Source organism: Nerophis ophidion, linkage group LG06 (genome assembly GCF_033978795.1).
Source record: "Nerophis ophidion isolate RoL-2023_Sa linkage group LG06, RoL_Noph_v1.0, whole genome shotgun sequence".
Lineage (NCBI taxonomy): Eukaryota > Metazoa > Chordata > Actinopteri > Syngnathiformes > Syngnathidae > Nerophis > Nerophis ophidion.
In genome coordinates, this window is record NC_084616.1 from 10,656,507 (window position 1) to 10,759,081 (window position 102,575).

Genomic DNA, 102,575 nt, shown 5'->3' on the forward strand with positions numbered 1-102,575 from the left:
TGAAGAACAGGGATTAGTTTCCAACCTGTGTACCATCCAGGCGAGCACCCAGACTCAGACAACACCTGAAGAACAGGGATTAGTTTCCAACCTGTGTAACATCCAGGCAAGCACCCAGACTCAGTCAACACGTGAAGAACAGGGATTAGTTTCCAACCTGTGTACCATCCAGGCAAGCACCCAGACTCAGACAACACCTGAAGAACAGGGATTAGTTTCCAACCTGTGTAACATCCAGGCAAGCACCCAGACTCAGTCAACATGTGAAGAACAGGGATTAGTTTCCAACCTGTGTAACATCCAGGCAAGCACCCAGACTCAGTCAACATGTGAAGAACAGGGATTAGTTTCCAACCTGTGTAACATCCAGGCAAGCACCCAGACTCAGTCAACATGTGAAGAACAGGGATTAGTTTCCAACCTGTGTAACATCCAGGCAAGCACCCAGACTCAGACAACACCTGAAGAACAGGGATTAGTTTCCAACCTGTGTAACATCCAGGCAAGCACCCAGACTCAGTCAACATGTGAAGAACAGGGATTAGTTTCCAACCTGTGTAACATCCAGGCAAGCACCCAGACTCAGTCAACATGTGAAGAACAGGGATTAGTTTCCAACCTGTGTAACATCCAGGTAAGCACCCAGACTCAGTCAACATGTGAAGAACAGGGATTAGTTTCCAACCTGTGTAACATCCAGGCAAGCACCCAGACTCAGTCAACATGTGAAGAACAGGGATTAGTTTCCAACCTGTGTAACATCCAGGCAAGCACCTAGACTCAGTCAACATGTGAAGAACAGGGATTAGTTTCCAACCTGTGTAACATCCAGGCAAGCACCCAGACTCAGTCAACATGTGAAGAACAGGGATTAGTTTCCAACCTGTGTAACATCCAGGCAAGCACCCAGACTCAGTCAACATGTAAAGAACATGGATTGGTTTCCAACCTGTGTAACATCCTGGCAAGCACCCAGACTCAGTCAACACGTGAAGAACAGGGATTAGTTTCCAACCTGTGTAACATCCTGGCAAGCACCCAGACTCAGTCAACACGTGAAGAACAGGGATTAGTTTCCAACCTGTGTAACATCCAGGCAAGCACCCAGACTCAGTCAACATGTGAAGAACAGGGATTAGTTTCCAACCTGTGTAACATCCAGGCAAGCACCCAGACTCAGTCAACATGTGAAGAACAGGGATTAGTTTCCAACCTGTGTAACATCCAGGCAAGCACCTAGACTCAATCAACATGTGAAGAACAGGGATTAGTTTCCAACCTGTGTACCATCCAGGCAAGCACCTAGACTCAGTCAACATGTGAAGAACAGGGATTAGTTTCCAACCTGTGTAACATCCAGGCAAGCACCCAGACTCAGTCAACATGTGAAGAACAGGGATTAGTTTCCAACCTGTGTACCATCCAGGCAAGCACCTAGACTCAGTCAACATGTGAAGAACAGGGATTAGTTTCCAACCTGTGTAACATCCAGGCAAGCACCCAGACTCAGTCAACATGTGAAGAACAGGGATTAGTTTCCAACCTGTGTAACATCCAGGCAAGCACCTAGACTCAATCAACATGTGAAGAACAGGGATTAGTTTCCAACCTGTGTACCATCCAGGCAAGCACCTAGACTCAGTCAACATGTGAAGAACAGGGATTAGTTTCCAACCTGTGTAACATCCAGGCAAGCACCTAGACTCAATCAACATGTGAAGAACAGGGATTAGTTTCCAACCTGTGTACCATCCAGGCAAGCACCTAGACTCAGTCAACATGTGAAGAACAGGGATTAGTTTCCAACCTGTGTAACATCCAGGCAAGCACCTAGACTCAGTCAACATGTGAAGAACAGGGATTAGTTTCCAACCTGTGTAACATCCAGGCAAGCACCTAGACTCAGTCAACATGTGAAGAACAGGGATTAGTTTCCAACCCGTGTAACATCCAGGCAAGCACCCAGACTCAGTCAACATGTGAAGAACAGGGATTAGTTTCCAACCTGTGTAACATCCAGGCAAGCACCCAGACTCAGTCAACATGTGAAGAACAGGGATTAGTTTCCAACCTGTGTAACATCCAGGCAAGCACCCAGACTCAGTCAACATGTGAAGAACAGGGATTAGTTTCCAACCTGTGTAACATCCAGGTAAGCACCCAGACTCAGTCAACATGTGAAGAACAGGGATTAGTTTCCAACCTGTGTAACATCCAGGCAAGCACCCAGACTCAGTCAACATGTGAAGAACAGGGATTAGTTTCCAACCTGTGTAACATCCAGGCAAGCACCTAGACTCAGTCAACATGTGAAGAACAGGGATTAGTTTCCAACCTGTGTAACATCCAGGCAAGCACCCAGACTCAGTCAACATGTGAAGAACAGGGATTAGTTTCCAACCTGTGTAACATCCAGGCAAGCACCCAGACTCAGTCAACATGTAAAGAACATGGATTGGTTTCCAACCTGTGTAACATCCTGGCAAGCACCCAGACTCAGTCAACACGTGAAGAACAGGGATTAGTTTCCAACCTGTGTAACATCCTGGCAAGCACCCAGACTCAGTCAACACGTGAAGAACAGGGATTAGTTTCCAACCTGTGTAACATCCAGGCAAGCACCCAGACTCAGTCAACATGTGAAGAACAGGGATTAGTTTCCAACCTGTGTAACATCCAGGCAAGCACCCAGACTCAGTCAACATGTGAAGAACAGGGATTAGTTTCCAACCTGTGTAACATCCAGGCAAGCACCTAGACTCAATCAACATGTGAAGAACAGGGATTAGTTTCCAACCTGTGTACCATCCAGGCAAGCACCTAGACTCAGTCAACATGTGAAGAACAGGGATTAGTTTCCAACCTGTGTAACATCCAGGCAAGCACCTAGACTCAATCAACATGTGAAGAACAGGGATTAGTTTCCAACCTGTGTACCATCCAGGCAAGCACCTAGACTCAGTCAACATGTGAAGAACAGGGATTAGTTTCCAACCTGTGTAACATCCAGGCAAGCACCCAGACTCAGTCAACACGTGAAGAACAGGGATTAGTTTCCAACCTGTGTAACATCCAGGCAAGCACCCAGACTCAGTCAACATGTGAAGAACAGGGATTAGTTTCCAACCTGTGTAACATCCAGGCAAGCACCTAGACTCAGTCAACATGTGAAGAACAGGGATTAGTTTCCAACCTGTGTACCATCCAGGCAAGCACCTAGACTCAGTCAACATGTGAAGAACAGGGATTAGTTTCCAACCTGTGTAACATCCAGGCAAGCCCCCAGACCCCAGTCAACATGTGAAGAACAGGGATTAGTTTCCAACCTGTGTACCATCCAGGCAAGCACCCAGACCCCAGTCAACATGTGAAGAACAGGGATTAGTTTCCAACCTGTGTACCATCCAGGCAAGCACCTACACTCAGTCAACATGTGAAGAACAGGGATTAGTTTCCAACCTGTGTAACATCCAGGCAAGCACCCAGACTCAGTCAACACGTGAAGAACAGGGATTAGTTTCCAACCTGTGTAACATCCAGGCAAGCACCCAGACTCAGTCAACACGTGAAGAACAGGGATTAGTTTCCAACCTGTGTAACATCCAGGCAAGCACCCAGACTCAGTCAACACGTGAAGAACAGGGATTAGTTTCCAACCTGTGTAACATCCAGGCAAGCACCCAGACTCAGTCAACATGTGAAGAACAGGGATTAGTTTCCAACCTGTGTAACATCCAGGCAAGCACCTAGACTCAGTCAACATGTGAAGAACAGGGATTAGTTTCCAACCTGTGTAACATCCAGGCAAGCACCTAGACTCAGTCAACATGTGAAGAACAGGGATTAGTTTCCAACCTGTGTAACATCCAGGCAAGCACCCAGACTCAGTCAACACCTGAAGAACAGGGATTAGTTTCCAACCTGTGTAACATCCAGGCAAGCACCCAGACTCAGACTGCCTCCCTTCACCATGTGTTTGGTCTTCAGAGCAACATGGAGAAGACGTCCATCCTTGCATGTAACTCCCAACAATCATGAGTGAGTTCTTTAAGGAGCACATGGATGGAGGTGCTCCTCCAGTGTTGCAACATTCAGACCTCCTGCCTCTCGGGTGTTGCAGACCAGGGCATAAGGAGGCTGCAGGAACTACCCAAGCAGGTTCAACACGTGTGTGGAAATACTGCATGTGGATCAGCAGTTGGTCTTTACAGCCACATGAGGGCACTAAACACTTTCCCCCCACAGAGTTATCGACTGCCATAAGCGACCATGTGTATGTACAGTATGTATGTGTGTGTATATGTATGTATGCATATATATGTGTGAATATATATATATGTGTATGTGTATATGTATGTCTTGATTGGATTATCCAGAGAATAGTGCTCGATACCGTGGTAGAGCGCAATATGTAGGTGTGGGAAAAATTACAAGACTACTTCAGCTCTACAGAACTGTTTCATAAGGGGTTCCCTCAATCATCAGGAGATTTGGGAAAATCTGATTGAGGGAACCCCTCATGAAACAGTTCTGTAGAGCTGAAGTAGTCTTGTAATTTTTCCCACACCTACATATGTGTATATGTATGTATATATATGTGTACGCATATATATGTGTGTATATGTATGTATAAGTCTGTATATATATGTGTATGTATACAAATGTGTGTGTGTGTATGTATGTATATATGTATACATATGTGTATGTATGTTAATGTATATGTATGTATGTATATATCTGTATGTATATGCATGTGTGTGTATATATATGTTTATGTATGTATGAATGTATATATATATGTGAGTATATATGTATATATGTATGTGTGTATATGCGTGTGTATATATATATAGGTATGTTTATGTATGTGTATGTATGTATGTTAACGTATTTGTATGTATATATCTGTGTATATGCTTATGTATTTGCATGTGTGTGTATGAATGTATATATGTGTATCTATATGTATGTATGTATATATATATATTTATGTATATATATAAATATGTGTGTATATACTGTATATGTGTATTTATACATATATATGTGTGTATACTGTATATGTATGTATGTGTGTATAGATCTGTATGTTAATGGTTTATGTATATAATGTATGTATGTATATGCATGTGTGCGAATATATAGGTATGAATGTAATTGTGTGTATGTATATATATATATGTAGGTATGTGTGTATATACTGTATATGTGTATTTATATATATGCATGTATATATATATATATGTTTGTGTATATACTGTATATGTGTGTACATATGTGTATGCACGTATGAAGTGAAGTATATTCATGTAGCGCTTTTTCTAGTGACTCAAAGCGCTTTTACATAGTGAAACCCAATATCTAAGTTACATTTAAACCAGTGTGGGTGGCACTGGGAGCAGGTGGGTAAAGTGTCTTGCCCAAGGACACAACGGCATTAACTAGGTTGGTGGAAGCGGGATTCAAACCTGCAACCCTCAAATTGCTGGCACGGCCACTCTACCAACCGAGCTATGCCACCCCTAAGTATGTGTGTATACGTGTATGTATGTATATATATGTGTGTATGTGTATATACTTGTGTATGTGTATATATATATATGTATGTATGTTATATGTATATATACATGTGTATACAAATATATTTACATGTATATGTGTGTGTAATACTGTATGTATATATATACATTTATATAATGTATATATATATATGTGTGTGTGTGTGTATATGTATATGTACGCTTTTCTACCTTCAAGGTACTTTTAATGCTTTGACACTATTTCAACATCCACACACTGATGGCGCTAACTACTACCCAGCAGAAGCAAGGGTGAAGTGTCTTGCCCAAGGGCACCATAGATGTGAGGAGGGAATCGAACCAGGAACCCCTCAGAACGCAACCGAGCCACGTGTGTGTATGACATGTAAAACAGTAAGTAGTGTTACTGAGTGCAAAACAAGTCAAAGAGCAAGATGATGATTATTTGTATCCATAAACCGAAGATGGTGGACAACAGCGCCTCCGCTGGTGACAACCAAGTAGTGCAAGATGTCAATCAGCCATCAGTTGCCACAAACCCGCGCCATTTTTGTCCTCTTGGGTCACATGACCCCTTCTCTGCTGTCCTATTATTAGGCGCCCTCAATACCTCACAGGCCACAAGAAATGACTCGTGGAAAATATGCGTGACTTTTTCTTTCATTTGTTGATTTTGAGCAGTTACACTTCAACTTGTGTGGGAATTATGAGGCAACTTTTTTGTTGTTTCAGTGTTTATTGTACAAGACGTAAAGACAGAATAATGTACAATATACACGTCTGATACATGACAGCTGTTTGGGGCATCTAGCTAGGTAAACAATATATATTTATATGTCATACATACACGGGTGATGGCTTCACCTTTGACCCACTTGTCACGTGATTCATTCCACAACTTTTCCAGGTGCCTCAAATCCTCCAAAAAAAAAAAAAAAAAAAACTTAACCTCCCAGCGTAGTTTTTTTTTTTTTTTTACAATCAATAGTCCCAAATTCTACTTCCTTCCCCGCATAATGTGTTCAAATAAATAATGCTTAACATACCAAATAAAAGAAAAAAATAAACATAGTATGTAACAATGCTTTTATTTTCTGGCACATCTTTTTTTTTCTTTCATTTTGGAAAACTTTCAAATGTTTAAAAATAAGGAAAACACGATCAATTAATTTGTTCGTGTTTTTTTGGTACTTTTAGACATTTGTATTCCTTTTCTTGTATTATTTTGTTTTTAAAAAAAGAATAATTCACAAATTATATTTCCTTCCCTGTGTAATGTGCTCAAATAAATGCTTAACATACCAAATAAATGTTTTTCCTTTTATTTTGGAAAGCAATTTTTTTAAAATAAGAAAAACACGATCAATTAATTTTGTATATATTTTTTTGTTACTTCTATACATTTTTGTTCGTTTTCTTATTCTAATAGCCTTTTTTTTTAACAATCAATCACAAATTGTACTTCCTTCCTTGCATAATGTGCTCAAATAAATGCTTAACATACCAAATAAAAGAAAAAAAACAAAAATAACATAGTATGTAGCAATGCTTTTATTTTGTGGCACATCCTTTTTTTTTTTTTTTCTTTTGGAAAACATTTAATTAAAAAAAATAAACAATTTTTTGGGGGGGGGGTAATTCTATACATTTTTGTTCGTTTTCTTATTCAATTAACCAATTTTTTATTTTTAACAGTCACAAATTCTACTTCCTTCACTGCATAATGTGTTCAAATAAATGCTTAACATACCAAATAAAAGAAAAAAAACAAAAATAACAGTATGTAGCAATGCTTTTATTTTGTGGCACATCTTTTTTTTTTTTTCTTTTGGAAAACATTTAATTTTAAAAAATTTAAAAAAATTTGGGGAGGGGGCAATTCTATACATTTTTGTTCGTTTTCTTATTCAATTAACCAATTTTTTATTTTTAACAGTCACAAATTCTACTTCCTTCCCTGCATAATGTGCTCAAATAAATGCTTAACATACCAAATAAAAGAAAAAAAACAAAAAATAACATAGTATCTAGCAATGCTTTTATTTTGTGGCACATCCTTTTTTTTCTTTTCTTTTGGAAAACATTTAATTAAAAAAAATAAAAAACAATTTTTTGGGGGAGTAATTCTATACATTTTTGATCGTTTTCTTATTCAATTAACCATTTTTTTTATTTCTAACAATCAGTCACAAATTCTACTTCCTTCACTGCATAATGTTTTCAAATAAATGCTTAACATACCAAATAAAAGAAAAAAAACAAAAATAACCGTATGTAGCAATGCTTTTATTTTGTGGCACATCCTTTTTTTTTTTTTTTCTTTTGGAAAACATTTATTAAAATAAATTAAAAAAAATTTGGGGGTGGGGGGCAATTCTATACATTTTTGTTCGTTTTCTTATTCAATTAACCAATTTTTTATTTTTAACAGTCACAAATTCTACTTCCTTCACTGCATAATGTGTTCAAATAAATGCTTAACATACCAAATAAAAGAAACAGTATGTAACAATGCTTTTATTTTGTGGCACATCTTTTTATTTTATTTTGGAAAACATTCAATTTTTTAAAAATAAAAACAATTTTTGTGTTTTTTTGGTTACTTCTATACGTTTTTGTTCGTTTTCTTATTCAATTAACCAATTTTTTATTTTTCACAATCATTCACAAATTCTACTTCCTTCCCTGCATAATGTGTTCAAATAAATGCTTAACATGCCAAATAAAAGAAAAAAAAAAAAAACAAACATAGTATGTAACAATGCTTTTATTTTGTGGCACATCCTTTTTTAATTTTATTTTGGAAACATTCAATTTTTAAAAAATAAAAATGTTTGCGTTTTTTTTTGTTACTTTTATACATTTTTGTTTGTTTTCTTACTCAATTACCCAATTTTTTATTTTTAACAAATCAGTCACAAATTCTACTTCCTTCCCTGCATAATGTGTTCAAATAAATGCTTAACATACCAAATTAAAAATAAAAAAAAACAATAGTGTGTAACAATGTTTTTATTTTGTGGCACATCCTTTTTTCTCTTTTATTTTGGAAACATTCAATTTTTTAAAAATAAAAAATTGTGTGTGTTTTTTGGTTACTTCTATATATTTTTGTTTGTTTTCTTACTCATTTAGCCATTTTTTTTATTTTTAACAAATCAGTCACAAATTCTACTTCCTTCCCTGCATAATGTGCTCAAATAAATGCTTAACATACCAAATAAAAGAAAAAAAAAAAACCAAACATAGTATGTAACAATGCTTTTATTTTGTGGCACATCCTTTTTTTTTTTTATTTTGGAAACATTAAATTTTAAAAAAATAATTTTTGTGTTTTTTTTTGTTACTTCCATACATTTTTGTTTGTTTTCTTACTCAATAAACCAATTTTTTTATTTTTAACAAATCAGTCACAAATTCTACTTCCTTCCGTGCATAATGTGTTCAAATAAATGCTTAACATACCAAATTAAAAAAAAAAAAAAACAATAGTAAGTAACAATGCTTTTATTTTGTGGCACATCCTTTTTTTTATCTTATTTTGGAAACATTCAATTTTTTAAAAATAAATTTTTTTGTGTTTTTTTGGGTTACTTCTATATATTTTTGTTTGTTTTCTTACTCAATTAGCCATTTTTTTATTTTTAACAAATCAGTCACAAATTCTACTTCCTTCCCTGCATAATGTGCTCAAATAAATGCTTAACATACCAAATAAAAGAAAAAAAACAAAAAAAAATGTTCCTTTAATTTTCCCAAAAAAAAGCCACCTTTTTTTAATTAACAAAATCACGATAAATTAAGTTTTTGTGGTGTTTTTTTGTACTTCTATACAAATGTATTTTTATTACTCAATTAACCAAAAACGTATTTAAAAAAAATATAAAAAATAATTCCAGAGGAAGAAAATATAATTAGTTTTTGTTGTAGGAAAAAACTCAAAAAATAGTTTTGAGGATGAAAAAATATCCCAAAAATGCAGTCAGTCGGGCTTTATAAATATAAATTTAGGGAAAATTTGGGGCTTTTTTCAGATAAAATATTTTGGGCCTGTATCCATAACTAAAAAGTCAAATGGGCTCCGGACTTTAGTGCAACGCTGCGTTAAAAATATAAATACGATTTTTTTTTAACGGCCGTCCACCGACCTTTGACAGACTGTCGACCATTTCTTGTCCTCCACATGTGCAAACAATAGCGTCGTTTTTGTTTTCGTGCAACTTTTTAAAAATCCAGATAAAAGTGTCGGGACCAGGAAAAAAAAAACGCACGCACACAAACAGGAAAAAAAGCGTTTTTGTCCCTTAAAAGCTTTTTAAGCTCCTTAAAAGCAGACAAGCTGGAGTTGGCACATAAAATGAAAAATACATTTAAAGGAATTCAATGCCTCAAAGCTTCTATTTAGAAGAAAAATAAAACATTTCAACTCAAATTGGAGGAGGACGCGTCCTCCCCTTCACAATAAAAGTCTGATGGCTTTGGAAAATAAAAATAAAAGCGTGTTTTTGTTCTTCGTCACCTTGTGGTTTATTTCTCTTCTTGCACGTGAGTGGAGGTAGACCGCAGGGGGCGGGGCCCGGGCGTGGACTTGCTTGAGGAGGGGGCGGGACTTGAAGGCCTGGATGACATCACGTCTGGTGCACCTCGTGGAACATGAGCTCCCGCGGGATTCGGGTCTCCGGGCCGTAGAGCTTGCAGGCGCGGCGCTCGAAGGCGGCCACGTTCTGCTTGACCACCTCGTCGAAGAACATGGTGGCCAGCTGCGAGTGCAGCAGCGAGCGGAACTCGAAGGAGATCTGTGGCGGGGGGGAGGCCTGGTCGTCATGGGAACGCAGACGGGGGCGGAACAAGAGAAGGAGAGACTCACGGAGAAGTCGACGGTGCAGGTGCGAGGGTAGCCGGGGATGCCGGGACTGAAGCGCCAGATGGTCTCCAGGTGGTTGAACAACCTGCCGTCTGTGCACACCGCCTGAAAGTAACACAGGTGAAACACAGGTGAGACAGCCGGGGTGAAGGTGACACAAACACAGGTGAGTCAGCCGGGATGAAGGTGACACAAACACAGGTGAGTCAGATGGGATGAAGGTGACACAAACACAGGTGAGTCAGCCGGGGTGAAGGTGACAGAAACACAGGTGAGTCAGCTGGGATGAAGGTGGTGACAGAAACACAGGTGAGTCAGGTGGGATGAAGGTGACACAAACAGGTGAGTCAGCCGGGGTGAAGGTGACACAAACAGGTGAGTCAGCCGGGGTGAAGGTGACACAAACACAGGTGAGTCAGCCGGGGTGAAGGTGACACAAACACAGGTGAGTCAGGTGGTGACAGAAACACAGGTGAGTCAGCTGGGATGAAGGTGACACAAACACATGTGAGTCAGGTGGGGTGAAGGTGACAGAAACACAGGTGAGTCAGCCGGGGTGAAGGTGACACAAACACAGGTGAGTCAGATGGGATGAAGGTGACAGAAACACAGGTGAGTCAGGTGGGGTGAAGGTGACACAAACACAGGTGAGTCAGGTGGGGTGAAGGTGACACAAACACAGGTGAGTCAGGTGGGGTGAAGGTGACAGAAACACAGGTGAGTCAGCCGGAGTGAAGGTGACACAAACACAGGTGAGTCAGATGGGATGAAGGTGACAGAAACACAGGTGAGTCAGCTGGGGTGAAGGTGACAGAAACACAGGTGAGTCAGCTGGGGTGAAGGTGACACAAACACAGGTGAGTCAGGTGGGGTGAAGGTGACACAAACACAGGTGAGTCAGGTGGTGACACAAACAGGTGAGTCAGGTGGGGTGAAGGTGACACAAACACAGGTGAGTCAGGTGGTGACAGAAACACAGGTGAGTCAGGTGGGATGAAGGTGACAAACACAGGTGAGTCAGGTGGTGACACAAACACAGGTGAGTCAGCTGAGGTGAAGGTGACACAAACACAGGTGAGTCAGGTGGGATGAAGGTAATAGAAACAGGTGAGTCAGCTGGGGTGAAGGTGACACAAACACAGGTGAGTCAGGTGGGATGAAGGTAATAGAAACAGGTGAGTCAGCTGGGGTGAAGGTGACACAAACACAGGTGAGTCAGGTGGGGTGAAGGTGACACAAACACAGGTGAGTCAGGTGGTGACACAAACACAGGTGAGTCAGGTGGGGTGAAGGTGACACAAACACAGGTGAGTCAGGTGGGGTGAAGGTGACACAAACACAGGTGAGTCAGGTGGTGACACAAACAGGTGAGTCAGGTGGGGTGAAGGTGACACAAACACAGGTGAGTCAGGTGGTGACAGAAACACAGGTGAGTCAGGTGGGATGAAGGTGACAAACACAGGTGAGTCAGGTGGTGACACAAACACAGGTGAGTCAGCTGAGGTGAAGGTGACACAAACACAGGTGAGTCAGGTGGGATGAAGGTAATAGAAACAGGTGAGTCAGCTGGGGTGAAGGTGACACAAACACAGGTGAGTCAGGTGGGATGAAGGTAATAGAAACAGGTGAGTCAGCTGGGGTGAAGGTGACACAAACACAGGTGAGTCAGGTGGGGTGAAGGTGACACAAACACAGGTGAGTCAGGTGGTGACACAAACACAGGTGAGTCAGGTGGGGTGAAGGTGACACAAACACAGGTGAGTCAGGTGGGGTGAAGGTGACAAACACAGGTGAGTCAGCCGGGGTGAAGGAGACAGAAACACAGGTGAGTCAGGTGGGGTGAAGGAGACAGAAACACAGGTGAGTCAGGTGGGATGAAGGTGGTGACAGAAACACAGGTGAGTCAGGTGGGATGAAGGTGACACAAACACAGGTGAGTCAGGTGGTGACACAAACACAGGTGAGTCAGCTGAGGTGAAGGTGACACAAACACAGGTGAGTCAGGTGGGGTGAAGGTGACACAAATACAGGTGAGTCAGGTGGTGACTGAAACACAGGTGAGTCAGCTGGGATGAAGGTGACACAAACACAGGTGAGTCAGGTGGGGTGAAGGTGACACAAACACAGGTGAGTCAGGTGGTGACAGAAACACAGGTGAGTCAGCTGGGATGAAGGTAATAGAAACACATGTGAGTCAGCTGGGATGAAGGTGACACAAACACAGGTGAGTCAGCTGGGGTGAAGGTGACACAAACACAGGTGAGTCAGCTGGGGTGAAGGTGACACAAACACAGGTGAGTCAGCCGGGGTGAAGGTGACACAAACACAGGTGAGTCAGGTGGTGACACAAACACAGGTGAGTCAGCCGGGGTGAAGGTGACACAAACACAGGTGAGTCAGGTGGTGACACAAACACAGGTGAGTCAGCTGGGGTGAAGGTGACACAAACACAGGTGAGTCAGGTGGGGTGAAGGTGACACAAACACAGGTGAGTCAGGTGGGGTGAAGGTGACACAAACACAGGTGAGCCAGGTGGGGTGAAGGTGACACAAACACAGGTGAGTCAGGTGGGGTGAAGGTGACACAAACACAGGTGAGTCAGGTGGGGTGAAGGTGACACAAACACAGGTGAGCCAGGTGGGGTGAAGGTGACACAAACACAGGTGAGTCAGCTGAGGTGAAGGTGACACAAACACAGGTGAGTCAGGTGGGGTGAAGGTGACACAAACACAGGTGAGTCAGGTGGAGAAAGCGAGGCGCACCTTGACCAGGTGAGGTCTGACGCAGGTGATCATGGAGGTGTAGCGTTCCACCACCGGGGGGAAGCCCACCTCCAGCTGGGCCTTGCAGTGACCCGCCCGCTTCGCCACCGTCACAGACTTCTTGCACCAGGGGACAAAATGTTTGTAGTCGTCCACCTTGGCCACCACCTCGTACATCTCCTGCATGGAGAAGCTGGGACACACACACACACACACACACACACACACACACACACACACACACACACACACACACACACACACACACACACACACACACACACACACGCCAGTGTTAATTTTGACAGCAAAATTTTATTTAGTTTTAGTCATAGTCTTTTGACTAAAATGTAATTTAGTTTTAGTCATAGTTTAGTTATTTAAAATGTTTTGGTTTTAGTCTAGTTTTAGTTGACGAAATATCATGAGATTATAGTCGAGGAAAACTACAGTAGATTTAGTCGACTAATATGTAAACTTTCCCTTCAATTTCTGAAAGTCAAAGCAAAACATGGGAAAAATCAGCGATACAAGTCGTATTTTGATGAAAATCATGTCTCCAATGTAGTATTTCAGGAGTAAGCCGTGTAATAAACGGGATAACGTCGAGTGAGTTGTGGAAAATGCTTCCCTGTGTGTGGATTTCGGGGTGATTGGACTGTAAATGTCGCTTCAAGTTTGTTGTGTTTTTCCTTGTAATCCTCGTGCTGCATTTCTTACACAGCGTCTTGTTATGTTTGACCTCAAATACAAAATGTCCCCATATGTCCTCTCTCCTCGTCCTATAGGGGCGAAAGACTAATCGAACCATCTAGTAGCTGGTTCCATCCGAAGTGTCCCCCAGGACAGCAGGCTCGAGAATTGTTGACATGTCTTCTCAAACTAGGTTTACCTAACTTCCTCACTACGTCGCTCTGATTGGTTCTCTTCCCGACTCCTCCCGCCTCTTCCTAACAAAATGAGTTCCCATTGGATCTCGTCTCTGGCAGACATTTTTCCTCTCGTTTTTATTCGTTGACGAATATGTCAATACACCTCGTCATCGTCTTAGTCCGCGTAAATTAGTTTTTATTCAGTTATTGTCTCGTTTTAGTCAGAAAAAAAAGGTTGTTGTCGATAACTATGACGAAAATTTTTCGTCAACAAAATTAACACTCACGCACACACTCACGCACACACACACACACACTTTAACACTGACCTTTCATGACACTTTCAATCACTTTTCAAAATACAACTGAGAAAGGTATGATACATTTATTATAATCAAAATTTATAACTGGTAGTTATTATAACAGATGTACTTGTTATTATGACTGATATAGTTGTGATGACTGATTAAGTTGTTATGACTGATATAGTTGTTGTGATAATTTAATTATAGTGATAATTATTAATTAAGTGATAATTTTGCCACATCTAGTGTGTGTATGACAATCATTGGTACTTTAACTTTAACTTTGATGACTGATAAAGTTGTTATGACTGATAAAGTTGTAATTATGATTGATAAAGTTGTTATAAATGATAAATGGGTTGTACTTGTATAGCGCTTGTCTACCTTCAAGGTACTCAAAGCGCTTTGACACTACTTCCACATTTACCCATTCACACACACATTCATACACTGATGGAGGGAGCTGCCATGCAAGGCGCTAACCAGCACCCATCAGGAGCAAGGGTGAAGTGTCTTGCTCAGGACACAACGGACGTGAGGAGGTTGGTACTAGGTGGGGATTGAACCAGCGACCCTCGGGTTGCACACGGCCACTCTTCCACTGCGCCACGCCGTCCCTATAATTGATAAAGTTGTTATGACTGATAAAGGTGTAATTATGGCTGATAAAGTTGTAATTATTACTGATAACGTTGTTATGACTGAAAAAGTTGTAATTATGATTGATAAAGTTGTTATGACTGATAAAGTTGTAATTATGATTGATAAAGTGGTTATGACTGATAAAGTTGTAATTATGGCTGATTAAGTTGTTACGACTGATATAGTTGTTATGACTGAAAAAGTTATTATAATTGATAAAGTTATGACTGATAAAGTTGTAATTATGGCTGATAAAGTTGTTACGACTGATAAAGTTGTTATGACTGAAAAAGTTGTAATTATGACTGATAAAGTTGTTATGACTGATAAAGTTGTAATTATGGCTGATAAAGTTGTTACGACTGATAAAGTTGTTATGACTGATAAAGTTGTAATTATGGCTGATAAAGTTGTTACGACTGATAAAGTTGTTATGACTGAAAAAGTTGTAATTATGATTGATAAAGTTGTTATGACTGATAAAGTTGTAATTATGGCTGATAAAGTTGTTACGACTGATAAAGTTGTTATGACTGATAAAGTTGTAATTATGGCTGATAAAGTTGTAATTATGACTGATAAAGTTGTTATGACTGAAAAAGTTGTAATTATGATTGATAAAGTTGTTATGACTGATAAAGTTGTAATTATGGCTGATAAAGTTGTTATGACTGATAAAGTTGTAATTATGGCTGATAAAGTTGTTACGACTGATAAAGTTATGACTGATAAAGTTGTAATTATGGCTGATTAAGTTGTTACAACTGATATAGTTGTTATGACTGAAAAAGTTATTATAATTGATAAAGTTGTTATGACTGATAAAGTTGTAATTGTTGGCTGATAAAGTTGTAATTATGACTGATAAAGTTGTTACGACTGATAAAGTTGTTATGACTGAAAAAGTTGTAATTATGATTGATAAAGTTGTTATGACTGATAAAGTTGTAATTATGGCTGATAAAGTTGTTACGACTGATAAAGTTGTTATGACTGATAAAGTTGTAATTATGGCTGATAAAGTTGTTACGACTGATATAGTTGTTATGACTGAAAAAGTTATTATAATTGATAAAGTTGTTATGACTGATAAAGTTGTAATTATGGCTGATAAAGTTGTAATTATGACTGATAAAGTTGTAATTATGACTGAAAAAGTTATTATAATTGATAAAGTTGTTATGACTGATATAGTTATTATGACTGAAAAAGTAGAATTGCTAAAGTTGTTATAACTGATATAGTTGTTATTATGACTGATATAGTTGTATCTGATATTTTTATTATGACTGATAAAGTTATTATAAATAAATAAATGATAAATGGGTTGCACTTGTATAGCGCTTTTCTACCTTCAAGGTACTCAAAGCGCTTTGACACTACTTCCACATTTACCCATTCACACACACATTCACACACTGATGGAGGGAGCTGCCATGCAAGGCGCCAACCAGCACCCATCAGGAGCAAGGGTGAAGTGTCTTGCTCAGGACACAACGGACGTGACGAGGTTGGTACTAGGTGGGATTTGAACCAGTGATCCTCGGGTTGCGCACGGCCACTCTCCCACTGCGCCACGCCGTGATAAAGTTGTTCTGATTGATATTGTTATGACTGATGTACTTGCTATTATAACTGATAAAGTCGTCATTGTGACTGATAGTTATGACTGATATAGTTATTATAATTGATACTTATTAAAACTGAGATAGTTATTATAACTTATAGTTATTATAACTGATAGTTATTATGACTGATATAGTTGTTATTATAACTGATATTTATTAAAACTTATATAGTTATTATAACTGATATACTTTTTATTATGACTGATATATTTATTATGACTAATAGTTATAACTGATAGTTATACCAGATATACTTTTTATTATGACTGATATAGTTATTATGACTAATAGTTATAACTGATAGTTGTACCAGATATACTTGTTATTATGACTGATAGCTACTATAACTGATATAGTTGTAATAAATGATATACTTTTTATCATGACCAATCTAGTTATTATAACTGATAGTTATTATAACTGATATAGTTATTATAACTGATTTACTTGTTATTATAACTGAGTTATTATAGCTAATAGTTATTATGACTGATAGTTACTATGACTGATATAGTTACTATGACTGATATAGTTATTATAACTTATATAGTTGTTTTTATAACTGATATACTTGTTATTATGACTGATCATTATGACTGATAGTTATAACAGATATACCTATTATGACTGATAGCTACTATAACTGATATAGTTGTTATTATGGCTGATAGTTATTATAACTGATTGTTACAATAACTGATATAGTTGTTATAACTGTTATTCTTATTATGACTGATAGTTATTATAACTGATATACCTGCTATTATGACTGATAGTTATTTTAACTGATAGTTATTACAACTATCAATTATTGTGTTTTTGTTAGCTGAAGAAATGAGCATAACTAAATGTTTTTTAAAGAAGATTGGAGATTATATGTGACTTTTCTTATGTTATTTCCAAGGCTTTTTCTTTTTTATTATCTTACTTTTCTTACTTGTTGGTACCTGTTTTTGTGTGTTTGGGATCCTCTACCGCCCCTCTCTGCATGGAGGAGGAGGATGACCACACAGACAGTGACACTTCCCTGTCAATCACTTGTTTATTTGGTTATGGTTGAAGTTTATTTCAAACGTGCGTTAAAATGTTTCTCTACTTTTGATCAACTTTGGATGGATTTATTTTAGGGGCAAATAATTAAAGGGTTCAAATTTGTATGTCTTTTATTAAAGGCCGCACAACCTATTTCCAGTGGCAAATACGGGTAAAATACTCGCACTGTACAGTCCTGCTTTGGTGCGCTGAGCGTTCGCCCTGGACTTACTCAGGACTAGAATCCACTCGCGAGTGGACTAAGACCAATTCGCTTCTGCTACACAAACACATGTAAGTGTGCAGACACAAGCATACCAACCATACCCGAGTATCCTGCGCTCCGAGTACTCCTTCCTCTTGTTGGTGAGGCTGATGAAGTTGCGGCTTGGAGGAAGACTCGCCATGGTCGCGTCCCAGTCGTGGAGGCACAGCGCTCTGGGAGACCTGGTCATCAGGATGCCGCAGGAGGACAAATGTCTGCCAAGGTCGGGGGGGAACAAGAGAGACGTCACTGGGATGGACGACGAGCAGAAAGGACGACTACATTCCGGCTGCCAGGGTGACAACACCACCACACAAAAGGTACACACACACACACACACACATCCGCTGGTGTATTCTGAGGTGACATGTGACCAGCGCTCTCCTGCTCCTCGCTGGAATGCTGACCTCCACGAGTCAAGATGGCTCTGGAAATATCCCAGTCAGCCATGGACACACCTGATCAGGTCTTTTTAAAAACCTTCCACTGCTACTTTGGCCTTTTCAAGCCAGACGTCTCCTTTAAACAACCTACTTTTTGTCAAATATTACCTGCAGTATCATTTCTACTGCTTCCTCATGATGATTAATTAGGATAGTTATCATAACTGATATACTTGCTATTATGACTGATAGTTATTATGACTAATATAGTTGTTATGATTGATAAGTTATTATCACTGATACAGTTGTTATTATGACTGATAAAGTTATCATGACTGATATAGTTGTTATTATGACTGATAAAGTTGTTATTATCACTGATATAGTTATAACTGATAAAGTTGTTATTATGACTGAAATAGTTATTATGACTGATATAGTGGTTGTTATGTCTGATATACCCAATTTCCTTGAATTGCCGCAGGACATATAGTATGCACCTGGCTTGAATTACTGCCGGGTCAAACTCGCTTCTCAAAATAATTAGCGCATGCTTTTAGTATTACCGCCTGGTCAAACTCGTGACGTCACGAGTGACACTTCCCCGGTCATCATTTTCAAAATGGAGGAGGCTGATTTCAATACCGGTAATTTGAAATCGCATAAAGGGAAGTAGATTAAGAGCTATTCGGTAGGATTTAAGGTCCATGCTTACAACACACTCAAATTTTTACTGCATACCTTTGGTAAGTGCCGGAGTGAGAAGAGGTTTTAAAATAATTAGCGCATGCTTACTTTTACCGCATGCCTTTGGTAAGCGCAGGAGTGAGAAGATGTTTTAATATAATTAGTGCCCTGGCGACAGTTCAAGGAAATACGGTAGTTATTTTAACTGATAGTTATTATAACTGATAAAGTTGTTATTATGACTGATATAGTGGTTATAATTGATAAAAGTTACAACTGATAGTTATCATTATGACTGATATAGTTGACATAATGACTGATAAAGTTGTTATTATCACTGCTATAGTTACTATGACTGTTATAGTTGTTATTATGACTGATATAGTTGTTATTGATTAATTGATTGATACTTTTATTAGTAGATTGCACAGTACAGTACATATTCCGTACAATTGACCACTAAATGGTAACACCCGAATAAGTTTTTCAACTTGTTTAAGTCGGGGTCCACGTTAATCAATTCATGGTAAATAATTGATAATTGATAAACATTGTTATAATTGATTAAAGTTGTTATAATTGATCAAATTATTATGACTGACAGTTATTATAACTGATATACTTGTCCAGGGTGTACGCCGCCTTCCGCCTGAATGCAGCTGAGATAGGCTCCGGCACCCCCCGTGACCCCGAAAGGGACAACTGGTAAAAAATGGATGGATGGATACTTGTATTGACTGCTATTATTAGAACCGATAGCTTTTATGACTAGGGCTGGGCGATATATGGAATATACTCGATATATCGCGGGTTTGTCTATGTGCGATATAGAAAATGACTATATGGTGATATTGGAGTATACTTTCTCACGCAGTTGCTTTTAGCTGCGGGCGTTACACTACAGGCTCTTCCCGCAAGCGCACCTTCTTACATACTGTCGCGCGTGCGACGTAATACGTTCTGGAGAAAAGTCACCCGCTAGAGCAAGGGTCGGCAACCTTTACCACGCAAAGAGCCATTTTGACCTGTGTGGCAAGGGGCGTGGTCCGCGCGTTCCCTGCGGGCGGGGTGTGTGCAGAGATCGGTCATGAAGCAGCTGACAGGTGAGTGGATAATCTCAGCTGGAACGAGTTATCTGGTCACCTGTTCCTTTATTAGGAGCGCGGGAGACCTTGATCGGAGGAGCATGCTGAAAAGCAAAAAACCAAGAGACTCTTGAAAACACTGCTAGGACGGGCGGCAAGGCCTGATGTGTGTATGGTGTCAACAAGATTAAGTATTGTAAACCGCTGTGTGAAGTGTGCAAGAAGTCACTGATCCAGAAGGCGCAGGTACGAGACCTGTTACAACCCGTTTCACAAAATAAAGAAAACAATGGGAGCCACAAAACTCGTAAAATTTATAATGAAACAACACTGCATACATAGTTGTTGTTTTTTTTGCTTTGTGCTATGTATAAACCAGGGGTCTCAGACACCCGGCCCGCAAATTAATATGAAAATTTAATATTAGTGCGGCCCGCGAGTTTTGTATGAATGCACCTTGACAGCATCACACTTGACAATCCTCCCAATCCTTCCGGGAGACTACCGAATTTCTGAGTGACTATTGTCTTGAATATCAGCTTATTCTCTCCCAGACAATAATAATACAACCTTGCTATGGTGGCACTACTAATAACGCCCTCTATAACCTGTGCAATCAGCTTGCCAGCCCAGTCAGGGTTAGGATTCTGGGTATTTGTTCTGTTGTGTTTATGTTGTGTTACGGTTTGGATGTTCTCCCGAAATGTGTTTGTCATTTTTGTTTGGTGTGGGTTCACAGTGTGGTGCATATTAGTAAGAGTGTTAAAGTAGTTCATATCACAACCCTCAGTGTGACCTGTACGGGTGTTGAACAAGTGTGCCTTGCAGTCACTGACGTGTATTAACAAAGACCACATCACATACTACATATGACCAGCAGGTAGCACTGGGTAAAAGCGGGCGCGATGACATGGTTGAGAGGTCGGCACGCAGATAGAACGATGTTAAAGCGGGCGCGACGACATGTTTAAGAGGACGTTAAAGGCGTTGGTATCACGGCACACCCTCTATATTGTTGTCAGGGTGAAAATCGGAGAAAGCTTATCCTGATAGAGGCACTGAAATCTGGAAGCGCCCTGGAAAAAACGGGGGTGTCGGCAAGTATACAGCTGAGCCACATCAGAGTGATCAAAGAGCCGCATGCGGCTCCGGAGCCGCGGGTTGCCGACCCCTGGGTTAGGATGTTCTCCCGAAATGTGTTTGTCATTTTTGTTTGTTGTGGGTTCACAGTGTGGTGGATATTAGTAAGAGTGTTAAAGTAGTTCATATCACAACCCTCAGTGTGACCTGTACGGGTGTTGAACAAGTATGCCTTGCAGTCACTGACGTGTATTAACAAAGACCACATCACATACTACATGTGACCAGCTGGCACGCAGGTAGCACTGGGTAAAAGCGGGCGCGATGACATGGTTGAGATGACGTTAAAGGCGTTGCTATCACGGCACGCCCTCTATATTGTTGTCAGGGTGAATGCGTCCATTCTCCCTTTTCTGTCTATACACTGAGTCTGCTTGTAAGTACTCTGTGATTGTGCACTGCCGAACATGCTCCTCTGCTCGTAAAACCATCAATGACACAACTTGACGACGCGCTGTCATGTAGAGTACCTTTTTTATTCTTCAATACCACGATACTTTGCTAGTACCGGTATACCATACAACATTCCATGAAACAAAACTATTTTCATTTAAAATGTAAACTTTGAAGTGAATTATATTTATATAGCGCTTTACATAGTGAAACCCAATATCTAAGTGACATTTAAACCAGTGTGGGTGGCACTGGGAGCAGGTGGGTAAAGTGTCTTGCCTAAGGACACAACTGCAGTGAATAAGATGGCGGAAGCGGGAATAGAACCTGCAACCCTTTAAGTTGCTGGCACGGCCACTCTACCAACCGAGCTATGCCGCCCCACTAAACTTTCTGGCTTTAAGAAAGCAAAAAAACATGAAAATAAGAGAGGCACTGAAATCTGGAAGCCTCCTGGAATAATCGGGGGTGTCGGCAGGTATGCAGCTGAGCCACATCAGAGGGATCAAAGAGCCGCGGGTTGCACACCCTGCCCTAGACCTAGTTACGGCCACAGTGGAATACATTCAGACTTATTTTGTAGCATATTGGGCTTCACGGTGGAAGAGGGGTTAGTGCGTCTGCCTCACAATCCGAAGGTCCTGCAGTCCTGGGTTCAATTCCAGGCTCGGGATCTTTTTGTGTGGAGTTTGCATGTTCTCCCCGTGAATGCGTGGGTTCCCTCCTTCTTCCCACTTCCAAAGACATGCACCTGGGGATAGGTTGATTGGCAACACTAAATTGGCCCTAGAGCAGGGGTAGGGAACCTATGGCTCGCGAGCCAGATGTTGCTCTTTTGGTAACTTCATCCGGCTTTCGGGTAAATCTGAGCTGACATTGCTTGACACGATAAGTAATGAATAATTCCACTTGTAATCAGTGTTAAAAATAATGTTCGAAATATAAAACATTCTCATGCATTTTTAATTCATCCATCCGTTTTCCTACCGCACCAGTTCAAGAAGTTGCGTTAATGGTAAGAAGTTATTTAGTTATAATTGGTTAGTTAGGGGCTTGTCACGCGTTGCGGCGCGGAGTTGCCACTTTGTGGATGCACAACGACCAGTCAGCAGGATTGCAGGTAAGACTTGCTTTTAATATAATCAAACAAAAGAACACTGATACAAAAGTGGAAAAAAATAAAGCGTGTGCCTACGCACGGGAAACTAACGCTAAACTTAGCTGGAGACAAAAGTACAAAAATATAAACATGCCGACCGCACGCGAAGCTAAGGCGGAATTTAGCGCATGGAAAGACATAGAACAGAATACTTAACGTGGCTTGTTGCGTAAAGCAAACAATGGACCGAGGACGAACTAAGGAATCAGGTGGGTTTAAATACACAAATAATAATCGGAAACAGGTGTGTGACAGGAGCCCGTGAGGAGGAGCACAATAAGTTGCCATGGTGACTAAAACAAACAAGGAAGTGCTCAAAAAAGGATCGGCAGAGTCCAGAAACAAACATGATGAAAAACATATCAAAAGGCAAAACCATAAACGATCCGAGTCGCGGATCGTGACAGGGCTTGCGCTCCTGGGGGTTCTTCAGAGCACCGACATGAGAGCCTGTTTCAGGGTTACAATATGGTTTTATTTTTCAATATGTCTCTCAGTTGCTTTCCAGCAATTGTCTTTTTCTCTTTCGTTCTCGCTCGCACTCTGGCTCCAGCCCCAACCCCGTCTATCCTCCTGGCTGCTGCTTATGACATAGCGACAGGTGATTAGAAAACAAGGCCCAGGCGGGCCATCTACACACCTGTCGCTGATTTCGAGGCCGGTCCTGGTACACCCCGTTTCGCTGCAGGCCCAAAGGCTACGCACCCTCCACTTTTAGCTTCCGAATAACAATGTAATTACGAAGAATAAGAGACCTATTATACTCTAGAAATGTTGGTTTTACTTAAAAATGCACGTGTTTGGTTGTGTTCAGTGTTAAAAAAAAATATCCTATGGCTCTTACGGAAATACATTTTAAAATATTGGGCTTCTTGGCTCTTTCAGCCAAAAAGGTTCCCGACCCCTGCCCTAGAGTGTGAATGTTGTCTGTCTATCTATGTTGGCCCTGCGATGAGGTGGCGACTTGTCCAGGGTGTACACCGCCTTTCGCCCGATTGTAGCTGAGATAGGCGCCAGCGACCCCAAAAGGGAATAAGCGGTAGAAAATGGATGGATGATGTTTATTTTTTTTACCTGATATTTAGTGGGCTGCACATCCGGGTCACCGCCGGCCGGCACGAGCGAGGAGAGCCGCCGACAGCCAGCTGGAGATAGTCGCTGAAGGTCCGCACACCCATGGGCAACCTCCGGGCGCTCGCCATGGAAGCAGCAGCGGAAAGAAAAACCTCCGCCAAAATGGTAAAAAAAATATATATTTTTTTTAAAAAATAATATCGTTAGCTCGCTGTCAACGTAACCAGTGACGCTAGCTAGCTAGCAGGCTTTCGTAAGAGTCCGAATGGACGCGACAAAGAGCGGGAACATGACTAACTGCCTGACATCGCGAGTCAGCCAACATTTATTAGTAGCGATTTATTTCTGTTGTTGTTGTTGTAGTTTTTTCAGTCCAATAATGCCGCTTGTCTCCGCTCGACCTTCTTGTTGCCGAATAAAACGCCGGTGGGACAGAACAGTTTGTTCTGCTGCTTGGCGGCGCACACGAAGGAGGGTTAGCTTGGAACACTGACCCCTAGCGGGCTGGAAGAGTTCACTCACGCTGTTAGAAGCAGGGGCGTCGCCAGACAGATTTCACTGGGGCACGTGCCCCACTGTTGATCTGCAGTGCCCCAGTAAAAATTTCACCAATAAAAAAAAAAAAAAACGCTTCAGAGTTTTAAGTCTACATAACATAGACAACAGCCCACATACTACTTAGTATGGTAATTGATTGCTACTGTATTCACTCCACGAAACAATGAGCACATGGCTAATTTATATGGTGATTTATTCACGTGCGGATCGAGACTTCGGTTAAGAGAGAGACAGAGAGAGAGGATGAGAATCACTGCGTGAGGTAGGTAACGTTAGCCAACAACAATTTGTTAATTACATTATTTTGATTTTGATTTGACTCAAACTCGGGTTGCAGACCCCTGCCCTAGACCTAGTTACGGTCACAGTGGAATACATTCAGACTTATTTTGTAGCATATTGGGCTTCACGGTGGCAGAGGGGTTAGTGCGTCTGCCTCACAATCCGAAGGTCCTGCAGTCCTGGGTTCAATCCCAGGCTCGGGATCTTTCTGTGTGGAGTTTGCATGTTCTCCCCGTGAATGCGTGGGTTCCCTCCGGGTACTCCGGCTTCTTCCCACTTCCAAAGAAAGGCACCTGGGGATAAGTTGATTGGCAACACTAAATTAGCCCTAGTGTGTGAATGTGACTGTGAATGTTGTCTGTCTATCTGTGTTGGCCCTGCGATTAGGTGGCGACTTGTCCAGGGTGTACCCCGCCTTCCGCCCAATTGTAGCTGAGATAGGCGCCAGCGCCCCCCGCAACCCCAAAAGGGAATAAGCGGTAGAAAATGGATGGATATATTATTCACATGTGAATAATGCTGTATAATAGACTGTATTTATATTATTCACATGGGAATAATACTGTATTATAGGCTGTATTTACGTTATTCACATGTGAATAATACTGTATTATAGATTATATTATTCACATGTGAATAATGCTGTATAATAGACTATTTATATTGTTCACATGTGAATAATGCTGTATTATAGACTGTATTTATATTATTCACATGTGAATAATACTGTATAGACTGTATTTATATTATTCACAAGTTAATAATGCTGTATGATGGACTGTATTCATATTATTAACGGGCTTCACGGTGGCAGAGGGGTTAGTGCGTCTGCCTCCCAATACGAAGTTCCTGCAGTCCTGGGTTCAAATCCAGGCTCGGGATCTTTCTGTGTGGAGTTTGCATGTTCTCCCCGTGAATGCGTGGGTTCCCTCCGGGTACTCCGGCTTCTTCCCACTTCCAAAGAAATGCACCTGGGGATAAGTTGATTGGCAACACTAAATTGGCCCTAGTGTGTGAATGTGAGTGTGAATGTTGTCTGTCTATCTGTGTTGGCCCTGCGATGAGGTGGCGACTTGTCCAGGGTGTACCCCGCCTTCCGCCCGATTGTAGCTGAGATAGGCGCCAGCGCCCCCCGCAACCCCAAAAGGGAATAAGCGGTAGAAAATGGATGGATATATTATTCACATGTGAATAATGCTGTATAATAGACTGTATTTATATTATTCACATGGGAATAATGCTGTATTATAGACTGTATTTACGTTATTCACATGTGAATAATACTGTATTATAGACTGTATTTATATTATTCACATGTGAATAATACTGTATAGACTGTATTTATATTATTCACAAGTTAATAATGCTGTATAATAGACTGTATTCATATTATTAACGGGCTTCACGGTGGAAGAGGGGTTAGTGCGTCTGCCTCACAATCCGAAGGTCCTGCAGTCCTGGGTTCAATCCCAGGCTCGGGATCTTTCTGTGTGGAGTTTGCATGTTCTCCCCGTGAATGCGTGGGTTCCCTCCGGGTACTCCGGCTTCCTCCCACTTCCAAAGACATGCACCTGGAGATAGGTTGATTGGCAACACTAAATTGGCCCTAGTGTGTGAATGTGAGTGTGAATGTTGTCTGTCTATCTGTGTTGGCCCTGCGATGAGGTGGCGACTTGTCCAGGGTGTACCCCGCCTTCCGCCCGATTGTAGCTGAGATAGGCGCCAGCGCCCCCCGCGACTCCGAAAGGGAATAAGCGGTAGAAAATGGATGGATGGATTGACTCAAACTGTAACTCCTAGATGGATTTAAGAAAGTTATTCGCCCGCAGCAGAGAAGAAGCAGCAGGAATGAGAGATGTAAGTGAAGCCCTAGCTAGCTAGGCAACATCAATGTCTTAAGTTGATGCTAAGTTAGCTAACATTATTCCTTGTATCAAGACAAACATATTCATTTGCTGTACGAGCTGTCGGGGGAATTTCCAGTGAACATGAAACATCCATCCATCCATCCATCCATCCATCCATCCATTTTCTACCGCTTATTCCCTTTCGGGGTCGCGGGGGGCGCTGGCGCCTATCTCAGCTACAATCGGGCGGAAGGCGGGGTACACCCTGGACAAGTCGCCACCTCATCGCAGGGCCAACACAGATAGACAGACAACATCCACACTCACATTCACACACTAGGGCCAATTTAGTGTTGCCAATCAACCTATCTCCAGGTGCATGTCTTTGGAAGTGGGAGGAAGCCGGAGTACCCGGAGGGAACCCACGCATTCACGGGGAGAACATGCAAACTCCACACAGAAAGATCCTCAGCCTGGAATTGAACCTAGGACTGTAGGACCTTCGTATTGTGAGGCAGACGCACTAACCCCTCTGCCACCGTGAAGCCCAACATGAAACATAATGTTGGTTATTGTCTGCTGGTTCTGCATCAATGATGATTTGGAGTAAGCATGTGTGAGTTGAGTGCTTCTCAAATGGTTTATTATCAGGAAGAAAAACATTTTTCCATATCCTCAAGTCGTGAGCCAATTTTCTAAATCATTCAAGTTTATTTCACAGAAAAATAGCACAGTAGACTTGTCTAAAATAATCTTGTTTTGTCACCATAAAAATGGCTACAGTTAAAGCATCTGGTTTTGTTTCCAGAAGAAATAGTAACATTTCTGTATTTGTTTTCAGAAAGACGGCTGAAAATATCGGGTTTTGTTGCCCCATTTAGATTTTTTTGAAATATATTTCCATGTCTGTCCTGAGTCCTCCTCCAACTTGTTAGTCGGTTTGCCTTTTGCTAAAATACTCACTACTAGTCACTAGAAAAATGGCTAAAAATATCTGGTTTTGTTGCCACAATTTGATTTTTTTCTCCCTAAACTTTTTTTTTTTTCATGCACACATCTGACTGCGACTCACTGAAAATGACACACAATCCACTTTTATGTCACGACCCAGCAGTTGGGAACCACTGGTCAACTGTATAACAGTTACTGTAATATTTCCATGTCTGTCCAGAGTGATTGACCACTTTGCAAAAATGAAAAGGAGACGTTACAGTTTACTTCTCAGAAAATGATTCCCTGAACAGACACACAACAGTTCATTTATTCTACTACTGTGGCTTTATTGTTTTGTGTATATTTTATAGTTTTGTGTATCTGAAATAGGATTAGCCACATTGCCATAAATGGAAATTAAATAATATAAAAGAACCCAGAGATGTAGGGGTGCTTTATTTTTTGTTTTACTTTTGTAGATGTTAAATTTGCAGATAATTAATGCAATATATATTTCAAAAAGATTCATTGCTCTTCCTTTTTGCTTTTACCAGTAGCAGTTTAGAAGTCTGGAGTAAAAAAGTGCACAAGTAGGTCAAATGCATTAGTTAATTTCAGGTGGTTAATCAAATCCATACAACATAATCTGATATGATTTCATAGTTTAAAGCGCTATTTATGTATTTTGTATGATAAATAAGTGCTAAAAATGTTTTTGCTTGCGCGCTTTGCACGCTCACATGAATTATTTGTGCCCCAGGTGTGCCCCAGTACAGTATCAGGTCTAGTGACGCCCAGAGCTACTTCTTAGGGACTGATTAATGCCAAGGGCTACCAGTTTGATACACACTTAAATTAATTGCCTGAAATAGCAAATTTGCCCAATTTACCTTTAATATATATATCAATCAATCAATCAATCAATCAATGTTTACTTATATAGCCCTAAATCACTAGTGTCTCAAAGGGCTGCACAAACCACTACGACATCCTCGGTAGGCCCACATAAGGACAAGGAAAACTCACACCCAGTGGGACGTCGGTGACAATAATGACTATGAGAACCTTGGAGAGGAGGAAAGCAATGGATGTCGAGCGGGTCTAACATGATACTGTGAAAGTTCAATCCATAATGGATCCAACATATATATATATATATATATATATATATATATATATATATATATATATATATATATATATATATATATATATATATATATATATATATAGGTATTTCTGTCTGTCATTCCGTCGTACATTTTTTTTCCTTTTACGGAAGGTTTTTTGCAGAGAATAAAATATGAAAAAAACAAGAGGAGAAAACACGAAAAAAATGTAAATAAAAATTTGAAACATTGTTTATCTTCGATTTCGACTCTTTAAAATTCAAACGAAAAAAAATGAAGACAAAAACTAGCTAATTCGAATCTTTTTGAAAAAATTAAAAAATATTATTTATGGAACATCATTAGTAATTTTTCCTGATTAAGATGATTTTTTGAATTTTGATGACATGTTTTAAATAGGTTAAAATCCAATCTGCATTTTGTTAGAATATATAACAAATTGGACTAAGCTATATTTCTAACAAATCATTATTTCTTCTAGATTTTCCAGAACAAAAATTTTAAAAGAAATTCAAAAGAATTTGAAATAAGATTTACATTTGATTCTAAAGATTTTCTAGATTTGCCATAATATATATTTTTTAATTTTAATCATAATAAGTTTGAAGAAATATTTCACAAATATTCTTCGTCGAAAAAAACAGAAGCTAAAATGAAGAATTAAATTAAAATGTATTTAATATTATTTACAATAATAATTAAAAAAAATACTTGAACATTGATTTAAATTGTCAGGAAAGAAGAGGAAGGAATTTAAAAGGTAAAAAGGTGTTTAAAAATCCTAAAATCATTTTTAAGGTTGTATTTTTTCTCTAAAATTGTCTTTCTGAAAGTTATAAGAAGCAAAGTAAAAAAAATTAATGAATTTATTTCAACAAGTGAAGACCAAGTCTTTCAAATATTTTCTTGGATTTTCGAATTCTATTTGAGTTTTGTCTCTCTTAGAATTAAAAATGTCGAGCAAAGCGAGACCAGCTCGCTAGTAAATAAATGAAATTTAAAAAATAGAGGCAGCTCACTGGTAAGTGCTGCTATTTGAGCTATTTTTAGAACAGGCCAGCGGGCGACTCATCTGGTCCTTATGGGCTACCTGGTGCCCGCGGGCACCCTTCGTCTGGTGCATACTTGCCAACCCTCCCGGTAGACTCCCGAATTTCAGTGCCTCTCCCGAAAATCTCCCGGGACAACCATTCTCCCGATTTTCTCTCGATTTCCAGCCGGACCTGAGTAAGGACAGCCTGTCACTTTTGCTTTCCCGCCATATAAACGCCATATTATTATTATTATTATTATTAAGTAATTATTTTCTTATGTTTCAATTACATGGGCCAGACGTGGCCGTTAAAGAGGCCGGGGGGTCTGGTACTGTGTAGTTCCTCGAGCACTATAAGGTATTCGTGGGAAAAGCACTATAATACATCAGTCCAGTAGAGACAGGATGTATGGCTCTTTAAATGGAGCCATGAATTTACCATGAATTGATGAACGTGGACCCCGACTTAAACAAGTTGAAAAACTTATTCAGGTGTTACCATTTAGTGGTCAATTGTACGGAATATGTACTGAACTATACAATCTACTAATAAAAGTTTCAATCAATCAATTAAAAGCCGGTTCCTGTCGAGCCGTTCCCTTAAAACAGGGGTCCTCAAACTATATATGTATGTATATATATATATATATATATATATATATATATATATATATATATATAAAACATGTTAAAATGTCACACAACGTGAAATTAAACTTTTATGATGGCCACAGTTAAAACCCTGCAACAGACTATTTTTTTGTTTTCATTATTTCATATGGAAAAAATGTTTCCAATTACAAACAAATCTAAAGTAAACGCTGGATAGCTTCTTGTTACACTTGCATGACAATGAGTTATGTTAACATGTAACACAACATGTAATTAAGCTTTTATGATGGCCACAGTTTAACCCTGGAGCAGATGATTTTTTTCATTTCCATTATTTCCTATGCGAAAAAATGTTTCCAATTACAAACAAATGTAAATTAAACACCGGGTAGCTTCTTGTTACACTTGTATGACATTTAGGTGTGTTAAAACGTCACACAACATGTAATAAAGCACTTGTGATGGCCACAGTTTAACCCTGGAACAGATTATTTTTTTCATTTCCATTATTTCCTACGCGAGAAAATGTTTCCAATTACAAACAAATGTAAATTAAACACTGGGTAGCTTCTTGTTACACTTGTATGACATTTAGGTGTGTTAAAACGTCACACAACATGTAATAAAGCATTTGTGATGGCTACAGTTTAACCCTGGAACAGATTATTTTTTTCATTTCCATTATTTCCTAAGGGAAAAAATGTTTCCAATTAGAAACAAATCTAAAGTAAACACTGGATAGCTTCTTATTACACTTGCATGACAATGAGGTATGTTAACATGTAACACAACATGTAATTAAGCTTTTATGATGGCCACAGTTTAACCCTGGAGCAGATTATTTTTTTCATTTCCATTATTTCCTATGCGAAAAAATGTTTCCAAATACAAACAAATGTAAATTAAACACCGGGTAGCTTCTTGTTACACTTGTATGACATTTAGGTGTGTTAAAACGTCACACAACATGTAATAAAGCATTTGTGATGGCCACAGTTTAACCCTGGAGCACATTATTTTTTTCATTTCCATTATTTCCTATGCGAAAATTTTTTTCCAATTACAAACAAATTTCAATTAAACACTGGATAGCTTCTTGTTACACTTGTATGACATTTAGGTGTGTTAAAACGTCACACAACATGTAATAAAGCACTTGTGATGGCCACAGTTTAACCCTGGAACAGATTATTTTTTTCATTTCCATTATTTCCTATGCGAAAAAATTTTTCCAATTACAAACAAATTTCAATTAAACACCGGATAGCTTCTTGTTACACTTGTATGACATTTAGGTGTGTTAAAACGTCACACAACATTTGTGATGGCCACAGTTTAACCCTGGAACAGATTATTTTTTTCATTTCCATTATTTCCTATGGCAAAAAATGTTTCCAATTACAAACAAATCTAAAGTAAAGACTTGCTGGTTTATTGTTACACTTGTATGACATTTAGGTGCGATAAAATGTACCTTAACACGTCATAAAGCTTTTATGATGGCTACAGTTTAACCCTGGAACAGATTATTTTTTTATTTCCTATGGGGAAAAAATGTTTCCAATTACAAAAAAATCTAAAGTAAAGACTTGCTGCTTTATTTTTACACTTGTATGACATTTAGGTGCGTTAAAATGTAACATAACACGTCGTCAAGCTTTTATGATGGCTACAGTTTAACCCTGGAACAGATTATTTTTTTATTTCCTATGGGGAAAAATGTTTCCGATTACGAAAAAATCTAAAGTAAAGACTTGCTACTTTATTGTTACACTTGTATGACATTTAGGTGCGTTAAAATGTAACATAACACGTCATCAAGCTTTTATGATGGCTACAGTTTAACCCTGGAACGGATTCTGTTTTAATTTCCTTTATTTCCTATGGGAAAAAATGTTTCCAATTACAAAGAAATCTAAAATAAACACAGGATTGCTTATTGTTACACTTGTATGACATTAATGTATGTTAAAATGTCACACAACATTAAATTAAACTTGTATAATGGCCTTAGTTTAAACCTGGAACAGACTATTTTTTCAATTTCATTATTCCATATGGGAAAAAAAAATATTTCTAATTAAAAACAAATCTAAAGTAAAAACTGGATAGCTTGATGTTACACTTGTATGACAAGAAGGTATGTTAAAATGTAACACAACATGTAATTAAGCGTTTATGATGGCCGCAGTTCAACCCTGGAACAGACTATTCCTATTTCCATTCTGTCATTCCTGTACGGTACAAAGAAAGAGTATCTCACTTCCACATTGGAGGATTCCAATATTTCCCTGAATGCTGACATTGTTTTGTCTTCTTAAATTGCATGTTAGCATTAGCACATGATGACAAAAAGTCTCGAACAAAGTGACTTTATAGTGAAAAAGGACAAAGCCGGATAAATTTAGGGAGTCACAAGTGCTTCTATAATCCTCCTTAACGTTGCATTCCTCGGCTTTCCCCCCCCCGCCCCCCTCAAATCTAAATCGCCGCCCCTTGTAGTTGTATGTGTGAGCCATTGTTCTGATAACACAAATAGCATGTCAAAGACGCACTAATTAGTACAACGGCCTACATTTTTATGGACAACTGTTACACTCCTTTAAGTGGACCCTGGGTCATGTGACCCGAGCCCAGATTTAGGGGAGCACTCGTGTTGCATTTTGGAAACACATGATTTGTAGAATTTGCAACAAACTCCCGCATTCAAGACCCCCGTGACCCTCATTTTGTTAGCTGCTTTAACGTCTCATCGGGGACGTCCCCATACCGCTTTTTTTTCTCTTACAAACCCCAAAAACAGTCAAGTTTTGACGTTCTGTAAATGGTAAATAAAACAGAATATTTGCAAACTCCTTTCAACTTATATTCAATTGAATAAAATGCAAAGACAAGATATTTAATGTTCCAACTGGTAAAGTGTAACGTGTTGTTCGCATCGTGATGCGGGTTTCGTTCCCCCAAGGATGCAGACGGGCTTTTGGACACAGCGTGCAGGTAGGAAATGATTTATTTAAAAATAAATCAGACCCTACAAAGAAAAACTTGCTCGAAGCACCAAAAAAAAAAAAAAAGAGCTAGCATGGGAGCTAGAGGATAAAAGGCCTAGCGCGGAAGCTAGCAAGTACAGAACCGGGAACAGAAGTCGTTACTTGTTGTGTGAACACAAACTACGAAGCCAGACAAACTGACGGGAGAAGGCAGGCTTAAATAACGACAGTGATTACAAAAACAGGTGTGCGTCTGGAACAAGCGGCAGGTGAAACTTATACGTAACTATGGTGACAAAACAAACAAGCAAGTGAACTATATTTATATAGCGCTTTTCTCTAGTGACTCAAAGCGATTTACATAGTGAAACCCAATATCTAAGTTACATTTAAACCAGTGTGGGTGGCACTGGGAGCAGGTAGGTAAAGCGTCTTGCCCAAGGACACAACGGCAGGGACTAGGATGGCGTAAGCGGGAATCGAACCTGCAACCCTCAAGTTGCTGGCACGGCCGCTCTACCAACCGAGCTATGCCGCAACCAGGAACTAAAGAAGTCCAACACTAACAGAACATGATACAAAAAGACTCAAAAACCTAAACATAATATGATCCGGGCAGCGGATCATAACATAAAAGTTGTGATTTTTTGCTAATATTAGCTCATTTTCCAAAAAAAAGCTGGCACAAGTGGCAAAAAAGACTGAGAAACTCGAGGAATGCTCATCAGGCACTTATTTGGAACATCCCACAGGTGAACAGGCTGATTGGAAACAGGTGGGTGCCATGATTATGTATTAAAGCAGCTTCCATGAAACAAGGAGCTAGAGGATAAAAGGCCTAGCGTGGAAGCTAGCAAGTACAGAACCGGGAACAGAAGTCGTTACTTGTTGTGTGAACACAAACTACGAAGCCAGACACACTGACGGGAGAAGGCAGGCTTAAATAACGACAGTGATTACAAAAACAGGTGTGCGTCTGGAACAAGCGGCAGGTGAAACTTATACGTAACTATGGTGACAAAACAAACAAGGAAGTGCAACCAGGAACTAAAGAAGTCCAACACTAACAGAACATAATATGATCCGGGCAGCGGATCATAACATAAACGTTGTTATTTTTTGCAAATATTAGCTCATTTGGAATTTGATGGCTGCAAGATGTTTTTTAAAAAAAGGTGGTAAAAGTGGCAAAAAAGACTGAGAAACTCAAGGAATGCTCATCAGGCACTTATTTGGAACATCCCACAGGTGAACAGGCGGGTGCCATGATTGGGTATAAAAGCAGCTTCCATGAAACAAGGACGGGGCGAAGGGTCACTGCTTTGTCAACAAATGCATGAGCAAATTGTTTAAGAACAACGTTTCCCAAGCAGCTATTGCAAGGAATTTAGGGATTTCACCATCTGTGCCCCGTAATATCATCGAAAGGTTCAGAGAATCTGGAGAAATCACTGTCAGCGGCTAAGCCTGTGACTTTCGATCCCTCGGGCGGTACCGCATCGCAAAGCGACATCAGCGTGTGAAGGATATCACCACATGGGCTCAAGAAAACCCTCAGAAAATCACTGTCAGTAACTACAGTCGGTGGCTAAATGCAAGTTAAAACTCTACCGTGCGGACGACCTCAATCTTTGCACACATGTGATCCCCGCTTACATGCATAAATGTTCCGGGTACTGTACCTTCATCCGTCATTCCAGACCTGCTTTTACTGTACTTAATCATAATCATCATAATAAGTTCAGTGTGTGTGTGTGTGTGTGTGTGTGTGTGTGTGTGTGTGTGTGCACTGACTCAGCATGGGGATGAAACAGGAGTGAGTTCATAAAAGGCCTCTCCTGCAGCCGTCTGCTCACTAAAGGGATTTTAGTGAAGGGGTGAAGGTGTGACCATGAAGACTATGCTGATGATGATGATGATAATGATGATGATGATGCTCGCCACACAGTCCATGGCCAGTGAGTAATATCGTGTTTATTTTTTGTCAAAAACTGCCAAAGACATCACGGTATATGATGTTTTAAATATGTTTAAAAGGTGATGCTTATATTTATTTTTTTATCAGTTAAATTTTTTTTACATTGACAATTCATTAAAATAGTGTTAGTCTTCAGTCTTATTTTAACAGCTAAAAATAGGAAAACAAATATATGAAGTCAGTTATTTAAATGTTAATTTAATATTGTAAATATTTTCTATTATTTTTTCAAAAATACAAACCTCTACAGACATACATAAAACATACCAATTAATTATTAAGACATGTTAATACGTTTTATCAATTAAATGAGGTTAGGAAAAAAATATTATTGTATTGAAAAGGAAATATGGTACTTTTATTGTGAAATAAAATGGTGAAATTGTGTCGATGAGGTTAGAAAAAAATAATTAATGTATTGAGATGGAAAGGTAGTACTTTTATTGTGAAATAAAATGGTGAAATTGTATCAATGGTGTTGGGGGAAAAAATATTAATGTATTGAAATGGAAATGTAGTACTTTTATTGTGAAATAAAATGGTGAAATTGTGTCAATGAGGTTGGGAAAAAAAATTAATGTATTGAAATGGAAAGGTAGTACTTTTATTGTGAAATAAAATGGTGAAATTGTATCAATGAGGTTGGGGGAAAAAATATTAATGTATTGAAATAGAAATGTAGTACTTTTATTGTGAAATAAAATGGTGAAATTGTATCAATGAAGTTGGGGAAAAATATCAATGTATTGAAATAGAAATGTAATACTTTTATTGTGAAATAAAATGGTGAAATTGTATCAGTGAAGTTAGAAAAAAATAGTTAATGTATTGAAATGGAAATGTACTACTTTTATTTTGAAATAAAATGGTGAAATTGTATTAATGAGGTTGGGGGGGAAAATTAATGTATTGAAATAGAAATGTAGTACTTTTATTTTGAAATAAAATGTTGAAATTGTATCAATGAGGTTGGGAAAAAAAATTAATGTATTGAAATAGAAATGTAGTACTTTTATTGTGAAATAAAATGGTAAAATTGTATCAGTGAGGTTAGAAAAAAATTGTGTATTGAAATTGAAATATTGTACATTTAGTGTGAATTAAAATGGTGAAATTGTATCAAAGAGTTTTGTAAAAATAATTATTGTATTGAAATAGAAATGTAGTACTTTTATTGTGAAATAAAATGTTGAAATTGTATCAATGAGGTTAGAAAAAAATAGTTAATGTATAGAAATTGAAAGGTAGTACTTTTATTGTGAAATAAAATGGTGAAGTTGTATCAATGAGGTTGGGGAAAAAATTAATGTATTGAAATAGAAATGTAGTACTTTTATTTTGAAATAAAATGTTGAAATTGTATCAATGAGGTTGGGGGGGAAATTAATGTATTGAAATAGATATGTAGTACTTTTATTGTGAAATAAAATGGTAAAATTGTATCAGTGAGGTTAGAAAAAAAATTGTGTATTGAAATGGAAATATTGTACATTTATTGTGAATTAAAATGGTGAAATTGTATCAAAGAGGTTGGAAAAAATAATTAATGTATTGAAATGGAAATGTAGTACTTTTATTGTGAAATAAAATGGTGAAATTGTATCAATGAGGTTGGGGAAAAAAATATTAATGTATTGAAATAGAAATGTAGTACTTTTATTGTGAAATAAAATGGTGAAATTGTATCAATGAAGTTGGGGAAAAAATATCAATGTATTGAAATAGAAATGTAATACTTTTATTGTGAAATAAAATGGTGAAATTGTATCAGTGAAGTTAGAAAAAAATAGGTAATGTATTGAAATGGAAATGTAGTACTTTTATTTTGAAATAAAATGGTGAAATTGTATCAATGAGGTTGGGGGAAAAAAATAATGTATTGAAATAGAAATGTAGTACTTTTATTTTGAAGTAAAATGGTGAAATTGTATCAATGAGGTTGGGGAAAAAATATTAATGTATTGAAATAGAAATGTAGTACTTTTATTGTGAAATAAAATGGTGAAATTGTATCAATGAGGTTGGGGGGAAAACATTTATGTATTGAAATAGATATGTAGTACTTTTATTGTGAAATAAAATGTTAAAATTGTATCAGTGAGGTTAGAAAAAAAATTGTGTATTAAAATGGAAATATAGTACATTTATTGTGAATTAAAATGGTGAAATTGTATCATAGAGGTTTGTAAAAATAATTATTGTACTGAAATAGAAATGTAGTACTTGTTTGTGAAATTAAAAAGGTGATATTGTATCAATAAGGTTCGAAAAATATCATTAATGTATTGAAATAGAAATTTGGTACTTTTATTGTGAAATAAAATGGTGAAATTGTGTCAATGAGGTTAGAAAAAAATAATCAATGTATAGAAATGGAAAGGTAGTACTTTTATTTTAGAAATAAAATGGTGAAATTGTATCAATGAGGTTGGGGAAAAAAATTAATGTATTGAAATAGAAATGTAGTACTTATATTTTGAAATAAAATGTTGAAATTGTATCAATGAGGTTGGGGGGAAAAATTAATTAATTGAAATAGATATGTAGTACTTTTATTGTGAAATAAAATGGTAAAATTGTATCAGTGAGGTTAGAAAAAAATTGTGTATTGAAATGGAAATATTGTACATTTATTGTGAATTAAAATGGCGAAATTGTATCAAAGAGGTTTGTAAAAATATTTATTGTATTGAAATGGAAATGTAGTACTTGTTTGTGAAATTAAAAAGGTGATATTGTATCAATAAGGTTCGAAAAATATAATTAATGTATTGAAATAGAAATGTGGTACATTTATTGTGAAATAAATCGGTGAAATTGTATCGATGAGGTTGGGAAAAAAAATATTAATGTATTGAAATAGAAATGTAGTACTTTTATTGTGAAATAAAATGGTGAAATTGTAGCAGTGAAGTTAGACAAAAATAGTTAATGTATTGAAATGGAAATGTAGTACTTTTATTGTGAAATAAAATGGTGAAATTGTATCAATGATGTTGGGGGGAAAAAATTAATGTATTGAAATAAATATGTAGTACTTTTATTGTGAAATAAAATGGTAAAATTGTATCAATGAGGTTGGGAAAAAAAATTAATGTATTGAAATAGAAATTTAGTATTTTTATTGTGAAATAAAATGGTAAAATTGTATCAGAGAGGTTAGAAAAAAAATAGTGTATTGAAATGGAAATATAGTACATTTATTGTGAAGTAAAATTGTGAAATTGTATCAATAAGGTTCGAAAAATATAATTAATGTATTGAAATAGAAATGTGGTACATTTATTGTGAAATAAATCGGTGAAATTGTATCGATGAGGTTGGGAAAAAAATATTAATGTATTGAAATAGAAATGTAGTACTTTTATTGTGAAATAAAATGGTGAAATTGTATCAGTGAAGTTAGAAAAAAATAGTTAATGTATTGAAATGGAAATGTAGTACTTTTATTGTGAAATAAAATGGTGAAATTGTATCAATGAGGTTGGAAAAAAAATAATGTATTGAAATAGAAATGTATTACTTTTATTGTGAAATAAAATGGTAAAAATTGTATCAATGAGGTTAGAAAAAAAATGGTGTATCGAAATGGAAATATAGTACATTTATTGTGAAGTTAAATGGTGAAATTGTATCAAAGAGGTTTGTAAAAATAATGATTGTATTGAAATAGAAATGTAGTACTTGTTTGTGAAATTAAAAAGGTGATATTGTATCAATAAGGTTCGAAAAATATCATTAATGTATTGAAATAGAAATTTGGTACTTTTATTGTGAAATAAAATGGTGAAATTGTGTCCATGAGGTTAGAAAAAAATAACTAATGTATAGAAATGGAAAGGTAGTACTTTTATTGTGAAATAAAATGGTGAAATTGTATCAGTGAAGTTACAAAAAAATAGTTAATGTATTGAAATGGAAATGTACTACTTTTATTTTGAAATAAAATGGTGAAATTGTATCAATGAGGTTAGAAAAATAATAATGTATTGAAATAGAAATGTAGTACTTTTATTTTGAAATAAAATAGTAAAATTGTATCAGTGAGGTTAGAAAAAAAATGGTGTATTGAAATGGAAATATAGTACATTTATTGTGAAGTAAAATGGTGAAATTGTATCAAAGAGGTTTGTAAAAAATAATTATTGTATTGAAATAGAAATGTAGTACTTGTTTGTGAAATTAAAAAGGTGATATTGTATCAATAAGGTTTGAAAAATATCATTAATGTATTGAAAAAGAAATTTGGTACTTTTATTGTGAAATAAAATGGTGAAATTGTGTCCATGAGGTTAGAAAAAAATAATTAATGTATAGAAATGGAAAGGTAGTACTTTTATTGTGAAATAAAATGGTGACATTGTATCAGTGAAGTTAGAAAAAAATAGTTAATGTATTGAAATGGAAATGTAGTACTTTTATTGTGAAATAAAATGGTGAAAATGTATCAATGAGGTTGGGAAAAAAATAATGTATTGAAATAGAAATGTAGTACTTTTATTGTGAAATAAAATGGTAAAATTGTATCAGTGAGGTTAGAAAAAAAATGGTGTATCGAAATGGAAATATAGTACATTTATTGTGAAGTAAAATTGTGAAATTGTATTAAAGAGGTTTGTAAAAATAATGATTGTATTGAAATAGAAATGTAGTACTTGTTTGTGAAATTAAAAAGGTGATATTGTATCAATAAGGTTCGAAAAATATAATTCATGTATTGAAATAGAAATGTGGTACATTTATTGTGAAATAAATCAGTGAAATTGTATCGATGAGGTTGGGAAAAAAATATTAATGTATTGAAATAGAAATGTAGTACTTTTATTGTGAAATAAAATTGTGAAACTGTATCAACGAGCTTAGAAAAAAAATGATGAATGTATTTAAATAGAAATGTAGTATTTTTATTGTGAAAATAAAATGGTGAAATTGTATCAGTGAGGTTGGAAAAAAAACAATTAATGTATAGAAATAGAAACCTCATACATCTATTGTGAAATAAAATAGTAAAATTGTGTCAATGAGGTTTGTAAAAAATAAATAATGTATTGAAATGTAAATGTCGTACTTTTATTGTGAAGTAAAATGGTGAAACTATATCAATGAAGCTAGAAAAAAAGGAATGTATTGAAATAGAAATATAGTACTTTTATTGTGAAATAAAATTGTGAAATTGTATAAAGGGGGTTTGAAAAATATAATTAATGTACTGAAATAAAAACGTGGTGAAATTGTATCATTGAGGTTAGAAAAAAAAATATTAATGTATTGAAATAGAAATGTGGTACATTTATTGTGAAATAAAATGGTGAAATTGTATCAATGAGGTTAGAAAAATAAATAATGTATTGAAATAGAAATGTATTACTTTTATTTTGAAATAAAATGGTCCAATTGTTTCAATGAGGTTAGAAAAAAATAATTCATATATTGCAATAGAAATGTAATACTTTTATTGTGAAATAAAATGGTGAAATTGTATCAATGAGGTTAGGAAAAAAAATAATGTATTGAAATAGAAATGTATTACTTTTATTTTGAAATAAGATGGTCCAATGGTTTCAATGAGGTTAGAAAAAAATAATTCATATATTTCAATAGAAATTTAATACTTTTATTGTGAAATAAAATGGTGAAATTGTATCAATGAGGTTAGAAAAAAAATAATGTATTGAAATAGAAATGTATTACTTTTATTTTGAAATAAGATGGTCCAATTGTTTCAATGAGGTTAGAAAAAAATAATCCATATATTGCAATAGAAATATAATACTTTTATTGTGAAATAAAATGGTGAAATTTTATCAATGAGGTTAGAAAAAAAAATAATGTATTGAAATAGAAATGTATTACTTTTATTTTGAAATAAGATGGTCAAATTGTTTCAATGAGGTTAGAAAAAAATAATTCATATATTGCAATAGAAATGTAATACTTTTATTGTGAAATAAAATGCTGAAACTATATCAATGAGGTTCTAAAAAAATAATGTATTAAAAAAATATATAGTACTTTTATTGTGAAATTAAATTGCGAAATTGTATCAAGGAGGTTTGTAAAATATAATTAATGTATTGAAATAGAAATGTAGTGAAATTGTATCATTGAGGTTAGAAAAAAAATATTAATGTATTGAAATAGAAATGTAGTACATTTATTGTGAAATAAAATGGTGAAATTGTATAAATGAGGTTAGACAAAAATAATGTATTGAAATAGAAATGTATTACTTTTATTTTGAAATAAGATGGTCAAATTATTTCAATGAGGTTAGAAAAAAATAATTCATATATTGCAATAAAAATGTAATACTTTTGTTGTGAAATAAAATGGTGACATTGTATCAATGAGGTTAGGAAAAAATATAATGTATTGAAATAGAAATTTATTATTTTTATTTTGAAATAAGATGGTCAGATTGTTTCAATTAGGTTAGAAAAAAATAATTCATATGTTGCAATAGAAATGTAATACTTTTATTGTAAAATAAAATGGTGAAACTATATCAATGAGGTTAGAAAAAATAATGTATTAAAACAGAAATATAGAACTTTTATTGTGAAATTAAATTGCGAAATTGTATCAAGGAGGTTTGTAAAATATAATTAATGTATTGAAATAGAAATGTAGTGAAATTGTATCATTGAGGTTAGAAAAAAAATATTAATGTATTGAAATAGAAATGTAGTACATTTATTGTGAAATAAAATGGTGAAATTGTATAAATGAGGTTAGACAAAAATAATGTATTGAAATAGAAATGTATTACTTTTATTTTGAAATAAGATGGTCAGATTGTTTCAATGAGGTTAGAAAAAAAATAATTCATATATTGAAATATAAATTTAATACTTTTATTGTGAAATAAAATGGTGACATTGTATCAATGAGGTTAGAAAAAAAAAAATGTATTGAAATAGAAATGTATTGCTTTTATTTTGAAATAAGATGGTCAAATTGTTTCAATGAGGTTAGAAAAAAATAATTCATATATTGCAATAGAAATTTAATACTTATATTGTGAAATAAAATGGTGAAATTGTATCAATGAGGTTAGAAAAAAAATAATGTATTGAAATTACCTTTTACACAACGTGACAACTTCACTGCTTTTGGCTTTTGTAAAATCTCCGATACAAGGAGTGCATTTTAACATCTAAATGTCCTCCAATCAGCACACCAAAGTTGATCTTTTTTTGTATCTTGGTCAAGTCATTTACAAAAGGTAAACATGGTGTCAGGCTTGTCCCTGACAGTTTGGCCATGTTTTAGTTTTTCCTCTGCGTTTCTTATTCCTCTGCGCTCTTATTTTGTCCGTTTCCTGTTTGTCTCCCTTAATGCTGTGTCTCTGGCACCTGGCCACACCTGGTGTCAATCAGCCAGATACTATTTAAAGCTGCCTTCCCTTCCAGTCAGTGCTGGATTATTGTCACCACTACCTGTCAATGGCATTAATACTTATCGTTGTAGATGTGTCAACTTCTGTTCACTCTGCTCATGTCATAGTTCCTTTGTGTCACAGTAAGTGTTTTTTGTTTCTAGTTTTTGTTCATAGCCAAGTTTGTTCTCCGCCTTGTGCGCGCCTTTTGTTTGTACCCTTTTGTTTGTTCTTGTTTTAGTGTTAAATTAAATCATGTTTACCTGCACAATGCCTGCCGCCTTCTCTGCGTCTTGGGGTTCGTCACAAACTCACCCTGACACATGGTAGGCTACTAGGAGCTAGTTTTGTATCTTGGTCAAGTCATTTACAAAAGGTAAACATGGTGTCAGGCTTGTCCCTGACAGTTTGGCCATGTTTTAGTTTTTCCTCTGCGTTTCTTATTCCCCTGCGCTCTTATTTTGTCCGTTTCCTGTTTGTCTCCCTTAATTCTGTGTCTCTGGCACCTGGCCACACCTGGTGTCAATCAGCCAGGTACTATTTAAAGCTGCCTTCCCCTCCAGTCAGTGCTTGATTATTGTTACCACTACCGGTCAATGTCATTGGTACTTATCGTTGTAGATGTGTCACCATCTGTTCACTCTGCTCATGTCATAGTTCCTTTGTGTCACAGTAAGTGTTTTTGTTTCTAGTTTTTGTTCATAGCCAAGTTTGTTCTCCGCCTTGTGCGCGCCTTTTGTTTGTACCCTTTTGTTTGTTCTTGTTTTAGTGTTAAATTAAATCATGTTTACCTGCACAATGCCTGCCGCCTTGTCTGCATCTTGGGGTTCGTCACAAACTCACCCTGACACATGGTAGGCTACTAGGAGCTAGCAGCTACACAACAGCTAAGCATACAATAGCACAAAAGCTAGACTCTTTAATTGAACAATACTTCTGTCTAAAACTGCACACTTTTCAATATAAACAAGTATCTAATAATTACAGTACTTGCACGTACAAAGTCTCCAATGCAGAAGTGTATTAGAATGTGTGAAGTAACAAACGTGTCCGCATAATTCAACTTACTACCACCATCGTTCTCTGTTGACTAATCTCACTTATGATTAAAGTAGGTATGATTTATTTCTGGTGTCGGCCAATACTAAAGGTTCCGATATTTGTATCGTATCGTAAGTCAGGGGTGTTTTACTTTAGACCAGGGGTCGGCAACCCGCGGCTCTTTAGCGCCGCCCTAGTGGCTCTCTGGAGCTTTTTCAAAAATATATGAAAAACGGAAAAAGATGAGGGGGAAAAAACACATTTTTTGTTCTAAATTGGTTTCTGTAGGAGGACAAACATGACACAAACCTCCCTAATTGCTATAAAGCAGTGGTCCCCAACCTTTTTGTATCCGCGGACCGGTCAACGCTTAATAATTTGCGTGGGTGAGGTGGGGGTGTCCTTTTTTTTTTTTTTTTTTTTTCATTGTCATGAAAAAGGGACGTTTTTGTCATGAAAAAGTGAGGTTTTTGTGTTTGGTGCACTAATTGTAAGTGTATATTGTGTTTTTTTATGTTGATTTAATTTAAAAAAAAAACTTTTTTTTTTTTTTTTAATAAAAATTAATAAAAAATTCTTCTGCGGCCCGGTACCAATCGGGCCACGGCCTGGTACCGGTCCGCGGCCCGGTGGTCGGGGACCACTACTATAAAGCACACAGTTAACATTAATCGTGCTTCACTGATTTGAGTATTTGGCGAGCGCCGTTTTGTCCTACTCATTTTGGCGGTCCTTGAACTCACCCTAGTTTGTTTACATGTATAACTTTCTCAAACCTTCTAAGACGTGATTTATGCCACTTCTTTTTCCGTCTCATTTTGTCCACCAAACTTATAACGTTGTGCATGAATGCACAAAGGTGAGTTTTGTTGATGTTATTGACTTATGTGGAGTGTGCTAATCAGACATATTTGGTCACTTCATGACTGTAAGCTAATCGATGCTAACATGCTAATTACGCTAGCTATATGTACATATTGCATCATTATGCCTCTTTTGTAGCTATATTTGAGCTCATTTAGTTTCCTTTTTCCGGGCTGGTTTGGCTCGGTTGGTAGAGCGACCGTGTCAGCAACTACAGGGTTGCAGGTTCGATTCCCGCATCCGCCATCCTAGTCACTGCCATTGTGTCCTTGGGCAAGACACTTTACCCACCTGCTCCCAGTGCCACCCACACTGGTTTAAATGTCACTTAGATATTGGTTTTCACTATGTAAAGCGCTTTGAGTCACTCGAGAAAAGCGCTATATAAATATAATTCACTTCACTTCATGGGTGTCAAACTCTGGCCTGCGGGCCGAATTTGGCCCGCCCTGTAATTTCATTTGGCCCTTGAGGCAATATGAAATTAACATTAGAGCTGGCCCTAATACTCATACATGCCAACCCTCCCGAATTTCCCGGACTCCCAAATTTCAGTGCCCCTCCCGAAAATCTCCCTGGGTAACCATTCTCCCGAATTTCTCCCCATTTCCACCCGGACAACAATATTGGGGGGCGTGCCCTAATGGCACTGCCTTTAGCGTCCTCTACAACCTGTCGTCTCGTCCGCTTTTCCTACATAAAAATAGCGTGCTAACCCAGTCACATAATATATGCAGCTTTTACACACACATGCACACGAGTAAATGCAACGCATACTTGTTCATACTTGTTTATACGGGTGGCCGTATAAACAACTTTAACAATCTTACAAATATGCACCACACTGTGAACCCACACCCAACAAGAATAACAAACACATTTCGGGAGAACATCCGCACCGTAACACAACATAAACACAACAGGACAAATACCCAGAACCCCTTGCAGCACTAACTCTTCCCCAAGCAATTATTAACGTTTTACTCATGCACTTTATCTTGCTACTTCAAGGCTTGAATGTTTGATTCATTCATTGTTATTTTATTTGCAAATTTATTATTAGCCTGTGGAAAAAGTTTATTTTGATATTTACCTCAGAGGGCTGCAAATAGAAAAGAGGCATTCAATTTGTATTAAAATTTTATTTGATATGCCATTGATTATTTTTAATTATTATTATTATTTAAGACTCGTTTTTACATGTCGCTATAAAGGGACGGCGTGGCGCAGTGGGAGAGTGGCCGTGCGCAACCCGAGGGGGCCTGGTTCAAATCCCACCTAGTACCAACCTCGTCACGTCCGTTGTGTCCTGAGCAAGACACTTCACCCTTGCTCCTGATGGGTGCTGGTTGGCGCCTTGCATGGCAGCTCCCTCCATCAGTGTGTGAATGTGTGTGTGAATGGGTAAATGTGGAAGTAGTGTCAAAGCGCTTTGAGTACCTTGAAGGTAGAAAAGCGCTATACAAGTACAACCCATTTATCATTTATATAAGCCTTTCTTGTTCAATATTCAATGCAAAACTTATTTGGGTCCCTATTAAAAGGTTAATTTGTTCAACCTTGGCCCGTAGCTTTGTTCAATTTTGTATTTTGGCCCACTCTGTATTTGAGTTGGACACCCCTGCTTTAAGTCCTCATAATTCAATTTATATCTCATGACACACTAACTGGATGTAATATGGCTTTTAATTTTTTGCGGCTCCAGACAGATTTGTTTTTTGTATTTTTGGTCCAATATGGCTCTTTCAACTTTTTAGGTTTCCTACCCCTGCTTTAGACATACTGCCTGAAAACAAATAGATACTATTTAAACCATTTTTGTTGTTGTTGTTGTTGGTCTAGAGCCTAAAAATGGCTTCAGTCGTCATCCATCATGGAACACCAAGCTGTACCCCATCTGGAAAGATGGAGACCCGCGCTTTGCAGACTCCTGGAAAGGTATGTACATCATTAACAAATGTTGATATGCCGTCGCATTTATTGTTGTTGTGTTTTCATCTTGTCTCTGCGCAGGCGGGAAAGTTTTGTTCAACGTCGCTAACGACTCGCCGACTCTCTCCGGCGCCAAAGTGACGTTCACCATCGACTTGGAGTTCCCGCACAACCAAAAAGTACAGGATGACGGAGACGTGGTCTGGGCCACAGACTGCGTCGTCAACGGTAACAGGCACACATACTAGGGCTGTACGGTATACCGGTACTGGTATAGTATTGCGGTACTAATAAATCCAAAAATGGTACTCAGTTTGAAAAGTACCGGTTCCAAATGTCTTTTTTTTTTCTAACAGGCAGACTTTGTGAGAGCCAACAACGATTACTTTGGGATAGGGTTGTACTAGTATAGTATCGCAGTACTAATGAATCAAAAACGGTACTATACCCTGTTTGAAAAATAAGGGTGCACCATATTTTATTTTTTTAACGGGCTTGACAGCGCGTCGTCAGGACATTGCTGATTTCACGAGCAGAGGAGCATGTTCGGCAGCATGCGCACACTGAGTACTTACAAGCGGACACGGTGTGTAGACAGAAAAGGGGGAACGGACACATTTTGGCCTAAATGGTGAAGTTATAACACTGAATGGCTCAGGAAGAGGTGCTTTTTTTGCGTCCATGCGCAGTCGGGAGTGTTTTCTTACAACCCTTCTTGAGACATGAAGAAAGAAAAGTAGCTTCCATATGAGGAGGTGTGTCGCTTTAAAGATTGCTCCCCCTCTGGCTAACATATGTAATAACAAGTGTGTGTAAGAAGTTTAAATTCGCCCCCTTTGACCAAATTGTATTAAAAAATAAAGTATATATTTATATAGAGACATACTGTGATAACTTGAAGTAAATAATGAAGATTAAAAAACAATTACAAACAAAAAAAAAAATTGAAAAATTAATTAAAAGCTTACCCTTTTTATATTTGCATAGTATGTATATATTATTAATGCGGTAAATACACAAATAAACATTGTGTATGCTACAATTTTAATCCGCCTCATTAGCTATAAATGGTTAGCATGCTCATGTTAGCATGCGTTACGTATCAAATCATGTGACTAAAATTAAAAAGGAAATTAAAATGGTGCGACATTAGCTCAAAAGTTAGCACGCTAGATTATGCGAACCTCTCCAACATACCACTCATCACTGCAGGACGAGGAATAACTAAACATGACGCACTACACACCGTAGGAGGATACAATAGCTCACCGCCGCCACAATATAAACAAACGCCATGGGTGTGTCTGCTAGTAAGTACTCGGTGTGCGTGCGCTGCCGAACATGCTCCTCTGTACGTAAAATCAGCATTAAAAAAATTAAAATAAAAAAATAAAATGGTGAACTGGTACTTTTTAATCAGAGTATGGTACCATTTTTTATTCATTATTACCGCGATACTATACTAGTACCGGTATACCGTACAACCCTATCCCAAAGTAATCATTGTTGGCTCTCACAAAGTCTGCATGATTTGCATTGTTGTTGATGGGGAAGGGATCTGCGGTGCCTACATCCATATCACGCCACGACGTGTCTGGCTAGCTCATTAGCTCTCAAAATGGCTCGTCAAATCTATTTGAGAAGGCCAGTTAGGTCCGTTCATTGTTTGATGTTCTGGCGCCTCCTGCAGGTACAAAGCACCTGAAGTCCCAGTCGGTCTTCCCAAGACTGACCAGCGACTGGGAGGCGGTCTTCCCTGATGGGACCCCCATTAAGAAGGACAAGAAGCCCAGTTATGTGTTTGTGTGGAAGACCCGAGGTACGTAGGTGTTGGTAAGCCATATCTAATATTTGGACCTCCTTATGACAAAAATGCCCCCCCCCCCCCGCCCCCCCCCCCCGGCAGGTGAGTACTGGCAGGTGGCAGACGGTCCCTCGTCCTCCCTGACCATCGACACGGACGACATGCCGCTGGGCTCCTACGCCATGGACATTGTCATCTACCATTACAGGAGCAAGGAGAAGTTCATTCCTCTGGGATACGCCTCCACCCAGTTCTCCATCACCGGTAAGGCCGCGTGGCTGTAGGCAACCTCCTGTTTGTGAGCAGTGTAGAAGTTGCCTCCTATTGGGTTCTGCTGATCACGCACGCTTGCACGGGAGTCCGGCGTTCAGGGTTCAACAAAGTTTTATTGATTCTGAGTTGTAGCACCTCCCTCGACTTTTCAGTCCTCATCACTCTGGTTTGGCTTGCTCCGAGGTCTCTCCAACCACTCTTTCTCCTTCTGCTCCCGGCCGCTACTGATAAGAACAACAGGGGATTAGATAACTAGTCCCAGCTGGGCAATCTAATCAGCTGTCAGCTGTGTTTCGAAGCCGACCCTGGCACACCTAGCTCCTGCAGTAAGTGCGCGGACCACGCCCCCCCTCCACAGGCAGTATGATGAGTTTGAAAAGTAGCGGTTCACCACGTTTTTTTATTACATTTTTTAACGGGCGTGACGGCGCGTCGTTGTCACGTCATGACATTGCTGGTTTTACGAGCAGAGGAGCGTGTTCGGCAGCACACACACACCGAGTACTTAAGAGCAGACACAGTGTGTGGACAGAAAAGGGAGAATGGACGCATCTTAGCTTAAAACTGACGATAAAGGTGAAGTTATAAGACTGAAACACCCTCAGGAAGAGACCACTCCCAAAGTCAGCGATCAGTGTCCTGTACACCGATTCCCGTCCCTCTCCGACACACCTGACCACAGGAGAGTCATCAGAGTACTTCTGCAGGTGGCAGGACCTGGAACTATACTGGAAGTCTGAGGTGAACAGGAAAGTAGACAGGACGGTCCCCTATGGAGCACCCTCACCACTGACCGCAGTATCCGACAGGGAGCTCCACAGTCGCACAAACTGGGGCCTGTCGGACAAGTAGATGAACTGACACCCATCCTGAGCAACTTGTCACTCAGGATGGAGAGAACATGATCCTCGCAGAGCCCCCTCCTACCATCCAGGCGAGAGTGAGCACGATGCAGCAGGTAGATAACAGCATCATCCACCCCTACATGGGGCTGGTACGGAAGCTGTAGAGCAGGGGTGCCCATTACGTCGATCGCGAGCTACCAGTCGACCGCGGGGGGTGTGTCAGTCGATCTCGAGCCAGGCTTTTAAAAAAAATAGACCTAAAAATTAGTGATCATCAATCTTCACCAAGACGTCACTTAAATGACATTCACGGTACCGGAGGGTCTTGTGAGATGACGCTGGCTGCTGCAAGATCATTATTATTAAAATATGACAGAGAGGAAGGCGAGAAACACTTTTATTTCAACAGACTGTCGCGCCGTACCTTCCGTCAAAACTCTAAAGGCCGACTGCACATTTCCTATCTTCACAATAAAAGCCCTGCTTCATGCTGCCTGCGCTAACTAAATACAGAGTCTCGGAAAACTGGCGAGGACAAGCAATCCCTCAGAAAGCTGGCGTGCACATAACTTGTGCACGCCAGCTTTCCGAGACTCTTATTTTGTTAGCGCATGCAGCATGAAGCAGGGCTTTTATTGTGAAGATAGGAAATGTGCAATCGGCCTTTAGAGTTTTGACGGAAGGGACGGCGCGAAAGTCTGTTGAAATAAAAAGTGTTTCTCGCCTTCCTCTCTGTCATTTTTTCATAATAATGAACTGGCAGCAGCCAGCGTCATCTCACAAGACCCTCGGGTGCCGTGAATGTCAATCAAGCAAGCTACGGAATTTGCCGCCAATGTTTTTCTTGTAAAGTGTATGGAAGCTGGATTAATTAGATGCCAAAAACCAACCACTTTCATGTGGTATTGTACAGAAAGGACAACTTTTTTTCTCCTCCATTTGAAAATGTGGGCGTTATCATCATTACTGTCTGATTCCAATCAATGCAAGTCATCAGAATCAGGTAATACACCAACTTATATTCTTGTCTTTGTGAAAGAAAGACATCTATATGTGTTACACATGCTTGTATTATCATTAAACACATTTAACTTGTTTACAAAAATGTATCTTTCAGAAATAAATAAATATAAATGATATATATAAATGAGGTAGATCCCCTCGAGTTGGTCAATTGAAAAGTAGCTCGCCTTCAGAAAAAGTGTGGGCACCCCTGTTGTAGAGGATCCAGGGAAGGAGCCACCAGGGGTGTCAGAATAATTGTGTATAAGTTTTCACACAAGTTGTTTTCCAAGAAGACAAAAGGCCTGCCGCTTGTAAACTTCCACTGTGTGCGATGGGATGCGACGTGGAAGTGTCGGTTTCTAGGATGTATTGGACAGCCACAGGAAGGACCCAAAATCTACAGTACAAGCAGAGGGGGCAAACCTGACCCCGCTCCAAGCACCTTTTCATTTGAACAGTTTATGACCCCTCCCCTTAGAAGCCGCTGCAGCGACATAATCAGGAGGCGACATTGTACGAGGGTACTAGTGCACGCGTTCTCCTCATGAGCGAACTTGAATCCTGTCTACGTTTGATTCCTTGCTCCTTGTTTTATTTAAAAGATAGTTCGGTGTTTGAACCTAACAAGGGGTCTCAGCTGAGCCAGCACAAGTCTCTCGAGGACCTTCATGACATGAGACGTCAGGGCAACCGGTCTGATGTCATTCAAGCCCGACGGGATGGGCTTCTTGGGCACCGGCACTGTAGTTTTCCATTGCGCTGGTATCCTTTCTGACTTCAGAGTCAGGTTGAAGATGAAGTACAGTCAGGGACGTGCACATGATTATAGAGGGGCAGGGGCTCAAAGTCAGAAAAGGGCAGGACATTTTTTTGGGGGGTCCTTTACACAATATGGAAATTAATGTAAAATTAAATTTGCTAATAGGAAGCGAACTACATAGCTGTGTGTCCTTGGTAGGTAAAGGTGATTGCCATTTCTTTTGTGTCAACAAATTATTGTCATAATGAGTTCATTCACATTATCATAGGCTTGGAAGACATGAAAAGCAACAAAACACTGGTTTATTATTAGGCTATTTATTGTTAAAGATAAGCACTTTAATATTGAACATTGAACAGTGCAACATGAACTTCGAAAAAAAATAAAATAAAATAAATACCCAAATGGAAAAAACTTCAATGTGAAAATCTGTCCTTCTTCCTTTAACTTGGTGAAAACACCATCAAGTTGTAACTTATGGTCTTTCTCACTTAATGCTCAGACTAAACAACTGAAACGCAACACAACTTTATATCTAAACCTCTACTGTGAGAGAAATGTGATCCGCCGTAAACTCAGTGCATTTTATTTCGAAAATTAACCCGGTGTTTTATTTTGTATTTTGTACACTACTTCCTGTCCCGCACATCCGCTCTGTCCATTTTCTACCGCTTCTTCCCTTTCGGGGTGGCGGGGGGCGCTGGCGCCTATCTCAGCTACAATCGGGCGGAAGGCGGGGTACACCCTGGATAAGTCGCCACCTCATCGCAGGGCCAACACAGATAGACAGACAACATTCACACTCACATTCACACACTAGGGCCAATTTAGTGTTGCCAATCAACCTATCCCCAGGTGCATGTATTTGGAAGTGGGAGGAAGCCGGAGTACCCGGAGGGAACCCACGCATTCACGGGGAGGACATGCAAACTCCACACAGAAAGATCCCGAGCCTGGATTTGAACCCAGGACTGCAGGGCCTTCGTATTGTGAGGCAGACGCAGTAACCTCTCTGCCACCGTGAAGATTAGATTAGATAGTACTTTATTTATTCCGTCAGGAGAGTTCCTTCAGGAAAATTACAATTTTCAGCACAATCCCATTCAAGATCAGACAAACATTAAAGGGAGACAGAACAGGATCGCTGACGGGTCTGCCGGCTTCCAGCGCCCCTTACAAGAAAAGATGAGATACAGGTAAACAAGGGGGGGAGAAAAAAATTGAAGATTAAAATAAAATAAAAAAATCAGTCTTAGCCTGGGCCCTGGAGAGGGGGTGCAGACTGAGGCCAAGGGAAAAAAAACAACAACTCATAGCCATAGTACACATCCCTCTTACATGTGTGTAAGAGGGAAACATCAAACATCAAAGAACACATAGGACATTAAAGACATTAAAGCAGCAGATACAACCAGACACTTCTACATACAGCTATGAATAAAAAGTAAAAGAAACATATCCACTGTGGTGGCCTCTGCGGTGTTCCACGCCATCGTCCGCTGGGGAGGAGGGAGGATGGCCAGAGACAGTAGCAGACCCAACAAAGCAACCAAGACAGCCGACTCCACTCTCGGCCAGTGTCCAGTCCACATGGATGAGCGATGATACGTCCAAGGAGACTGAGGTGTCCGACACCTGCTCACCCAGCCAAGACACCGCGAAGCCTCTCCGTCCCAGCGCTCAGTGCCAGCTCCGCAGCCCTGTCCCCTCATCCGCATCTCCTCCAGTCCCTCCAAAGCGACTCCGGTGTGGCAGAGACCCAGCAGCTTGTCTCCATGGCCAAAAGGCTCCCGGGAGGCAGATCCAGAAGTCCACAAAAAAAGCACCACAGAGGTCACGAAAGTGACACCCCTTGTCACACAGTCCCAAAGGGTCCCGGACCAAAAGGCAAAAAAATATAATAACACATGAAAACAAGAGGGAAACACAAAAGGATGATACAAAAGCACAGAGCTCCTGCCTACAGCAGCCACACATCCGCTCTGCTCTGTGCGGAATTGATGTGCCGTGCTCAATTGAAGCGCCTTGCTCCGACGTCCGGCAAAAAACAGAAGCTGACACATTGAATAATAGAATAATACAGCGTTTTTCTGAAATATTACCCATATTAGATGCTGAATAAGTGGACGGCGACCAGACCATAACTCACAGGTTCAAGCTGTTCCACTGTCACGTCTCCTCAGGTCGCAATTGGCTCTCTCTCCTCTCTCTCTGGCGGAAGCGGCAGGCTCAAACAACCCGGTATTACTAGAAAACGTGGAGTTTTTGTACCGCTGTTTTTTTGTTTTGTTTTGTTTTTTTACATCCCTAACAGGAATTTATTAATGTTGTTTAAAGAAAAGGAAAAAAAACACACACAGGCAAAGGGCACTTTTTAAGATGAGGCAAAAAAGGGCAGGGGCTCAAGCACCCATAGGGCCCTATGTGTGCAGGTGCCAGAGTGCAGTCATCAACACACTTTCCCCCTCTTTACTGAAGATAACACGCAATTTTGTGCAACTTTAAACGGAAATCTTAAACATCTTTGTCTCCTCAGATCAAATCCCGTTTGCCGTCGCCATGGACCAGGTGGACGACGTTCTGGTAGGAGACCTGAGCTTCGTGCTGAACCGGGCCATCGCCTTCAGCGTCACGCTGCACGACCCCAGCCTGTACCTGAGCCGCGCCGACGTCACCTTCAACTGGGACTTCGGGGACAGCAGCGGCGCGCTCATCTCCAGGGAGAGGACCGTCACTCACACCTACGTCAGCTCCGGCTCCTTCAAGCCCAACGTGGTGGTGCAGGCCGTCATCCCCGACGAGGCTTGCAAGCCCCCCGCGGGAACCACGACCGCGGCAACCTCGGGTAATCAGGGAAGGAAATGACATCATGGGGTCTAGGGAGGCCATGTTATGATGTCATAGCCTTCAATCATCTGATTGTCATTGATTGTGTGTGTGTGTTCTTGTATTTTTACCCTTCTTGAGACATCCACAAGGAAAAGTAGCTTCCATATGAGGACCGGGGAACATGTGAGGACCGAAATCATGGTCCCAATACGGAAAACCATTGCATCTAGAATAGAAAAACTTTATATATCTTTATATATCTAGAAAGGGTTGTCTTAAAGAGGTAGGCATTTTTCAGAGGTCTCAAGAAGGTAACAAATACAAGAATCTGTGTGTGTGTGTGTTCTTGTTTTACTATCCTTCTTGAGACATCCACAAGGAAAAGTAGCTTCCAAATGAGGACCGGGGAACATGTGAGGACCGAAACCATGGTCCCAATACGGAAAACCATTGCATCTAGAATAGAAAAACTTTATATATCTTTATATATCTAGAAAGGGTTGTCTTAAAGAGGTAGGCATTTTTCAAAGGTCTCAAGAAGGTAACCATTACAAGAATCTGTGTGTTTGGGTGTTCTTTTTTATTATCCATCTTGAGACAACCACAAGAAAAAGTAGCTTCTATATGAGGACCGGTAAACAAGTTAGGACCAAAATCATGGTACCAATACAGAAAACCATTGCATCTAGAATAGAAAAACGTTATATATCTTTATATATCTAGAAAGGGTTGTCTTAAAGAGGTAGGCATTTTTCAGAGGTCTCAAGAAGGTAACAAATACAAGAATCTGTGTGTGTGGGTGTTCTTGTTTTGCTATCCTTCTTGAGACAACCAGAAGGAAAAGTCGCTTCCATATGAGGACTGGTAAACAAGTTAGGACCAAAATTATGGTACCAATACAGAAAACCATTGCATCTAGAATAGAAAAACTTTATATATCTTTATATATCTAGAAAGGGTTGTCTTAAAGAGGTAGCCATTTTTCAGAGGTCTCAAGAAGGTAACAAATACAAGAATCTGTGTGTGGGTGTTCTTGTTTTGCTATCCTTCTTGAGACAACCAGGAGGAAAAGTAGCTTCCATATGAGGACCGGGGAACAAGTTAGGACCAAAATCATGGTCCCAATACGGAAAACCATTGCATCTAGAATAGAAAAACTTGATGTATCTTTATATATATAGAAAGGGTTGTCTTAAAGAGGTAGGCATTTTTCAGAGGTCTCAAGAAGGTAACAAATACAAGAATCTGTGTGTGTGGGTGTTCTTGTTTTGCTATCCTTCTTGAGACAACCAGGAGGAAAAGTAGCTTCCATATGAGGACCGGGGAACATGTGAGGACCGAAATCATGGTCCCAATACGGAAAACCCTTGCATCTAGAATAGAAAAACTTTATATATCTAGAAAGGGTTGTCTTAAAGAGGTAGGCATTTTCCAGAGGTCTCAAGAAGGTGACAAATACAAGAATCTGTGTGTGTGGGTGTTCTTGTTTTACTATCCTTCTTGAGACAACCAGGAGGAAAAGTATCTTCCATATGAGGACCGGTAAACAAGTTAGGACCAAAATCATGGTATCAATACAGAAAACCATTGCATCTAGAATAGAAAAACTTTATATATCTGTATATATCTAGAAAGGGTTGTCTTAAAGAGGTAGGCATTTTTCAGAGGTCTCAAGAAGGTAACAAATACAAGAATCTGTGTGTGTGGGTGTTCTTGTTTTGCTATCCTTCTTGAGACATCCACAAGGAAAAGTAGCTTCCATATGAGGACCGGGGAACATGTGAGGACCGAAATCATGGTCCCAATACGGAAAACCATTGCATCTAGAATAGAAAAACTTCGTGGCGCAGTGGGAGAGTGGCCGTGCGCAACCCGAGGGTCCCTGGTTCAAATCCCACCTAGTACCAACCTCGTCACGTCCGTTGTGTCCTGAGCAAGACACTTCACCCTTGCTCCTGATGGGTGCTGGTTAGCGCCTTGCATGGCAGCTCCCTCCATCAGTGTGTGAATGTGTGTGTGAATGGGTAAATGTGGAAGTAGTGTCAAAGCGCTTTGAGTACCTTGAAGGTAGAAAAGCGCTATACAAGTACAACCCATTTATCATTTATTTTTATCTTTATATATCTAGAAAGGGTTGTCTTAAAGAGGTAGGCATTTTTCAGAAGTCTTTAGAAGGTAACAAATACAAGAATCTGTGTTTGTGGGTGTTCTTGTTTTGCTATCCTTTTTGAGACAACCAGAAGGAAAAGTAGCTTCCATATGAGGACCGGGGAACATGTGACGACCGAAATCATGGTCCCAATACGGAAAACCATTGCATCTAGAATAGAAAAACTTTATATATCTATATATATCTAGAAAGGGTTGTCTTAAAGAGGTAGGCATTCTCCAGAGGTCTCAAGAAGGTAACAAATACAAGAATCTGTGTGTGTGCATGTTCTTGTTTTACTATCCTTCTTGAGACAACCAGAAGGAAAAGTAGCTTCCATATGAGGACCGGGGAACATGTGACGACCGAAATCATGGTCCCAATACGGAAAACCATTGCATCTAGAATAGAAAAACTTTATATATCTTTATATATCTAGAAAGGGTTGTCTTAAAGAGGTAGGCATTTTTCAGAGGTCTCAAGAAGGTAACAAATACAAGAATCTGTGTGTGTGGGTGTTCTTGTTTTGCTATCCTTCTTGATACAACAAGGAGGAAAAGTAGCTTCCATATGAGGACCGAAATCATGGTCCCAATACGGAAAACCATTGCATCTAGAATAGATAAACTTAACATTTCTTTGTATATCTAGAAAGGGTTGTCTTAAAGAGGTAGGCATTTTTCAGAGGTCTCAAGAAGGTAACAAATACAAGAATCTGTGTGTGTGGGTGTTCTTGTTTTACTATCCTTCTTGAGACAACCATAAGGAAAAGTAGCTTCAATATGAGGACCGGGGAACATGTGAGGACCGAAATCATAGTCCCAATACGGAAAACCATTGCATCTAGAATAGAAAAACTTTATATATCTAGAAAGGGTTGTCTTAAAGAGGTAGGCATTTTTCAAAGGTCTCAAGAAGGTAACAAATACAAGAATCTGTGTGTGTGTGTGTTCTTGTTTTACTATCCTTCTTGAGACATCCACAAGGAAAAGTAGCTTCCATATGAGGACCGGGGAACATGTGAGGACCGAAATCATGGTTCCAATACGGAAAACCATTGCATCTAGAATAGAAAAACTTTATATATCTTTATATATCTAGAAAGGGTTGTCTTAAAGAGGTAGGCATTTTTCAAAGGTCTCAAGAAGGTAACAAATACAAGAATCTGTGTGTGTGGGTGTTTTTGTTTTGCTATCCTTCTTGAGACAACCAGGAGGAAAAGTAGCTTCCATATGAGGACCGAAATCATGGTCCCAATACGGAAAACCATTGCATCTAGAATAGAAAAACTTTATATATCTTTATATATCTAGAAAGGGTTGTCTTAAAGAGGTCGGCATTTTTCAGAGGTCTCAAGAAGGTAACAAATACAAGAATCTGTGTGTGTGGGTGTTCTTGTTTTACTATCCTTCTTGAGACATCCACAAGGAAAAGTAGCTTCCATATGAGGACCGGTAAACAAGTTAGGACCAAAATCATGGTACCAATACGGAAAACCATTGCATCTAGAATAGAAAAACTTTATATATCTTTATATATCTAGAAAGGGTTGTCTTAAAGAGGTAGGCATTTTTCAGAGGTCTCAAGAAGGTAACAAATACAAGAATCTGTGTGTGTGGGTGTTCTTGTTTTGCTATCCTTCTTGATACAACAAGGAGGAAAAGTAGCTTCCATATGAGGACCGAAATCATGGTCCCAATACGGAAAACCATTGCATCTAGAATAGATAAACTTAACATTTCTTTGTATATCTAGAAAGGGTTGTCTTAAAGAGGTAGGCATTTTTCAGAGGTCTCAAGAAGGTAACAAATACAAGAATCTGTGTGTGTGGGTGTTCTTGTTTTACTATCCTTCTTGAGACAACCATAAGGAAAAGTAGCTTCAATATGAGGACCGGGGAACATGTGAGGACCGAAATCATAGTCCCAATACGGAAAACCATTGCATCTTGAATAGAAAAACTTTATATATCTAGAAAGGGTTGTCTTAAAGAGGTAGGCATTTTTCAGAGGTCTCAAGAAGGTAACAAATACAAGAATCTGTGTGTGTGGGTGTTCTTGTTTTGCTATCCTTCTTGAGACATCCACAAGGAAAAGTAGCTTCCATATGAGGACCGGGGAACAAGTTAGGACCAAAATCATGGTATCAATACGGAAAACCATTGCATCTAGAATAGAAACTCTGTATATATCTTTATATATCTAGAAAGGGTTGTCTTAAAGAGGTCGGCATTTTTCAGAGGTCTCAAGAAGGTAACAAATACAAGAATCTGTGTGTGTGGGTGTTCTTGTTTTACTATCCTTCTTGAGACATCCACAAGGAAAAGTAGCTTCCAAATGAGGACCGGGGAACATGTGAGGACCGAAACCATGGTCCCAATACGGAAAACCATTGCATCTAGAATAGAAAAACGTTATATATCTTTATATATCTAGAAAGGGTTGTCTTAAAGAGGTAAGCATTTTTCAGAGGTCTCAAGAAGGTAACAAATACAAGAATCTGTGTGTGTGGGTGTTCTTGTTTTGCTATCCTTCTTGAGACAACCAGGAGGAAAAGTAGCTTCCATATGAGGTCCGGGGAACATGTGAGGACCGAAATCATGGTCCCGATACGGAAAACCATTGCATCTAGAATAGAAAAACTTTATATATCTGTATATATCTAAAAAGGGTTGTCTTAAAGAAGTAGGCATTTTTCAAAGTTCTCAAGAAGGTAACAAATACAAGAATCTGTGTGTGTGGGTGTTCTTGTTTTACTATCTTTCTTGAGACAACCAGAAGAAAAAGTAGCTTCCATAGGAGGACCGGTAAACAAGTTAGGACCAAAATCATGGTCCCAATACAGAAAACCATTGCATCTAATAGACATTCTTGCCGAACCTCCCGAATTTTCCGGGAGACTCCTGAAATTCAGCGCCTCTCCCGAAAAACCTCCCGGGACCAATATTCTCCTGAAAATCTCCTGGTTTTAAGCCGGAGCTGGAGGCCACGCTCCCTCCAGCTCCATGCGGACCTGAGTGATGAGAGCCTTTTTTCAAGTCCGCTTTCCCACGATATAAACAGCGTGCCTGCGCAATCACGTTATTCCATACGAGGCGATGAGCATGCTGCAGATGGAGAAGATCTTCTCGGCGTCTGTGTTGGCGCACACGTTTAATGCCGACGCTGGTCAGGCTGCTGAGGGTGAAGTAGAGGGCGACGACGTAGGGCAGTGGTCCCCAACCATCAATTGCTACGGGTTGTTTCTTTCTGTTATTGATATTTCTGGTTCCTACAATATATATCAATACAGTCTGCAAGGGATACAGTCCGTAAACACATGATTGTATTTTTTTTTATTAACCTCCGTCGGACAAAATATCAAGCGTTGATCGGTCCGCAGTTCCAAAAAGATTGGGGACCACTGACGTAGAACATCTCTGGGCGTTTGCCCAGCTCATGGAGCCATCCTTGGGGAAGAGACGGGAGGACAACAGGGTGACAAGAACTAAATCCTCCAGACTAGAGATAAATTGTATTGTTATGTTTATCTTACCTAAAAATAAATATATTTATTTAGAAAAAATAAATAAATAAATACATGTTTACTATATTTTGCTAAAAACATCAAAATTAATTGTATTTGTATTTGTATTTTTTTCTGACTATTACATCCAGCCATAGAATTATACATTAAAATAAACATATTTGAAGTAATTTTAAATGATCATAATAATTCATTTAAAATTACCATATTTAATTATTAAAGTTATTGCTTGTTTATCAACAACTTTAGCATTTTATTCATTACATTTACATACTGTAACAACTTTAAGTAAATATTGAATATTAAAAAACAATTACAAACAAAAAATTTAAATGAACTAAAAGCTTACCTTTTTTATATTTGTATAGTATGTATATATTATTAATGTTGTAAATACAAATCTAGAAATGTGGTCATAAAGAAGGAAAAGTAGCTTCCATATGAGGAGGTGTGTCGCTTTTAAAAGTGCTCCCCCTCTGGTCAACATATGAAATAACAAGTGTGTGTAAAAATTTGAAGTGCTCCCCCTCTGGTCAACATATGTAATAAGTGTGTGTAAGACATTGAAAAGAGCCCCCTTTGACCAAATTGTATTAAAAAATAAAGTATATATTTATATAGAGACATACTGTAATAACTTGAAGTAAATAATGAAGATTAACAAAAAATTACAAACAATTTTTTTTTTTTAATTTTACTAAAAGTTTACCCTTTTTATATTTGTATAGTATGTATATATTATTAATGCGGTAAATACACATCTTTATATAGCTAGAAGGGGTGGTCCTATAGAGGTAGGCCTTTTTCGGAGGTCTCAAGAAGTTAAAAAATTCAAGAATATGTGTGTGTATGTGTGTATTCTTGTATCAAAAGTAACTTCCATATGAGGAGGTGTGACCAAGTTAGGACATAAATCATGGTCCCAATACGAAAAACCATAAAACAGAATGTCTCATTTGCACCCCTGGTGGGGAAATCAAAATGAGAGTGGTCCCAAAAAGGAGGGATTTTTCAAATTGACTGTGTGTCGCTTTTAAAAGTGCTCCCCCTCTGGTCAACATATGAAATAACAAGTGTGTGTAAAAATTTGAAGTGCTCCCCCTCTGGTCAACATATGTAATAAGTATGTGTAAGAATTTGAAATGCGCCCCCTCTGGTCAAAATTAATCATTAAAAAAACATATATATATATAATATATATACCGTTTACATGTATAAAGAGAGATACTGTAATAACTTCAAGTAAATAATGAAGATTAAAAAACAATTCCAAACAAAAAAATAAATAAAATAAAATTAACTAAAAGCTTACCTTTTTTATATTTGCATAGTATGTATATATTATTAATGTTGTAAATACAAACCTTTTTATATCTAGAGAGGGTGGTCCTAAAGAGGTAGGCATTTTTCTCAGGTCTCAAGAAGGTAACAAATACAAGTACAAATACAAATATAACAATGTGTGTGCACAGTGGCTGCTGCTGCTTTGAGGACCAATGCTCTTCCGCCGGACACCGAGGAGGACAACGGCGAGGACGAGTCCTCAACAGCTCAGGCCGCCCGAGTCGGACCCTCAGACAGCCCCTCCCCTGTCCACTACGAAGGGCCCGCCAATCCCGCCTCCAACTTGCTGATGGAGGAAAGGAGCAGCAACGCGGTGGCGGAAGGTAAAAATGGCAACAGCCGCATGTACGTGTTAGATATTTGATTTTGTTGAACAAATTAATCACGATAGTACCTATTAGCAAAGTATTATTATTAATTAGTACCCTTAATTGGGCAAGGAACCATATAGCAATAATTATTGCTCCATGCTCATCAATAAAGATGAAAAATAAAATCAAAGAAAATTAAATATGATCATATTTCCCATATTTTTAGTTGTAATATATTTCTACATAAATATCATTTTAGTAAACATGTTTAAGTGAATTTCAGTCTGCATCTTACCACTTTTTAGGGAAAAAAAGTAAACAGTTTATTTAGATCAATTCCGATTTCTGTTCTTGTTTTCAGTAATGTTTTTGACATTTAAAATAAATATGTTACGACTCCAAAACGGCCTGTCGCTTCAGAGTAAAAGCATGGGTTTTGTACTTCCTGTTTAATAAAAACAAAAAGGCTATATTTACCATCATAAACTTGACGGGTTTGTCTCTACACGGCTTGAATTAAAGAGTCCAATAAAATGATTGCTACTTAGCTCTACACTCTCCTCTTTCCAACCATAAGTGCAGGTCAAAACACCTTTATAGTGACGGCCACTGACAACTTCCGTTCTGGGAATACACGCCCACACACGCACCACGTGACTCAACTTCCGTTCTGGGAATACACGCCCACACACGCACCATGGGCTGGGAACCTACAACATGCATTACCTGTGTCTTCCAGCAGGGGGCATAACTCTCAACTGTGGAGAATCGCAGTACAAATACGTGACATACTTTTTAAGATATCTATTTATTTTTTATTTTGATTGCGAAATTATTTTATTGAATATTTTCCCTAATTATATTCAATTTAATTTGGACTCATAGACAAGTTGCAAGATTTATACTTCTAAAGTGCAGCACCATCATAATTTCAATAATTCTGTTCAATTCATATATATATATATACATATATATATATACTGTATGTATATATATATGTGTGTGTATATGTATGTATGTATGTATATATATATACATATATATATATATATACCCATATACATATACACATACATTCATACATATATATATACATATATATGTGTGTATAAATATGTATATGTGTGTACCGTATATATGTGTGTATGTATATACACATGTCAATCAATCAATCAATGTTTATTTATATAGCCCCAAATCACAAATGTCTCAAAGGACTGCACAAATCATTACGACTACAACATCCTCGGAAGAACCCACAAAAGGGCAAGGAAAACTCACACCCAGTGGGCAGGGAGAATTCACATTCAGTGGGACGCCAGCGACAATGCTGACTATGAGAAACCTTGGAGAGGACCTCAGATGTGGGCAACCCCCCCCCTCTAGGGGACCGAAAGCAATGGATGTCGAGCGGGTCCAACATGATACTGCGAAAGTTCAATCCACAGTGGCTCCAAGACAGCAGCGAGAGTCCCGTCCACAGGAAACCATCTCGAGCGGATCAGCAGCGTAGAGATGTCCCCAACCGATACAGGCGAGCGGTCCATCCTGGGTCCCGACGAGCGGTCCATCCTGGGTCTCGACTCTGGACAGCCAGTACTTCATCCATGGTCATCGGACCGGACCCCCTCCACAAGGGAGGGGGGGACATAGGAGAAAGAAAAGAAGCGGCAGATCAACTGGTCTAAAAAGGAGGTCTATTTAAAGGCTAGAGTATACAGATGAGTTTTAAGATGAGACTTAAATGCACATACATACATGTATGTGTATATATATGTATATATACACACGTGTGTATATAAATATACATGTATGTACGTATGTATGTATATATATATTATATATATACATATGTATATTTATATGAATATATTGTACAAATCAAAGAATAGATTTAAATTGAATTAATTTAATTAAATAACAGTAACATTAAACATGTTTGAATTCAATTCAATCAAATTTAAGTTAATTGAAAATGTAACATATATATGTATATATATACTGTGTGTGTATGTATGTATATATATATATATATATATATATATATATATATATATATATATATATATGTATACATATATATATTACCTATTGCTTTAATATTTGTTTCTTTAAAATTAACATATATATATATATATATATATACACATATATATATGTATGTATATATATATATATATATGTTATTAAATTTGATTGAATTAAATGTGAATATGTTTATTTTATTGTTATTTAATTCAATTTAAATACATTTTTTAATTTGTATTACTGTATGTATATATATATATATATATATATGTATATATTTATATACATATATATATATATATATATACTGTATATGTTACATTTTCAAATAATTGAATTAAATTTAAATATGTAGAATGTTATTGTTATTTAATTCAATTAACTCAATTGAAATCCATTTGTTTTTGTTATTCAATTCATTTAAATTGACTTTAAGTCTATTTTATATTATTCAGTTTATTTTATTTCAACACATTTTAAATCAATTTCATTTCCTTTTTGAATTAGATGAATTCTGTCATTTTATCCAGTGCTGCATTTAATGAGTTCAACTGCAACGTGTACTTTAATGCAGCCGTGGACTTTAACGTGATCGATTGATTGATTGATTCCTGTCTAGCAGTAAAGCGTCCGATGATACGGGCGGGCCAATCTGCTGTGGTCATCATCTCCAAAAGGGAGGCGGAGGACAAACCGACAGAGGGGGGCTGCGTGATTTATCGATACGGTTCCTTCTGTGCTGACATTCAAGTGGTTGGTGGGTCCTGAACGCTCTCCGTGCATTCTGCCAATCAACCTGCGACACGTAAGCTGACCTGCTCTTTGCTTTCAGAGGCCCTCCAGAAAGTGGAGATCGTTCAGATGGACAACAGCGTCACGGCAACACCGGGAGTGAACAACAACGCTGTTGACCTCACTGTGACCTGCCAGGGAAGGTGAATGTGCATCCATGGAAACTAGAAATAGTCTGTTCCAGTCTCAAACTGTAGCCAACCTACAAAACCCAAAACCAGTGAAGTTGTCAGGTTGTGTAAATGTTAAATAAAACCAGAATACAATGATTTGCAAATCCTTTTCAACTTATATTCAATTGAATAGACTGCAGAGACAAGATACTTAAGGTTCGAACTGGTAGACTTTATTTTTTGCAAATATTAGCTCATTTGGAATTTGATGCTTACAGCATGGTTCAAAAAAGCTGGCACAAGTGGCAAAAAAGACTAAGAAAGTTGAGGAAATGCTCATCAAACACTTATTTAGAACATCCCACATGTGAACAGGCTAGTTGGGAACAGGTGGGTGCCATGATTGGGTACAAAAGCAGCTTCCATGAAATGCTCAGTCATTCACAAACAAGGATGGGGCGAAGGTCTCCACTTTGTCAACAAATGCCTGAGCAAATTGTCCAACAGTTTAAGAACAACATTTCTCAACCAGCTATTGCAAGGAAATTAAGGATTTCACCATTTACGGTCCGTGATATCATCAAAAAGTTCAGAGAATCTGAAGAAATCACTGCACGTAAGCGGCACTGCCTGTGACCTTCGATCCCTCAGGGGACAAGCAACGTCAGTGTGTAAAGGATATCACCACATGGGCTCAGGAACACTTCAGAAAACCACTGTCAGTAACTACAGTTGGTGGCTACATCTGTATGTGCAAGTTATAACTCTACTATGCAAAGCCAAAGCCATTTATCAACAACACCCAGAAACGCCGCTGGCTTCTCCGGGCCCGAGGTCATCTAAGTTGGACTGATGCATTGTGGAAAAGTTTTCTGTGGTCTGACGAGTCCACATTTCAAATTGTTTTTGGAAACTGTGGACTTCGTGTCCTCTGGACCATGGTGAAAAGAACCATCCGGACCGTGTGATGGTATGGGGGTGTGTTAGTGGCCAAGGCATGGGTAACTTAATAATAATAATAATAATGGATTAGATTTATATCGCGCTTTTCTATTGTTAGATACTCAAAGCGCTCACAGAGAAGTGGGAACCCATCATTCATTCACACCTGGTGGTGGTAAGCTACATATGTAGCCACAGCTGCCCTGGGGTAGACTGACGGAAGCGTGGCTGCCAGTTTGCGCCTACGGCCCCTCCGACCACCACCTATCAATCATTCATTCACCAGTGTGAGCAGCACCGGGGGCAAGGGTGAAGTGTCCTGCCCAAGGACACAACGCCAGCGATTTGGATGTCAATAGGTGGGAAGCGAACCTGCAACCCTCAGGTTTCTGGCACGGCCGCTCTACCCACTACGCCATGCCGCCCCCAACTTACACATCTGTGAAGGCATCATTAATGCTGACAGGTTTTGGAGCAACATATGTTGCCATCCAGGCAACGTTATCATGGACGCCCCTGCTTATTTCAGCAAGACAATGCCAAACCACGTGTTACAACAGAGTGTGGGTACTAGACTGGCCTGTTTAGTCCAAATCTGTCCCCCAGTGAAAATGTGTGGTGCAATATGAAGCTTAAAATATGAGAAGGGAGACTATTGAACAACTTAAGCTGTACATCAAGCAAGAATGGGAAATAATTCCACTTCAGTTCCCAAACCTTTACTGACTGTTGTTAAAAGGAAAGGCCATGTAACACACTGGTAAAAAAAAAGGGACTCTGACAACTTTTTTGCAATGTGTTGCTGCCATTAAATTCTAAGTTAATAATTATTTGCAAAAAGAACGAAATATCTTTCTTTGCAGTCTATTCAATTCAAAATAAGTTGAAAAGGATTAACAAATCATTGTATTCCCATTTTTTTTTACGATTTACACAACGTGACAACTTCACTGCTTTTGGCTTTTGTAATTGACCGAGCAAACGTCTCCATGTCTGTATTTGGCCTCCCCCCTCCAGCTCCCCCAAAGAGGTGTGCAGCGTGATCCTGGATGCCGAGTGTTTGACCCCCATCCACGCCACCTGCAACCAGGTGGAGCCCCCCCAAGAGTGCAACCTGGTGCTGCATCACTTCTTCAACAGCTCGGGCGTCTACTGCGTCAACGTGTCCGTGGCCAACGACGTCAGCCTGGCCGTCGCCAGCGCCAGAGTCAGCGTGGACATGGGTGCGTCGCTAAAAAACGCAGAGTTTCAGGGTTTTTGAAGCTACCCCACTGGCTCGCTAACTCATCCGTTGTTCCAGGCTCTGAGATGTCCTTCTCCGGCATCATCGCCACCGTGTCGGGTGTCATGCTCCTCCTTCTGTCTCTTGGAATAGTCGCCTTTTCTTACAAGTAAGTGCCCGCATGTGTAAGTTAAAGAAACAAATATTAAAGGCCTACTGAAATGAGATGTTCTTATTTAACCTTCGTCTTGTGTTAGTTTTAGTTTTTAAATGCATAAAAACACCACATACATTTATTTTTTTGCATCAAAGCTTTTTGACTTTGTCAGGAACCTCTTTGTCAACAAAATAAAACATTTAATTTTTTTTCACTAAATTATAAAATGCTCTGGTAAAAATTATGCCCTTGGTGTTGTTAGGGTCGGTTTCGACCCAGTTATAAAAATAAGATGATAAAGCAATGATAAGAGCCAAAACTGAACACACTGACAGCCAGCTCCTCTCCCAATCATGTGAGCTTTAGTGGATTTTCATTTTACCTTGTTATCCTTCACGGTGGAAGAGGGGTTAGTGCGTCTGCCTCACAATACGAAGGTCCTGCAGTCCTGGGTTCGAATCCAGGCTCGGGATCTTTCTGTGTGGAGTTTGCATGTTCTCCCCGTGAATGCGTGGGTTCCCTCCGGGTACTCCGGCTTCCTCCCACTTCCAAAGACATGCACCTGGGGATAGGTTGATTGGCAACACTAAATTGGCCCTAGTGTGTGAATGTGAGTGTGAATGTTGTCTGTCTATCTGTGTTGGCCCTGCGATGAGGTGGCGACTTGTCCAGGGTGTACCCCGCCTTCCGCCCGATTGTAGCTGAGATAGGAACCAGCGCCCCCCGCGACCCCGAACGGGAATAAGCGGCAGAAAATGGATGGATGGATCCTGTACAAAAACAAACAAAAGACGGACACTAAAAGTGTCACTTTTTGCCACTCTGATTTTGTTTTTTTTATTAGTTTTGGAACTAGTAATCTATTTCTCTTGGTTTCATTTGCTTGATTGGTTGTTGGTTGTTTGTTTGATGTTGGATTTCTGTTGCTGAAAAAAATACGTTTTACCCTTTTTCTTGAAGTAAATATATGTGCGTCGAAATTGACCCGTAACACCATAGATGTTACTATAGTTAAAATTCTTAAAATGAAAAAATAAATAAAACACATTTATTTAAGAGATGTGTTCTAATACCCCTTAGTAATAGTTAGGTAACACAACAACCTTTTTTTTTTTTATTTATATGATTCTCTTGAGGTTCGTTTTACCATTTTTAAAAATTGAAATCGAGGGGTATACTGACAAAAAAAAGGCCCAATGGCCCAAACCAAAAATATTAAAACCAATATTTTCAAGGATAAGGAAGCCTAACGAGGTAACCAAGAGATGAGAAACAAATTGGATGATAGATAATTGTTTTTAGTGTATTTTACAGCTGATTTAAGACATGGGTCAAAACCGACCCGTTAACATAAGAGATGGTAACAGAAAGCTAACACAAGAGGAAGGTTAAACGGGGATAGCAGCTCCATTCTATGTGTCATACTTGATCATTTCGCGATATTGCCATATTTCTGCTGAAAGGATTTAGTAGAGAACATCGACAATAAAGTTCGCAACTTTTGGATGCTAATAAAAAAGCCTTGCCTTTACCGGAAGTAGCAGACGATGTGCGCGTGACGTCACTGGTTGTGGAGCTCCTCACATCCGAACATTGTTTACAATCATGGCCACCAGCAGCGAGAGCGATTCGGACCGAGAAAGCCACGATGTCCCCATTAATTTGAGCGAGGATGAAAGATTTGTGGATGTTAGAGTGAAGGACTAGAAAAAAGAAAAAAAAAAGACAGTGGGAGCGATTTAGATGTTATTAGGCACATTTACTAGGATAAGTCTGGAAAATCCCTTATCTGCTTATTGTTTTACTAGTGTTTTAGTCAATCAATCAATGTTTATTTATATAGCCCTAAATCACAAATGTCTCAAAGGACTGTACAAACCATTACGACTACGACATCCTCGGAAGAACCCACAAAAGGGCAAGGAAAACTCACACCCAGTGGGCAGGGAGAATTCACATCCAGTGGGACGCCAGTGACAATGCTGACTATGAGAAACCTTGGAGAGGACCTCAGAAGTGGGCAACCCCCCCCTCTAGAGGACTGAAAGCAATGGATGTCGAGCGGGTCTAACATGATACTGTGAAAGTTCAATCCATAGTGGATCCAACACAGCCGCGAGACTTCAGTTCAAAGCGGATCCAAGACAGCAGCGAGAGTCCCGTCCACAGGAAACCATCTCAAGCGGAGGCGGATCAGCAGCGTAGAGATATCTCCAACCGATACAGGCGAGCGGTCCATCCTGGGTCCCGACGAGCGGTCCATCCTGGGTCTCGACTCTGGACAGCCAGTACTTCATCCATGGTCATCGGACCGGACCCCCTCCACAAGGGAAGGGGGGACATAGGAGAAAAAAGAAAAGAAGCGGTAGATCAACTGGTCTAAAAATAAGGTCTATTTAAAGTCTAGAGTATACAGATGAGTTTTAAGGTGAGACTTAAATGCTTCTACTGAGGTAGCATCTTGAACTGTTACCGGGAGGGCATTCCAGAGTACTGGAGCCCGAACGGAAAACGCTCTATAGCCCGCAGACTTTTTTTGGGCTTTAGGAATCACTAATAAGCCGGAGTCTTTTGAACGCAGATTTCTTGCCGGGACATATGGTACAATACAATCGGCAAGTGAGATTATATAGTACCTGAAAGTCGGAGGGGTGTGGTGACCGCCAGTGTCTCCGAGGGAAGCCACGTTTCTCGACGAGGTGAAGCGAAAGCAGCCGTTGGGGTCGGTCTGAGCTTTATTTCCCCCTCCTCCACGGTGAAAGCATCCCACGTTCATGGGCGGCCGGTCGGAGGAGGCAAGAGAGTCGGCAGCTGCCTCTTTGACAGGTGCACGAGGAACGACGCAAGTTCTCCGCTCATGTTTACGGTAAGAGCCGACTTATTACCACAATTTTCTCACAGAAATCTGCCGTTTGTCATGTGGTAGGGAACCATGTTCACTTGACCGCTCTGTTCCGAAGTAAAGCTTTACCGTCATCTTTAGGGAATGTAAACAAGGAAACACCAGCTGTGTTTGTGTAGCTAAAGGCAGCCGCAATACACCGCTTCCCACCTACATCTTTCTTCTTTGACGTCTCCATTATTAAATGAACAAGTAGCAAAATATTCAGCAACACAGATGTCCAGAATACTGTGTAATTATGCGATTGAAGCAGACGTCTTATAGCTGGCATCGGTGCTGGAACAACATGTCCGCTACAATTTGTGACGTCACGCGCACGTGTAATCATACCGCAACGTTTTCAACAGGATCTTTCGCGGGAAATTTAAAATTGCAATTTAGTAAACTAAAAAGGCCGTATTGGCATGTGTTGCAATGTTAATATTTCATCATTGATATATAAACTATCAGACTTTGTGGTCGCTAGTAGTGGCTTTCAGTAGGCCTTTAAAGCAATAGGTACCGAATTTTGTTTCTGAAGTCCACTAGCTCGATGCTAATTTACATGGGATTTGCCATATAAATGCTACAGATTAGCATTAGCATTAATTAGCTCATTAACGGGCATTCTTAGAAAGTTTTAATTACAGACTATATTATTTGGGACATTTTTATTATGTAAAACGGGTCCGACTCCCCAGAAAATTAACAACAACCTGATTGACTTTTCAAAAATTATTTAAACGATTGAAAGTTTCAATCAATCCAGTATTGGCGACCTATGCTTGGAGTGATTCTTGTCATTCTTGTAGATCAGGGGTCACCAACATTTTTGAAACCAATAGCTATTCTTGGGTACTGATTAATGCGAAGGGCTACCAGTTTGATACACACTTAAATAAATTGTATTTCTGTCCGTCATTCCGTCATACATTTTTTTTCCTTTTACGGAAGGTTTTTTGTAGAGAATAAATGATGAAGAAAACACTTAATTGAACGGTTTAAAAGAGGAGAAAACACGAAAAAAAATGAAAATAAAATTTTGAAATATAGTTTATCTTCAATTTCGACTCTTCAAAATTCAAAATTCTACCGAAAAAAAGAAGATAAAAACTAGCTAATTCAAATCTTTTTGAAAAAATTAAAAAAATAATTTATGGAACATTATTAGTAATTTTTTCCTGATTAAGATTAATTTTAGAATTTTAAAGAAATGTTTTAAATGGGTTAAATTCCAATCTGCACTTTGTTAGAATATATAACAAATTGGACCAAGCTATATTTCTAACAAAGACAAATCATTATTTCTTCTAGATTTTCCAGAACAAAAAAATTTCAAAAAATAAAAAAGACTTTGAAATAAGAACTAAATTGGATTCTACCGATTTTCTAGAGTTGCCAGAATATTTTTTTTTTTATTTTAATCAAAATAAGTTTGAAGAAATATTTCACAAATATTCTTTGTCGAAAAAACAGAAGCTAAAATGAAGAATTAAATTCAAATGTATTTATTATTCTTTACAATAAAAAAAATAAATTTACTTGAACATTTATTTAAATTGTCAGAAAAGAAGAGGAAGGAATTTAAAAGGTAAAAAGGTATATGTGTTTAAGAATCCTAAAATCATTTTTAAGGTTGTATTTTTTCTCTAAAATTGTCTTTCTGAAAGTTATAAGACGCAAAGTAAAAAAACAAATGAATTTATTTAAAAAAGTGAAGACCAAGTCTTTAAAATATTTTCTTGGATATTCAAATTCAGTTTGAGTTTTGTCTCTCTTAGAATTAAAAATGTCGAGCAAAGTGAGACCAGCTTTCTATTAAATAAATACAATTTAAAAAATAGAGGCAGCTCATTGGTAAGTGCTGCTATTTGAGCAATTTTTAGAACAGGCCAGCGGGCGACTCATCTGGTCCTTACGGGCGACCTGGTGCACCGTGTTGGTGACCCCTGTTGTAGAGAGTCCAATCATTTTCTTTATTTAACAAAGTGAAATCAAATTATACTCTGAGTTAATCCTATCATTCTTGTACAGAGTCGAATCATCCATTTTTCCACAGCCTATCTCAGCTGCATTCGGAGAATCATATTCTTTATTAAATGGAGTGAATCTTATCATACTTGGAGTGAATCCTGTCATTTTTAGAGAGTTGAATCATATTCTTTATTAAAAAGCAGAGAAGCCCAGACTTCCCTCTCCTCGGCCAATTAGTCCAACTCCTCCACCTGGGGCAGGAGACTAAACTACACCCTTATCCAGGCGAGAACCACGGACTTGGACATGGAGATGGCGATTCTCGTCCCGGTCGCTTCACATTCCGCTTCAAACTGATCCGTTGAGAGCTGAAGATCACGGCCAGATGAAGCCAGCAGGACCATATCATCAGCAAAGAGCAGAGAACTACTAATCCTGATTGTGGCTAGAAATTTGGTCCGTAAGTGGAATGAACAGAATTGGTGACAAAGGGCAGCCTTGGCGTATCCAACCCTTATTGGAAAAGGGTCCGACTTACTGCCAGCAATGCGGACCGCCCAGAATCAAGATAGTCCAACACCTCATGTTCCTGGAGCACTTTCCGAAAAACACGGTCGAATGCCTTCTCCAGGTCCACAAGACACATGTAGACTGGCTGCCTCAGTTCCACTACCATATTTCCTTGGGGCTCTGGATGCCATGGAGCTGTCTTGTTAAGTCAAAGTTAAAATACCAATGATTGACACACACACACTAGCTGTGGTGAAATTTGTCCTCTGCATTTCACCCATCCCCTTGATCACCTTGGAGGTGAGGGGAGCAGTGGGCAGCAGCAGTGGCCGCACCCGGAAATCATTTTTGGTGATTTAACCCCAATTCCAACCCTTGATGCTGAGTGCCAATCAGGGAGGTAATGGCTCCCATTTTTATAGTCTTTGGTATGAACTCACAACCTACCGATCTCAGGGCGGACACTCTTACCACTAGGCCACTGAGTTGGTTGACTAGACTCTGCAGGACGGTGCCTCTGGATTGGCAGACCAGGGTGGTGGTTCCTCTCTTTAAGAAGAGGGACAAGAGAGTGTCCTCCAACTATTGGTCTAAGGTCTATTCAGGTGTACTGAAGTGGAGTCTACGCCGGAGAGTCGAACCTATGAATCAAGAGGAGCGGTGTGGCTTTCGTCCTGGTCGTGGATTGAATCATATCGCCGATTGATTTCAGCTGGTCCTCAGTTCCACGACCATATTTTCTCAGGGCTCTGGTTGCCATGGAGCTGTCTTGTTAAGTTAAAGTTAAAATACCAATGATTATCACACACACACTAGCTGTGGTGAAATTTGTCCTCTGCATTTGACCCATTACCCTTGATCACCCCCTTGGAGGTGAGGGGAGCAGTGGGCAGCAGCGGTGGCCACAGCCAGGAATCATTTTTGGTGATTTAACCCCCAATTCCAACCATTGAGAGCTGAATGCCAATCAGGGAGTCAATGGGACCCATTTTCATAGTCTTTGGTATGAACTCACAACCTACCGATCTCAGGCCGGACACTCTTACCACTAGGCCACTGAGTTGGTTGACAAGACTCTGCAGGACGATGCCTCTGGATTGGCAGACCAGGGTGGTGGTTCCTCTCTTTAAGAAGGGGGACCAGAGGGTGTCCTTCAACTATCAGTCTAAGGTCTATTCAGGTGTACTGAAGTGGAGTCTACGCCGGAGAGTCGAACCTATGAATCAAGAGGAGCGGTGTGGCTTTCGTCCTGGTCGTAGATTGAATCCAATCGCCGATTGATTTCAGCTGGTCCTCAGTTCCACTACCATATTTTCTCAGGGCTCTGGTTGCCATGGAGCTGTCTTGTTAAGTTAAAGTTAAAATACCAATGATTGACACACACACACTAGCTGTGGTGAAATTTGTCCTCTGCATTTGACCCATTACCCTTGATCACCCCCTGGGAGGTGAGGGGATCAGCGGGCAGCAGCGGTAGCCACAGCCAGGAATCATTTTTGGTGATTTAACCCCCAATTCCAACCTTTGATGCTGAGTGCCAATCAGGGAGTCAATGGCACCCATTTTTATAGTCTTTGGTATGAACTCACAACCTACCGATCTCAGGCCGGACACTCTAACCACTAGGCCACTGAGTTGGTTGACAAGACTCTGCAGGACGGTGCCTCTGGATTGGCAGACCGGGGTGGTGGTTCCTCTCTTTAAGAAGAGGGACAAGAGAGTGTCCTCCAACTATTGGTCTAAGGTCTATTCAGGTCCACTGAAGTGGCGTCTACGCTGGAGAGTCAAACCTATAAATCAAGAGGAGCGGTGTGGCTTTCGCCCTGGTCGTGGATTGAATCATATCGCCGATTGATTTCAGCTGGTCCTCAGTTCCACGACCATATTTTCTCAGGGCTCTGGTTGCCATGGAGCTGTCTTGTTAAGTTAAAGTTAAAATACCAATGATTATCACACACACACTAGCTCTGGATTGGCAAACCGGGGTGGTGGTCCCTCTCTTTAAGAAGGGGGACCGGAGGGTGTGTTCCAACTATCGTGGGATCACACTCCTCAGCCTTGCCGGTAAGGTTTATTCAGGTGTACTGGAGAGGAGGCTTCGCCGGATAGTCGAACCTCGGATTCAGGAGGAACAGTGTGGTTTTCGTCCTGGTCGTGGAACTGTGGACCAGCTCTATACTCTGGGCAGGGTTTTTGAGGGTGCATGGGAGTTTGCCCAACCAGTCTACATGTGCTTTGTGGACTTGGAGAAGGCATTCGACCGTGTCCCTCGGGAAGTCCTGTGGGGAGTGCTCAGAGAGTATGGGGTACCGGACTGTTTTATTGTGGCAGTCCGCTCCCTGTATGATCAGTGCCAGAGCTTGGTCCGCATTGCTGGCAGTAAGTCGGACACATTTCCAGTGAGGGTTGGACTCCGCCAAGGCTGTCCTTTGTCACCGATTCTGTTCATAACTTTTATGGACAGAATTTCTAGGCGCAGCCAAGGCGTTGAGGGGTTCCGGTTTGGTGGCCACGGGATTAGGTCCCTGCTTTTTGCAGATGATGTAGTCCTGATGGCTTCATCTGGCCGGGATCTTCAGCTCTCACTGGATCGGTTCGCAGCCGAGTGTGAAGCGACCGGAATGAGAATCAGCACCTCCAAGTCCGAGTCCATGGTTCTCGCCTGGAAAAGGGTGGCGTGCCATCTCCGGGTTGGGGGGGAGACCCTGCCCCAAGTGGAGGAGTTCAAGTACCTAGGAGTCTTGTTCACGAGTGGGGGAAGAGTGGATCGTGAGATCGACAGGCGGATCGGTGCGGCGGTCTTCAGTAATGCGGACGTCGTATCGATCCGTTGTGGTGAAGAAGGAGCTGAGCCGGAAGGCAAAGCTCTCAATTTACCGGTCAATCTACGTTCCCATCCTCACCTATGGTCATGAGCTTTGGGTCATGACCGAAAGGATAAGATCACGGGTACAAGCGGCCGAAATGAGTTTCCTCCGCCGGGTGGCGGGGCTCTCCCTTAGAGATAGGGTGAGAAGCTCTGCCATCCGGGAGGGGCTCAACGTAAAGCCGCTGCTCCTCCACATCGAGAGGAGCCAGATGAGGTGGTTCGGGCATCTGGTCAGGATGCCACCCGAACGCCTCCCTAGGGATGTGTTTAGGGCACGTCCAGCTGGTAGGAGGCCACGGGGAAGACCCAGGACACGTTGGGAAGAATATGTCTCCTGGCTGGCCTGGGAACGCCTCGGGATTCCCCGGGAAGAGCTAGACGAAGTGGCTGGAGATAGGGAAGTCTGGGCTTCCCTGCTTAGGCTGCTGCCCCCGCGACCCGACCTCGGCTAAGCGGAAGATGATGGATGGATGGATGGATGGACACTAGCTGTGGTGAAATTTGTCCTCTGCATTTGACCCATTACCCTTGATCACCCCCTTGGAGGTGAGGGGAGCAGTGGGCAGCAGCGGTAGCCACAGCTAGGAATCATTTTTGGTGATTCAACCCCCAATTCCAACCCTTGATGCTGAGTGCCAATCAGGGAGGTAATGGGTCCCATTTTTATAGTCTTTGGTATGAACTCACAACCAACCGATCTCAGGCCGGACACTCTAACCACTAGGCCACTGAGTTGGTTGACGAGACTCTGCAGGACGGTGCCTCTGGATTGGCAGACCAGGGTGGTGGTTCCTCTCTTTAAGAAGGGGGACAAGAGGGTGTCCTCCAACTATCGGTCTAAGGTCTATTCAGGTGTACTGAAGTGGCGTCTACGCCGGAGAGTCAAACCTATAAATCAAGAGGAGCGGTGTGTCTTTCGCCCTGGTCGTGGATTGAATCATATCGCCGATTGATTTCAGCTGGTCCTCAGTTCCACGACCATATTTTCTCCGGGCTCTGGTTGCCATGGAGCTGTCTTAAGTTAAAGTTAAAATACCTATGATTATCACACACACACTAGCTGTGGTGAAATTTGTCCTCTGCATTTGACCCATTACCCTTGATCACCCCCTTGGAGGTGAGGGGAGCAGTGGGCAGCAGCGGTGGCCACAGCCAGGAATCATTTTTTGTGATTTAACCCCCCAATTCCAACCCTTGAGAGCTGAATGCCAATCAGGGAGTCAATGGGACCCATTTTTATAGTCTTTGGTATGAACTCACAACCTACCGATCTCAGGGCGGACACTCTAACCACTAGGCCACTGAGTTGGTTGACAAGACTCTGCAGGACGGTGCCTCTGGATTGGCAGACCGAAGTGGAGGTTCCTCTCTTTAAGAAAGGGGACAAGAGGGTGTCCTTCAACTATCAGTCTAAGGTCTATTCAGGTGTACTGAAGTGGATTCTACGCTGGAAAGTCGGACCTCTGAATCAAGAGGAGTGGTGTGGCTTTCGCCCTGGTCGTAGATTGAATCCAATCGCCGATTGATTTCAGCTGGTCCTCAGTTCCACGACCATATTTTCTCAGGGCTCTGGTGCCATGGAGCTGTCTTGTTAAGTTAAAGTTAAAATACCAATGATTATCACACACACTAGCCGTCGTGAAATCTGTCCTCTGCATTTGACCCATTACCCTTGATCACCCCCTTGGAGGTGAGGGGAGCAGTGGGCAGCAGCAGTGGCCTCACCCGGAAATCATTTTTGGTGATTTAACCCCCAATTCCAACCCTTGATGCTGAGTGCCAATCAGGGAGGTAATGGGACCCATTTTTATGGTCTTTGGTATGAACTCACAACCTACCGATCTCAGGGAGGAAACTCTAACCACTAGGCCACTGAGTTGGTTGACAAGACTCTGCAGGACGGTGCCTCTGGATTGGCAGACCGAAGTGGAGGTTCCTCTCTTTAAGAAAGGAGACCAGAGGGTGTCCTCCAACTATTGGTCTAAGGTCTATTCAGGTGTACTGAAGTGGATTCTACGCTGGAAAGTCGGACCTCTGAATCAAGAGGAGCGGTGCGGCTTTCGTTGTGGATCGAATCATATCGCCGATCGATTTTAGTGAATCTTATCATACTCGGACTTGATCGATTCATATCGCCTCTCAGTTAAGAGTTAATCTTATCATTTTTGGAGTGAATCACCCCAGATCCGACTCAGAGTCAGTCGTTTGGTATCTCTTCTTGCTCGGAATGAATCGCGTTCAGTTGTGGCTTACATGTCAGGCCCTGAGTCTTCGGCGTGTAAAAGCGTATTTTTTTTGTTCCTGGCTCCACAGGCGTCTTAAGGCTTACCAGCGTCTGAAGGAAGACTCCAGGGGGGTCGCAGACCCGCAGGAGTGGTGCCGTCATGGCTGCTCGACGTCCTCAACCTTGTTGGGGAAGCTCCTCAACAGGCGAGGAGTGGTGGACCAGCGCCCCCTGCTGCAGGACAGACTGGTGTGAACCACTTTGACCAGCCTTTTTTTTAAAAAAACATGTAGATTTAGAATATGTGGATGAAGTATACCAGATGTTTTTCTACTGACATTTGTGGTAGTGACAGTGATCAGTGTTTTTTCATTAAACCTCGCTTAAAGCCCTCGTGTGGTACTTGATTCATGAGATGGGAGTTAGGCAGCATGACGCAATACAAGATGGAGTCACTTGTCACAAATTTTATTTGGAGCCAAGGTGAACATTTTGAAGGAATTTAAAACAGCAACAGGAGACAAGTTGTCTGGAAGACGTTTTCTGTGCCTTTTTAATATTCTTCTCCTTCCTCCTCGCCTTCGCCCTCGATGGAGTCGACGCCCACCTCCTCGTAATCCTTCTCCAGGGCGGCCATGTCTTCCCTGGCCTCGGAGAACTCGCCCTCCTCCATGCCCTCGCCCACGTACCAGTGGACGAAGGCCCGCTTGGCGTACATCAGGTCAAACTTGTGGTCCAGTCGGGCCCAGGCCTCGGCGATGGCGGTGGTGTTGCTCAGCATGCACACGGCCCTCTGGACCTTGGCCAGGTCCCCGCCGGGGACTACGGTGGGCGGCTGGTAGTTGATGCCCACCTTGAAGCCGGTGGGACACCAGTCCACGAACTGGATGCTGCGCTTGGTTTTGATGGTGGCGATGGCGGCGTTGACGTCTTTGGGCACCACGTCTCCACGGAACAGCAGGCAGCACGCCATGTACTTGCCGTGGCGGGGGTCGCATTTGACCATCTGGTTGGCGGGCTCGAAGCAGGCATTGGTGATCTCCGACACCGACAGCTGCTCGTGGTACGCTTTTTCGGCGGAGATGACGGGGGCGTAGGTGGCCAGAGGGAAGTGGATACGAGGGTAGGGCACCAAGTTGGTCTGGAACTCCGTCAGATCCACGTTGAGGGCGCCGTCGAAGCGAAGGGAGGCGGTGATGGACGACACGATCTGGCTGATCAGCCTGTTCAGGTTGGTGTACGTGGGACGCTCGATGTCCAGGTTCCTGCGGCAGATGTCATAAATGGCCTCGTTGTCCACCATGAAGGCGCAGTCCGAGTGCTCAAGGGTTGTGTGGGTGGTCAGGATGGAGTTGTAAGGCTCCACCACGGCGGTGGACACCTGGGGGGCCGGGTAGATGGAGAACTCCAGCTTGGACTTCTTGCCGTAGTCCACCGACAGACGCTCCATCAGCAGGGAGGTGAAGCCGGAGCCGGTGCCGCCGCCGAAGCTGTGGAACACCAGGAAGCCCTGCAGGCCGGTGCACTGGTCGGCCTTGGGACACAAAGACCAAGGAAATGAATCAAGACCATGAACAGTCAGGGTACCAATCAGCTTGTTCTCAGGATTCCTTGCTGATCTGGACACCAGTATGTATTTGTGTGTGTCACTCTTCTACTCCTGAACCGCTGCACACAAAAGGGCAAACATTGGTCAACACATGCACACGTCGTAATTATCTCTCTGACAAATACACCACAAGGTGGCGTTGTTGTGAAACCTTAGTGTTGGACTGACTTACACCCACAGATTAACTCGCTCTACAAACAGCCCTCAATAGCTTGACGGTTCTCGGACCAATCACCACCGAATTTGGTAAAAACGTTTAAAGAACTGACGAGCACATGTGTGTAAACTTTAAGCAAGATTGGTTGAAACGCAAGCAAAATGTGGGCGGGACTTGACTAATATTCCATAGGTCATTGATCACTTGCATAAAGATGATCAGACTTTGAGGATCTACAGTGGGGCAAAAAAGTATTTAGTCAGGCAGCTATTTAAAATGTTGACAGACGTCTGTAATTTTCATCATAGGTACACTTCAACTGTGGGAGACAAAATGTGAAAACAAAATCCAGGAATTCCCATTGTAGGAATTTTAAAGAATTTATTTGTAAATTATGGTGGAAAATAAGTAATAATAATAATGGATTATATTTATATCACACTTTTTTATTGATAGATACACAAAGCACTCACAGAGAAGTGGGAACCCATCATTCATTCACACCTGGTGGTGGTAAGCTACATCTGTAGCCACAGCTGTCCTGGGGTAGACTGACAGAAGCGTGGCTGCCAGTTTGCGCCTACGGCCCCTCCGACCACCACCAATCATTCATTCATCATTCATTCAGTATTTGGTCAACCATTCAAAGCGCTCACTGATGGAAGGAAGTTTTGGCTCAAAATCTCACGATACATGGCCCCATTCATTCTTTCCTTAACACGGATCAATCGTCCTGTCCCCTTACATGCTTCACAGTAGGTATGGTGTTCTTGGGATGCAACTCAGTATTCTTCTTCCTCCAAACACGACGAGTTGAGTTTATACCAAAATGGATACATGGATGATACAGCAGAGGATTGGGAGAATGTCATGTGGTCAGATGAAACCAAAATAGAACTTTTTGGTATAAACTCCACACTTTGGTGTTTGGAGGAAGAAGAATACTGAGTTGCATCCCAAGAACACCACACCTACTGTGAAGCATGGGGGTGGAAACATCATGCTTTGGGGCGGTTTTTCTGCTAAGGGGACAGGACGATTGATCCGTGTTAAGGAAAGAATGAATGGGGGCCATGTATCGTGAGGTTTTGAGCCAAAACCTCCTATCAGTGAGAGGTTTGAATGTTTGACCAAACACTTATTTCCCACCATAATTTACAAATAAATTCTTTAAAATTCCTACAATGTGAATTCCTGGATTTTTTTCCCCCACATTCTGTCTCTCACAGTTGAAGTGTACCTATGATGAAAATTACAGACCTCTGTCATCATTTTAAGTGGGAGAACTTGCACAATCGCTGGCTGACTAAATACTTTTTTGCCCCACTGTATGTCTTACATGTGTGCTAGCATGTGTTATGTTTGCGGAGCTACACACCAGTTTGCGGATCCTGTCCAGAACCAGGTCGATGATCTCCTTGCCGATGGTGTAGTGTCCACGGGCGTAGTTGTTGGCGGCGTCCTCCTTGCCGGTGATCAGCTGCTCGGGGTGGAACAGCTGGCGGTAGGTCCCGGTGCGCACCTCATCTGGAGGAGACGACGTTCAAGTTAGCGACATTCAACCTTAACGAGGTTCTCAGTCTTCCTGACGAAAAACGTCAACTTCCGCATTGTATTCTTTCACGCTTCAGCGGAGGCAAGTCTTTTTTTTCAATAAAGCAATAGGTAAGACATTTGTCCGCTGGCTTCGAGGGAGGAAAAGTGGCGCCATCTGGTGGACAAATCATGAGAGAAATTGAAAGCGAGTATATCCAGATTTAAACGTGAACATAAATAACAGAACCGTAAATTCCTGGATTTTTTTTTTCCCCCTACACTTTGAACTCTGCGTTTTATGAAACGGCACGGCAGCTTTAGGAATTTTTCTTCTTAATCAAAAGTAATTTTATGAAAAAAAAAAAAAAAAAAAACTAGCAAAAACACTGGGAGGGTGTTTTATTGTTTGTGCTATGGCGCCATCTTTTGGACGAGTTTGCTCACTGCAGTTGCTGCAGTCTCCTTTCATCTACCGTTCAATCTTCTTGCCGTCTATAATGTTCTTCATCATATGGATTCTTTATCCATTACTCCATGCGACGTTTGTAAGTTTTACAATATAACTAAAACCTTTTATACTCACTAAACCGTCCATGTGAGATGTCTGTAGGGGTGCTTTCATAAATCTTTGCACAGGCTATCGTAATGGATTGACGCTAGCGTGCTTAGCATTAACAGTATTTATATAATTCACATGTGAATAATGCTGTATAACAGACTGTCTTTATATTATTCACATGTGAAAAATGCTGTATAATAGACTGTATTTATATTATTCACATGTGAATAATGCTGTATAGCAGACTGTCTTTATATTATTCACATGTGAAAAATGCTGTATAATAGACTGTATTTATGTTATTCACATGTGAATAATGCTGCATAATAGACTGTATTATTCACATGTGAATAATAGAAATAGTCTGTTATACAGCATTATTCACATGTGAATAATATAAATACAGTCTATTATACTGCATTATTCACATGTGAATAATATAAATACTATTATACAGCATTATTCACATGTGAATAATGCTGTATGATAGACTGTATTTATATTATTCACATGTGAATAATGCTGTATAATAGTATTTATATTATTCACATGTGAATAATGCAGTATAATAGACTGTATTTATATTATTTACATGTGCTGTATAAAAGACTGTATTTGTATTATTCACATGTGAATAATGCTGTATAACAGACTGTATTTATTTTATTCACATGTGAATAATGCTGTATAACAGACTATATTATTCACATGTGAATAATGCTGTATAATAGACTGTATTTATATCATTCACATGTGGATAATATAAATAGTCTGTTATACAGCATTCACATGTGAATAATGCTGTATAATAGACTGTATTTATATTATTCACATGTGAATAATGCTGTATAATAGACTGTTATTCACATGTGAATAATGCTGTATAATAAGACTATTTATATTATTCACATGTGCTGTATAATAGACTATATCATTCACATGTGAATAATGCTGTATAATAGACAGTATTTATATTATTCACATGTGAATAATGCAGTATAATGGACTGTATTTATATTATTTACATGTGCTGTATAAAAGACTGTATTTGTATTATTCACATGTGAATAATGCTGTATAACAGACTGTCTTTATATTATTCACATGTGAAAAATGCTGTATAATAGACTGTATTTGTTATTCACATGTGAATAATGCTGTGTAACAGACTATATTATTCACATGTGAATAATGCTGTATAATAGACTATTTATATCATTCACATGTGGATAATATAAATTGTCTGTTATACAGCATTCACATGTGAATAATGCTGTATAATAGATTGTATTTATATTATTCACATGTGAATAATGCTGTATAATAGACTATTTATGTTATTCACATGTGAATAATGCTGTATATTAGACTATTTATATTATTCACATGTGCTGTATAATAGACTATATCATTCACATGTGAATAATGCTGTATAACAGACTGTCTTTATATTATTCACATGTGAAAAAGGCTGTATAATAGACTGTATTTATGTTATTCACATGTGAATAATGCTGTATAACAGACTATATTATTCACATGTGAATAATGCTGTATAATAGACTGTATTTATATCATTCACATGTGGATAATATAAATAGTCTGTTATACAGCATTCACATGTGAATAATGCTGTATAATAGACTGTATTTATACTATTCACATGTGAATAATGCTGTATAATAGACTATTTATGTTATTCACATGTGAATAATGCTGTATAATAGACTATTTATATTCACATGTGCTGTATAATAGACTATATCGTTCACATGTGAATAATGCTGTATAATAGACAGTATTTGTATTATTCAGATGTGAATACTGCTGTATAATAGATTGTATTTATATTATTCACATGTGAATAATGCTGTATAATAGATTGTATTTATATTATTCACATGTAAAAAAAATACTAAAGTGTTTATTGTGAGCAAACTGTGGTGCTGAATTCCCCCCCAGGGATTAATAAAGTACTTTGTATTCTATTCTAAAAATAAAATGTAAATTTTACAGTAAAATTCTGTCAACTGATCTGCCTTTTTTTTTTTAACCAAATACTGTTTATCTACTGATAAAATGGTAAAATAATAATATTCACTCCGGGGCCCAAACAAGACTGTGAAGTGGCCCTCAGTGAAAACCACTTTGACACCTCTGAATTATGTACATAACATCTATAAAATATTTCTATGTATTTTTTTTACCTGCAGCTTATAGTCTGGTGCGACTAATATGGGACAAGAAGAAACTGAAACGTGGACGCTACGAAGTGTTTACCGATGACAGTGGGCTCCAGGTCCACGAAGACGGCTCTGGGCACGTGTTTCCCGGCCCCGGTCTCGCTGAAGAATGTGTTGAAGGAGTCGTCCCCGCCTCCCAGGGTCTTGTCGCTGGGCATCTGTCCGTCCGGCTGGATGCCATGTTCCAGGCAGTACAGCTCCCAGCAGGCGTTGCCGATCTGAACGCCGGCCTGGCCGACATGGATGGAGATACACTCGCGCTGTGGACAAAAGGTAAGAAATCCCCATTTGATATCAGTTAGTTATTAGTTAGAGATTTGTTATTGGGAAAAAAAACGCCTGTCTATTCAGCTATTATGGTCCCAGCACCCTCAAACCTTAGTAAGAGACAGTGGAACTTTGAAATTCCTTGGAGTAGCTCAGTCCATCCAGCTGGACTCAGCTGTGTATCTGGCAACCTCAGTTTGGGAGAGGCGGAAGACAACGGAATTTTGACCGGGATTGCAGTACCATTTCTGGCCACATAATTACATATGGCTCCTTTAAAACCTCTTAAGGCCTTAGTGGCCACATGTGTGGACAGCACCTTTTAGCTGTTATTTCCAAAATTGTGTACACTACTGAATTGGGGTCTTATAGCCACTTATGTGGACACTAATACTGCCATCTGGTGGTGTCAGAAGAATATAAAAAGGAAAAAAGAGGGGGGAAAAAGTGTAAAAATAGGTACAGTATACAAGGTACCTTTTTTTTTTTTTTTTTTTTACATCTTCAATTTAAGGCTAAAATATTCACAAATGAGAACATGCATTTGTATAAAATACGTCAAAATTAATCTGCTTTGTCAATTTTTTTCTTTTTCTCGTGCAGCACCATTTTCATTCGGTCATTGTTCGCATTACCACACCATTTAAATAAAGGTACCTATTATTCTTTGTATTTTTACATCTTCAATTTTAGGCCGAAATATTCACAAATTTAAACATGCATTTGTCTAAAATATTTAAAAATTAATTGGCATGTCACTAAACAATAAGTACACGTTTGTGTACTTATGGACTAAGTACATCATATCAAAAGATGATTCTTAGTTTTTATTCTAATTAGGGTCCAATAAGCCCAAATAGCAAAGACAAATAAAAAAAGCATGTAAAAAAAACAGCTTAGGCCTTATTAATTAAGATGTTTTCTTTTTTCAAATGTATTTTTATTTGCGAATGTTTTGTTTGTTTGTTTAATTTTTTTTTAACAAATACACATTTATTTCGTTTTCTTAAGTTTTGCGCTCGTTTAACTAAAAATGTATTTGTTCCTTCTAAAAAAAAATTTAAAAAAATTAAGTTGACTAAATGTTGGCACTGTGAGGAGGTGGGCGACTTGTCCAGGGTGTACGCCACCTTCCGCCCGATTGCAGCTGAGATAGGCTCCAGCAGCTCCCGCGACCCCAAAGGGAATAAACGGTAGGAAAATGGATGGATGTATGTTTAATTATTTATTTTTTTAACAAATACACATTTCTTTCGTTCTCTTAAGTTTTGCACCGGTTTAACTAAAATATGTATTTGTTCCTTTAAAAAAAAAACTAAAAAAATTAAGTTGACTAAATGTTAGCACTGGGATGAGGTGGGCGACTTGTCCAAGGTGTACGTGCCTTCCGCCCGATTGCAGCTGAGATAGGCTCCAGCAGCCCCCGCGACCAAAAAGGGATACGCGGTAGAAAATGAATGGATAAATACTAGCAATGTCTTCAGTCATTTATTCCCTTTAAGAGGTTTTCTTTTTTAGAATGTAATTTTATTAGCGATTTTTTTTTGTTTGTTTAATTTTTTTTTTTCAACAAATAAACATTTATTTCTTTCTCTTAAGTTTTGCACTGGTTTAACTAATATATATATATAAACTCCTAAAAAAAATTAAGTTGACTAAATGTTAGCAATGTCTTCAGTCATTAATTCCCTTTAAGATGTTTTCTTTTTTTTAAAACGTATTTGTATTGGTATTTATTTAATTTTTTTTTTTTTTTTTTTTTAAACAAATACACATTTATTTATATCTCAAGTGTTACACCGGTTTAAAACAGAAAAATGTATTTGTAATCAAATCTATGTATGTTTTTTGCTTCTAAAAACTCCATTAAGATTTTTATAAAACCCATAAAACTAAAATTCATCATAAATTCACATTCCAAGTAAACGGGAACATCTTTACTAAATGTTAAGAAAGCAAAGTTTGATATATTGGATTGTGCAGCCGCTCCCCCTATCGGCCGCTGCTGGCACTGCAGCATGAGGCACCACCCTTTGCTGCGATGACGACCCGCAGGGGATTCGAACGTGGATCACCCAACCCCCACAAACCCACCCCCACCCCCATCCTCCCACGTAAAAAAAAAAAACAACCTCCGCTCTTTTGTTATCTTTTTAATTTTGCCTGCCTGGCTCTTGTCGCTGCTAGTCCTGGCAAGGAAATGCAAATGAGGCCGCGCATGCGCGTTCGAGGCTTCTGGAATATTCCACTTGCTCTCCTCCACCGAGGATGCACAATCACGACGTTGTATGCAGTGCGTGGTTCCATTTGACGTTTCGGGGCTGTGCAAGCCACTAAATCCACTACATTTGAAGAATAAACACACTTAAATCTGAATATTTGTATGATTTATTCATAATAGAAACGGGCCTTCATTTAACTATATTCAGTGATGAATACATGAAATCATTAAAATTTAATGCACCTTTATTTTGCCCCTCCCTTTCATTATAATGTCCCTCTTTTTTTATCATTTACATTTATAGCAAAAATACTCACTCATCTGTATACATATGTATTTTTTTCAACCAACATTACATAGTTAATATTTAATAAACTTTTTTTTTTTAATTATTTTATTGTCAGCTTCTCTATGGTCATTGTTTGCATAACCACATCATTACATAAGGTACCTATTTATTTATTTATTGTAATTTTGATATATTCAATTTAAGGCCAGAATATTCACACATTTAAACAGGCATTTGTATAAAATATTTTAAAATTAATCTGTTTCATCAAAAAAAAAAAAAAAAAATTTAAATACTTATCGTGCAGCACCATTTTCATTCGGTCATTGTTCGCATAACCACGTCATTATACAAGGTACCTATTTTTTATTTGTATTTTTACATCTTCAATATAAGGCCAGAATATTCACAAATTAAAACATACATTTTTATAAAATACTTCAAAATTAATCTGCTTTGTCAATTTTTTTTTTTTTAAATACTTCTTGTGCAGCACAATTTTCATTCGGTCATTGTTTGCATAACCACATCATTATACAAGGTACCTATTTTTTTATTTGTATTTTTACATCTTCAATTTAAGGCTAGAATATTCACAAATTTAAACGTGCATTTTTATAAAATACTTCAAAATTAATCTGCTTTGTCAATATTTTTTTTTTTAAATACTTCTTGTGCAGCACAATTTTCATTCGGTCATTATTCGCATAACCACATCATTATACAAGGTACCTATTTTTTATTTGTATTTTTACATCTTCAATTTAAGGCCAGAATATTCACAAATTAAAACGTGCATTTTTATAAAATACTTCAAAATTAATCTGCTTTGTCATTTTTTTTTTTTTTTAAATACTTCTTGTGCAGCACAATTTTCATTGGGTCATTGTTTGCATAACCACATCATTATACAAGGTACCTATTTTTTTTTTTTTTTTTTTTTTTTTTAACATCTTCAATTTAAGTCCAAAATATTCACAAAAGACATTTGTATAAAACACGTCATAATTAATCTTTTTTTTTATTATTATTATTATTCTCGTGCAGCACCATTTTCATTCGGTCATTGTTCGCATTACCACACCATTATATAAAGGTACCTATTATTCTTTGTATTTTTACATCTTAAATTTTAGGCCAAAATATTCACAAATTTAAACATGCATTTGTCTAAAATATTTAAAAATTAATCTGCTTTGTCAAAAAAAAAACATTGAATACTTCTCCTGCAGCACCATTTTCATTCAGTCATTGTCCGCATTTACACACGCGTGAATACACACTGACACACACATTACGTCATTCCACTGCATTTCATTGATTAAAAAAAGCTCCAATTACGTAATCAAACCTCTGTCCCCCCCAAAAAAAATGCTAATTAGCCTCAATTAAACATCAAATTAAGCACGATGACGTCGTGTTTCAAGCAGCCACTCGCCGAGCTTTAATTTGTACCTGCAAAAAGGGCGTCATTGAACTCACCATGTTGTCGTGGAGAGGTGACAAAGCAGAATAGAGGAGGAAGAAAAGGCTTGTTTTCCTGTAGTTTTTAGGGAGACGTTTGCGTTGCGTGTTGTACCCAACGGGGTCGATGCAACAACTGCTGGAGGTTGGGAGGTGCTTGCACGTTTATATACGCACAGCTCTGCTGGATTGCTGCAAAACTTCTACTCTACCGCCCTCCAATGGTGAGTTTCTGCATGGTTCCTTGCGGCTCCTGGGGGTGCAACTGCAATATGATTCAGACTCCGATGTTGTATATTCTTGCATTTTGGTGATGAGACGTGTGTGTGTGTTTCCTCTCCCTTCTAAATGTGGAATAAGATGCAGCGATGCTTCATTTTGCATAACCAGATGATGTCTGCAGGAGTGGCAGCCACGCTGCAGCGAGACGAACAAAGCATGCTTGCTTTTTTCTAGGCGTGGCATGCACATATCAATAAGCACCTTTTCCTCTGCGTGGAAGTAGAAATACAGCGTGGCGCAAATATATTGAGGCTATTACTCCTACTTTGTTGTTTTATTTGTGTTTTTTTTTTTACCCTGATTTGCACATACTATTGAAAAAAAATTGCACTGCAATTGCTTATTTACACCTGTATTTTTTTGTATTATTATTAAATAGGTTTTTTTTCTGATTTGCGCACACTATCTTATTTTTTTAATTTAATTTTTTAGATATCGGTAATCATTATACCTATCAAATATTTAATAATATATGTATATTGTACAAATATTTTGTTGTGACCTTTTCGTTATCTTATATATGATTTTTTTATATACAATATATGAAAATATGTTATAAAAATAGGTTATGTTATTTTATATAATGTGGTATTATAATTATATATTTCAAAGTAATTTTTAATACTGAAAAATAGAAATAATTAATGTCATATTTACTCATATGTTATTATAACAATATGTTTTAAACTTATCGTTATATAATTTTAAATATATTTTTTAAATTTTCACATACTATGAAACAAATTCTCCTGCAATTCCATATTTAGGCCTGTATTTTTTCAAAATTATTATATAGTTTTTTTTTATGATTTAATATCTTTTTTTATGTTTATTTTTTAATTTAATTTTTTAGATATCAGTAATTATACCTATCAAATATTTAATAATATATGTATGCAGTACATTTATTTTTTTGTGACCTTTACAATATTTTGTATATGAATTCTTATCATATATTTTAAATACTATATGTATATATATATATATATATATATATATATATATATATATATATATATATATGTGTTATTCAACAATATTATGTACATATATGTTGTGTTATTTTTTATAATGTTTTATCATAATGATATATTTAATTGTCATTTTAAATAATTGAAAAAAAAATAGTTACTGTCATATTTTCAATTTTTATTTATTTATTTGAGTAAAAGAATACAGTATATGAAGTATTGTAGTGTATGTATTGGATGTGATGCAAGCACAAAATAATTTTATTTATTTAAATTTATTTCCCATACATAGATTTTTTCTCTGATTTGCACACACTATCTTATTTTATTTTGAAAATATCTAATCATCATAGCTTTTTAATATCTAATAATTAATGTATATGGTAAAAATATTTTGTTGTGACCCTATTATTCTCTTGCATATGATTTTTTATGATATATTTTATATACAATGTACATATATATAATTTTCAATGTTATTTAATTATATTATGTAAAAATATGTTGTGTTATTTTATTATAATTGTTTATTATAACCATGCATTGTTTTAATAATAATTTTAAATATATAATAAATACAAATCGTTGTCATATTTACTTGTATGTTTTTATAACAATATTTTTAGACATATTGTTGTAGAATTTTCAATATTTATTTGAATAAAAAACTACAATATATGAAGTGGATGTATTAAATGTGATAGAAGTACAAAATAATTATATTTTCTCTTATTCTTAGGTTTTAATGTTATTTAATCAAATATTGTAAAAATATATTTTTTTGTTATTTTTTGTTTATCTTAAATATATTTTATTGTTATACTTTTTTATTTTTGTTACAATATTTAAATAATATAACAAACAGTGAAATAAATATTTATACCTGTATTTTTAAAAAAAATCTGATTTGTACATACTATCTTCTACTTTTTTGTTTATTAAAAAACATTTTTTTACATTGGTAATTATAGCTTTAATATTTAATAATATATGTATATATATTTCACAAAGATTTTGTTGTGACATTTTCATTCTTTTGTATATGATTTTTTAAAAATATATGTCATATACAATATACATATAAATATTGTTTACATTTTATTATATTATATAAAAATATGTTATTAATTAAAAATTTTCATAATAATTATATATCTTCCATTGTAATTTTAAATAATTGTCATATTTACTTGTGTGTAATTATAACAGTGTTTTACTTTTTTTTTATAGAATTTTCTATATTTAATTTAATTTAAAAAAATACAGTATGTGAGGTATTGTAGTGTATGTATTAGATGTGATACAAGCACAAAATAAGTTCATTTTTTTTTACTCATAGCTGTTAATGTTATTTATATATTTTTTATTTTTAGTTTTGTATATATTTTATGGTTATACTTTTTTATTAATTTAAAGCAAAATAACATATTTACTTTTATGTTATCATAATGAAATATTTACTAGATATAAATAGTTATATATATACTATATATAAACACATATTAAATATTCAATATGTGTTATTTTATTTGAATTACAAAAAACACAGTAGTATATTAAAGTAACGAATGACTAGTGTATGTTTATGATATAATACAATAATATAATTAGATTTGGAGGTCAACATCAGGATATTTAACTTGTATGTAATCAAGGATGGTGATTACAGGATTGATTGGAAGAACATAATTATCTGTGATTACTGCTCCCCCCAACCCAAAAAAAACATTATAAAATACTGTCCATCCGGAGTATTTGTGTATTGTTTGCAATTCTGTTTCATATTGCAGTTATACGTGCTTGCCATCATGGCCGACCGCCTTCCTCCCCACCCTCTTTGTCCTCGTTCTCTGCAGTGACGTCATCGGTGGGCCGATCACGTGACGTCTCCTCACCACTCCATCTCTCGCTCTCTCTCTCTCTCTCTCGCTGTGGTTCTATGGGTGTGTTTCATTTCCTCTTGACCTCCTTGCGGAAGCGAAAATGCTTGAGTTGAGTTGATGTGAAGTGCAAAACAGAACACAGTGGCATGGTTTTATTTTCTGAGGCGGGGGGCTTCTGAGGCGGGGGGCTTCTGAAGCGTGACTTAAAAAAGCAGCATGGATGGAGATGGCTGGGGAGGAGTGCGGGCCGCCCCACAGCAGTGTGTGACAAGTAAGGAGTCAGGGCCATGCAGCAAAGATTTTCACATATTTTTGAAACATGTTTTTTTTCTAGTTAGAAAACTACAAATAATTGAGAGTAAATCTTTGTGGAAGGCAAAAATACTCAAATATTTTTTGAATATTATTTTTTCACCAAAAAAAAAACAATTTTCCAAAAATTCCCAATTTTTGTCATTTTAAAGTGATTCATTAATCTTTTTTATTGTACTTTAAATTTATAGCACTCAATTGCATTGTGCTGTTCATTAAAAGAGATGGCTGGGGAGAATTGCAGGCCACCCCACAGCAGTGTGTGACAAGTGAGGACCCATGCAGTTGGAACTTAAAAGATTTTCACATATTATTGTAAAACTTTTTTCTATTCAGAAAACTAAAAATAATTGAGAGTAATAGTTTTTGGAAAGCAAAAATATTCCAAATATTTTTTGAATATAATTTTTTCCCCCAAAATTTTTTTTTCAAAAAATTCCCAATGTTTGTCATTGTAAAGTAATTCATCAGTCTTTTTTATTGTACTTCTAATTTATAGCACTCAATTGCATTGTACTGTTCATTAAAAGAGATGGCTGGGGATAATTGCAGGCCGCCCCACAGCAGTGTGTGACAGGTGAGGAGTCATTGCCATGCAGTTGGGATTTAAACATTTTCACATATTATTGAAAAAAAAAATTATATTCAGAAAACTAAAAATAATTGCGAGTAAATCTTTGTGGAAAGCACAAATATTCCAAATATTTTTGGGAATATAATTGTTTTCCCCCCAAAAAAAACAATTTTCAAAAAATTACCAATTTTTGTCATGTTAAAGTTATTAGTCTTTTTTATTGTATTTCAATTTATAGCACTGGATTGCACTGTACTGTTCATAGATAAAGTTGGCTGGGGAGGAGTGCAGGCCGCCCCACAGCAGTGTGTGACAAGTGAGGAGTCAGTGCCATGCAGTTGGGATTTAAAGATTTTCACATTATATTGTAAAACGTTTTTTCTATTCAGAAAACTAAATCAAATTGAGAGTAAATCTTTTGGAAGGCAAACATATTTCAAATATTTTCTGAATATCATTTTTTTCACCCCAAAATTTTTTTTCAAAAAATTCCCAATTTTTGGCATTTTAAAATGATTTATCAGTATTTTTTATTGTACTTCAAATTTATAGTACTCAACTGCACTGTACTGTTCATAGACAGAGATGGCTGGGGAGGAGTGCAGGTCGCCCCACAGCAGTGTGTGACAAGTGAGGAGTCAGTGCCATGCAGTTGGGATTTAAATATTTTCCCATATTATTGTAAAACGTTTTTTTCTATTCAGAAAACTAAAAATAATTGCGAGTAAATCTTTGTGGAAAGCAAAAATATTTCAAATATTTTTGAATATCTTTTTCACCAAAAAAAACAATTTTCAAAACATTCCCAATTTTTGTCATTTTAAAATGATTTATCAGTCTTTTTTATTGTACTTCAAATTTATAGCACTCAATTGCACTGTACTGTTCATAGATAGAGATGGCTTGGGAGGAGTGCAGGCCGCCCCACAGCAGTGTGTGACAAGTGAGGAGTCAGTGCCATGCAGTTGGGATTTAAAGATGTTCCCATATTATTGTAAAACGTTTTTTCTATTCAGAAAACTAAATACAATTGAGAGTCAATCTTTGTGGAAAGCAAAAATATTCCAAATATGTTTTGAATATTATTTTTCCCCCCCCAAAAACTAAAATTTTCCAAAAATTCCCAATTTTTGTCATTTTAAAATGATTTATCAGTCTTTTTTATTGTACTTCAATTTTATAGTACTCAATTGCACTGTACTGTTCATAGATAGTGATGGCTAGGGAGAATTGCAAGGCGCCCCACAGCAGTGTGTGACAAGTGAGGAGTCAGTGCCATGCAGTTGTGTTCAGAAGATTTTCACATATTATTGAAAACTTTTTTTCTATTCAGAAAATAAAAAATAAATTTAAAAATCCTTGTGGAGGCAAAAATATTAAATATTTCAAATATATTTTGATATTTTTAATATAATTTCTTTTCCCCAAAATATATATTGTTTTCTAAAATTTCCTAATTTTCGTCATTTTAAATTGGTTAATCAGTTAAGATTTTCACATTTTATTGAAAAACTTTTTTTTTCTATTCAGAAAACTAAAAATAATTGTGAGTAAATCCTTGTGGAATGCAAAAATATTAAATATTTCAAATATATTTTGATATGTTTAATACATTTTTTTCCCCAAAAATATATATTTTCTAAAATTTTCCAATTTTTGTCATTTAAAATTGTTTATCAGTTAAGATTTTCACATTTTATTGAAAAACGTTTTTTTTTCTATTCAGAAAACTAAAAATAATTGCGAGTAAATCCTTGTGGAAAGCAAAAATATTAAATATTTCAAATATATTTTCATATTTTTAATATAATTTTTTCCTAAAAATATTTTTTTTTCTAAAATTTCCCAATTTGGGAAAGGAAAAAATATTAAATATTTGAAATATAATATTTCAAATATCCCCCCCCCTTAAAAAATATTTAAATATTTTCCCAATTTTTGTAATTTTAAAATATCAGTTAAAGATTTTCACATTTTATTGAAAAACGTTTTTTTGGTTCTATTCAGAAAACTAAAAATAATTGCAAGTAAATCCTTGTGGAAAGCAAAAATATTAAATATTTCAAATATATTTTCATATTTTTAATGTAATTTTTTTCATTAAAAATATATATTTTTTTTAATTTCCCAATTTGGGAAAGGAAAAAATATTAAATATTTGAAATATAATATTTCCAATATCACCCACCCCCCTTAAAAAAATTATTTCAATAATTTCCCAATTTTTGTCATTTTAAAATATCAGTTAAAGATTTTCACATTTTATTGCAAAACTTTTTATTTTTTTTCTATTAAGAAAACTAAAAATAATTTCAAGTAATTCTTTGTGGAAGGCAAAAATATAAAATATTAAAAATGTGTTTTCATATTTTGAATATACATATTTTTCCTCAACATTTTTTTTTTATTTAAATTCCACATTTTTTTTTATTTTAAAGGATTTATTAATCTTTTTTCAGTTCAAAATGCTACTAGTAGACAATATATTGCAATTGCAAAAAAGTGTTTAAGAGAAGATAATACAATAATAGAGCACAAAGGCTTAATAGAACAACTTATGTAGTCAAAAACAATCCTTTTTCTTTTGTAGTAGGACAGATTACCCAAGAAAATGTACAGCATGTACCACAATTTTGTAGTAAATATAGTCCATGTAGTACAATAGTATAGTAAAATAGCACACAAGATATAAAGAAGGTATTTTTGTATTGTAATTTAAATGTATAGCACTCAATTGCACCACTGGTTAGTTCTGGTTATATTTGTCCTAGTAATGCAAGAAATAGCTGAACTACGTGATGTACTGCTTGCTTTACCCCAGTGGGCGCAAAAAATAAGACACAGGAAGTGAAGCTTTGGCTTCCAGTCAGCTCTTCAGAGAACATTCTCCCCTCTTCTTTGCTCCTCCCTGTCAGCAGCTGTGGCGAAGGCCAACAGCTGCACTCCCATGTGAGAATGTTGGCGCCATGAGACTGCCTCTCAAGTCCTTGCAGACCCAGCCACACGGCGACATGCGTGGCTGCATGGAGGAACAGAAATAGTCTGTTCCGGCGTCAAACTACCTGCTTGATTTGGTGTACGAGGAATGCTTTCAGTCACATTTTTAATATTCTCAACTCATCAAAGTGGAAAACGAGGGTTAACGCCCATATTAGGGTTGCATAGTATAATACCGCGATACCAATAAATCATATTCGGTACCATACCACCTCTAAAAAGCACCGTCATGACATTTTTCGTTTAACCACACACTTGTGGAAAAGGTGACCTAAACACATTTGTTTTTTTATTCCACGTTTGTTAGCAGTTTGGCCTTGGCGGAGGGCCGCTTTATTTTAGTTATGTATGGTCCTGTTAGCGTTGGTGAAATAACAAGACAAGATTTGCTCAAAAAGGTTCGTTATGTCTTTTTATTCAATATGCTTTTTCAAATGTTCTTGTAATCAGACCATTTTGTCGCTATGTGAAATGGAAGTTCCATCAAAAATATCGAAAATATGGTTTGATTACAAGAACATTTAAAAATAATAATTTAAAAAAATAAATTCAAAAAAATCGGTATGAGTTGGATTTTTTTTTTTTAATTCCATCTCATATACTGAAAATATGGTCTGATAACAATAAAATAAAAAAAAATTAAAACAAGACAAAAATGTTTTTTTCCATTAAATTAAATGGGACTTTTAAATATTACATCTAAAATGTGGTCCGATTACAAGAAAAAAAAAAAAAAAAAAAAAAATATATATATATATATATATATATGTATATTAGATGGAATTTTTGAAAATTCCATCTAATATTCCAAAAATATGATCTAATTACAATATATATATTTTTTTATTCCTTTTTTTCCCCGGATATTAGATGGATTTTTTTTTAAATTCCATCTGAAACATGGTCCGATTACAAGAAAATTACAAAATAAAATAAAAAATAGTATTTCGATATATTAGATGGAATTCATTTACATTCCATCTAATATACCGAAAATATGATCCGATTAAAAGGAAAAAATTTAAAATAACAAATTTCGTATAATAGATGGATTATTCTACAAATTTCATCTAATGTACCAAAAATATGGTCCAATTACAAGAAAATTAGAAAAAATAAAAAAATACAATTTTTCGGTATAGTAGATGGAATTTTTTTAAATTCCATCTCATATACCAAAAATATGGTCTGATTACAAGAAATAAAATAAGTGAATTATAAGTGAAGTGAATTATATTTATATAGCGCTTTTCTCAAGTGACTCAAAGCGCTTTACATAGTGAAACCCAATATCTAAGTTACATTTAAACCAGTGTGGGTGGCACTGGGAGCAGGTGGGTAAAGTGTCTTGCCCAAGAAACAACGGCAGTAACTAGGATGGCACAAGCGGGAATCGAACCTGCAACTCTCAAGTTGTTGGCACGGCCGCTCTACCAACCGAGCTATAAAACAAAAAATATATTTTTTTTTCTGTTATATTAGATGGAACTTTTAAATATTCCATCCAAAATATAGTCCGATTACAATCATTTTTTTTAAATATATATATTATTTTGGTATATTAGATGAAATGTTTAAAAAATCCATCTGTTACACGGAAAATATGATCTCATTACAAGAAAATCTAAAAAATTTTTAAATTAAAATTTTGGTATATTAGATAGAATTAAAAAAAATATCATCTAATATACCAAAAATATGGTCTAATTACAAGAAATAAAATAAATTAAAAAAAAGATTTTTTTTTTTCTGTTATATTAGATGGAACATTAAAATATTCCATCCAAAATATGGTCCGATAACAAGAAAATTTAAAAAAATATATATATATTATTTTGGTATATTAAATGATATTTATAAAAATTCCATCTATTATACGAAAATATGATCTCATTACAAGAACATTTGAAAAAAAATTTTTTTAACGTATATTAGATGGAATTTTTTTTTTTTTTAATTCCACCTATTATACAGAAAAAAATGGTCTGATTACAAGAAAAGAAAAAACAAGAAAAAGAAAAAAAATGTTTTTGGTATATAAGTTACCAAAAATATGCTCTGATTACAAAAAAAAATTATAAAACAAAATGAGAAAACATTTTTTTCCCCCATTATATTAGATGGAACTTTTAAATATTCCATTCAAACTATGGTCCGATTACACGAATATTTTAAAAAATATTTTATTTCGGTATATTAGATGGAATTTTTAAAAATTCCATCTAATATACCGAAAATATGATCTGATTACGAGAAAATCTGAAGAAAAAAAATGTTGTCTGTATATTAGATGGAAGTTTTACAAATTCCGTCTAATATACCAAAAATATGGGCCCTGCGATGAGGTGGCGACTTGTCCAGGGTGTACCTCGCCTTCCGCCCGATTGTAGCTGAGATAGGCGCCAGCGCCCCCCGCGACCCAAAAAGGGAATAAGCGGTAGAAAATGGATGGATGGATACCAAAAATATGGTCCGATTACAAGAAAATAAAAAAAATAAAAAACATTTTTGGGGCATATTAGATGGAGTTTTCAAAAATTCAATCTATTATACCAAAAATATGGTCTGATTACAAGAAAATGTTTAAATAATAATAATAATAAAAAATACAAAATAAAAAAAAATTTGGTATATGAGTTGGAATTTTTTAAAATTTCATCTCATACCGAAAATATGGTCTGATTATAAGAAAATAAAAATGAAAAAATGAGAATTCTTTCCCCTGTTATATTAGATGGGACTTTTAAATATTCCATCCAAAATATGATCTGATTAGAAGAAAATTTGAAAAAAATATCCATCTAATATACCAAAATATGGTCCGATTATAAGAAAATTTGAAAAAAAAATTAGATATAGTTTCTAAATAACTCATCTATTATACAAAAATATGGTCTGATTAAAAGAAATTAAAGGGAAAAAAATTTTGGGGGGTACATTAGATAGAATTCTTTAAATTCCATCTAATACACCAAAAATATGGTCTGATTACAAGGACATTTGAAAAAAAATTTTTTTTACGTATATTAGATGGATTTTTTTTTTTTTTCAATTCCACCTATTATACAGAAAAAAATATGGTCTTATTACAAGAAAAGAAAAAACAAGAAAAAGAAAAAAAAAATGTATTTGGTATATAAGTTACCAAAAATATGCTCTGATTACAAAAAAAAATTATAAAACAAAATGAGAACATTTTTGTCCCCCGTTATATTAGATGGAACTTTTAAATATTCCATCTAAAGTATGGTCCGATTACACGAAAATTTTTCAAAAAATATATATATATTTTCGGTATATTAGATGGAATTTTTCAAAATTCCATCTAATATACCGAAAATATGATCTGATTACAAGAAAATTTGAAGAATTTTTTTTTGTCTGTATATTAGATGGAAGGTTTACAAATTCCATCTAATATACCAAAAATATGGTCCGATTACAAGTAAATTTAAAAAAAGAAAAAATGGAAAAAATGGAGTTTTAAAAAATTCAATGTATTATACCGAAAATATGGTCTGATTACAAGAACATTTTAAAATAATAATAATAATGATAAAAAATAAAAAATAAAAAAACTTGGTATATGAGTTGGAATTTTTTAAATTTCATCTCATATACCGAAAATATGGTCTGATTATAAGAAAATAAAAATTTGAAAATCAGACAATTCTTTCCCCCGTTATATTAGATGGAACTTTTAAATATTCCATCCAAAATATGATCTGATTACAAGTAAATTTGAAAAAAATATCCATCTAATATACCAAAATATGGTTCGATTATAAGAAAATTTGAAAAAAAAAATTAGATATAGTTTCTAAATAACCCATCTATTATACAAAAATATGGTCTGATTACAAAAAAATAAAGGGAAAAAAAATGTTATTAGATGGATTTTTTTTTTTTTTCAATTCCACCTTCTATACAGAAAAAAATATGTTCTTATTACAAGAAAAAAAACAAGAAAAAGAAAAAAAAATGTTTTTGGTATATAAGTTAGCAAAAATATGGTCTGATTACAAAAAAATTATAAAACAAAATGAGAACATTTTTTTCCCCCGTTATATTAGATGGAACTTTTAAATATTCCTTCTAAAGTATGGTCCGATTACACGAACATTTTTCAAAAAATATATATATATTTTATTTTGGTATATTAGATGGAATTTTTCAAAATTCCATCTAATATACCGAAAATATGATCTGATTATGAGAAAATGTGAAGAAAAAAAATGTTGTCTGTATATTAGATGGATTTTCTATTAGATTTTTGGTATATTAAATTCCATCTAATATACCAAAAATATGGTCCAATTGCAAGAAAATAAAAAAATAAAAAAAAACATTTTTTGGGGGGCATATTAGATGGAGTTTTCAAAAATTCAATCTATTATACCGAAAATATGGTCTGATTACAAGAAAATGTTTAAATAATAATAATAAAAAAAAATAGAAAATAAAAAAAACTTGGTAATTGAGTTGGAATTTTTAAAAATTTCATCATATACCGAAAATATGGTCTAATTATAAGAAAATAAAAATAAAAAAAATAAGAAAATTCTTTCCCCTGTTATGTTACATGGAACTTTTAAATATTCCATCCAAAATATGATCTGATTACAAGAAAATTTGAAGAAAATGTCCATCTAATACAAAAATATGGTCCGTTTACAAGAAAATTAAAAAAAAAACATTACATGGAGCTTCTAAAAAAAAAACCATCTGTGATACAAAAATATGGTCTGATTACAAGAAATTAAAGGGAAAAAATGTTTTTGGTACATTAGATAGAATTCTTTAAATTCCATCTAATAGACCAAAAATATGGTCTGATTACAAGAACATTTGAAAAAATAAGACAATAATTGTTGGGCATCTTATGGCGTGGAATAAATTCATTAATCACACTTCTGAATTTGATATTTCCTATTTTAAGGAGCTCTATGCATTCAGTGGAACTTGTCTGGCCTTGAGAGGGATGACTTTTCCTGGAATCATATTTTGTTATTAGCAACTCAGGCTGTTTATGTGGCGTCCAACGTGTGCAGGCGTGTGTTAGCGCTCACCACACAGCAGCAGACGCCACACCCCGTCACGACACGCTTTTAGTTCTCGCCACGGTCTCCAAAGACTCCCACCCCGCCAGCGCTCGCAGGGGCAGCTGCTGCAGGGTGGCGGCTACTTAGGCCCGGGTCACGTGACTAAGCAGATAAAGGCCATGTTATGCGGGACACCGGGGCCGTATCCAGGCAACGGTGCCTTTCATCCCCTTGGCAACCGCTAAGTCTTGGGAGGAGGGATGGGGGAGCCTTCTGTGCCTTCGGGCGACTGGACGGGATGACCTCGTTTGTCTGCGAGGATTTTGGACAAGACAGTGAGTTTAGGGTTGCCGAATGATCATGCAATTGATGAGATGATGCATATTCTGCATCACTAAGATATATAACGTGATTCTTTGCTCTTCTGCACCTTTGGCACTTTACACTGCGGGGATGCTTTTTTGCTGAGTATGAATGTTAGCGGCTGACTTTGAGTGGAGGATGGGCGGACTACGGCTTGATGGGAATTGGTTTGGCGGGTGTCCCGACATCAATGCCGCAGGAAACGACTGCGATCAATAACCCTCTCCGCCTGTGGATTTACTGTACTGTGGAACATTCTGGATTCAAGTCAGAATAATCAGCTGGATTGTTGACAAATACCGTATTTCCTTGAATTGCCGCAGGACATAGAATATCTGCGTTGAATTACTGCCGGGTCAAAGTATCTTCCCAAAATAATTAGCGCGTGCTTAGTATGACCGCCTGGTCAAACTCGTGATGTCATCATTTTCAAAAAGGAGGAGGCTGATTTCAATACCGGTAATTTGAAATCGCATAAAGGGAAGAAGATTAAGAGCTATTCAGTAGGATTTAAGGTCCAAGCTTACATCACACTGAAATTTTTACTGCATGCCTTTGGTAAGTGCCGGAGTGAGAAGAGGTTTTAAATTAATTAGCGCCCCGGCGGCAATTCTAGTAAATACGGTAGCCATTACTGATTGCTACTTTTATTAGTAGATTGCACAGTTCAGCACATATTCCGTACAATTGACCACTAAATGGTAACACCCGAATACGTTTTTCAACTTGTTTAAGTCGGGGTCCACGTTAATCAATTCATGGTAATTATATGGTAGCATTATAACGTTATAAACAATGTATTGTATTCTATATTTTTCTTGTTATTATTATTATTCCTGCCATATGTCAGTCTAGTCCACCATAATGAAATTACTCAGCAGTTTTGTTCCCCCCTTGCAGCAACACAATGCCGGGTGGGGCCAGGGAGGCGGGTTGTGTGACCGCACCTCAGATTGGCCAATAGGAACTTGAGTAGGGCGTGCCGGCATCTGACTGACAGGCGATTGGCCAATAGAAAGTGAGCACTTAGTGGCGCCGCGGTGGCTCTCGGCCAATGGCAGCCGGAGCCGGCAGCGGCGGGAGTGCGCGCCCACATAAATAGCGGCGTCCACCCGGGCGTTCGCCATTATCTCTTACATCGACCTCATTATTGTCGAATTGTAAGACTTCCCTCAACGGACCGTCTTCTAAACTCCTTCTTCACCAACCGACCGAAGCAAAAATGGTAAGCCTTGTTTTAAAAAGCCGAATAGAGTAACTGAACAGGATAGTTGTGGTGTCTGAGCCTCCTTCATTGGCCAGGAAGCCGGTTCGAGATGAGGATGGGAGAAATGGCGGATAGTTACAAAACAAAACAAAAAAAACCCCGCCTAAATTGGGTTAAAAGGGCGTCACGTTCAATCATTGGGTCATTTAAGAATGTACACGTTGCTGGTTGGACTGCGGCACTTTTTACGCGGAGTTGAATGGGAATGATGACGTCACCCAATCCCATTGGAGGATGGTGGATGCTGGCTGGGGTAAACCTAACGCTGATCCCGTGTCGCCATGGTTACTGTCAGTTTATCAGAGTGCACAATTAAATTGCAGCAGGCCAGAAGTTTTTTTTGTTTTTTTAAAGACCGTAAAATTTTGGAGCGAGACTCTTATTAGCGCTTAAAGGCCAACTGAAATGAGATTTTCTTGTTCAAACGGGGATAGCAGGTCCATTCTACGTGTCATACTTGATCATTTCGCGATATTGCCATATTTTTGCTGAAAGGATTTAGTAGAGGACGTCGACGATAAAGTTCGCAACTTTTGGTCGCTCATGAAAAAGCCTTGCCTGTACCGGAAGTAGCAGACGATGTGTGCGTGACGTCACGGCTTGTGGAGCTCTTCACATCTGAACATGGTTTATAATCATAGCCACCAGCAGCAAGAGCGATTTGGACCGAGAAAGCGACGATTTCCCCATTAATTTGAGCGAGGATGAAAGATTTGTGGATGAGGAAAGTTAGAGTGAAACACTAGAAAAAAGAAGGCGACGGCAGTGGGAGCGATTCAGATGTTATTAGACACATTTACTAGGATAATTCTGGAAAATCCGTTATCTGCTTATTGTGTTACTAGTGTTTTAGTCATACCTTGGGACGGCGTGGCGCAGTGGAAGAGTGGCTGTGCGCAACCCGAGGGTCCCTGGTTCAATCCCCACCTAGTACCAACCTCATCACGTCCGTTGTGTCCTGAGCAAGACACTTCACCCTTGCTCCTTATGGGTGCTGGTTAGCGCCTTGCATGGCAGCTCCCTCCATCAGTGTGCGAACGTGTGTGTGAATGGGTAAATGTGGAAGTAGTGTCAAAGCGCTTTGAGTACCTTGAAGGTAGAAAAGCGCTATACAAGCACAACCCATTTATCATTTATCATTTTTTTTTTTTTTTAAGACTAACATTTTGGAGCGAGACTCTTATTAACGCTTAAAGGCCTACTGAAATGAGATGTTCTTATTCAAACGGGGATAGCAGGTCCATTCTACGTGTCATACTTGATCTTTTCGCGATATTGCCATATTTTTGCTGAAAGGATTTAGTAGAGAACATCGACGATAAAGTTCGCAACTTTTGGTCGCTTATGAAAAAGCCTTGCCTGAACCGGAAGTAGCAGACGATGTGCGCGTGACGTCACGGGTTGTGGAGCTCTTCACATCTGAACATGGTTTATAATCATAGCCACCAGCAGCAAGAGCGATTCGGACCGAGAAAGCGACGATTTCCCCATCAATTTGAGCGAGGATGAAATTTGTGGATGAGGAAAGTTAGAGTGAAGCATTAGAAAAAAGAAAAAAAAAAGGCGACAGCAG

The 102,575-nt window shown here is 38.0% G+C and overlaps 4 protein-coding genes across 9 annotated transcripts in view; 2 read left to right on the plus strand and 2 right to left on the minus strand.

The window, feature by feature from the left end:
* Positions 1-6,182: 6,182 nt before the first annotated feature.
* coq10a (coenzyme Q10A) lies at positions 6,183-24,301 on the minus strand. The gene is made up of 5 exons (XM_061902635.1): positions 23,832-24,301; positions 17,973-18,125; positions 13,167-13,359; positions 10,408-10,509; positions 6,183-10,336 (listed from the first exon to the last, which is right to left on the minus strand). The coding sequence occupies exons 1-5, from the start codon at positions 23,957-23,959 to the stop codon at positions 10,169-10,171; spliced, it is 744 nt and encodes a 247-aa protein (XP_061758619.1). The 5' UTR covers positions 23,960-24,301; the 3' UTR covers positions 6,183-10,168.
* LOC133554183 (melanocyte protein PMEL-like) lies at positions 23,859-77,354 on the plus strand. 5 transcript variants are annotated; one of them, XM_061902632.1, is made up of 13 exons: positions 23,859-23,996; positions 35,015-35,174; positions 46,320-46,415; positions 46,491-46,637; positions 48,100-48,228; positions 48,316-48,477; positions 53,633-53,941; positions 61,072-61,266; positions 63,902-64,039; positions 64,115-64,217; positions 66,147-66,352; positions 66,430-66,520; positions 77,056-77,354. In XM_061902632.1, the coding sequence occupies exons 2-13, from the start codon at positions 35,108-35,110 to the stop codon at positions 77,219-77,221; spliced, it is 1,809 nt and encodes a 602-aa protein (XP_061758616.1). In that variant the 5' UTR covers positions 23,859-23,996; positions 35,015-35,107; the 3' UTR covers positions 77,222-77,354. The 5 variants fall into 5 exon arrangements, with proteins under 5 accessions (XP_061758616.1, XP_061758614.1, XP_061758613.1 ...); XM_061902630.1 differs by lacking the exons at positions 23,859-23,996; positions 35,015-35,174 and adding an exon at positions 42,637-42,715; XM_061902629.1 differs by lacking the exons at positions 23,859-23,996; positions 35,015-35,174 and adding an exon at positions 43,151-43,244.
* Positions 77,355-77,418: 64 nt separating this feature from the next.
* LOC133554184 (tubulin alpha chain) lies at positions 77,419-87,499 on the minus strand. Its single transcript, XM_061902634.1, has 4 exons — positions 87,330-87,499; positions 83,108-83,330; positions 80,111-80,259; positions 77,419-78,500 (listed from the first exon to the last, which is right to left on the minus strand). Exons 1-4 carry the CDS (start codon positions 87,330-87,332, stop codon positions 77,520-77,522), a joined length of 1,356 nt encoding a protein of 451 aa, XP_061758618.1. The 5' UTR covers positions 87,333-87,499; the 3' UTR covers positions 77,419-77,519.
* Positions 87,500-99,571: 12,072 nt separating this feature from the next.
* Positions 99,572-102,575, plus strand: part of LOC133554187 (tubulin alpha-1A chain) — an 11,726-nt gene continuing 8,722 nt past the window's right edge. The window contains exon 1 of one of the 2 annotated variants that reach the window (XM_061902637.1): positions 99,572-99,707. Coding sequence is in view for 1 of the 2 variants with exons in the window: in XM_061902636.1 (XP_061758620.1) it covers positions 100,958-100,960 (3 nt within the window). In the remaining variant the exon portion in view is untranslated. Of the gene's footprint in view, positions 99,708-100,791; positions 100,961-102,575 lie in introns of those variants that run through there. The other variant, XM_061902636.1, reaches the window with a different exon arrangement.

Excerpts from the sequence above, each read along its gene's own strand:
- coq10a (XM_061902635.1), bottom strand. The coding sequence starts at position 23,959 with ATGGCGAGCGCCCGGAGGTTGCCCATGGGTGTGCGGACCTTCAGCGAC. Across the intron at positions 18,126-23,831 it reads TGCAGCCCACTAAATATCAG|ACATTTGTCCTCCTGCGGCA; the intron begins GTAAAAAAAATA and ends CGACCTTGGCAG. Across the intron at positions 10,510-13,166 it reads TCAGACCTCACCTGGTCAAG|GCGGTGTGCACAGACGGCAG; the intron begins GTGCGCCTCGCT and ends TGTTACTTTCAG.
- LOC133554183 (XM_061902630.1), top strand. The coding sequence starts at position 42,640 with ATGGCATTAATACTTATCGTTGTAGATGTGTCAACTTCTGTTCACTCT. Across the intron at positions 64,040-64,114 it reads TGCTGACATTCAAGTGGTTG|AGGCCCTCCAGAAAGTGGAG; the intron begins GTGGGTCCTGAA and ends CTTTGCTTTCAG. Across the intron at positions 64,218-66,146 it reads ACTGTGACCTGCCAGGGAAG|CTCCCCCAAAGAGGTGTGCA; the intron begins GTGAATGTGCAT and ends TCCCCCCTCCAG.
- LOC133554184 (XM_061902634.1), bottom strand. Across the intron at positions 80,260-83,107 it reads CCTGGAGCCCACTGTCATCG|ATGAGGTGCGCACCGGGACC; the intron begins GTAAACACTTCG and ends CGTCTCCTCCAG. Across the intron at positions 78,501-80,110 it reads TGGACAGGATCCGCAAACTG|GCCGACCAGTGCACCGGCCT; the intron begins GTGTGTAGCTCC and ends TTGTGTCCCAAG.